Here is a 144,179-nt window from a genome sequence, read left to right as displayed (position 1 = left end):
GAGTGAAGCAGACATTTCTTTCCTTTGAAAAATATGTGTGCGACTATTAGCCGCATCAAAGTTGCAGTCCTGTACATACTAACTGGGAAGAACTCCTATGAAACGGAGAGAAACTTATGATGCTTATAATTGTGCAGCACAGCTTAGGGTAATAGATGTTAGTAAGGCCCACTGAGTCAGATCATGGACCTGATCTGATCCCTAATTTACCCTTCTGGTCCTTGGGAGACTAGTAGGGAGGCTGAATTAATGTGGGGTGCTCTCTTCGGCAGAAGGCCTATATTTCTTTAAACATAGAGGGAGGAATTTATAACTGGTAGTTACTGTCCACCCCCCTTTCCCCATGCTTCATAGGGTGAAAGGAATCTGGATCAGTGCCTCAGATGGCGACCAGAGCATGTGGGAAGGAACATATGGAATAAAGTGGTTTTTTTGTCTGCCCCCCCCCCAAATAACTGGATCTGCTCAAGACTGTAATAATAGCAATGTTGGGCATGCTGCAGAGAATGTTTACGAGGTTGCAATTCTGTCATTCTCTTGGCTCCCTGGGCCAAAGCTGCTTAATTTCTTGCTCTGTTCAAGTCTGATTAGGGCTTTGCTGTAATTCTGGGTTGCTTAAGTAATGGATAACTAATCTGCAGGGCAATCCTGTACATGCCTATGCAGAGGTAAGCCGCCTTGAGTTCCGTAGGACTGATTTCCATCAGCGGAGCAGCTATTTTAGACTTGCTGGCCTTGCAGGGGTCCTACTCTTCAGATTGTCAAGGCGACTGCTTCCCTTCCTTTGAAATGTGGCAAGTCAACCCTGCTGCATTTGGAGGTTGTCCTGCTAACTCTGCTGAGTGTGGCCTTGAATGTCCGTTCCCTTGATGGCACCACTGACTCCCAGGCACACCTGTAAAGATCTACAGCCTAATCATTAGACTTGGCCCTTAGGGATAAACACTGAGTTGAGAGGAAATTCTAGAGCTGGGTGGGGCATAGGACAGTAGTGGCTGGTATAGTGGGGCAGAGTGGCTTATCCATCACGGCAGCTTAACTGGATGGGGCTGGGTGTGGCAGGGGTGGTGGTGAGTCTGTAATACACATTATCCACTCCTTACTGAAGCAAGCCAGAATTGCAACAAAAACCTAAGCAGCTCTGCGGCTCGGCCCTACTACGCCAGCCACTACTGGCATAGGTGGGCTTAGAACCGAGATTGTCTACTGCAAAAGCAAAGAGAGTGGACATAATGCTGGGATTGAGTGGATTAAAAATCAAAATGTCAGTAAATATGCAAGGAGTTCAGGAGTTCGGGGTCGTCTGGGATGACATAGGGAAGAAGGTCTCTTATATGGAGGGAGAGATCTCTTTGAGACCTGGGGTAGGCCAAGCCAAACAAAACTATATTTGCATAAATAAATAAAAGAATTCCCCCTTGATACCTTTCACAGTATTAGGGATGTATTAATCCAAATGCTCGGGATTAATTCTATTTTGGGTAAATGCACACCCTGTATCTAAATACACTTTTCCTGATGATCCTTCTGTGGAAAGAAGCATTAAAGAATGCAGTTAATCAGTTCCAGGATATTATTAATGTGGGAGTGAAGATGATATGCACACACATGTTTGCATAGAAAGAGAGATAAGGAAGAGGCAAGGCAGCCTGGGAAAACCTACAAGGCATATTCCCATAACCTTGTTCTCTTCTTCTCATCTTATGGTTTCTTTTTCCACCAGCTTCCTTCTGTTTCTCCCACCTCTTTGCAGCCAAGCAAGAGTAAGAAAGGAGCTTGGAACTTGACTTTCCACTCAAGTTGGGCTTTTTAAAGCACATCTTCGAAGCTTCCATCCTACCACATTCCCCACATGTCAACACTCTTCTTTTGTGGTCTAGAATGAAGATGGTCTGACCTGCCATGCCTAACAGTATGCTCTAAAATGTGTCCAGATGCTCATCTTTAACCATAATTTTGTGGGATGTAAACACAGGAGCAGTCAATGACAACATTCCTAGAGTGTACATGTTAGAACATGGGGAGGGATGTCTGTCTAGCAAGCAGGTAAACTTCCTGGGGACGGACTTCCTCCACATGTGACCAGAGGTGGGTGTGGCCTCACCTGTGCAGGTAAATGATAAAAGCACAGGGCAGGCAGCTATCTCTCTCTCTGCCATTTTTCTTTTGAAGAAGAAGCATCTAAAGATGCTCTCTTGGCTCTTAGCCAAGAGAGGAGGAAAGGACTATCTTGCTATAAGATAGATTCCGAATGCTTGTAACCTTTTTAAGCCTGTCTGCCTTCTGGGATCATATTGTGAACAGAACGTGAGTAAACTCTTTTATACTTTTATAAAGACTGTGTCGTGTCTTGTATTTTAAGAGGGAACAAAGGGGAAATTACCAGAGTAATTATTATAGAGGTTCTGGCGAACCTGTGCAAGCGTTACCGTTGCGAACTTAAAGGGGAATGTCTATAAACTCTGCTGATATTTTGGGAACTTGTTAGCACAAGTTGGATTAGGATATAATCTCACAATATATCCTCTCCTGCACCCCTGAACATTCCCACAAATTTCTCATTACGTCTAAACTGGAAAGCCATAGTTAGCAGCTTTGGAGCAAACCGGGATCTTAAACCACAGGTTTAAGTTAAAGATCCTGGCTTGTTGTTGTTGTTGTTTAGTTGTTTAGTCATGTCCGACTCTTCGTGACCCCATGGACCAGAGCACGGCAGGCACTCCTGTCTTCCACTGCCTCCCGCAGTTTGGTTAAACTCATGCTGGTAGCTCCGAGAACACTATCCAACCATCTCGTCCTTTGTCGTCCCCTTCTCCTTGTGCCCTCAAGGAGGATCCCCTTCATGGATCACTGCCTTGCCGTGGCGAAGGGGCTTGAATAACTCAGAGAAGCTATGAGCTATGCCGTGCAGGGCCACCCAAGATGGACAGGTCATAGTGGAGAGTTTTGACCAAACGTGATCCACCTGGAGCAGGAACCGGCAAGCCACTCCAGTATCCCTGCCAAGAAAACTCCATGGACAAAGGCAACAGGCATATAAAAGATCCTGGCTAGATTTGAATAAATATATGTTGTGTTTGTTTGTTTAGGTGGGGGTGAGTGGGAAGAGACAAATTAGACAGATTCATGGAGGAAAATGTTATCCCTGACTAGTAATCTGCTTCCACTGCTGAAGGCAGTATGCCTATGAAGAAAAGTTACTGGGAATCAGAAGTTGGAAGCTTGTGGCCACTGTGAGAACAGAATGCTGGACTAAATGGACCTTTGATCAGATTCTCCTTTTGTTGATATATTCTTAGGAAAGCAAACTGGGGTTCTTGCATTCTGTATTACTGAGCTATTTCCACCCAGCTTTCTCCTGACCTCCTCCTCAGTGCAGGCTATGCTGTCTGTAAAATACATGAAATACCACTAGTTTATGAAACCATAGTGCTCCCAACAGAATATTAAAACACGATAAAACATCAAACATTAAAAACTTCCCTAAACAGGGTTGCCTTCAGATGTCTTCTAGTTGTCAGATAGTTGTTTGCTTCCTTGACATTTGATGGGAGGGCGTTCCACAGGCCCTCGGAGCTGGACCTCAGTGTTTGGGGTGAACAATGGAGGTGGAGACACTCCTTCAGATATTCTGGGCTGAGGTTGTTTAGGGCTTTAAAGGTCATCACCAACACTTGGAATTGTGCTTGGAAACATACTGGGAGCCAGTGTAGGTCTTTCAAGACCGGTGTTATATGGTCTCGGTGGCCACTCCCAGTCACCGGTCTAGCTGTCGCATTCTGGATTAGTTGTAGTTTCCAGGTCACCTTCAAAGGTAGCCCCACGTAGAGCGCATTGCAGTAGTCCAAGCGGGAGATAACCAGAGCATGCACCACTCTGGTGAGACAGTCTGCGGGCAGGTAGGGTCTCAGCCTGTGTAGACAGCTGCCCTGGTCACAGAATTGACCTGTGCCTTTACACTTTACTGTGCATTCATGTGATGCGTATAATACATACCCAGCCCTATCAGAACAGTGACAAAAGTACACTGAATAATAAATCCGAAGACTAGCAGGAGCTCTATTTTATTGTTTAGGAAGCTTTGTCCTACTGAGTCGAGTCATTAGAGCAGGGGTCCTCAAACTACGGTCCGCGGGCCAGATCCAGGGCCCTGAACCACCTGCCCAGCAATTGCAGAACCCATCATCCACCTAAGAACCTTAGATCATCTAAGTCAACATTGTCTATACTGGTTGGTAGTGGCTCTCCAGGGTTCGGATGAGCCTTTCCAAGTCTTAGCTGGAGATGGAATTGGGAATTTCTGTATGCAAAGAGCGTGTTCTACCCCTGAGCTATGACCCTTTCTGGAGGTTTGGTTAGAAAACAATAAAACAAGAAGCTACAATTTGAATATTCTACTGCGGTTGAAGTGCAAGTGAAGTGACTGGAGAAATGAGTAAAAATGAATCATCTGTGAAATAATGCTTTTATTATGCTTCATTCCCTTTCCTTAAAATAGATATGTATGGTGTTTACATGTCCTTAAAACCTTTGCAGGGGATTTTCTGTGTTCTGCATAATGGTACTATTGTGAATAACTATTAGCACTAGAGCTATGGATCATCTAAATTCATCGATACATTCAAAAGATGAATCTAATATTGTATTAACAACTGACTTTTTAAGCAGGGTTGTGCCTCTTGAGAAGATGCCAAAAATAAATTGTGAATATGCTATGATTATTTTGCAGCCTGCCCACCATTCAAAAATATTGCGGCAGTGTCCTAAAAGAGAGCAAGATATAACTAGACAAGTATGAAACTCACTCCGAAACTGGTGGCAGAAGGTAGGAAAGGTGAAGCCCTGTGTGTTGTTATTATTATTAATAATAATTGAATGTATATACCACCCTATACTCAGGGGTCTTAATGTAAATAAAGAATAAGATACCGGAAATCTGACAGTTACTGGAGCTTCTTATTTCTTCAAGGAAGCGGGAATAATTCTCTTTCTTTCTTTCTTTCTTTCTTTCTTTCTTTCTTTCTTTCTTTCTCTCTTCTCTCTTCTCTCTTATCTCTCTCTTTCTCTCTTTCTCTTTCTTTCTTTCTCCCCCCCCCCCGAGAGCGTTTTCAATGTGCTACATTCTGTACCGTAGTAACAGCCACATCCCGGCCTCTGCAGGCTGTCCCACAGGAGAGTTGTGTAATGGTTACTATTCTTGGCTGAAAGTGGCTGGCTCACGTCAAGGGGATTGTCTGTCAGTGAAGCAAGGCAACATCCTGACGCGTGCTTACGTGTACTTATGCCTCTGCTTGTCAATAGAGACCCCTGCCTGTTCCAGCCATGGAGCTTGAAGTGGGAATTCATTTCTCGTCTAATGAAACAAGGCTGTTTACTTGGCCCTGCTAGTCTCCTCAGGCTCCTTACATTACAGCTTCTGTCTGTTCTTCTCATTCTCACCATGGAAATCCAATACACACCTATCTGTCTCCTGAGATATGCACATGCTCTTTTACAAATATTGACAGACTCGGAGAGCTGTGGCAATAAAAGACTGAACCGGGGTGAACCCCCTCCCAACATAATACCCAAGTTCCCCAAATGGCGTGCTACAGAGCAAGCAGAGGAACCATTTGCATCCATGGAAAATTAGTTTTTACTGCTGCTCTTGTTAATGAAAGCCATATCTGTTATGTTTAATTTTGCTTTCCTAAAGCCGTTTCTCAAAGTCTCTTGTTTCTCCATCTGTTGATGTGTAAGTCAATGAGCTTCTTTAATTTTCTTCCCTCCCATTTTTTTTTTTACAGTCAATTATCCTGTGGGTGCATAAAAGTAAGGAGGAGGAATAATAACAGAGCTCTGGGTTGTATTTTGTTAAGTGTGGCAACCTTTTTTTTTTAAAAAAATAAAAAGTCAATTTCTGAATTTAGGTTTTTTAAAAGCACACAATATTTATATTTATATTAAAAATAAGATATAAGAGAAAAAAACTACGTCGGCTCACCTTATCAATAGGTAAAGGACCCTTGACAGTTAAGTCCAGTCACGAACGACTCTGGGGTTGCGGCGCTCATCTCGCTTTACTGGCCGAGGGCGCCAGTGTTTGTCCGCAGCCAGTTTTTCCGGGTCATGTGGTCAACATGACTAAGCTGCTTCTGAAGAAACCTGAGCAGTGCATGGATATGCTGTTTACCTTCCCGTTGGAGCGGTACCTATTTATCTACTTGCACTTAGGGGTGCTTTCGAACTGCTAGGTGGGCAGGAGCTGGGACCAAGCAACGGAAGCTCACCCCATCATGGGGATTCAAACCGCCGACCTTCTGATCAGCAAGTCCTAGGCTCAGTGGTTTAGACCACAGTACATTAATCCTGATGTAAACACATATCTTAGTATAAGCAGGCCATTTGTCCAAATAGATATCCAAATAAGAGTGACAATTGTAAGATAAATGTTCAAATGTAGAAAAGGCAATAAAATTTTCTGAGTATTGGATGGTGGGTGCTTTTCTTTCTAACCTTGAAGTATAATCTTCATTTAAATGTCAAAATATGATGCAACATTGCTTTTTCTTGTTATTGTTAGAGCAGAATGCCAGGTGGAAACTTTCTGTTTTTATTATTATTTTCCTAGCCTCTCAGTTTTACAAAAGAACCTTTAGTGATTTTTAGATATTTTGCACTGTTGTAATTCTCTGTCTTGCATTGTATGATGGATTTATTCTTGCTGTTTTTTTTGTTGAGATAATTTGTATAGTTCAGCCTCCCCCAATCTGATGCCTTTCAAATCAACAGGGATAATGAGAGTTTTAGTGCAACAGCATCTGGAGGGAACACCATGCTGGAGAAGGTCCTGGTATAATGTGTAGTTTTCACTTTTACTGTAAACTGGCCAGAAAACTTTTTGTTATTGGATGGTGTATACGTATTGTAAATAAGTATTTCTGGTAGCATAATATCCACAACAAACCTTATTTTTCCCGGCCAATTTAAATGCATCTACAATCAATAATCTACAGCTGGCAAGAGCTTTGATACCAAGGCAACCAGAGGAAAAACAATTATATTTGTGTTGTCCATCATCAGAGTTTGAAACTTGGGGTGTTTCAAGATAGTTTTCATCTAGAGGTGCCTTCTCTGTACTACCATCTACCCCCAGTGACAGAATAAAGTCATTCTACCTCTCTTTTAAATCAGAACCAGTGAAGGCGGTGAAGGTCCTGTGTGAGTGTCTGGAGGCGGTTGGAGGATGGATGACGGCTAACAGATTGAGGTTGAATCCTGACAAGACAGAAGTACTGTTTTTGGGGGACAGGAGGCAGGCAGGTGTGGAGGATTCCCTGGTCCTGAATGGGGTAACTGTGCCCCTGAAGGACCAGGTGCGCAGCCTGGGAGTCATTTTGGACTCACAGCTGTCCATGGAGGCACAGGTCAAATCTGTGTCCAGGGCAGCTGTTTACCAGCTCCAACCCTATCTGCCTGTGGACTGTCTCGCCAGAGTGGTGCATGCTCTGGTTATCTCCCTCTTGGACTACTGCAATGCACTCTACGTGGGGCTACCTTTGAAGGTGACTCGGAAACTACAACTAATCCAGAATGCGGCAGCTAGACTGGTGACTGGGGGCGGCCGCCGAGACCATATAACACCGGTCTTGAAAGACCTACATTGGCTCCCAGTACGTTTCCGAGCACAATTCAAAGTGTTGGTGCTGACCTTTAAAGCCCTAAACGGCCTCGGTCCAGTATACCTGAAGGAGCGTCTCCGCCTCCATCGTTCTGCCCGGACGCGACCTCAGCGCCGAGGGCCTTCTGGCGGTTCCCTCATTGCGAGAAGCAAAGCTACAGGGAACCAGGCAGAGGGTCTTCTCGGTAGTGGCGCCCACCCTGTGGAACGCCCTTCCAGCAGATGTCAAAGCGATAAACAACTACCTGACATTCAGAAGACATCTTAAGGCAGCCCTGTTCAGGGAAGTTTTTAACGTGTGATATTTTACTGTATTTTTGGTTTCTATGGAAGCCACCCAGAGTGGCTGGGGAGGCCCAGCCAGATGGGCGGGGTATAAATAATAAATTATTATTATTATTATATATTCTTAAGTGTGCAACTCAGTTATGGAGCAGTTTTAACTGATTTAAATGTTGCATTATTACATTGTTGAAACATGCTCTGGGAGCTTATGGCAAGGGGCAGGTAGGAAATATTATAAATAAATAAATAAAATAAATGCTATTGTGCAAAGTGAGATGACCACCCAAGCAGCAAACAGTGTTGGTAGCTCTGTGATTTTTCTTCTAAGCCCTCTGGTCATTCTCGTCTGTTGAAGGACAGAACTTTGTATACTGCACAATACGTTATGACCATCCAAAATTGGCTGGGGTACAGTGGAAGACTGGCCCATGACAGGTATCAAAGGGAAATTTAGCTGTGAGCCCAGTTGGCTTCTGTATGTGGAATGGGAGCCATCTTGTCCTTAACCTCAGGGAGCAAAGACCTCACAGTGTCCCATGAATTGGATCCTCAGCAGATAGTCTTTTTTTTTAAGTATTAAGATTTAATCAACACAAATAAGTTAAAACTATGTACATTCACTTTTAATATTTACATACAACTTTATAAATAATATATCGATAATACAAGATAAGCTCTGTCATAGTTGGAAATATACCACACAAATATTTATTTTTGCATATTTATTATTCACCACATAGAGAAGTTTCCATGTTTGTCAATAACTATGCCAAATCTATTCTTCATATATTCAGTAAACAGAAACCAATTATTATAAAATTCTTATGACTTTCGTCTTCCACAACACTTTTTAGTAATTTCAGGAGCCTATTTGCTTTGCCAAATATTCCTTTATCGTAGATGGGGAACTGTTTCTCCATTTTTGTGTTACAGATATCTGTGCTGTATTTGTTAGATTTCATACAGACTCTTTCCCCTCCTCAAGTCTAATATCCAGATAACCCAACAGAACAGTCATGGGGGTCACATCATGAGTTCTGATAGATAAATCGTTATATCTACCAGTTTTCTCACAAAGGGCTTTATAACTGGGCAGTTCCAGCAGATATTTCCTAGGAATTAAAACTGGATGTTGCAGACTTTAAGCCACTTAGGGTTATCTAAATCCTCTCTGGAATATCTAAGATCCATTGGGGTATTCATTATAAAAACACACTCCCAGCCTTTCTAAAATACAACAACACATAAATTGGATTTCCATAGCAATTGAGTATTTGCTGGCAATAAAAGAATAGATTCCTCCTCTCTCTCTCTCCCTCTCTCTCTCTCTCTCTCTCTGTGTGTGTGTGTGTGTGTGTGAGAGAGAGAGAGAGAGAGAGAGAGAGAAAGAAAGGAAGGAAGGAAGGAAGGAAGGTAAGAAAGAAAGAAAGAAAATATAGAATTAATGTGTTCCAATCAGAGAAGCCAAACAATATTATCTACCTGAGGTGACAGTTCATGTGGTGCTGATAGCTATTTACAGGAGAGCTCTCGAGGAACAAAAAGAAAAGCAGAATTGTAGCGTCTTGAAGGTTAATTTATTCTGGCGTAAGCTATCACAGGCTAGCATCGCATATTCCATCAAATGCAAATAAGTTTTGCAAATAAGCCACATGTTAAAATTTCTTTTGTTGCTGTGTTAAGCAACTGCGAACCACATCCATAGACACACAATCTGCTCACAGATAATTCAGGAATATGCCCTGTAAGTGATGCACAGTGTGAACACCTTAATTGCTTCTAATGATATGCAACAACAATTTAGACTATAAAGTTCTGTTCAATCAATTTGAATGAATCCCTTCTGTCAAGTGACAGATCTATCACTTGCCATTACAGTCAAGTTCAGAAATGGCCAGTGTTTCTTCCCTAATTAGCAATGTTGTTTTGTTTCCTTCTATCTCTACTGATATATCTCCACTGCCCACTGTTGCTTTTGAGGTATGAATGCACCATGAGATGTTTCCTTTTCATCATTATCTCCTATCAGGTCACTGTTATTCTGGACATCTGGACAGCTCTGCAGCTTCTTTCACAAAGTTTCATTTGTTAGCTTGGCAAGTTTTATGTGGTAGTAAAGGGGTTTTACGCCCCCCCAAATCATTTCAAATGTGCAGAACTGGGGCAATAAGCCCCCATTTTCAAAGAAGAGGGAGGGAGATTTGCAAACTGGTCAAAATACCTGCCTTTAATTGGTTTCTGGAAGACAGTACAGAGAAAACAAATGGGGGAAAACAGTTATTGGAAGGACTGGGAAGGAAGGGATTAATATCTGTAAAGAAGTAAGATAAAGAAACTAGAAGATACTGAAAAATGTTTTGAATTACCAAGGAAGAAAGGTGGAAGAGATGCACGGCTGTGGCTTTTGGCAGCAGCCATGTGGCATGGATCTCCTGTAAATATATCGCTCTGAGCTGGCCCTACCATTAGGAAGGGTGAGGCAGTTGCCTCAGGCAGCAGATGCTGCAGGGAGGGAAATGGCACAAAGGTGTTAGAAGATGGAGCTGAGTGAACCATGTATCGTGCTCAGTGACCCCTAATTTAGTTTGCTACCTTCAGCTGTGCAGATTACTGTCCCATCCAATTCAACTGCCAGTCTAGTCATCTTCTGCAAGTGGAAGGGGAGGGGAATATTGTCTTGGACAGTTCACTGGTAGCTCTACTTCTGCTAGACCAGAAATAGGAAACCTCAGGACCAGGGGACCAATGTGCACCCCCTGTTTCTTGACCTGGCCCTCGGGGCTCTACCAAGGTAGCACACCTTCACCAGTTCTGCTTCGCACCCTGCGGGCTCCTGTCTGTCAGTTCATATTCAGTGGTTTCTCAGTCTCCTGCAGGAGGCTCAGGGCCCTGAACCTGGTCCAAAACCTTAGCTGGAGATTCCCATAGTTTTTGATTTGTGATGGCTGCTGCACTCTGAGGCCACTGGGACACACGATGTTCTACACCTGATGTCAGAGGCAGTATGCCCATGAATGCCATCTGCTAGGAATCACAGGCTTCTCATAGGCTGGCCAATGTGAGGACAGAATGCTGGACTACATGGGAAGATGCAGATTGCCATATGACCGGAGAAGTGGAATAATGGTGTGGGCGACTAGCAGTAGCAACTCTGAGCTTGCAGTAATCCCATGAATGGCTCTGCCACCAACCTGTAAATGTGAGGTACATGTAAATGTGAGCGGCTTCTGTATTATATTAGAGAAAGCTCAGTTTTGAAGTGGATTAAGATTTCCACTTTAGCCTCCTCCCTCACTGTCATCACCATCTCATTTCCAGCTGTTTGGAACTTGAAGCAGCTTCCCTGGCCCAGTTTCTTTTTAGATGTGAAATTTGCTTGAAAGCTTGAGCAAATATAAATCAGCCATTTTCCCAAAAGAGCCAAGGGAAACTGAAATAAATACGTTTTGCCTTTCAAAAAGAAAAACATATAATAATCCCGAATTTTCTTTTTAGCCTAGCCATAGCCAAACCAGCTGGAAATACATTACAATTTCGCAGATAAATAGACTTCACTGAAATGAATGCCTTTTTTCTGCTCTAGGAAAGTCTATTTTGATCTGTCTGCATCTGGTTCTCTTTGCAACTGCACACTGAGCATGTACAGTACTTTTCCTTCTCTCACCATCTAAAACAGCTAAAGAAGGTTTAGCCACACATGTGCTTTAGGTTGCAAATCCTAAACTCGTTTACCTGGGAGTAACTTTATCTCGTCCCACTGCTTTCCCCGGGGAAAACTGCTCTTTAGTGCTCAATCAGAGCAAACAGCAATTCAGGTTTATTATGGATTAACTCTTGCTCCAGTTTAGCACCAAAGAACAAGTTTTTCCTAGGAAAGGAACAGGGCAAGTGGAAAATCGCTTGGACCCACGCCTAGAAACTGCAGATGAAGTTGAAAACCGCTCAGACTTGTGCTATCTAGGCATGGGACAAATGGAAGTGTGGACAATTCCTTGAATCCAATGGGACATGCATCTGAGTAGAAGAAGAAGAAGAAGAGTTTGGATTTGATATCCCGCCTTTCACTCCCCTTCAGGAGTCTCAAAGCGGCTAACATTCTCCTTTCCCTTCCTCCCCCACAACAAACACTCTGTGAGGTAAGTGGGGCTGAGAGACTTCAAAGAAGTGTGACTGGCCCAAGGTCACCCAGCAGCTGCATGTGGAGGAGTGGAGACTCGAACCCGGTTCCCCAGATTACAAGACTACCGCTCTTAACCACTACACCACACTGGCTCCTTAGACATGTACAGGCTTGATTGCACCATTGGCCTCTGCTTTTCATCATGCTTCATCTAAGACCAGGCAGGGAAATGTCAGGCCTGGAGGCTGGTGGGAGCCATCAGAAAGGCCTCAACTGGGCATTTTGAGGAGGTGGCAGGGCTGAGCTGGCCAGGAATCTGCAGGATCTCAAGCCAGCCTCACGGTCATCAGCCTGGATCAATCCTGATACTCCTGCTCCTCTTTCCACTGTGGCCAGTGTAGCAACAGGCCGGTGGTCAAGACAGCAACCTCACCTCTCTGCAAAGCCCCACTGGGGTGCTGTACATTGAATCTACAAACTGAAATGTTCAGTCCTACTATAAAGTAACAATCTGGTATTATAATTGCTTTGCATACATCCTTGAGGATTCTTTACCAGGAATAGTAGAACTATGACTGTTCATCTCGCCTTCCCCTAAACGGGCAGCCTCCAGATGTTTGGATGACAACTCCCAAGAGCGCCAGTCAGCATATCTCAAGGTTGGGAGCTGCAGTACATTTGAAGGGCGCCAGGTTCAGCCTATCTCAAAGAAACAGCTGAATCTGAAGGTGCCCAGAGACAGAGAAAAAGCCATGTGCTATCAGCATGGAAAGCCCCCAAGATGAAGATGGAATGAAAATACTGGATGCCTAATTTACAGAGCCAAAGAATAAGGGCCATGGCAGACGCATTAAAAATAATGAATGAAAGTAAATTATCTCCACCCTGTTTCCCATTCTAATAATAGAGGCACAAGAGGACCTTAATGTCTTTAAAAGGCAATATATTTAAAACTGGCCCCTATGCATTATTAATGTGTGAAGCTCATTGCCATAAGATAGCAGAGGCCAAAAGAGCTCTGTTAAATTCAAGAGACGACTGAACATTTGGATGCACAGCAAAGCCATTCCCCCTTCACTACGCAATGAATGCTCAGACTTGGACCGTGCAAGCCTCCCCATAGCATCTCTTATTGGCTCTAATTGTTGGGTATCCACAACTATCTCTCTAGCTCAGTATTGTTTTCACTGACTGGCAGAGGCTGTCCAGGATTTCAAGCAAGGGACATTCCCAGCCCTTCCTGGAGATGACGGGGGCTACTAATCTGAGAGGGATCAACCAGCATAGACTGAACTGATGCAGGTTGACCAGGCTGTGCAAATGGAAAAGTATTTGCCTGCTTCTAGAATCCTTCCTGCGCTCCTGGACAAGACCAACTTAATCATTTGGCAGCGTAAGATGGCTGCCTCTGGTGGCAGATGGTGGGGAACAGCAGTGAGATGACTGAGCTATGTGGTTTGCCCTGAACGCCCCCCCCCAAGTTAGCCTGCAGTGCAAGACACTGACCCATTGCCAGAGCTGAAGAAAGATTTGGTTTACTCTGTGCAAGAAACAAGAGGAGAGGTTATGTTTTGTCCTTTGCTCCCGAGGCAGCCAACTGGCTTGAGTTGCCCTGTGCACATACAGCTTTGGAACCAGCAGTGCCACTGTCTTCAAGCTTCTCAATGGGAACATAGACCAGGTATTCCACTGGCCATATTCACAGATACAAGCAGATGCCATAGACCAGGGGTGGCTAACCTACTATCCTCCAGATGTTGTTTGACCACTATCTGGGGACTGGTGGAAGCTGGAATCCAGTGGCCTTTTGGAGGGCCACTTCTGTCATAGATAAAGCAACCGCCCAACCCGCACATAAAAGGCAGTGCATGTGTGAAGGTTGAAGGTGAGGCCAGTGGGTACAACCTCATTTCCTTTTCCACATGTGTCTGGAGGCAAATGGTACCGGAAGCTTAGGGTTTAAGCCTCTATAAGGGATTTAGTAACAGTCCACCTTCATCCTAGCCATTGTAAATCAAAGATGGGATTGCACTGCAATTTGTTTTTTTTTTTAATGAAACAGTCAGATACTTAAATCAACATAGTTACAAAAATGGGCAAAGATATCAATCCTAAGTGAAATACATTTCAGAAACATTGCCCAGGACGCTTTGGCATTAAAATCAATGGGATGAAACTAAAATTTTACTTTGTATACTAAACATCCTGCATACCCACTCACGCTGAATTAATAGCATATGTTACAAAGACTTTCCTGGGAAATGAGAAGCGGAATAAAGGCTTTCTGCAAATCTCTCTCTCTCTCTCTGTCCCCATTCCCCATTTCTCCCCAAATGTGCTCAGTGTGTGTACAGCTGTGGCCTGCCTTGGGGGACTGCGTCATTGTTTTAAACTGCTGTTCTAATGCCGCCGTTGAACGGCACCATTCCAAAGGCTTTGCCCCCACCCTGCACACAAGGCTTCTTTTCCCCCCCTCTGGAGCAGAGGGAAGGAGGTTTTATCACCAATTCTGGCATATAAGGCGCCTCTTAGTGAAATTCTTCTCGGGTGGTTAAGCCATTCCGAGCAAGGCTGCAGCAGCTTCTGCTCTGGTAAGAAAATGTGACCTAGTTAAAGCCAGAGGTTTTTATTTTTTATTTTTTTGGAAGATGATGAAATGGAAGTGACTTGTGCTCTTGCTGAAATTTGACACTCAATACAGGGCACTGAATTCCTTCCCTGCCAAATATGTGTGTGTGTGTATTTGGGAATATATTGCCATGGAAACCACTTATCCCACCCCTCACTGATCAAGAGCATCACTGCATTCAAAGGAAGAATTGTAAGATGCCCTTTCCCTTATCCCCTTGGTCCTCTCCCTCCGCCCCACCTCTCTTTACTCTGCTCCATGAAATCGAATTAAAGGGTGAAATGAATTTTGGAGCTGCTGCCAGAGCCTGGGAAATGTCCATGCTTGGGAAAAGGTTTCTTTACCCATCGCTGACGGTAGCAAACTAACTTGGTCCTGGCTGAAGCAAAGCAGTTCTTCACGTCATACTTTGTTGAGCGGTGAATTCAGCATGCAGCGATGTTAGCTCCTGGCTTCAAACTGTAAAGGTTGGGAGGGCTTGATTCTCACTTATTTTAGTGTTGCTTCATTCACAATAATCCTGAAAAGTTCGTTCCTAAGCAGACTGCTCTGTTCCTTGTCTCTCAACCCCACCTCCCCAATTAACATGCAAGGCTTTTCTTGTGGTGGCAGGAGCTGAAAGAATAAAGAAAGATGACGTTACTGGCCAGGATTCACCCTAGGGGGCTGCACAGACCACCAGATTTGGTTCAGACACCAACTTGGCACTTTGAAAAACAGCCTGGCACTTTGAAAAACAGTACTTTGGATGCTGCCTGATTAAGTTCAGGTCCAAATCTGAATCCCGATTCAGCAAAACAAAGCTTCATGTATTCCCCATTATGGGGAAATAAGTGGGGGGGGGAGTATCGTTTTCCCCACATGTCTGCACAGTTTTTTTAAACATCTGAGTTGCCCTTTCAGGTTTGCATTTTGGTTCAGGGCATGTCAGAAGGATCCTACTTTGGTCTGTGCAAGCCCTAGGGGTTGTGCACACCCCCTAGTTGCAGGTGTTTGCAACATGCCATTTTTTGCAGGAAACAGAGAGGTTCTTTGCCAGATGTTAATGATCCACATATATATCTAGAGAATATTCAACACAAAAATTTACAATGGAGAATTCTTTTTGGACCTAGTTCACACACTTCATAGGGAAAGTCTCCATGTTGCAGTGATTAATGTTTGACTGAGAATTCTACCCAAACACAGGTACTGAAAAAGCAGAGTGTCATAGCTTTGTTTCATGTTTAGTGATCCGCTGTAAGACTTAAATCATTTTTGGCAGTACTACTGCCTAGCTCAGTATTTTGCATTGTATAAAGGAGCATTTATAATCCTTTACATTTGTCTTTGTCAAGTTCCATTTTGTCATAATTATTCCTTCTCTAGTTTATGGAGCTCATTTTGAACTGTAGCCTACCCTCTTCTATCTTTGCCAGTCTCTTCAATAAGTTTACAAAACAGCCAACAGTTTCAACAAGTTTACGAAACCTATTTCCAAGCCATTAAGGAAGGTGCTGAACAATGTGGGACTTTGGACTGATTCCTTTGGATACTCGTTTTGAATCTGATGTCAGTTTGTGTCTCAGCTAAATGTGCCTCCACCTTCATTCTAGCCCACATTCCCTGAGCCTTTATAGAGATGAGAAAAGCCTTGCTAAAGCTTAGGTATATGATGCCTCTTATATTACATAGTCAGATCCATTTCATGATTCTCCAACTTTTTGCTCGTTCTTAGAAATTGCACTCTTTAGGGCCATCAGACAATTTACTTCGGTAAGTGCCAGGGACCTTCACTCATGTATTACAAAAGGTGAGGGGCCACCACCTATGAGACCCTCAAAACCTGGAGTCAGGCCTGTATTGGAGTCTGGCCCTTCTGTCATTTTATCTTCCTTTTCCACACTATTCCTGCACTATCAACATTAGGGGCAATATCTGGTGAAGTAGTTCCATTGCTCAAGAACTTCTGGCTTTGCAACTGAACTTCCCCTCCTTCTCCCTGAGTATGGTTTCAAACTGGATCGGGGAACCAAATGTTGAGATTCCTGCATTGCAGGAGGTTGGACTAGATGATCCTTGAAGTTCCTTTGAACTCTACAGATCAGATTAGGGGAGTGCGTGGAGGGGAAGGGGGGGACTTTCCATTGCACAAAAACAGAAATCCTTGCACTAATGAAGCTCTTTTGTTAGCAGCTCTGAGATTTGCATAGACTGTTTCCTTCAGAATCTGTGCAAGCGTCACCAGGCCCCGGTGGATTCGGTTCATTCCACCGCTTGACGCATTCTCTTTGTAGACGCGGGAACAAAATCTATGTCGAGTGGCTCAGCTTTCTTTGCAGCAGCTGCCATCTCTTCCTTTCTGAGTGGAATAGAAGGGTGTGCCTCTGGCCCTCACTTTTGAAATGTCTCTGCACCATCTGCCTTATCTCACAGGGGCATAGGAGGGGAAAATGCAGTCAAGGAGCTGCAAGAATATAAGAGGGGCCTTGTTGTGTCTAATCTCAAGTCCACGTAGTCCAGCACCTGTTTCCCACAGTGGCCAACCAGATGTTCCTGGAAAGCTGACAAGCTCCTGCTTTCCCCAGCAAGTGGTATTCAGTGCCATAGTGCCATAGTGCCCTATCACTTCCTTATGTAAAGATCAGCCTCATTGTCTTTTGTTTTCTTTTATACAGATGGAGGAAAGGGCAATTTAAGTCTGGATCACAAACAAGGATAAAGAGCAATGATTGCATCACTATACTGCTTGTTTCCTGCCAGAGGTGGCAGCTTCACAGGAAGAAATTCAACAGGTGCAGCCTTTGCTCTTACCACATATCCCTGCTAGGAAGAAGCATCACCTGATGAATTTGTGCCTGTTGTGCATCCAGAAGCACTGAGCTTCTGGCACAGACAGCTCTAGTTGCTCTTGTCATTGTCCATTCATGATGACGAATGTGGACAGGATCAGGCAGGAAAAGGGTCGGTTCTGTTAGCTGTAAATTTGCCCCCTGCTACTGTCTTTCTGTGATGATTCAAGAACCCCATTGCACTGGTATATTAGCTAACAACTGTGCTAAATTTTAAAACGTGGGAAACATTACTTGCTTGTACTTTAATAAGATTAACATTGCTGCAATTTTGGAACAGGATTTCTTTTTAAGGTAGATGTCCATGTGAATTGGATGAAATAGACCTAGTGTGTTATGTGTTGACATGTCTGCTATATTAAGCTTTGAAAGAAATTGCTTGATCTGCTAGTTAAATATTTAAATAGGTGGTCTGCAAAAGGGGGGAACTCCTCTGGTTATTAAGCCATGATTCATCCGTTGTAATAGACCGTGCTGGGATGTTTTATACGTTCAGCAAAAAATAGAGGACCCCACAGATGTAGTTGGCTCTTTATTTCTTTAACCTAACATTATACTGTGCAGGAATTCTTTAAAATTTTCTTTTAAAGTTCATTTTAATGCCTTTTGAATTTTGGCAAAAGACCAACAAAAACATGTATCAAGAGTTCCATTAAAAATGGTGTTCCACAAAACAAATGCACCAAAATTTATCATTGTGTTTAATGCTAATATAACATTGTGAGAGACATAACAACAATAACAAATAAACAAGAAGAGCAATAGAGAAATTGGCAACTCATTTCCATCATTGATCAATATGGAAAGGAAGACGATGGAGACTGTGGTCCTAACATATGATCCTCACTAGCAAAGTTTAATTGACAGGTGAACTGTGTTGTGATACTGCATGTAAAGGAAACAACTGCACAGCAAAACTGACTATTGCCTCCTCTGACTATTTCTAGTCAGGCAAATATCTGGTACACACCCAAGAGAACTTGTGAGGTGAGGGGTGGCTGAGTGGGAATGAGACGCCAGTCACCCAAATCCACCTTGCATAGCAAAAGTAATTCCACTAATTTACTGTTCTGGAATGCAAAGATCACAATGGGGAATGGGGAATAGGGAGACTTCCAGCTCCTGCTTGAGATGTGCCAGCAACAACTGCCTCATGTCTCCAGTGCTGAAATGCTGCCCTGGATTCTACAGTTGTAGAATTGACTTAACTAGATGCACTACAATGGATTTTGCTGCTTCTTGAATTGCCATGTGCAAGAAGCTTCTTTGGGGAGGCCCAAGGAGCAGAACACTAGCAGGTGCAAATGCATCTTCCTCCATTTAGCTGATAAGAACTCCGGCGCTGATGCATGTCTATATACCCAAGGGTCTATTCTCCCTTCTTCGCCTGAGAGATTTATGCAAGCATCTTCCATTAACGCTAATGGGCATTGCTTATGTAAAGCTCCTGGGCACTGAGATGAGCTGTCTTGACTGAGGTTTTTGAGAGAAGCCCCTTAGGATAACTGGAGAGAGAGATTGCAAAAGCACAGTGTCTGGTTGGGAAAACGGCAGCATTTTGGAGACAAATTTGACTTGCAGAATGAAAGCAAAGACCAATTTTAGTGCTGTAGCCTTTACAAAAAGACACAGAGAGGAAGTAAACAACAACAACAACAACTCAAAGCTGATACATTCATTTTATATTATTGCTGAGTCCCATCCAGTGAGATTGCACCATCAGCCAGACCAAGAGGGAGGGATATATTTAACTGAGTTTAATGTACCTAGGTGTGAATTTTTCTTTTTCTTACCCTGAGCCAGAATCTGTTTTTAGTGTCAGGGCTCAGCCCTGGGACATGTGAGGCAATCCTGAAGGTTTTCCCTTGAGCACGTGCAGAGGGCTTTCCTCTCAGTAATCAGTAAAAAGAAGAATGAGCTTCCACATATCTGGGTTAAGCTGTAAAGATGGCAAAGGCTTTCAGGCAGCCTTGAGAGCCAGCACCTGGAAGTAATGCACTATTCACTAGTGAAAGTGTGTCAAATGAAACCTAGATATGCAGATTTGCAAGGTGTCAGGGCTGGAGTCAGACGCAGGTGAATGAGCGAGTAGCAGTGTTTGTCTGAGAAGATAACTTTTTATTCAAATAAATGGCATATGATCAGCAACACTTCCCAGTAAGTCTTGCCCCTACAGAGCAGTTGTCAGGACTTCACCTTCTACCCCCTCTAAGGATCCTCCTCTGCCAGAAGGAGAGGCAGGCTCCCTGCATTCTTCTGCAGCATCTTGGCCTTCCTACTCTGCTTCCGCCAGTGAGTTGGAACTGTTCCCAGCCACAGGCTCTCCCTCTTCACAAAATCCTGTTGCCCCCTCAGCATTCAACACTTCCTCCCACTCTTCTCCCCCTGACCTCTCCTCTGTGTCCCTCCACCAATCCCTTAGCTGTGAGCCTTCCTCCTCTGGGGTTTCCCTTGGGGGTTCCCCGGCTGGTGCCTCCCATCCAGCCAGGCCCTGTCCATGCTCTAACCAACTGATTCAACCAATCCATGGAGGTAAAGGCTATCAAAGGCTTTGCCTCCACAACCAGAGGCTAGTTGAATACTAGTTGCTGGGAACTGCAGGAAGTGAGCATGGTGTTGTCATTGGATCCTGATTGTGGGCATCTGGTTGGGCACTGGGAGGACAGAATTCTGGACCAGATGAGGCACTGATGTGATCCAGCAGGCTCTTCTTGTGTACATGTTGTGGCATCCATTGGCGTTTCTGAATTTGCTTGTGCATAGAAGCCTGAACAGAGTGGCATTCAAACTTGTATGAATGGTTGTGTGGAGAGGAAGTTGGTTGTTTATGCTGGCAACTGTCTCCTTCCCCCATGTCCACATATTTGATGTCTCCTCAGTGCATGAGCCTGTGTGTGTAGACTTTGCAAGTATGATCAGTGCCTTCCACTTTTGCAGGAAATGGTACTATCAGAGCCTATACACATTCTGCCTCTCAAATGAAGAAGAAGAAGAAGAAGAAGAAGAAGAAGAAGAAGAAGAAGAAGAAGAAGAAGAAGAAGAAGTTATTGCTCAAACTTTCAAGGTATCTTACAAACAGAAAACTCTTCCATGCATCAAGTTTTTGGATATTAGTCAGTCTACTAAGGCTGTGGATTTTCCCTTCAATCTTGCCAAAAAGTGAAGAAGTTAAAGGCAATTGTTGTTGTTCTTCATTCTAATCAACGGAGAAGTCATCTAAACTTTTGGAAAATGAACCAAAGCAAAGTTTTGATTCAAATGTTCACCAAAGTGTAAAATCAGTCCAAAACACCAAAATGAGAAGACCCACTATCCAAAACAACAAAGCAAGTTCCAGACCACAGCCTTCCCTGAAGAGGTACATGTATAGGCCACTTGCAGATGGCTCCTCAAGCAGTTTAAGTATGAATTGGGGATGGCAGGGGCGCATAAAGCTGTAATATGAGTCCTATGCTTAGGAATGGAATTTTATTATATAACTGTTTGACAAGGCAAAATGTACAGCCATCTCTGTGCTGCTCTCCTTAATGATCCAGACCAGACCAATGTTTTCTTCTTTGTTGGGAATCTCTTGAGTGTGTGACTCAATGGAAAATTTGACTGTCCTGGACACAGTTAGTTTAAGCACGCTGCAAGCATTCGATAAATCCTGATGGCTTCACATACAGTATAAACCAATTGATGTGCGTGGTTATTAGTCATGAAGTTGAATAGTAAAGTATGTGTTGTAAGTGAGGGTATGGATATGGATATGTGTGTGTGCTGAAATCTCTATAGGCCTAAACAAGCAATGTGTAACAAGAATGCTTAGATGCTTATCTTAGTATTTGAACAACACTTAATTAATGTCTTCTTACAAATTCTCCATGATGATTCCTAGCTCTCTTAAACTCAGCACCCATCAAAAGCATATGTTTTCACCCTGAAGTGCCCCAGACATGTTTTAAAGCAGGCATGTCCAACAGGTAGATCGTGATCTACTGGTAGATCACTGGACGTCTGTGGTAGATCACCGGCAGATCAGTGGCTCCCCCAAACAAGCCCAACTACTTTGGCTCCCCTAAAAAAAAGCTCAACCTGAACCCCCCAAAAGAGGGCTTTCCTTCCCAAAAAAGCTCAACAACTTTGACCTGAACCCCCAGATCACTGCCAGTCTTTGTGAGTAGATCACAGTCTCTTGGGAGTTGGCTACCCCTGTTTCAAAGGATGTTCATCTAGCACAGAATTCGGATGTCTGAGGACAGTGTGGGATGAAATGCCTCGCCTCTTTTTAAAAATAAAAAGAGAGTATATATAAAAATTTAATGGGACCTGTTTTTCATTCTTCTGAGTAAAAGAGGACAGTTTTAATCTGCTGCCTGCAATGCCATGGTTTGGAATCATTTTACCTCTAATGAGAGTTCGTCATGTTTAGAAGGAACCCTAACAAGTGTCTTGTCCTTCATGGACATGTTTCTCTCCATGCTCACTTTCCTTTTAATCTGGGAAGGAGGGCAAGCCATTTTCTGGGAGTTCCCTGCATCAGTTATCTGTCCCCAATAAACTTAAAACTGTGCCTTGTTGTAGTCTGAGCACATGATATGTTTTCCACTGAAGTGAACTCATTTTTAAGACTCTGAGAGGTCAGGTAGGTGTGAGTGAGTGTTTGAGTCCCTCCCTTCTTACTCACTGTATTTTATGTCAGTGTCCTTTCCCTCTGAGTTGAATTTACTATTTCTCAGACTTGACTACATGTGGATCCAAGGGTGTTTCTTTCATCAATGTGTCATCAATTGCATTGTGCTTTTCAGAGTAGAAGAGAGCAAGCTCCTGCACTGAGAAGCTTGCAATCTAAAATTTCACACAGTTAAAAAGGGTGGTGAAAGGAAGCAGGGGTCAACACAAGTTTCAGTAGTCAACATGTGTTTAGGCTTGATTATAAGTCCAGCGGCAGGAGAGCCCAGATGTGGAACTTGTGGCCCTCCAGATATTATGGGACTCCCAGATCCCATTAGTCCCAGCCAGCATAGTCAGTGGTCAAGAAATGGAATCCAACAAAATTGTGTATATTAGGAGAAATTTGCACTAAAATGCAATGATGACAAACTGATGTGGAAATGGGAAGAATTGAATTTAAGTGAAATAAGAAACAGAGGGAACCAAAACAGGCAAATTGGCTCATCCCTATACACAATGAGGGACATCCAAGCATTGCATCTCTATGCAATAGGTTTATGGTTGCTGTGCCCTTTAGTTGCGCTTATTGAGAGCCGAGTGGGAGGCAGAATCCATTTTTCTCCTTGGCCATGCACTGTGTTTTCCATCTGACAGGCACTCCTTTTTTCTTTTTAAAATCTTAACCTGTCCAGACACACTAATGAGGCATCTGTAGGATATGACATAGAGGGAGAAAAGCTAAGGGAGATGGAAGACAAAACGACATCACTTTGCAAGCATCAGAACTGGTAAAAAATTCATCTTAGAGATGTTTCTGTGCCAAAGAAATTTCACCAAACCACTTCTCTGAATCATGAAACAGATGGGTAATGTTTTCAAAAGTGTAAGCGGAATTCAAACTTTTGTGGGGCAATATCTAATCTAGAAGTACAAATATAAGGATGGATGATGTAGATGGTGCTGCTTTTAGAGTACGTGTCTCATCTCACAGACTCCTCTCTCCCTGTTTTGCTCTGCACTGCACTGTGAAAGGGGCACACATCAGGGATCCCTGCCTCTTAAGCAGCTTCCAAAATGTGCTGCTATATTTCTGTTTCGGGTTTTTTATTGTTTTATATTCAATTGTACTATAGGTTTGTTTTATATTGCATTGCATTGCATTGTATTATACGGCAGTTTCTCAGTTTTGTTGTTTGCCATATAAACATATTGCATTTGTTGTATCTCTCAGCCCTACTCACCCCACAGAGTGTTTGTTGTGGGGAAGGAAGGGAAAAGAGAATGTTAGCTCCTTTGAGACTCTTTTGGGTAGTGATAAAGCAGGATATCAAATCCAAACTCTTCTCTTCTTGATCACAGGAACCACAATCACCAAACAAACAAACAGGGCTAAGGAATGGCGGAGTTCAATATCACATAAGGCAGCATGGGCTGCTTTCACAACAGGCAGACTTCCTTTTGGGGGGATTATTTTCTGTTACTGTAGAATCATTCTCTACTTGTTAGGAAATAATGTTAGCAGAGTCACAGAAACACGCTGCTGGTTTCTTTTCAGGGGCACACTAGGTAAAATCAGCTTATATAGACTAGACCATGTGTTTCTGGATGTTTTGCTTTTTTTAAAAAAAGTTATTTGAGCACACTGTAACACAGGCTTCCTCAGCCTCGGCCCTCCAGATGTTTTTGGCCTACAACTCCCATGATCCCTAGCTAGCAGGACCAGTGGTCAGGGATGATGGGAACTGTAGTCTCAAAACATCTGGAGGGCCGAGGTTGAGGAAGCCTGTTGTAATATCTTGAAGGAAATCAGAGGAATACATTCAACCTGCCCAGGAGCTTGTAGAGGACTTTAGGCTTGTCTTTCTGGGTGTATGAATGTCAATGTCAAGCCACATGGCCTAGCTTGTGACAGGACAGGGGCACAGAATCTGAATATGACATGGAGCAATCTGCATATGGGCCTGAGGCGTGGGCATGAAAAGAAGGGAAGACAATGCGGAGACCTCACAGCTGCCTTCAAGTATCTGTAGATGATGGAGCAGACTTGTCCTCTCTTGCCACAGAGAGCAGGACTAGAACCAATGGGTGGAAACGACAGGGAAGCAGATTTTGCTGGAACATTAGGAGAAGCTTCCTGACAGGAAGGGTTATTTGACACTGGAACAGATTTGCCTTGGGAGGGGGTGGGCTTTTTTTTGCTGGAGGTGTTGAATCAGAGGCTGGATGGCTGCCTGCCAGGGATGGTGTAGTTGCGTCTTGATTTGCAGATTTTTGCATTGAGCAGAGGGCTGGACTGGATGACCTCCTGAGATCTCTTTCAACTCTGCAACTCTATGTCTTTTTCTTATTTATCAGTTCATGCAATTACAAGACCTTTATTTCCTAAGTTTTCGCAGCTATTCCTCTTAACTGCCAATCCAGCTGTTTTGAGAGAATGATTGCCATGGAAACGGAGATAATCTCTATTTCGTTACTTACACATTTATATGTGTAATTGCAGATGCATCCTCCTCTTTGTTTTCAGCTTTGCAGCATCCAGTGGATCATTTCATGAACATGCCTTAGAGCAAATCTTCCAATGGAAAGCTGCCTCATGAAGCAGAACGCGTTCCAGCCTTCTCCCTATGAAATGAAAGCGGAGACCCCTCTTCTTCCAGAGAGGGAGCTGTGATAACCTTGTAGCAACTTGGCTATAAGAGCTTTCCAATAAAGGAAGGGACAGTATCCTCTACAGCGGAGAAAGACCTGCCAATATCCTGAGGGTTTATATTACTCCATCTCAGATGCAAATGCCTCTGTATGAATTCCTGATCTTCCTTTCTGGCTCCTTTCTTGGCTCTGTAAAAGACCGTTTTGCCAAAATTTCTCTCTAGGATGATGACATATTTAACCCCTTCAAACATTTTATTGAATGAGAGCACCATTCCTTGTCCACAGAATAGCCATATTCTGTTTACGACAGAATGACATTTCCAAACCCATCTGATAGAAGTAAAAAAACCAAACCCAATCCTAGTTGTGGACAGCTCTAAGGTAGACCAGTGCCAAATATCCCATGGTCTCAGAAGAAATAATGGGCAATTAATCATTGTTATTTCCTTGCCACCCCACCCCCCAACATCTGAGGAAACTGCTAGGATTCCTCACTTCATTACATTGGTTCACATGTAGTACTCATGCTTTAGTGTTACATGCGTGCACTAGAACGTAGTTAGAAAAGTTTCACATCTGTGACATGCACATTAATGAGAGTAATTTTTCTTCACATCTGTTGAATCTCCTTTTTCAGTAGTTTTGCTTTGCAGATATACTGTGTTTACATGCATTTGTTTCAATAAAATTTAATGCATTATCAAACATGTAGAATAGCACATGCCCCATAGTGTACCATTAGACCTTTTTTCCCTTCTAAATTTAAGTTAGGAAAATGATTACACTGCATGTCACTTACCACAGCTTTTCCACAGCTATTGTTACCTTCCCATTTCACTTTCATGTCATGAAAATTCCCATTCATGTCTTCACCACGAGTCCAATCTTACTTTACAGATTCCTTTCCCTAGGTAAGCTAGATACTTCCTTTCCTAGAGGGCCCTTTTGTTAATGAGACATCCCATATTGCCCATTATGACATAATTTAAATCAGGGGTTCCAAAGCTGTGGTGTGTGCACTTCATTCAGGAACTCTGTGGCATTTCTGTAGATATGTGGCTGGAGAGAGGAAGCAGAACATCCATCGCATTAAACATTCATACTGATTTTTAACTGTGTTTTTATTGCTTCATTTATTCCTTACATTGTATTTTATTGTATTACAATTTGAATTCCATGAAATTCAAATTGTAATAAAATACAATATATAAGAAATAAAAAAGCAATAAGAACACAATTAAAAAAGTACACAACATCTAGCACAGAGCACTGCAGTTGCTGCAAGCAGAAAAACCACTCAGTGCAATTTTCTGCAATTTTCAAGTGGTTCATCTGACATGACCTGAAGCAGCTTGGGCAGGGAATCCTTGGTCAGTAGGGAGGGCAGGGAGGTCGGTACCTCAATAGGAATCCTGCACTGCCCCTATTGCCCAGCTTCCAGAACATACATTCAGAAGGTTGGGTCTCCCTAATAGGACACCTGGTGAAAACTAGGACTTCTTTAAAAATCACTGCAAAACTTGACCTAGGCTGCTGTGTGTAAGAGAAGCAGTGAACAAGCAGTGGCAAGAACAGGCCCAGCTATTGTGTCTAACTACGTCTCTGTTACACATGCCAGGTCAATTCCTCCACCCATGATTATGTCATTGATGATACTGGTCTTATTGGTCATTGAGCCGGCATTGCACAGCACCACTCTAAGGTCATGTGGTCCATCTAGGAGAAGGAAAGCTCAGATCCTGAACCTCTACTGCCTTGCAGGATATCTTCAGAAGAAAAGGCTAAGGAGTAAAGGTAAAGGTAAAGGGACCCCTGACCATTAGGTCCAGTCGTGGACGACTCTGGGGTTGCGGCACTCATCTCGCTTTACTGGCCGAGGGAGCCGGCATACAGCTTCCGGGTCATGTGGCCAGCATGACTAAGCTGCTTCTGGCGAACCAGAGCAGTGCATGGAAACACCGTTTACCTTCCCGCTGGAGCGGTACTTATTTATCTACTTGCACTTTGACATGTTTTTGAACTGCTAGGTTGGCAAGAGCTGGGACCGAGCAACGGGAGCTCACCCTGTCGCGGGGATTCGAACCACCGACCTTCTGACTGGCAAGCCCTAGGCTCCGTGGTTTAGATCACAGCACCACCCGAGTGGAGTAAAGCCTCCACAAATATGAAGTGGAGTCCCTAAGATGGTTGGATGGCACCTTGTATGCCAGAGAGCCAGTGTGGTGTAGTGGTTAAGAGCGGTAGACTCGTAATCTGGGGAACCGGGTTCACGTCTCTGCTCCTCCACATGCAGCTGCTGGGTGACCTTGGGCTAGTCACACTTCTCTGAAGTCTCTCAGCCCCACTCACCTCACAGAGTGTTTGTTGTGGGGGAGGAAGGGAAAGGAGAATGTTAGCTGCTTTGAGACTCCTTCGGGTAGTGATAAAGCGGGATATCAAATCCAAACTCCTCTTCTTCTTCTTCTTCTCCTCCTGACAACTCCTGCAGCCAAGCTGGTGCCAAATGTATTGCTTTCCTTTCCTTTGAACCACGTCATAGAGGCGAAGATGGGGATCTTGTCATCTGCGCAGCCCAGCACTTCTATACACACTGCCCAGGGGAGGTCACTTTGGTTCTACTAACATAACGGTTTTACTCCCTGCCCTGGAGGCACACTTCATTGTTTCTTGAGACAAATGGATGACAACCTGTCTATAGCTAGTATCTAAACCAACTTAAACCATTTTTATAATCCAAAGAAGGGTTCCTACACCTCTGCATTTACTAATTTCTAAGTCTGTCAAAATATGGGCTTGTTTATTAACATGCAATTAATTCTTACCCTTCTTGAAATCAAGGACTTTAAAGATAACCTATATACAACACATGCCTTTCTGAAAACCATTAAAACAACATGAAGGCACACTTAGATGCTGCCTCTTCCTGTATTGCTTCTGCTGTTTTTCTTTTTTAGCTAGCACTTCTATATATATGTGGTCCCCAGATGTGCTTGTGTATGTGAATGTATGTGTACAGGGGAGAGCAAAACACACACACACACACACACACGAGAGAGAGAGAGAGAGAGAGAGAGAGAGAGAGAGAGAGAGAGAGCCCTTTTGTTGCAGTCACCATTTCACCCCTACAGCTGGAGGAGAAAACTGATCTTCTGAACTCTTTGAAACTGAGACTGGTCATCAAGCGCACTTTAAGATCTGCCAGCTGGCTTACTTGAAGGTCATTACCTGTTGTTAATGTGATAATTGCCAAGTATTAATGATTTACAAAGGCACCTGGTAGAATCATATAGGCTAGCAGAATCCCCCAGCTGAAAGCAAATCTGGGCCTATGTATCAGTGGTGGTTTAAGTGAAAAATTGTCACATGAATGGTCTTCCTGAAAATTCATCAGGACAATCAGCAAAAGGTCCTGGAAAGATGCACCAAGGACAGAGATACACAAAGGTTACAGGTCAACCAGTTGATCAGCAAGGCACCCTGCGGTAGCTTGTCATTACACACCCATTGGCAATGTATACATGGAGACAATATGACCCATTTTCCTGCCAGGCGGATAACTATCTAACTTGTCATCCCAAAAAGAGTGAGGGAGAATGACAATGTACAGGACAAACTTCTTGGCTGAGAATCCGTCACTGTACTTAAAGGAACCGTCGAGGGGGGGTGCAATAAGCTCTCTTAGGGTGCTTTCAAACAGTGCCCCTCTTTTCGGATAATTGCGTATCAATGTCACAATCACCCCATAAAATTGCATGGTGAGACAGCTTGGAGCTGGTCCCTCAGTGCGGGAAACAAGTGACAGCTTGACACTCTCCCTGATTGGATCATACGGTGGTTCTATGGGGAACTCCTGCTGACACACTTTTCATATTACGTGGTAACTTCTCCTCCTTCTCCCCACAGTGCAAGCAGGTCCTTGAGTTGTTTCATATTTATAAATATAAATATATTTCAGCAGAGGTTGGCAGGCACCCTTGCTGCTAACTTTCAGTTGTCTTTTGATTATATGTTATCCTGACAGGCCTATTCAAGTTGTTCCCATCTTTTTCAAGATGAGGCACTCATTTTTATGATCACTTTTTATTGTTCTTACGTAGCTTATGTTTTATGGTTTTTGCATATAGAGTTCTACACCGTCTTGATGTTTTCTGTGAGTGGGTGGTAGATACATAAATTTTAAAAAATAAATTATTAAGCGTGTGTGTTTATACGTTAAGGAGAAATTGAGCAGTCAGTGTGTAGAACAATCAATCATTGTGCACATTCCCCAGGCCTCATGGAGAATGTGCACATCATTTATCCATGAAGAGAGAAGTGTGCACATTTCCTGTCAATACCAAACAGGCCATGGAGAAGGTGCATTTCCCCTTGTGCTGCTCAACTGACTGGGGAACGGCTAAGAGTTCTGAAATGAAAGCAGGACTGCAGAAAGAAGTCCCCCCCCTCTCCTGTTGATAAGTGGCAAGGTATGTTGTGGCCCCTGGAATATCACACTGTGGGACAGAAGCAGCCCAGCTCTCTCTGTGTGTGTAAAGATTGCACAAATCTGAACTAGAGATGCCGAGGGAGGAAGGCATGTTTCTTGGAGATGGAATAATGCCCTGAGAATGTGACTATTACCAGAAGGATGTACAAAATACAGGTAAGAAATGGGCATTTCCAAAGACGTGATAAGAGATTCTGTACAATGGCTGGAGAACATATAAAATTCAAATGAGATATGCAAATATCCCAAGGTCTGTTAGAGATTATGCACAATGACCCGATAATGTACATAATTCTCTCAATATATGCATGTTCTTGAAGGCTGGTTGGGAAAATGTGCAAACTTCCCCTTCATGGACAGATTATGTGCACATTATCCAGAAGGCCTGGGGAACGTGCACAATGGCTGGTTGTTATGTTCATTAACCACTGGACTTAAATTCAATTACGTATATAATATAAATTATAAATATAAATATAAATATAAATATAAATATAAATATAAATATAAATATAATAATATTTAAGCACCTAGTTCCTTCACCTTCATTGTGAATTACTAGCTCTTCTTACATGTCCTGAAATTTAAAAATTATGCTTCGTTTGGATTAAAGTAAAGGGACCCCTGACCATTAGGTCCAGTCATGGATGACTCTGGGCTTGCGGTGCTCATCTCGCTTTATTGGCCGAGGGAGCCGGCGTACAGCTTCCGGATCATATGGCCAGCATGACTAAGCTGCTTCTGGCAAACCAGAGTAGCGTGGTTAAAAGGCATTCCATTTGTTCCCTGAGCCTCATAAAGGTGCTTCTTTGGTCAGCTCAGACTGTGGTGGTATCTATGAATTCTTGTTTAATTCAAGTTAGCCCAATATTCTTGCACCAAAGGCAAAGCTGCTTGTTGTGAAATGATATCCTGTCTGAGCAGGATAGCTCTTTTTATTAAACAACTGCTATTAGCATGCATGTGTGTGTGTGTACACACACTGAAATTTTGTGGGAGAAACACAGAAAAAATCCAGTTAGTGGCTAGTGCACATATTCCAGTTCTAGACTAAAATTTTAGAAACTTGGCACCATGATATTCTAATCCTTAATAGCTCTTTAGTTCCTTATTCATTGTCCTGAATTTGTGAGGGTTTTTCCTTGTGCACTTATATAACAGATTTATAACCTACTTTTAAAGAGAAAGTCTTTACAATGTGGCTTGTGAGATACGCAACAAAATGCACCCTACATTCCCAAATGCAGTTATGTGTATATACACACATACATATACATCCTCACTGTGGGCATAAATCTGGTTTAGTAAATTACAGCTGTGAATGATAGGAGCTTCAGTCTCTGGCCAAACAATGTAACTGGCAATTTTCAATGGGTATTTCCCTATAAATGTATTTTTATTCCATGATCTGGATACCTCTGGGAAAGTGTCTCAGTAATATACCACACATCATTTATTGGAGTCCATCTGAATGCATTTTTCATTCACATTAACAGGCCAAGCAAATTCTCGGCAAGAAAAACCACAGGATTCCTTCACTCTTTTCATCAAATGCCAAGATAGCCTTATCTTGGACAGTTCAGTAGAGATATGTTTGAATGCTCCATGTCTATAATGATGACAAGCTTAGCTATGATGACGGCAAGCTGTTAGTTCCTTGCATGGTCTCTACTGTGCCTCTTTCTGTCCTACTGGCCTCTTACCTAAACGAATCACTAAATTCTTCACAGAACTGGCAGTATAAAAACAATGACATATTCGGAGATGGGTTATAGCTCAGCAGTAGAGGTTCTGCTTTGCATGCAAAAGTCCTAGGTCTAATCTCCAGCATCTCTGGGCATGGTTGGGAAAGACCCCTGGAGAAATATTGTCGGTAAATGGAGACACAATACTGAGCTAGGGGAACCAAGGCAGCTTCCTACGTTTCCCATTTAAAAAGGCATACCAGTGCATTTCTGTATCGGGTAATGCTTGCTAAATCACAACTGGGGAATGCAAAGAGAAAAAAACACACACACATGGAATTAGAGTTGCCATATGTATGGTTGCATGCCACCTCAGTCTCCAAGCGGTATGAAATTCCAGAGGTCCTAGCCACTTAACCAGGGAAATCAAACGCTGCCCTCAAGTGTTGCTCTCTCTCTCCAGATTGCTGCATTGCTTCTAGCTCACATCACTGCAAACTCTACTCTAAACTCCGCTCTATCTGTTGAGGGAGGAGCCCCACCTGACACAGAGGTATGCTCTCACACAGAGCATCTTCCTTTGTTCTCCATAATGGCCTGTCACCCAGGCGATCGTCTCAAAATCGGGAAGTAGCCTGGCTTATATTTCAATGCTTGTTGGATCCAGGGGTTAGAAGGATCTTTCATACAGCCTACTTCCACCCCCCAAAAAAAGACCCACCTCATAACACTAGCTTTCTAGGAAGTAATTCACAATGAACTCAACATTGGTTGTTCCAGGTAATAATAATAATAATAATAATAATTTATTTATACCCCGCCATCTGGCTGGGTTTCTCCAGCCACTCTGGGCAGCTTCCAACAAAACACTAAAATACAATAACCTATTAAATATTAAAAGCTTCCCTAAACAGGGCTGCCTTCAGATTTCTAAAAGTTTGGTAGTTATTTTTCTCTTTGACATCTGGTGGGAGGGCGTTCCACAGGGCGGGTGCCACTACTGAGAAGGCCCTCTGCCTGGTTCCCTGTAACTTGGCTTCTCACAGCGAGGGAACCGCCAGAAGGCCCTTGGTGCTGGACCTCAGTGTCTGGGCAGAACGATGGAGGTGGAGATGCTCCTTCAGGTATACTGGACCGAGGCCATTTAGGGCTTTAAAGGTCAGCATCAACACTTTGAATTGTGCTCAGAAACGTACTGGGAGCCAGTGTAGGTTTTTCAAGACCGGTGTTATATGGTCTCGGCGGCTGCCCCCAGTCACCAGTCTAGCTGCCACATTCTGGATTAGTTGTAGTTTCTGGGTCACCTTCAAAGGTAGCCCCACATAGAGTACATTGCAGTAGTCCAAGTGAGAAATAACTACAGCATGCACCACTCTGGCGAGACAGTCCGCGGGCAGGTAGGATCTCAGCCTGCATACCAGATGGAGCTGATAAAGAGCTGCCCTAGACACAGAATTGACCTGCGCCTCCATGGACAGCTGTGAGTCCAAAATGACTCCCAGGCTGCGCACCTGGTCCTTCAGGGGCACAGTTACCCCATTCAGGACCAGGGAATCCTCCACACCTGCCCACCTCCTGTCCCCCAGAAACAGTACTTCTGTCTTGTCAGGATTCAACCTCAATCTGTTAGCCACCATCCATCCTCCAACTGCCTCCAGACACTCACACAGGACCTTCACCGCCTTCACTGGTTCCGATTTGAAAGAGAGGTAGAACTGGGTATCATCCGCATATTGATGAACACCCATCCCAGGTAGGCATATTTAGGATCAGCCTCAGAACTGAAGCAGTCTGAGAAAGAGAGAAAACCAGACTTGGGTGCAAAATAAACCCACTGGAGGTGGCATTCTGGAAGAATAATGTGGACATCACGGCCCAAGATTGTCTCACTGCATATCATGACTCTCAGGAGGAATGAGGACTAGATACATTTGAGCAGGATTGAGTCCCAGAGAAATCTTTCCATACAGACAGCTAAACAGGATGGGCCGCCCCTGGAGAGAGGGAACTTGCAAATTGTTTTACTTGGCAGCTCACCTGGCCTTTGTCTCTGAGGCGAGCTTCACACATTAATATGACAAATCTGTAAGCCACCTCAGTTTAAAATGTTTTGTTTTTGAAAGATATATGAAATTACATACACTTTTATAAACTTGTTTGAGATCTCACAGGCTGTGGACCAATGCCTGGCATTGGTCTTTCAAATGCAAATCTTTAGTCTCTGGCATGTTTGTGAAAATCCTCTCCTTGGGGATGTCCAAGGCATTTTGTTGTCTGAGGTGAAGGGCAAGATTTTCCCCTACCCCACCACTAATTTCATGTGCAGAAGCTGGCAGGATTTGTTGTGGAATTGTCCTTCAGCAATGGAAATGGGACAGAGTCATTGACCAGAGCTGAAGGCGGTAGGTTGGTTAGGGGCACAAAGCAAGTCACATGGCAGCCACAGCTCTGTCTTCTGACACCTTGGCATTACTTCCCACCCTGCAGCATCTGTTGCCTGAGGCAACTTTCTCACTCTGCTTAATGGTAGGGCTGGCCCTGCTTCTCCCAGATACTCTGATGATATCTGCAATATAAATGTGAACCTCATTTCTTTTTTCTCCTTATAGGAGCTTATCCAGTTTTGGGGAATGAAGGCCACAGGCATGAAAAACCAATTCCTTCCAGCTTTCCAACTCATGCTAGGGTGGCTGTCTACAGGAGGGCTTACATTTTGCAAAGCTGGGGTCATTAACCTGGGAAAATGTCTGAGCAAACATCAGTTATAAAATGCAAAACAGCAGCAGGAGTCTAGAAGTAAATCTGATCTATACTTTAAAGCCATTTCAAGCGGAAAAGCGGAAAAGTTGGCCCAGTCAGTGTGGCAGATCCATATTGGCTTTAGCATCTGTCTTGCTTTCAGGGACAAAAATAAAATAAAATACCCATGAGTTTTTAGTGTGAGAATGTAACTACTTGGACATAAATTAAAGGAGTGACAACCTAGCTGAAAGTATCTGCTTTGCTAGAGACAGTGCGTATAGAGTGTTCAGTGTTTATGTCCTCTTTTATTTTCTACAGCGAGGCTGAATCTTTAAATAAATATTTCGTTATTCCAAGTTCAACATCCATCCTCTTAAGAGGCCGTCTTTTCTCTTGATTTATGCTTCAAAGGAGCTTTAGGCTGGCTTTGCAAAGTCAGTGGGCTGTTCACAGATTCTAATAAACTTTGCCCACTCCTTTCCCCCAGGTCCCCAGGGCTGCCGGAGTATAAAGGAGAAGTTTTGTGATGGCAGCATAATAATAATCCAGACTTACCCTCTGTGCCGCTCTGGGCACTTTGCAACTTAGGAGCGCAGTTCTTGTGATGCATGGCAGCAGCTTCTTAATAATAACAATTCCCTACATGGAAATCAATCTGCACGTAAGAAATTATGGCAATGTGGTTATTGTTATTATTATTATTATTATTATTATTAAAACTTGCTTTTCTGCTCCTCCTCTGGGAGGAATTGCAAACAACAAAATAGCAATAAAATAAAATAAAATAAATTGAAGAACTTTTTTTAAAAAAACCAAACACCAATCACGCACACCTACTGCCAATAACTTCAAGGTTGCCAGGGTCAGTATCATTCAATCATCAGATACCTGTGTGAATAGGAATGTTTTAAAATTCCTCTTGAATGTTAATAATGAGGGAGGCAGACACACTTCGCCATGGAGGGCTTCCTCTGTTGATTTAATGTATGAGATGGTCAGTATTGGGGAAGCTTTTTATGTAGCTGGGCCCCAAGTCATTTAGAACTTTGTATACTAGTACTAGCACCTTGGGACACGGGTGGCGCTGTGGGTTAAACCACAGAGCCTAGGACTTGCCGATCAGAAGGTCGGCAGTTCAAATCCCCACGACGGGGTGAGCTCCTGTTGCTCGGTCCCTGCTCCTGCCAACCTAGCAGTTTGAAAGCATGTCAAAGTGCAAGTAGATAAATAGGTACCACTCTGGCGAGAAGGTTAACAGCATTTCTGTGCGCTTCTCTGGTTCGCCAGAAGCGGCTTAGTCATGCTGGCCACATGACCCGGAAGCTGTACGCCGGCTCCCTCGGCCAATAAAGCGACTGTTAAAGTTCTAAACAGCTTGGGACCAGGATTCTTGAAGTACCATGTTCAGGTGCCTTGATTTGGGTGCCCCACCAAGTTAAGGGAGATGGCTGGCTTCTTGGGAAAAGGCCTTTTAACCAGTGACACCCTGTTTATGAAATGTCCTCCCCAGAGCAGCTTATCTGCTGTGTTCCTTATCACCATTCCCACACCAAGAAAGCCCTTTTATTCTCTCAGCCTTTGTTTAAGCTGTGATTTACCATTTTCAGCCAGTATTTATGTGCTGCCTAGTTTTTCAGTTATCTGGTTTTATTTTTCTTTCTGCTGCACATTTTTAGGTTGCAATTTTATGCCATTCTTGTTTTAACTGCATTTTAGCATTTTCTATTTGTGATGTGCCTGAAGAGCAGTGTTATTGGGCGGCCTTATATATAAATATAGTAAGGAAGTAAATATATAAAAATATATGAAGTGTGATAAAAGTGTTCTTCCTTTTGCAAGCACACAAGCTGGGAAAATGTTGCATGTACTCGATTAAGTTCCATGGAGGTAACAGTAACACATGAAATTGTCTGGCTGTGATTTAAATATGGCTCATTCTTCCTTAGGTAGTTCAGCCAGTTGGACACGTTCAGGAACCTTGCTATAATAATTGCACATAAATGCTAATAGGGTCTGAACTGACAGTGAATGACAAGGAAAGAGATCTTAGGATCAAGGTGAATGCTATGTCAGGGTTCCTTAGGAGCAGGCCTGAAAATAAAACTCTCAGTTTCACAATGCTCTTATATAAATATATGATGCGCACACAATTGGAAGATTGTGTGAAGTTCTGGTTGTTGCCAAAATAAACACTGTAGAGCTGAATAACATCCAGAAGAAGGCAACCAAAACGATGGTGGAGCTGGAGCAACGAACTCTCTCATAATATCTGGAGCTTTTTAGCTTAGGACAAGATGAAAACCAGGGACATGACAGAGGTTTTTAAAAGTATGCACAGTGGTGGAGTATTGAATGTGATATGCCTCTGGGCACAAGTTCATTTATTTATTATTATTATATACAGCTATTCATAAAGACTATCAAAGTGGTTTACAAGGACAGTACGTAAAGCCATACAATTAAATCCATATAAAAAGTTAAAAACAGGCATCAGCTATTGTGGAAACGTACATTCTAAATTGCCTGCATAATCCTGATGGAATAGAAAAGTTTCCAGCAGGAGCTTAAAAATTGAAACAGAAGGCGCCCGCTGAATCTTTGTTGGCAAGGGTGTTCCACAATATTGGGCTGATGACATGAAAGGATCTATTTCTTGTTGCTACCAGGCGAGCCTTGCCAGCTTGCCAACCTTGCCTGCAGAAGATCTCAGGGACTGACTTGGGATATAAGGTTCAAGCTGTCTTTAAGGTACCCTGGACCTAAGTAGTTCAGGGCTTTGCAAATAAATACAAAGACCTTGAACCTTGCTCAGTAGAGGATGGGCAGCCAGTGGCATCTGCTTTAACAATTGTGTCACATGTTCTTGCCAGATGCCCCCATCAGCAGTCTGGCCCACTGCATTTTGCACCAGATGGAGCTTCCGAACCAGGCCCAAGGGCAGCTGTGGGGAACGTGAGTGGGTCGAGGACTATCGTGCTCATTTCCTGCTTGAGGGTTCTGATAGGCATCTGTTCTGTAAAAGCAGAATGCCGGACTAGATAGGTCTTTGGTCTGATTCATCAGTGCTCCTTCACTACCTGGATACATGTCATAGATCTAAAGGGACAGAGCATCACATTTGGGTCACCTTAGGGTGATGGGAGGCCACTGCAGATAGGAGTTGAGCTTGGCTGCTGTTCCAAAGTGGCACTGCTGCCCACTACTGAAAAGCATCCAGAGGAAGGTGAATGATGAAGCCCCAGGATGGACCACCATTGAGCCACTCCAAGCCCTTGGAGCCCTCAGTCAGTGCCCAACCTGACTGACAGCTGGGGCCAGGCCTGCATCCAAAGAAAACTTAGGGGTGTGGGTCTCATGTTTCTCTGGGAAGCGCTTTGGGTATCCTGTTTATCTAAATTTCAGGGTCATAAACTGCAAGTGCACACACATATCCTTTCAGCTAATTCTTTATTCTGGACACTCTCCTGAGTTATGCCTGAAGTAACTCATTATCCTGGTGCAGAAAACGGGAGATTTCTTTGGGCCAGCAATTAACAGAGGTGCTCGTGGAAATGTAACTAAATAAATCTGCTGCAGCAGCAACAAAACAATAAAACAGTATCTAACTATCATACATGAAAGTCAAATTGGATACTCCCCATTGAAACAAACCATTGATCACACATTTACTGTGAACCTCATAAATAAATATGGTGGTTTTTTTTTTAATGGGAAAAGGTACTTGACTGCTTTATGGTTTTTTTTAGGAAGTCTTTGACTTAAATCTGACACCTCAGATGAAAGCTTAAATTGCTACAAAATGGAAATTGTGGGGAAAATGGCCTAAATCAATCGGTGTATCAGTCCATCAAAAATAAGGCAAGAATAAGCAACATGCAAATGGAGGACTTGAAGCATGCAAAAAGGAGCAAAACTGCAAAAGAAAACCAGTCTCTTCACTAGCTATATCTGCATGATCTGTGAAACAGCCTCTGATTTCAGCATCTTTCAAATAAAGTGAGAGAGAAAAAACACAATAGGCTTGATTTTTCACTGTTTAGTATCTGGAAAAGTAATTGACTTTTGTGTAAACTGAGTGCAGTGCCATTGTGTTGTAGCTATAAAGTACCTCTGTTTTACAGCTACATATCTATGAACTCTGAATATATCTAATAGTAGTTTAGATTACCTTCTGGGGCACCTTTTTATGATGATGAAAAGTTTCGTGTGTTTTATGGATTTGAGGCTTATTTGTGGAAAGTGACAAATAATTTATGCTACTACTATAGAATCATAGAATTGTAGAGTTGGAAGGGACCCCAAGGATAATCTAGTCCATCCCTCTAAAATGCAGGAATCTCAACTAAAGCATGCATGGCAGATGGCCATCCAACTTACAAACCTCCAATGACTGTTGAACAGCTCTTACTGTCAGAAAGTTCTTCCTGAGGTTTAGTCGGAATCTCCTTTCTTGTAACTTGAAGCTATTTCTTGTAACTTGAAGCTATTGAAGCTATCCTACCCTCCAGAGCAGGAAAAAACAAGTTTGCTCCATCTTCCATGTGACAACCATTCAAATATTTGAACTCCTCTTTTCCAGGTGAAACATACCTAGCTCCTTCAAGCATTCCTCATAAGGCTTAATTTTCTGACTTTTGATCTTATTAGGTACAAAGGTAAAGGTACCCCTGCCCGTACGGGCCAGTCGTGTCCGACTCTAGGGTTGTGCGCCCATCTCACTTAAGAGGCCGGGGGCCAGCGCTGTCCGAAGACACTTCCGGGTCACGTGGCCAGCGTGACGAAGCTGCTCTGGCGAGCCGGCACCAGTGCAGCACATGGAAATGCCGTTTACCTTCCCGCTATAAAGCGGGGATTCGAACTGCCGACCATGTGATGGGCAAGCCCTAGGCGCTGAGGTTTTACCCACAGCGCCACCCGCGTCCCTTTGATCTTATTAGGTGGCCACAAATCCACCTAACAGTTACCTCGTCCAACCTGCATTTTACCAGCTTCCTCACAAGAATATGAGGGGGGACTTTCTCAAAAGCCTTATGAAATCCAGATACACTATGCCCACAGCATTCCCCTGATCCACCAAGCTTGTAACTCTCTCTCTATATATATAAAAGAGAGAGGTTTGTCTGGCATGACTTGTTTTTGAGAAATACATGTTGGGTCTTAGTAATCATAGTATCCTTTTCCAGGTGTTCACAGACATACCGAATTATCTGTTCTAGGACGTTTCTTGGTATCAATGCCAAGCTCATCAGTTGGTAGTTACCCAAGTCCTCCCCCCCCCTTTATTACTACCACTAGTAATAATAAAAAGATGTTGGTAGTGCTGGCTGGTCAGGAACTGATGCAGCAATAGAACAAAAGTTTTGTTTTCTGTGAAATTGGTAGGAAGAGTGTTCTGCTGCTGGTAGAGAAGAATAGCTGTTCTGCGGAAGGAGTATGTGTTAGCCAGTTTGCAGAGAAGGGCACAGAGTTTTGATGAAAGAAACAACATTTGGTTGGGCAGGAGTGGGAGGGCTGAGCAAGAACTACTACCATCCAGAAGAGTGGTGTGACAAAACTCTAACATTACTCAGGGATGATCAGGCAAAATATAGACTGCTGTTGAAGTTATGGCTAATTAACAAAGGGAAACAGGAAGGAGGTATATCCCTCTTGTCTAGGATTCAGCAGCCAATGACACAACGTTGCTTGCTGTGCAATGAGAGCCAACCTTTGCGATGGAGGGAGCTGCTGAGCTGAGCACTAATGTGTAGAGAGCAGGAATAGCTAATATGCCATCCAGATGCTTTTGGACTCCAACTCCCATCAACCCCAACCGGCATGGCCAATGGTCATGGCTGATGGGAGTTGTTGTCCAGCAGTATCTGTAGGGCTCCTTGTTGGCCACCCTAGCATAGAAAGAAAGTTGAGACTGAGAATAAAGAGAGAGTTTCTGCTATGTTCACAAACTTTGTATTTTCAGGACAGCTGGGATTCATTTTGAATTAAAATTAAAAATTAATATTGGACTGTCTTGACTTGACTTTAACCCCCCATGACACTTCTGGGATTGCTGTGTGAGAGAGATAGTGATTTCCAATGTCCTAGGTTGTAATTGTATTTCCATGAAGTCACACTGGAAGCGAATTCAGAGATTCCGCCGCAGGCACAACATCCAAGTGAAACCAGGAAAACAATTTAAATAGGAGCAACAAAATTTCTCAAAGGGGATTTGCACATTCCTCTCTGGATGTAAATTCCATATGCTTTCCCACCATATACCAAGATACCAGTACATTTAAGACATACAGTGGTACCTTGGTTCTCGAACGTAATCCGTTCCAGAAGTCCGTTCGACTTCCAAAACGTTTGAAAACCAAGGCACGGCTTCCATTTGGTGCAGGCGCCCTGGAAACAATAGCCGGCAGCCGCATCGGACGTTCGGCTTCTGAAAAGGATTAAAAAACCGGAACAGTTACTTCTGGGTTTTCGGCATTCGGGAGCTGAAATGTTTGAGTACCAAGGTGTTCGAGAACCAAGGTTTCACTGTATTAGAATTACACACCCAAACTCTCACCCATGAAGTAACCACATAAAGCAGCAGTCCTCACCAACCTGGTATTGTCCATCAGTCTCAGCCAGCCCATTTATTTTCCTAAGCTGCCTGTAATTTTCAGGATCCCATCCCTGGATACCTTTTTAAAAATTGGACTTACATTGGCCACTTTTCTATCCTCAGGTATGGAGGCTAGTCTTAGGGGCAAGTTTTTTTTTTTTATTGTTAGAAAACCAGCAGTTTTACATTTGAATTCTTTAAGAACTCTCAGGTGGATGCTATCTGGACCTGGTGATTTGTCTGTTTATATTTTATCATTGCGGTCTAGAACTGCACTTCTTTTCACCACTGTTTGTCTCAGTTCCTCAGACTCCCTTCCTGTGATAGTTGTGTCAGGTTCAGGGAACTGTAATTTTAAAAGTTTTAGAACATCCTGCCCCCACAGTAAATTCTTACCCTCAAAATAACCAGGTAGAGAAGCCTTCAATGGCCATGCTGGCTGGAGCTGTAGTTCAAAACATCTGGAGGGCACCAGGATGACAAAAATGAAATTAAGTTAGAAATGGCCCACCAATACTTGTTACACACAGAGAGATCTCACCTCCTTAATTATATGCATTGAGATCCATCTTCTGAATGTATGTGCCTCCATTTTTATCTTCCAAAGGCTAGCTCAGCTCACATGTAAGCAGTAGCATGCAGGTTTTGCCATATAAATGCCCTGGAAAACAGAAATATATTGAAATTGAATTCTTTTTTTGGGCTGTGGTTTGTATTTTTACAGCAGTTCAGGGAAACAAGGAAGCAGTAACAATTATTTTCCAGATGACCTCAGGTGGTGTTAAATCAGCATACCTTTCCTTCATCAAACCTGTGGATTAAAAATGAAACTCAAACAGCAAACAACCACCCACAGTAATTAAATCAACAGCATCAGTTGCCTGATCTGAAAAGCAAATAGCCTTGCCTAGAATTCAAGAATGTTTGAGGCTGTAGGCCAAAACCTACAACTCTCATTTATTGTGTGGTAAGAGGAGATCAATATCTAAACAGCCGAAGAGCATTGCATAAGGCAGTTATTATACCAATATATTTTATAACAAAGGAAAGCACAGTATCACACAATAGAGGACATACTCTTAACATATATTGGCTCTGCGTCTGTTTTCATAAATTCCTCATGAGGGTTCATAGCCCACCTTCTCATTCAAATAGAAAGAGCAATGACTCTAGCTTTTAGATGTAAAAAGTACCTTATTGTGGATTATCATTCCCAGTGGTTGTTAATGTTTATGATACTGGAGGTGTTTTGGAAGGCCTGTGAAAATGTGGTGGTAATAGAATTGACTTTCCTTAAATGGAGTGACATTTTGTCCATTACATTGATAACACTTGTAGATTAACACTTGGTTTCATTTTTTAAAAAGACATAGAGAATGTCATGGAAGGCTTAGAGGCCACACTAGTAAAGAAACTAGACAATAACTTTATTGTCTCTGTCCAAACAAAGAACAGCATTGGGATCCTCCTGATTCCACCCATACGCTGTACAGTGGTACCTTGGGTTAAGTACTTAATTCGTTCTGGAGGTCCGTTCTTAACCTGAAACTGTTCTTAACCTGAAGCACCACTTTAGCTAATGGGGCCTCCTGCTGCTGCCGCGCTGCCGGAGCACGATTTCTGTTCTCATCCTGAAGCAAAGTTCTTAACCTGAGGTAATATTTCTGGGTTAGCGGAGTCTGTAACCTGAAGCGTATGTAACCCGAGGTACAACTGTATCAAAGTCTTGTGCCACCTACTGACTTCATTGTATAATTACACTATCCACACTTAACCAACAACGAATGGTTGACATTGAATTCCAATGTAGGAATTAAACAGAAATGGGGACAAGACAGAACTTCTCAGCATTCCTGGTGGCTAGTGACCATGGGACAGAATAGCAGTAACCCAGCACCGCCTAATAAGACGACCAGTCCCATCTTTCCAGATCATAACCCAGGAAGCCAGCCCAGAAGGATACTATAAGGGATAACATAAAACACCACTGAAATATTGCGAGGCATGTTTGTGATTTGAGGAAAGGATTGCCTTTAAAAATCGAAGATGTTTCTTGCATCCCGGGAGGCCACTTTGGTGCTACTAACGCAGCGGTTTGACTTCACCCCCGGAGGCGCACTCCATTGTCTCTCGAGGCTGCAAACCTAACCCACGTTTCCTTGGGAGCAAAACCCGGCCAGTCTGACTTCGGAGTAAATATACTTTAGGATTGCGCTGCGAGCCATAAAACCCTCCGCGCGACTCTGACAGGCGAGACAGGACCCTTCGCCTCTCTCACTTCCAACGTGTGGGACTATTTCAGGCTACTCGATTTTCCCCTTTGAGCCTCTTTGCGCGCTTTATCCGCCTGAGCGTCCAACTTCCTTCCTCCCTCCCCGCCTTCTTTCTTCTTCCCGCCTGGTTTGAAGGGCTTCGCTTTCTAGTTGCCGGCACTTTGTTCCCCCTTTCGGGATCCCAGCGCCGAGACAGAGAGTGGAAGGGGCGGGATTTGGCGGCGAGCGCCGCGCACCGGCCGAGAGCGCGCGCCGGGTGCGGGGCGTGCCGAGCGAGGTGCGGAGCTTGCTTGGTTGTTCAATGCAATGGAACTAGTGGATGGCTCCCCTCGGCCGGGCTGAGGCGGCGCGGGGAATCCCTCGGCAGCGCCGTCGGAGGACAAGCCGCTGCTGCCGGCTGGCGGGGAGCGCAGCCGCTTCACCTCCTCCTCCTCCTCCTCCCCTTTAAGGGGGTGGGGGCCGGGCCGGCCTTCCCTCGGCACCTGTGGGAGGGGGAGCGGGGCGGGGGCAGGGAAAGTTTGTCCCTGTGGTTGGCTGCGCGGCCGGGCTGAGGAGGGGGACGGCGGCGACGGCGGAGACTGAGGCGGGCGGCTCCCTCGCTCCTGCCGGCTCCCAGGGCAAGCCAGCCAGCCAGCGGGGAAGAGGCGGGCGAGGGCTGCTCGCTGCTCTGCCTCGCGCTCGGGTTATTGCTTTGTGGCCCCACCCCCTGTTGGAGGCTCCACTTTAGCTGAGGGTCTGCTGGCTCGCTGACCGACTTGGGGGGCTCCGGCTGGCTGGCTCTCGGCGCGCTTCTTGCCCGCCCCCAGTTCTGGACGCAGAGGCATGGGGCACCGAGGGGAGGACGCGCCCCTTCTGCTGCTGCTCCTGTCGCTATTTGGTGAGTCCTTGGAACCTGGGGAGAGAGAGGGGTGGGTGGGAAAAAGAGGGGTGGGATGTGCGGGTGGGGGTGGGGGGCGAGAGCAAGGGAGGGAGACACTAGGCGATGTGAGGGCGATCTTAGCGCGACTCGGGTGGTGGGGATCCTGACCTGACCTGGCTTTTGGATACGCGGCGTTCCTTATTCGCATATAGCTCTGTTGCGGGATATGAGCAGTGCCTAGGGTTGCTTTTTTTTGGTCTTTGTCTTTTTAAAAATCAAATCATCAAGGGTTGAACTGTAGGGCTGTTTGCTCGAGAGCCATGTTGTGACCCTTTGAAGCCTGGAAAAATATACCTGCGCAAGTTGTTAGTGGAGGAAGGCACTCTGCCCATGCTTGGAGGTCTCTCCCCACCCCCACCCCCCTGTGCAGGACCCAGCTCTCCGGTGAATAGACCCGGCACACTTTTGGAGTCCCAAGTGATTTCTCTGACTGGAGGAGGCAGCCCTACTCCGTGACCGAAAATGAGACACCCCCCCCCCCCAAGTGCCATATTCCTCTTATGTCCTCAGAAAACATTAATGCAGCTTTAATCTCCACTTTATAAGCGGGTGTTAAAAGACTGGAAACAGATCCACTCTTGTATTCTTCTTCATCTCTCTGTCATAGCAGAGGTAACTAAACTCTGTGTCTAATTCCTTCCTTAATGTAGCGGGAGGTCTAGCTTTCTGTCTAGCCTTCTCATGAATAGGGAATGGTCACCTTTGGGGGGATAGGATGGCTGGCTTTAGCGGCTGCCCTTTAAGGTAGGAGTTCATTAAATCATTGTGAACTTCTCTGTCTAAAGCTTTGGTACTTTTAATGATTTGGGGGAAAGGCGTCTTCTTACATTGTTCATATACGGTGCTTAGATTATACCTTTCGCAGTTTCCGTCAGTATATTTTATTCACTTCTTTGATTTTGGAAGCTGCCATGCCAGTGCGTCCAGCAGTTGATTTCACTTCCTAGTTCTTGCTATGACACCTAGTTTAATGGAAACATGCTTCTGCTGAAATTTGCCCACATAGCTTTGCAGCATTGAAGAACTAGCATTAAAGAGTTTTGCATGCATTGGGTGTGTGTGAGAGAGAGTGTGTGTGTTCTGGTATTCAGAGGTGTTCTGGTGTTCAGAAGTGCTCTGGCGCTAATTTTAGTGTTGTTAATTTGAGTTCTGAATATACCATACTAATTAATGCATGGCACATCTATAATTGCTAAAAGTTTGTAGACTCTCTGGAACAGCTGCCCTGGTGTGTTTTCCGGTGCTAGACTAGGAGTGTTCCATACTTGGCTTTTGGGCTCTAGTGTTTGGAGCACTTCAGAACAACACATTTTAAAATAAGAACCATGTGTGAGAGAGTGAAAAAACCTAGAAAATATAGAATTAGAGGGATTTTTAAATGAGACTGCTAGTGCATCACAGCTTAAAGAAAAGATATTTCAGAGCTTCTGTAATTAACCTATAAGATATCGGTTATACAACGCAGTAAAGTTTTATAGAAAAGCTTCAGTGTTTAACATGTCAAGATTTGCAATAATTTTATTGGCTTAAGCAGAGGGTAATGGGAATGCAGGCCTTTGGGTGCATAATCGAAGAACCATTTCTCTTAAGAATTATTCGTTATCTAAAATCATTTCTTCAGTACTTAGATCTTCATCAAATCAGAAGTTCTTGGTATTTTCATATGCAAAATATTGGATTTATTATAATTTGGACACACCATTTTTCATGTCTCCAGCCCCCTCCTCTAAGATGAAATGAATGGTTTAAATAATTCCTTAACTTAAAATATTTAGTTCCTGTCCGTTTAGTTCAAAGAAGACAGATCTGCCCTTCATGGCCTAGGGCTGTGTACATGTACTAGTTTTGTGGCAGACTTGCTTGTTGACCCAAGTTTCTCCAAATAAAATAAAAAGTAATGGTGTTGGACCCAATGGTTTGTTGCCCTTTTAGAGAAAAGGGGCCACGTGGATGCATATCTGAGTGCTAAATTTACTTCCTTGCAGTTTATTTCCCCCTCCCCATTTCACTCCCCCAGCTGGCCTCCAATAGTGGAAGTGAGAGGGGCTATGTGAGAATCACAAGGCGGAGGTGGTAGAGGGAAGAGACTACAGGCAGGTAAATTGCAGGTATAGGAAGGTTCATTCTTCCTTAATCTGTGTGTCCCTCTTGATCTAAAGATAAGACTAGTCCTGATGTGAACAGACCTGGGTGTCATCACATATAGTGTGATAATAAAAATGCTAGTTCCAACATTCAGTTGTGCATGTGGTACTGCCCAGTAGAGACGTAGGTGGCGCTGTGGTCTAAACCACTGAGCCTCTTGGGCTTGCTGATCAGAAGGTCAGCGGTTCAAATCCACATGACGGGGTGAGCTCCCAGCTTCTGCCAACCTAGCAGTTTGAAAGCACACCAGTGCAAGTAGATAAATAGGTATCACTGTGGCAGGAAGGTAAACAGCATTTCCGTGCGCTCTGGTTTCCATCACAGTGTTCCTTTGCACCAGAAGCGGTTTAGTCATGCTGGCCACATAACCCGGAAAGCTGTCTGTGGACAAACGCCTGCTCCCTCAGCCTGAAAGTGAGATGAGCGCCGCAACCCCACGGTCACCTTTGACTGGACTTAAATGTCCAGGGGTCCTTTGCTCTTTTTTTTTTTTACCTTTTCACTGCCCACAATGCTGATGGAAGATCACTTGTTTTAAAGTGCCCTTGTGTTAACGTTGGCTACAGAGAGAAGGCTGTAGACAAATATTTAAAAAAAATTTTCTCTCATTTTTGCATGATTGTACAGTGGTAATGAGAGGCAGGTTTGTTGGGAGTTTGATGCTGTCTCCTTCATATGAGTGAATAGGGTACAGGCAACCTGCCATTTATGCGCGTTCAATTATGTGCACTACTGTGCATGCATGCATTGCACTGAACCTGAAAGTGATGCAAAAAGTCACCAAAATGTCACAAAAAGGGGCAGGGCAGGGGTGGAACAGGGTGTTTGTAGGTTTTTCTTGTGGTGTTTCAAAAATACACAATTTCACTGATGCGTGCAGTGCCTCGGAACACGTGTAAATGGGAGGTTGCCTGTATCAGAAAATGTCAAGCATATTTAGTTAGGCCTTGTGTCTATGAATGTTGAAATTTAGGGAAATAATTTGCTGATACATATATTTGCAGAGGTTTGGTATGGCATGTATAGGGGACATGACCAAAGGTCTTTCCTGCTATCGGGCTAATTACCTACCGTAGTTATATATTTACCAAACCAAGTAAGTGTACAAGGAAATGCGTCGCTATTTCTGCCTTCAACAGAGCGTGTCTTCTAACTATGGTTTCATAGGGACACAGTTGAGGTACATGTTTTGGGAAGGTAGCTGAACCTGCTGATGGCATGTGGCATTGCATTCTGAGCATGAGTGCTTCAGTCTTTAGTTTACCTTTTAACAGCATGAGAACTGCAGGAAAAAAATTAAATACCCACAAGTAGGTCTGTTTTTTTGCCAAACCACGTGGAAAGCCACCTTGCAAGTTCTTATGCAAGTTGTGTGTATTTGATCTGTAACCTGAGCAAATGTCAGCCTTTCCAGTCCTAATTAAGATAACTGTTCCATTTAATTAAAAAACTGCTTCTTTCTTTTGGTGGGAAAGGGCTTGAGGGAAAGCAGGTGACTCATGTTGTACCACAGCAAGAACATTCCCAATCAACATTCAAAATCCCCAGGTAATCAATATTTGTCTTCCATGCCTCAGAAGTTCTTGCATTGCTTTTTCTGTCTAATCTCCAGTTCCTGGCTAGCATTAGGGATCTTTCAGAGCGCTTCATTTCATGTCCATTGTTTGCAATGGCTTGCATTTCCAGCTGTTTGATTTCTTTGATGCTACAACAGTTAGTAATTTGAATCAAGGTTTAATTCAAAACCCTGCAGTTAAAGGCTTCCAGTAATTAGTTGCTTGTCTGCTTGTAATCATGAACCTCATGAAACAGTGTTCTTTGCAATGCAATTATGGTAAAAAGTCAAAGCAAGAGAGAGTGTAAAGGGCTTTGCCCATTAGATATGCTATTTCACTGATCAATACTAGAAATGAGTATGCAGAGGAAAGATATGGGAAAGTCCTGATGCTTGAAAGGATTAAAGGGTGAAATTAATATGTGCTGAGTTACCTGTTCTTTTCCAACTGCCAGCAACCTGATATTACATTTTCCTCATTCCTCTGTGGTAAAGAATAATAACAATTCTGCTCTGTCATCCAGCACTTTTAAGAGTAGGGTTTGCTCAACTTGGTATGAAAAGAGAGATCAGTGTGGCCTTGCTTCACTGAGATCAACCACTTTTTACATGCTCTTGCTCTTCTCCTCTGTTCCTAAATTTCAGAAGAATTTAAGGCTCTGCAAAGTGATTGCATCCAGGTGGATGGTGCAGATATTTTTCACACTAATTATTTCCCATTATTGACCATTGCTGTTGTTGGCATCCATCTGTCTCAAGAGGGAATGGAGTATGCCTCCAGGGGTAGAGTCAAACCACTGGGTTAGCACACCGATGTGATCTCCCTGGGGTGCAAGCCTAGGCAGGGTGTATGGAGGTCCTGGGCTACCCAGACAACAATACCCCCTTTCTTGGCCACTCTGATGTGTGGAGAGCAGAGCAACATGTTTGGCACCAGCTTTTCTTCAGGGGTTGCCAGAAGGAGATGTACAAGGTGCTGTCCAACCACCTTAGGGACTTTGTGTAGCCTTTTCGGGATTTGTGTAGCCTTTTCTTCTCCTGAAATACCTCGCAAGCCAGCAGAGGTTTAGGATAAGAGTTTTCCTTCTCCTAGATAGGCTGTCTTCCCAGGTTGATGAACCCCATCAGCCCCTCACTTCCCTCTATAGCACATGCAGAAACCGCCCTCTTGGCCATTGCACCCATTATTGCTCTTGTCTGCTCAGTCTGCCGGAGCTTGTCTTCACATGCAGGGGAAGTTTCTAACTCACAGAGGGTTTGAAACCTATCAGCTGCCCATCAGTTAGCCAGCTGAAACCATTTCCTGGGGTGTGGCCACTGTTGCATGCTGACAGCTTCTAGGAGCCCCAGCTGAAAGCTGTGCGCAGCGTGGGGACCCAAGGTGAACAAATTACTTCAGAAGGAGCATGACATATCCCCCACCAGAAGTACTACCCCTCCCCTAACCTCCCATACGCAGGTCAAAGCCATACTTCAGATAAATTGATGTAGTCCCTTCTTGCTACTTGTAACAACTGTCTGAGCAGAATACACACGGGATTTCTGTTTCGATATTTAAAACATATATATTGAGGCTGCAAATTATAGAATTTATTTATGCACATGAAGCAGATAAAATAGTACTATCTCATTTGAGCAACAAATGCACTTTTGAATATACAGTTCATAAGGTGAGCTTGAATACTAAGAGTGTAGAGAGAATTGTTGGCGGCTGACTGCTGTCTACGGTGCCACTTTTGGATACTGTTTACTATTCTGAAGCATTCAAGAAAAGAATGCCTACAAATTTGTAGAGTGATTAAAGTGTTTTAGACTCCTTTTTCTGGACTGTGTTGTAGATGGTTGGACATGATGGAGGTTTACAAAATTGTGTTGGCAAGATGATGGATAGTGTTCTTTCTCTGTTCTGTAATCTTGGGGTTGCCAGTTGAAGTTGAATTGAAACACTTACCAAAAGTACTTCTATGAGTATTTAACAAAATACGTTTTCTCCCATGAGATGCAGCAATGGCTACTAGCTTACATGGCTTTAGAAAATTAAACACATTTATGAAGGATTGGCCTCTTAATGGCTGTTAGCCTTGAGAGAGCCATTACTCTGAGAGGGTGTGTGCTTCTTTGAGTATTAGATGCTGGTGCAAGCAAGAGAAGACAATTACTGTATCTCCATTCCCTGTCTGTGAGTTTCTGGAGATATATAGCTCTCCAGTATTGGAGGTAGTGGAATTTTGGTCTCAAAGGAATTTTGGTCTCATCTAGTAAGACAGCTTCTCATGGAAAAATATTTATTTATTTATTTATTCATTCATTCATAAAATGTATACACTGCTTGATTGTAAAAATCAACCACCACCACATCAAAGTGGTTTGCAAAAAGTACTTGGAGCTCCCACAGAGGGGGAAAAATTCTTAATTTAGCAGTATATAATTTTCTGTATTTTCTATATCCTTGTTGATATCATCGTTTGTCTTAAACACTATCTTTGCTGAGCCCTTGTGGGTTCAGTTGATTATTGATTTAAATTAAATAAAATGCCAGTGTGACTCCATGCTAATATCTCCAAGGACACAGTGCCCTTAATAGTTTCATATTGCTATAGCGAAAGCAGCTGAGGCAGTTTGTTAAATAAGAAGTTGGGAAAATGCTAATGAATGAGAAATGATGGATATGGATGTGGAGAGCATATCTCTTCTAAAACTATGTATTGGAATAAAGACTCATGCAAAACATAGACAAGTCTAAAGCTAATAAAATATTTTTTAGTTTCCCAAAATTCATGAAATATGAAATCCAAAGATATTAAACAACTTTTATGTACATCTGGCAAGTGAAGAACTGTTCAAGAATGTGTTGCGGATATAGGATGCAAAGTGCTAATAATCAAGGAAAGCAGATACAGGGTATGTGTGTGAGGGGGGGAAGATATTTGATGGAGAATGTACTAGGTTTAATTATAATCAATGGATTTACTTACACTATTGGTTCACCCAATACTAAATTGAAACTGAATTTTGTCTTCGACCTTCTCACAGTGCCTATTCTGAAAACATCTGAAAATCTAAAGAGGATCACATTTCTCTGATAATACTTGGCTTGCTGCATGAAATTTAGCACCCTTGTGTCTGGGGGGAGAAATGCCACTCTGTGCATTGCCATCATTGTTGTGATCTGGGACTTGAACTATTCTGACCATGTACTCTCAGTTTTACTCTTCTTGATGCATGTTTTAATATTCATTGTGGACTTGTGGTGCAAAAGGAAATTAACCTGTGCGTTGTCCACCTGATCTGTGTATCGGGTTTCTTTTCTTGTGCTTGTTGTTCATTTGCACAATCTGCAACATTAACTGGCCCTGTACTGTTTCAGTAAAGTGGGATGTTTTAATAATGTGTTTCTCCATGGAAGAATTTTCATAATTTGGAGAAAAAATGAGGAATACAATATAGGAAGGCAAGAGTAAAACTGCTCAGGTTTCTGGGATGGCGTAAGATGGAGGCCACCAAATCTTGGGTGGGCTTTTTGGCACAAGTTATTGCATGAATATAGCTGTTCTTATGTTTTGGCAGCAGATAAAGGGTAGATTTCCCAATACAAATGAACTTCAGGTTCTGTGAATCATTGAAGCTCAGGTTTGATTTACAGTTTACTGCACTGTTAGACACTTTTATAAAATGAAAATGGTATTGTGAGTGAGTCTAAAGAGATTGCATCGTTCTTTAGAGCTGAGAATGAGGAAATAATTGAGAGCTGCTTGCTTGAACAGGGAATGCTATCTTGGAGGTGTGAATCTGCGCTGAAATTCAGTAAATGGCCAGGATGGGCTGATGGTTCTAATTTTGGGGTTTGCACAGTCAGCTTTGTAGTAGGACTCTGTGATCACAACACAGTGCTGAGTTTCCACAAAGAGAAAATTTTGTGGTGGTTTATCATATTTTAAGAATTTTAAGAATTAACATACTGTAAAGGTAGACTTCTCTGAGGCAAAGTAAATGGGCTGCAATGTAGGGTAGAGTTTGAAAGATGACAAGCCATGTTATTCGGCCACTATTGACACATTTGACAGGCATGTGACTCTAAACATGTCTGACTACTACTTAGTTGGTGTTCAAGGAATAAGCTCTTGTTGAAGCTGAGTATTTGTGGGGATGCTCAAATGGTGTGGTAGGAGAAACTCATCCTATTGCAATCTTGGTCCTGCTCTACTAGATGGCAATTTGCCAGATACTTGTTATGATAGCACACTAACCAAAACAAAGGAGTTAAACTTGGATTGTTATTACTGGGTAGAGGAGTGCCCTTGCAAGGTGCTTGGGGCGCAATAGATGCAAGTCAGCTTTACATGGGAGGTGGGGGGAAGATGCCACCAGAGTCTTTGGCATTAGTGACTTAGCCTTCCTGAACAAGAGGAACAATGCCTCTGCTATCTTTCCTGAAGCAGTTCTAGGGTAATATGTGTGTGTGCAATAGGATTCTGCTGCTTCCTCTGTCTTCTAAGCCTCCTTTAGGAGACAGGTTCAAGAGGAGGAGTAACTGATGGATATACAAATGTCTAAAATGCCACAACCCCTTTTAATTCCTGAAGGATTTGGGGGGAGCAAGTAGCATGGTCAGGTTTGGGGAAATAGGCTAGCCTCCTCACTTCTTTTCTCTTTGAGACAATGGGAGGTGAACAGTGTGAGGAAGAAGAAGCAGAGAAATGGTAGAGAAGTATTATTTGCCTGCCTGTCAAACTTGAGTTTTTGACTAGATCTTAATACTGAAGTATGCTCATAACTGGGAATGACAATTCTGTGCCACGCAAGGATTTATTGCTATGTGACATTCTTTCCACCCTCCTTCACCCTCTTCTGTTATTCTCTGCTTAGGCCACCTTTAGAAACTTTGGCTGCTGCAGTGAAATCCAGTAGTGTATGTTCTTTGAGAGCCGTGCTTCAAAGGACCATCTCAATTAAACACCCTTTTTATATATGTCAGCAGTCCCAACTTCTGACCCTCTATGTAAGCATAAACGTAGTGCGAGAGTTGGCAGATCCAGGTGGAACAATTCCTGTTATCTCAGTAGTTGGAATTGCTGTTAACTGCGTATCCATAAGGACCCAGATGAACACTCTTCACATGAATACTTGCTGCGGATGGTTGAGACTGCTTGCGTAGAACAAAACTGTCATATGAACTGGTCCCAAAGGAGCGAACATTCTGTCTGAATTGCCATCATATGAGGCACTAACTTGCATATTTAAAATTGGTCTTGGTACTCTATTTATAACAGAAGTGCAAAACCTTTTGTTGTCACTGTCAAGGGCTGCAATATGTCAGGGTGTGCATACCAGCCAGACATGGGTGTGGCAAAAGCCAGTAGTGGTCAAGCCAATCTCTTCTCTTCTCTTTTTTATCTGCCCCCTTTCTGGACTGTATCATTCCTAAAATCAGAGAGATGAAACTCTCCCCCCCCCAAAAAAAAATATTCCAGGTTTTACTTGCACTTAATATGCAGTATGAAGATATGTTAGACCATCTACAATGTTAGACAATCTACAGTTTTAGATAATAATTCCTGTATATACTGTAGACATATACAACACTCAAATACAATATGCATTTCTGTGCTACCGTCTTAGTGAGAGGAACATACAGGGCCTTCATTGCTTGTCAGTTGTTGCTTGCTGCCTTCTTCTGACCTTCAATCTAGTTTGGGGGTACTAGGAGCAGTATCCTGTATCTGCTGTCGTTTTGATCTGACTCCTCTCTTGTAGCAGTCTGTTTCATCTCTCCCTTCCTAGATACCCTCAAAGCTAACAGTACAATACTTTCCTCAGAAGTAAGTCCCACCTGGTTCAGTGAATGCATGTGGCATTGCCTCTTAAGGCACGTATGCTTTTGAGGCTGTAATCCTATAGTTCATCTAAACAAAGGTTGTTATTCCTGAGTAAATGTGTATAGGCTTATGCTGTGCATTTAATAAATATGCCCAAATGTACAATTTTATGTGCTAATTGTATTAGAAGTAGAGCATTATTTGTTAAGGCAGTAAATGGGTTTGACTTTGATAAGAAAGTATTGCATAGATTAAAAAAAAATTTCCTGAAATTTCCGTTTCCCACCAAATGAAGGGGAAAATGAGTTTTCCATGTCTTTAAAAATTTCCAGAAACTTTATGTCTCTGCTTGAAACATCTATCAAGCAGCTTCTGTCTCTGGAGGTTGAGTTAGAGATCAGGGAGGGGCGCCAAGAGGGAGAAGTAACCTGTCTGCAGCAAAGCAAAACGTATTGATGCTTCCTACTCTTATATCTGGGGACGCGGGTGGCGCTGTGGGTTAAACCACTTGCTGATCAGAAGGTTGGCGGTTCGAATCCCCGCAACGGGGTGAACTCCCGTTGCTTGGTCTCTGCTCCTGCCAACCCAGCAGTTCGAAAGCATGCCAAAAAGTGCAAGTAGATAAATAGGTACCGCTCCGGCGGGAAGGTAAACGGCGTTTCCGTGTGCTGCTCTGGTTCGCCAGAAGCGGCTTAGTCATGCTAGCCACATGACCTGGAAGCTGTCTGCGGAGAAACGCTGGCTCCCTTGGCCTATAGAGTGAGATGAGCGCCTCAACCCCAGAGTCAGTCACGACTGGACCTAATGGTCAGGCGTCCCTTTACCTTTACCTTTACCTTACTCTTATATCTGCTCTTGCTAGAGTCCTGGGAGAATGAGAGAGGTGGCCCTGCTTGCTGTAACTAATGTTCTGGATGGGGAATGCAAAACAGAAGGGGGTCTATGTGGTGAAGAGGAAGACAAGAACCCCAAAATGGTGCAAAACACAGAATTAACCACAAAACTATACCTGCAAGCTTACAGTCTAAATGGAAACAAGAAGAAGGGGGTAGGGAAAGCTAATGGAGGAAGAAAAACTGTTTTTTAAAACATTTAAACTATTAAGAGTGTCAACAAGTAGATAGTGCTGAGTTTCTGGAGTCTTATTTTGAATTTACAACCTCTGTTTCAAAATCTGAATTGCATTCAAATTTCAAGTCTTGAGTCTGTCTAGAGTGCCTAAAACCATTTTTTCCTCAAATGCAACTTGAAAGGCGATATTACAGTTTGTATCCATGTAACAGTTAGAGGAAAGCTGGTATTCCAGTAATCTGACTTAATGGTAGATTGCAGCAAGTGTTGACAAATGTTGTGTGCTCTCACTTCAGTTTTGCTCATGATAGCTTGCTTTGTAAACTTCTGTAATGGCAGGGACGGGATGGGGCAAGTGCAGGCATATCTCACTTGGATACAGCAAAGTATTATGCACAGTGGATGCTTAAGCATTTGGCTGGCATAAGGCCCATTAAGCTCAGTGAGGTGTGAGCTGGCAGAGCTGCTTCTGATAGCACTCTAAGGGCAAAATGGGGAGAGAGCATCAGAGGGATACTGCTGTTGTGCGTGTGTCAAGGACATTGCACTTTTGGTACATTGTTCTAAAGCAGTTCAGCCAAGAAACAAAATTGATGTGTTTTTCTCCCCTTGTACAGTCGTATCTTGGTTATCGAACAGCTTAGTTGCCGAACAAATCGGCTTCCGGACGCCGCAAACCTGGAAGTAAGTGTTCCGGTTTGTGAACGTTTTTCAGAAGCTGAACTTCCGACACGGCTTCCACTTGAGTGCAGGAAGTTCTTGCAGCCAATCGGAAGCTGTGCCTTGGTTCTCGAACGGTTTTAGGAGTTGAACGGACTCCCAGAAGGGATTAAGCTCAAGAACCAAGGTACCACTGTATTATGGAAGAAGGGGTGTTTACAAAGATCTCTTCTTTACCTTATCCATTGTCTCCCCCATATTACATCCAACACTATTAGAATATTCAAAGAGCTAAGAGGGGCAGGATTGCTACACACCTTTTTATCTCAAGCCAGGCCCAAGTGGCAGATGTAGTACTATTTCCCAGATAACGTCAGCTGCTTACTAAGTAAATAACACTATTTGAGTGGGAGAGAATAGGAAGGGGAAAGGAAGAAAATGGGTAGCTCTCAGCTATTTTTTTTCCCTTTTTAGGAAGTGGAATATATCAGGAAAGGCAGGAAATTCTGCTTCTTGGTAATAACCAAATGCACAGATGGGTATGTGTAACTTCTTGCTACCCCAGGTCCTGGAAAGGCAACCTTCCTCTCTCTCTGTATTTTGCCAATACATTTATTCAGCTAACCAACATCACAAAATGGGGTGCAAGCTTTTGCGTTCTCCAGAACTCTGCATAAGGCCAGATGGTTAATGGTCCAAGGGGAAGAGAAAAATTGGCTGGTGTCCAAGTTATCTGAGGCTTGTAAACGTCTTAAAGCGGAGTGTGCGAGGAGGTAGCAGACATTCAAATGAGGCTCTTTAGGTGCTGTGCAGGTTTCACCAAGGGCTTCTGGGAAGGACACATAATGGCAGATTCCCCATCTCTAAATCCTGCATTGCGATGGTTAACTTTGCTTGGCATACCAGCAGTAACAACTATGGCTGGAGTCAAAACAGCTACTTCAGCTCTGGCAAGGAGTTTGGGCTAGTTTAATGGGATTTTTGGCTTGAAACAGCTGACCTCAATTCTAACTGCAAGCTGCTTTTGAACCTCCTCTCAGTTTTGAAAGCAATTTGCCATGCATTATCAGGTGGTTGCAGAGTTTGTGGTTAGGCCGCGACTCCAAAGAACCATGCGGGTGATCGGAGGGAATTACAGAACGCTAACGCTGGTGTTGCGTTATATGGGATCTTTTGTTTCATTTGGCTGATGGTGCAGTTTTGCTTCAGAAAACGGTTATGTGAATTAAATATATGGTTGAGTAAATAAAGGGTGGGTTACTGCAGGCATACAGCTCCTCTGTGTCTATATATAGTACTCTTAGAAAGGACTCTCGTTTTTTAAGCTTCAGAAAGAAAGAAGTCTGTCATGGCTTTCAGTTGGAGCTTATGATAAACAATTGCATTTCCTGACTATGATTTGACTTGTAGTTTGACTTGCAGTTTGAACTCTGTCTGCCATTATTAACTGGAGCGCTTCCCTAGATAGTCTTGGCAGAACTGTGAAACAAGTGGCTTTTATCAGTTCGTTCTGAGTTTTAAAAGGGGGAGTGGGTTCCAGGGAATCGCAACTGACAGAAGCAGCAAAGGTGGGATGCTAATTTTAAATTGTGTGCTGGCTTCCCATAACACACATTTTCTAATGCAATTGGGTTCGAGTGATTAGGAACACTTAGATGACTCCTGGTCTGTGTCATATTTTGTTCCTTCAGTTGAAGTGTAAGCAGTGTTGAGTGTGGGGATCTTGAGTAGAGAAGAGGTGGGGCAGAGGAGGTGAACACCCTCTCCATTGTTGGTGTGCTCCAAATCGATCTCTTCCATACAGCTTTAACTCCATGGAATTCAAAATCATCTTTGAAACGTGGGGTTAAAACTATGTGTGGCATTATGGGGGTGGACTTGGAGCAGATAAAGGCAAAAGGTTAAGGATCTCCATTGCCACTCAAAATCCCAATCTTCAAGGTTGCCTTTCTTTTTTATAACATTTGCCCTTAATGTTTACTTTAGCCCATTGGTCCCAGAGAAAACAGGATGCTCAATTCACCCCTTCCCCAATTTGCTTTTCTTTAAGAAAAGCACAGAAAGAAAAGCAAGTACCAGGGCTTTGCTGTGCATATTTGCTCATAAAATGTTTCCCCAAATCATTTGGAAAACAGTGATTTTGCATTTTTGATTGGAAATTGTCTTACTGTTGGAGTGGGGGTTGGCAATTAATCATTGGTACTAAGGTAGTTTCTGTTGGCATGATCCTGTATAAATTCAGTGTCTTTATTTCTCACACGGATGAAGTTTGCATTCAAAATGTTGCAGCTTATTCCAACAAAGGATGGCCCTTCCTTATGACAACACAGCAGATCTCCCTGCAGCTGCATAATGAGAATGATACACACCTGGCAACTCTATATGGAAGCACAAGCTATATGGGGTGTAGTACAGAGGCTTTTGTTTGCAGGGTCAGGCCTATAGCTGCTTTCTTGCTCTTAGCTTAGAAGCACTGCTGTTTAGCTCAAGATGACTAGGTGTGCTCACACTGTATAACTGCCAAATGGAGGGGGGGGAGGAATTATGCACCCCCTGTGTAAATAAATCTGCTGATTTCTATTAGCATTTTAATGTTCTTGTTTTGCTCTTCTGCTTTATTCTTTGTTCATTTTGTTCACTTTTGATGCAGTTTAACGAGCACTGTAGCACCTCCTGGAAGAGATGGGAAAATGAATTAAGCCTGCAGTTTAGTGCTAATCTCTTGATTTGAGTTCTGTTGTTCCACCTAGACATGTAAATGCACTAAGATTTTCTTAACGGAAAGTAGCATGGTGGGCTCAACTTGAGAGATGAGCTGTAAATGGACCCGGCTGTTGAGAAGTGCAGGCCATCTGTTCTCTGTGAAATAAAACTTGCGTAAAGTTTCAGAGATCAGGCACTTGAGGACTGAGTCAGAAGAAAGTAGTCCCTGTTCACAAAGTGTTTGAAATATTGCTTTGCTTGTATTGTGATAATGGTCTTATTTATTAGTTTTGGGGACATTTATTAGCATAAATGGAAGAGTAGCGATTTTCTGAGAACTGTAATTTAGGGTTGGCATGTGTTACTATAGTTTGCTTAGTAGAGTCTCTTAAGTAAAAGAAGTTTAATTTGATCTCATCCCTCTGTTCCATTTTGTCGAAGACTTATTTGAATAGACTGCTTTATTTAAATGGATTGTAACACAATCTTACAAATGTCTACTCAGAGGTAGGCCTCGCTGAGTTGAATGGGGCTTATTCACAGGTGAATATAATGAATGGCTCTCCTTGCATGTTTACACGTGTATGCCTGAACCCATCTTTTACGTGCGTGTTCACGGAAGCGCTGTATTACTTTGGGGGATAATAATGTATTTATACCCTGCCCATCTGGCTGGGTTTCCCAGCCACTCTGGGCATCTCCCAAGAGAATATTAAAAACACGATAAAACATCAGACATTAAAAACTTCCCTATACAGGATTGCCTTCAGATGTCTTCTAAAAGTCAGATAGTTGTTTATTTTCTTGATATCTGATGGGAGGGTGTTCCACAGAGTGGAACATCTGCCTGGATGTTACTTGGAGGTGATTATGTACCGCATACAGTAATAGAAAAGGACTCAATTACTTTTAAAATACTAACGTTGTTTTGCTGGCTTGGTGGGAATTAGCAAATGCCAACAAATGCCAATACAAACATATATAGAATATATATTTACCCAAAATGGTGGACGGTTAATAAAATGGCTTTGTGGCTTGAAGTGTCAGTTCGGGGGGGGGGGAATAGCAAGATGGTCCATTTCTACAAATTGCACAGGCAACCCAAACCCATTTAGCCTTGCCCATAAGCTTGAATGGTTTCTATCACAGAGACTGAGAGAGGTGGGGATATTGTCTTATATGAAATGAGGTAAGCACTAGAGAGCCAAGCAAATTGCAGCGGAAGATACCTAAGTGCGCCAGGAAGAAAAATCTTGAATACAAATGACTGCAGTTTGGGCTGGCATGAGGTTTCAGAGACAGCAAGATTAGGGCAATGAGAAAGAGATAGAAAGGAGATACTAATAATTGCTTGTCCTGATGAAGGGAAGCTGGTACCTTGTCATCCTCATCAGACGATGTCATCACACTCATCACTGCAAACAGATTTGTTGTAGTCTGCATGTGACATTATGTCTAGATAACTATCCCAGAAATTCTGACTATAGCCTGTTGTGAGTAGCTTATAAATTCTAGCTTAAATATTTGATAGGTCTTGTGACAAGGATGACCTTTTAAATTCTTTATTCATAAGAATTAAAAATCCTTTCTGGGTGCTTTCACAACTTGAGCATAATGCAAAGCTAAACCTGATTAGTTTTGTAATATTGGGAAGTTCCACAAGATCAGTATCTTACTGGGAAGATCACTACCACCCGAACTCTGTGCTTTATATGCATTCTTTCTTAAACATATTTATCCAGTTTTTGTTCTGGAATGCATTCAGGCCTGATTGAGTGCTGATTCTGCCCCCCCCCAAAGTTGGAGTTAATTATCATTGATGTGACCATGTTTTAAGGTTTATTTGTTATCTGCCTTGAGTTCCCGTTGACGAAAAATTTATAGGACATAAATTTTAAAAATGAATAATGCTATCAATAGATGTAGCTTCAGAGCTTAAAATATAGACCCTTAGACCCTGAAAAAGGGTCTTTAAATTTGTGCAAGCACAAGTTCAAGACTCTGCATAAGAGAGTGAAGGAAGGTTCTTGCCATAAATCAGCCTTGGAGATTAGAAAACCCATGGAGAGCTCTGACTGACAGCATCCCTGACCATTGACCATGCAGGCTGGGGCTGGTGGGAGCTGGACTCCATTAACGTTAAGAGAGTCCTGTGATGACTGCCCCTGAACTAGAATATTGCTACCTTTAACAAGGAGATATATCAAATGCAGAATAAATGCTTGCAGAATTAGCAGCAAATATCCAGCAAGCAAAAAGATGGAAGAGATGAGGAACCTGTGGCCCTCCAGAGGTTCTTGGGCTCCAACTTTGCTCAGCCTCTGCCAACATGGTTAATGGTCAGAGATGATGGGAGTTATAGTCTAGCAACTTCTGATGGGCACCACGTTGGCTACTGTTGTTCTAGTTCATTTCTCTGCCTCCAGCTAGAGCAGGAACCTGTGCCAACATAAGCAAGGTTCTCCTTGTTGATGTGGCAGTAAAGAGCAGGGAACAATAAGGATCCCATATTGGTTGGGTGAAGAGACCTGTTGCTGGCTTACAGATGTGATTGAAGAACACAAGGCACAAACTTCATAAGGCGTATACTTTGTGCTGGTCACCTGGGCACAGTAGTTGGAAGAAGCACTGAATTCTGACTTCATGGTATTTCTTTTGCTTTTATGACAGCTCTTATTGAACACTCTCTTTCCATGACATCTAAGGAAACTAGGGAGGCAAACTGCTGCTTCTTCTACTCAGTGGATTGTTTTCCCCAGAGTAACTTTTTGCTGGCTTTTTATGAAGTGCCTTGCAATGAGCCAATTCAGGGAGTCTGTTTCAGGTCCTTCAGCACCAAGTGGCACTTTTAAAGCACATTTATCTCTAGACGTTGAGAGCAAGCTTGCTGTCCTTGGCAAGGAAGAATCATACACGTGGGATGATTAGAGAAGGGCTCGTCTCTTACTATTTTGCATGTTCGGTTTTGCAAACCAAAGAAGGAGCTAAACATAGTTAACAATAGTTATTGGGAAAGCACACTTTTCTAGAAGGGAACTAGGGAGGCAAACTACTACTGATTCTACACAGTGGATTCCCCCCCACCCAAGTAACTTTTTGCTGGCCCTGCAATGAGCCAATTTGCTATTAGGTCACAGGGAGTCTGTTTCAGGTCCTTCATCACCAAGTGGCACTTTTAAAGCACATTTATCTCTAGATGTTGAGAGCAAGCTTGTTACCCTTGGCAAGGAAGAATCATACATGTGACATGATTAGAGAAGAGCTCTTCTTTCTCTTACTAGTTTTGCATGATCAGTTTTGGAAATCAAAGGAGGAGCTAAACATAGTTACAAGTTATTGGAAGAGCACACTAATTCTAGATATTCTGGTAGAATCATACACGTGACATGATTAGAGAAGAGCTCTTCTTTCTCTTACTAGTTTTGCATGATCAGTTTTGGAAATCAAAGGAGGAGCTAAACATAGTTACAAGTTATTGGAAGAGCACACTAATTCTAGATATTCTGGTAAATGTTCATGCATATTAGCCAGTGATATAGCATCTGCAGTCCCATCAACTCACCATAGTATATTTTAGGGGTATGTAGGGGGGGCATGGGGACGCGGGTGGCGGTGTGGTCTAAACCACAGAGCCTAGGGCTTGCCGATCAGAAGGTCGGCGGTTTGAATCCCCACGACGGGATGAGCTCCCGTTGCTCGGTCCCTGCTCCTGCCAACCTAGCAGTTCGAAAGCACATCAAAGTGCAAGTAGATAAATAGATACCACTCCAGCAGGAAGGTAAACGGCGTTTCCGTGGACTGCTCTGGTTTGCCAGAAGCGGCTTAGTCATGCTGGCCACATGACCCGGAAGCTGTACACCGGCTCCCTCGGCCAGTAAAGTGAGATGAGTGCCGCAACCCCAGAGTCATCCGTGACTGGACCTAATGGTCAGGGTTCCCTTTACCTTTACTAGGGGGATATGAGGGGAAAGTCGCATTTGTGCAAGTGGGATGCCACAATCAAACATCACCCATTATGTATTCAAGCCATGCGACAGTCTAGTAAAGTCCCCTGGTAATTATCTCCATATTGCAAGGATGGATGCTGAGAAAAGCACACTCTTCGCAAGGGCTTTGAACATGTTTGAATAACCAAAACTTATCTTGGTGGTGGAACATGATTAGGGATGGGTAGAGTGGGGAATCTGTTTTTTCTTAATTGAAGTTGTACTTGGATTAGCAGAATCTAGCACTATTAGCATCTGATCACATTTCTGAGGCTTTGCTTAAGATGCAATATGCTTTATTTCAGCCTGATGGAGATAATAGGTTTTAAGCAATTATACCCAGGCTAATTCCTTTGATAAGCACTTTGCATTATCCATTAAAAGAAAAGTCAGTCGACAAGGGACGAGCAATGCATGCGTATCTCAGATGGCTTCTCTTGTTCACCTTTCCCAAATACCATGGGATAGTAATTCTTTAGATCTTCTGGGACATAAAATCCTGCTTGAAGACTGCAGCAAAACTGTATTGTATGCAAGTGACGTTTGGAGCATGGCATTTAACCACTTCTAGGCTGATTATAGCTTAGCCATAAAGATTCCAGTTTGGGCCCTTCTAGCGGAGCTTGTACTGCTATTGCTGCACAGCGCCTAGTAAGATGGCAGATTTCTGTGCTGGATAAGGCAATCTGAACGCCATTGCAAGGAAAGAGTATGACCGTTTTTAAGGATAGACACTGTGCCACATGCTGTAATGGTCTGCCAAAAAGAAGGGATTAAAAATCTAAAGTGGGAGGAATCTGTGGGGTTAGGGCAAGGCATACTTCCTTAAAGTAGGTTTATGCAATTGTATTTCAAATAGCTAGTAGAATTTTGACTCTCTGAAATTCTGTTCTGACTTCCAACCATTCTACATGCTTTTGTCCGACTGCAAGCACAGTATATAGTAAAGGTTGTTATTGGATAGATTCTCTTCATAAATGGTACCGTAGGGATAACCCCACTATATTCAGCAGTTTTATAACTCTAAATAGTAGTGTTCATAAGCCTTTTCTTCTTCTTTCATTTGTGGGGAAGGTTGGTGGGAAATAATTGCTGAGGTCAGTTCTTAACAAGTTTAGAAACAGGATTGCAATGCCACAGAAGAGCTGATGAATTACATTTGAGTTGATCACATCGCTTTGCATGTGCTTTTGACACACCGGGGTCCACTGTTTCCTCCATGTGCACATGTTAGCACTATGCGTACAAGTGCACATCTAAATTGTGTGTTTTTGGATATTCGTGGCAGTGCAATTTTTGATCGCAACTTACTGAACAAGGAGCCACCTGCTCTGGTGTTATTAAGAAATGCGTTGTGACAGATAACAAAACAAGTAGTCTAAATAATCATCTAGGAATATGGTACCATGCACAGAAGTACACAGAAAACTGTGCATTGTGACATATCAGAAGGACATGGAAAGCAAATCTCTGGGGATTATCTAAATGAAGTGCTGGGAACAGTTAGTGGGGTGAAGTTGAAAATTACTGAGAAAAGTAATTTAAGACTGCTATCCTATACTTATGTGGGAGTAGGGTCAAACGAAACTTGCATCTGAATAAACATATATAGGATCCTACTGAAGGTATTTTTCATTTGGCCCCAAAGAAGCCAGTTGTAGCCATAGTGCCTTTCATATAGAATCATAGAATCTCAGAGTTGGAAAGGATCCAAGGGTTATCTAGTCCAACCTTCAATGCAGGAATCTCATCTAAAGCACTCACGGCAGATGGCCATCCAACCTCTGTTTAAAAAACCTCCGAGGAAGGAGAGTCTACCACCTCTTGTGGAAGTCTGTTCCACTGCCGAACAGCTCTTACTGTCAGAAAGTTTTTTTCCGAATTTATTTTCACCATGAAAATAAGCATAAGACATTGGCTTTTATCATATTTGCAAATGACCTAAAGGATAGATAGCATGGCTAAAAAATTATGAGCACAAGAAAGCAATGTACTCTAGATAATTGGTACAGAGGAGGCTATTACGAAAACATGCTATAACAAAATGAAATGGAGGGTTGTAATTTAAATACAAAATGCATTGTGTTCAGATTCTTGGTTAGTAGCCATCGTTGTATCTTGGAAGCAGTGGGTGGCTAGGTGAGTGCATGCATTTTAAGGTGTATACAGATGTATATAACTTTAGCAGTGAGCCTGCTTTGGAACGATACTTGATGCATCTTGCTCATATATGCACCCTTCCCCCCAACCCCCACATTGCAGACTGTTCTTGCTTTCAGCAGGAGCAGGATTTGCAAAGCACTGATTAGCCAGCCCTTGGCATCAGTCATGGAGATGCCTCAAAGCAGTTTTTAATAACAGTTGGGCTGAGTATTTGGCCTAGACTCTTTCAGAAAGTGTGTGTGTGTGCGTGTGTCTGAATACTGGCATTATTGGGAGGTAGTTAGCCCATGGGGGCAACCATCATTTCCCCCCAACAATGCCCCTTTGATATAGCATTGTTCCTAATCAGACATTCTTGAGGGTAGAATGCAGCTGTTGATTGCATTTCTGCCACTGCCTCTGCTTTTCATAAAAGGAGGGTGAACTTGAGGAGCTCCTGCATCACCTTGTATCATTATAGTCAACCTCGCTCCCCCCCCAATACAGAATTTGCCTCCCATGTCACACAAGCGGCAGAAAACATCTCTCCCCTTTACAGGCCCTGGGTTTAAAAAAAGGTTAAAAGGGGGCTTAAAAAAACCCCAAAGCCCTGCTGAACGAACGCTTGAGCAGATGAACCTACAATGCATTTGGGGGGAAACCACAAAAGTGGATAGTCCACTTGGCTCGGTGACGGGGGAGGTAGATAGGATAGTTTTTTATCTGAAGGCAGTATATGTGTGCTTTTGAGGGAATACACTTGAGGGGAACAGAGCTCGCTCAGCAACAGAAAAATGTACACCCCATAACCTGTATGGAGATTTTTAATGTAAACCTTAGAATGTGCTGCTGCTTTAAAATATCCAGAGTTGGGAAGGATAAAAATCACTAATGCAGGGGAAGGCAATATGTGTGGCCCTCAGGCTTATTAAGTGGGTCATGGCGGGGGGGGGGAATCACTTTGTATTTTATTTTTCATGTTATAGTATAATATGGTTTTAAAACATACTGGATGCTTATTTATAAAATTGTGTTTGTGCCAGTGTATGTACCACTATCACTTTAATTGAACCCTTATTCTGAAGAAGTAGCTTTTATAATTAATGTGTGTGCTTTACGTATTGGGGCATTGGTATTCAGGTTCAACAAATTTGCAATAATGGTTCACATTTTGTTCCGGGGTGTTGTTTTTTTTTAAGGGGGTCATAGGTGACAGGAGGGAAAAGGAAGCAGGGGCGGGGATGTTGTCTTTGACTTAGTCAGACTCTGCAACATAGTATATTGGCTGTGTAATATACCTGAAGTTGTTTTGTTAGTACTGTGGATAAATCTGAGTTAAATCAGACAGAACCCTGAAGGTTTGAATCATTTATAGACAGCAGCTAATTCCTTTTCTTATGCCAGATTCAATTTTCTTAAAACCCTTCAGAAAATTCTTATAAGCAGCGTTCTTTTCCTCCTCTGTTCCTTTTGAAGGCAGAATAACCTTTTGCTTCCCCCTCCTCACCAAGTGCTTCAAGATTCAGTGCTTTAGTTGACATAGAAGAGAGCCTTACTGACCTTTGCAAGGATGGTAGAGTTGAACAGAAGCTGCTAATCCTTGTATAAATATGCAGGCCTTGTTAGAAATAATTCCTTCGATGTCTCCATTTTGGAATGTTGCTGTTTTGGGGATGAGCAACTACAATCTGCAGCCCAAAGAAAAATGCAACTTCCTGTTTGTTAGAAATGTGAGCATCTTCTGTGAGAACCATGGAATACTATGTTTTTCTTTAACATTGATTGTTTTTTTTTAAAAAAACTGTTGTCAACCCCAGAATATTTGGATTGTGCCTGGTTATCTGGTGGTGGTAGGGTGTGTGTGTATTTGTGTGTGTGAATCTTTCTCCTTAGCCTCAGCATTGAACATCTCTGCACTAAATGTTGATTTGGTGGAAGCTGTCGGCAAGCAGCTAGATTCTTTACTAGTAAGAACACACTTGACTGAATGGGTTTTATGAGGACAGTGTCAGCTAAAGGATGGCTGATAGGTAAAATCTGGACTTTCCTGTCAGCTTCCCTATAGTTGTTTTAATGCTATAGTTTAATGCTATAGTTGTTTGAGATGCTTGTGTGGCTCAAATTGGAGACTAAAATTATTGATGTGTGGTACTCAGCAAATCCTCCAAAACCCTGTATCTCCCCTGCCTTATTTGTACCCCTTCTACTTTTTTCATAATTAAAATGTTCCCCTTTTAGCAGTTTGTATCATTAGATTTCTATTTAAGCACATGCAAAGTACTTGGGATTATTACATCACCAAGGTTAAAAATGTTATGGCATATGAACTGTGAAGTTATCTCTGGTTCCCACAGCATTAACCCTGCTGCATTATGCAGATGTACAGTAGAAATAAATGTCCTTGCAAAATGTATTTCTGTGTCTGGCTAGATATGCCCTGAGGAAAGTGCATTACAAGAAATGCTGTGGTGAAGATGATGTAATAATCTGTTTTATTGGTTGGCTGGGCTGTTACAGAAAACTCTCATGGGTTGCGTGCCTGCTTTTAATATTGGCTAATGTTCCTGATGGCCTGCAGAATGGGATCCTGATCATATGTGACTTGAATTGTAGTTGTCAGAGGTAACACTGGAATAATCAGTTCAGTGAAACAGAGGCCATTATCGACAGGAATGGATTGTGCAGCATATGCTTCATAGAATGGAGAGAAATAATTATTGTCACTGTCAGATAATTATTGGCAGCAAGGGGCCATAGCTCACTGGTAAAAACATATGCTTTAATAATAACACGAGATGAACTCTGCTGGACCAGACAAAAGTCCTATCTAGTTGAGCAGTATGTTCCCACATTGGCCAACCAGATGCTTAAGGGAAACCCACAAGCAGCACATGAATACAATAGACCCCCACCACTCATTTCTCATAGCAGCTGGCTTTCAGGAGCATGCTGCCTCTGATACTGGAGATGATATACAGCCATCATAACTACAGCCCATTGATAGTCTTGTTGCCCATGAATCTGTATCCTCCCCTTTTAAAGCCATCCATGTTGATCACCATTCCTACATCTTGTAGAAGCAAATCCCATAATTCTAACTCTGTACTTTGTGAAGTATTTGTTTGGTCTGTCCTGAATCTCCCACCATTCAGTTTCACTGGATGGCACCACACCATTCGTAATTTTATATAGAGACCCTTTCTATGTAGAAGCTCCCAAATTCAGTCTCTTGCATTTCAGACTATAAGGATACCGGGTAAAAGAAAGAACCTTGGTTCAGGGCCAGGGTTCAGCAGTCTGATGTGAGCTGGGCACTGGGAACCAGCAGTCATGGGAAGGAAACAGGAGTCTGGGTTGAAGAGCAAATCAGGGACGAAGGGAACAATGAAAATATATAGAAACATGCCAGAGCTTAGGAAGACCTTGGCAGGACTTAACTCATGGGTAGGGAACCTGCTGTTCTCAGTTGTTCTTAGACTCCATGATCAATGGCCAGGGATGTGGTCCATAGACATCTGGAGGGCCATCCCATCTCTGGACCAGGAAGTTCTCTTAGAGCAGGCATCCCCAACCTTCGGCCCACCAGATGTTTTGGACTACAGTTCCCATCATCCCTGACCACTGGTCCTGTTACCTAGGGATATGGGAGTTGTAGGCCAAAACATCTGGAGTGCCGCAGGTTGGGGATGCCTGTCTTAGAGTCAGGGCCAGCCAAATACATTTTCCCACCTGAGGCAAATAAGGAAATGCCCCCCCAACTCCTGGGAATTGTAGGTTTTTTTAAGAATACAGGAAGTGGGACTTAACAGCATGGGGGTGACTTCCCATGGGGACCTCTCTCTCCTCCATTCTTTCATCTCTCCCTGCCCAACCTGGCCCATCTTGGGAATAAGGGGAAAGGAGTGAGGGGGAGGGAAGCGGGGCAGTAGCAGTGGTGGCAGCTCCTAAGGCCTGGCCCAAAATGGCCTGCTGCAGTTGTCTGAGAGGGAGGGTTGGGTAGGACAAGGCGAGAGAAAGAGAGGGTGCTGGAAAGGCCTGCTGGTTGGTGACAAGGCTACAAGATGGCTAGAGTTGCTGACAGCTGCCGCTTGGCATGGCAGCATGTTGGGGGCAAGCGAAAGACCTCTGTCCACTGCTGAGCTTGCTGTGAGACTGAGAAGGCAGGGATAGGTAACTGCATGGTCAGATCTACTATTGGAAGTACCAGGGAGTGGGCCAGAACTATGGCTGCTCAATGGAAGTGCTGAGGAGTCAGGAGCTGGTTTAGGCTGCTGCCTCTCAGCTAACTGCCACCAATAAAAGAGCCAAAGGAGCCACACACTCAAAGAAAGCACAGACATGGAAACCACAGACTCAAGGAGAAGGGTGGGGGGATGGCAAAAGGGAAAGAAAAAGAAACAGGAGACAGTGAATAAAGGACTCGTGTGCTAACCACAGTATTGTGAAGTAATCAGGGAGAGTAAAGTTAATTCGGTCCACTCCAGGTGGTGACAGTAGTTGCTATCTTGTCCATTCATGTGCTGCCATGGGCCTTCCCAGACCCACCCTGCCTTCCTTGAAGGCTGCTGAAACGCTTCCTCCTCAGCTGCCAGCTTGCTTTCCTGGGTGAAGAAAGCTGATGTAATACTGGCTTCCACACCTTTATCCTACGGCTTTCCCCAGCCCTAATTGTCTAGGGAAAGTGTGTCTATGTTTAAGGCTGTTGTGGTATTGAGAATTGCTGTTGAGCTGTTGCAGCATTTTGGGGTGCTACTGTGGCAGTCCTGCAAGAAACCCAGCACGCACATGACAGTGTGGGATTAGACATCCTTAAAGTGATTTTGTTTGGAGGCTGAAATTGAAGCATCTCTGCAGCTGAAATGGTTATTCCTTTTATGGAAAGTCTTGAGCTGCAAATAAAAGCAGTGCTTGTTTAGCATTCTTAGGAAATGAGAGATCCTACCAAAGCCCATTTGTAGCTCTTGGAGATTTTTGGGCTTCAAAACAAGCCCACTGCAAGGCAGAAGAGGTTTTGGCTTTCCACATGGCTGACTGAAACACTTAGGACTTGTGAGGAGCAGCTAACATATTTAATGAGGCTCAGTGTTCTTCTATGCAGGGTGAATTGATTCAGACCAAAGTGATTTAAATCAGCAAGATATAAGGCTAATTATCATTGATTTTAAATTGAGTTTCCTGTTGATGCTACTTCATATACTTCCTAAACTGGGCCTCAGAACTGGCCACTATACAGCGTTAATTTACAACTAGAGAATTATTTACACTGTTTCATTCTTAGAACAGCAGCTTAGCTTTTTTACACTCTACACATCTTGTATGTGAAAGATCATGACATGGCTGACATTATTAGGTCCAGTAATAGTGTTGCCTGAGTAGATAGGTGGACTTATCTGTGCTTGCTCCAGGGTCTGATCCCTATATTTGTGTCTATTGTAGCTGGTAAGCAGCTGTTTTAGGGTGGGGTGGGGGCTGTCTCTAAGAAAATGCTTCCCTACCACCAAAGGCCTGGGTGAAGAAGATATAATTACCCAGGATAAGCTGTTGATCATTGATACATTGGGGTGATTTAGATGGACAACAAATGGCTCTGTCACTTTCACTTCTAGGGCTGTCCCGTAATACAGTGGTACCTCTAGTTACGAACTTAATTTGTTCTGGAGGTCTGTTCTTAACCTGAAACTGTTCTTAAACTAGAGGCGTGCTTTCGCTAATGGGGCCTCTTGCTGCTGCTGTGCTGCCAGCACATGATTTCCGTTCTCATCCTGGGGCAAAGTTCTCAATTCAAGGTAACTCTTCCAGGTTAGCGGAGTTTGTAACCTCAAGCATTTGTAACCTGAGGCATTTGTAACTTGAGGTACCACTGTAGGTTGTTCCTGAGTTATCAGTCAGTTCTTCTTGTCCTGATGTAAATCCCTAACTTGTGAGTCTTGTGTGTCTCTCCAGCAGCAGCTCTAGATGCTTGACACCAGTGAACACTGAGATGGGAAATAAGGGTTGCATTTCTTTTGTGTCTTCCATTTGGAATACTTGAAACCCCAAAATGTGGGTGTCATTCTTACGATGAAAGCTCAAGGGCTGTAGGGGGCAGAGATCTCTCCCACTCCATGCTGTTGTCTTTCATATATATTTACATGATCATGCATCAAAAACACAAGCATTGTGAAATGATTCAAACTGCAACACTGCTGAAATTCGATAGATGATACTTTTGTGTCTATAGGATTCCAGGATTACTATGAATAAAAGAGAAGCAGGAGAAATTCTTTGATTGCTATTTATAGAAGAAAAGCACAAGGCATACTTTGTAATTTGATTCAAAGTTGCAGTTTTGAACTTCCTCTTCTGTTAACATTAAATAATCACTTAAGTCCACAACTTATCACAGCAATGAAAATGTTAATAGCATTAGCTGATGAGAGATGTCTAAAACATTAAAATGCTGCAAAGAAAACAAACCCTTGGTGGCATGTCTCTTTAACCAAAATGGTTAAAACCTTCAGAATATCCAGACACCAGAATATCACCAGAATTGGTGTCTCTCTTTTCAGTCGTGGACAGGCAGCTCATTTCAAATTACTTCTGTTTCTGAAACAAGACACACCATTTCATCTGCAAACTAGATGAGGTGGTAATTGGACTCTTTTAAATTCTTGACTCAGTTTTGTTAACTCTTCTAAAGTGGAGCTGTACATAGTGCAGATGAAAGGGAGGATCAAGGAAATCATGTTTGTGGAAAGAACAAGAATTCTTAAATTGTGGCTGACAGTATTCACAATCCCAGATGGCATCCAATGACAAGTCGAATATGGATGTAGTGAAGAGGAGCAATGTCCCAAAGGCCACCCATTGCATTTCACAACTAAACAAGGATTTGATCTTGCCTTCCGCCATTTCAACCCACTGCGCACTCTCCTAATTCACTGACAAACATTTTCACCTTAAACATTCCAATATACCATCAATTAAACGGCAAACAATAGTGTCCTTTTTACTTTTCTGCCTCTCCACGGCTCCCTTTATGTATGTGTGTGTGTGTGTGTATTACTCTCTCTCTCTCTCTCTCTCTCTCTCTCTCTCTCTCTCTCTCTCTCTCAATTTTAACTTACAATCCTTTGTTTCCCCCCCTAGTTTCCTGCCACGGGCGTATTGTGAAGGTGCCTGCAGGTCCTCTAGTGCGAGTTGAGAGCACAGAGGTGGTGATTCCATGCAACGTTAGTCAATATGAAGGACCCAGCGAGCAGAACTTTGACTGGGAGTTCTCTAGAATCTCTGCTCCGGACTCTAGATTTGTACAAGTAGTGAGTACTTGGGACCCTTGGTTCACGTCTCAGGAGTATAAAGATCGGGTTGACGGTAAAGAGATCACATTGAGGCGAAACAGCAACAACTCTGTAGAACTCATGATTGGAAACATCCGCCCCACTGACCAAGGGATGTACCGATGCACAACGCCCAGCACAGATTCTGTCGTTCAGGGAAATTACAATGCTGTAGTCGAAGTCAAAGGTACTTCTAAAGGGTGAGGGGTATTTACAATTGGTATTGGGTCTTAGTGTAATTTTGCAAGCGATACGTGAAGTGGCTGGAGTAGATGCAATCTAGCTAAATACACTTTTGTATAACCTGAAGGTGGACAGTGCCCCATGTCCCATTGGTGCCATAGCATTGTCCTGTGTTTGCTTAATTGAAGCAGTGGGTTGGTGACTATCTCAACAGGATCATTTGAATTTAAAAAAACAAAGCAAAATGCTCAGAATAGCTCCTGTTATATTCCAGTCTCCTCCACCCTTCTTCGCTGACATTTGTTTCTAAACAAAGTATACTGGAAGGGGAAGTTTCTCTGCTAATAGATTTACTTGAAGAGGTAATTGTGGGTGGAGGTCTTTCTGAAGCTGAATAATTGATTGAGTTAAGGGAGAAAGTGTGGTGTGTGAAAACACTTTTTTGCTCATGTTTTCCAATGTGAGTGATTTGTTTTGGCTCAGCGTACTCATTATGCTGCATAATTAGTCATCTCTTTCATGACAATCTACCACAGCTTGACTCTGTTTCATTGCTGCTTTATGTAAAGCCATTTATTATAACCCACACGCTTGATAACTTTCTTTTCTCCGAATAGTGATTGCGGATGGCTTAACCGTTGGTAGGTCAACAGCCCGCTCCACATCTACTTGGAACTTATCAGAAGGAGATGCATTTCAGTTGCGCTGCTCAGCGTCCACCAATTCTTCAGAACACACACATCTGCATGTGTCTTGGGAATTCAGAAACGGGTTTGCCTGGCAAGAAATTCTCTCCTTAACGCATGAGGGCAAGTTCCAGCCTGGTTCAGAGTATAACGAGCGCTATATCAGTGGAGATGTGCGTTTAGATGCTATGGCCAATGACATTTACCGCTTGTCTGTGTCCCAAGCTCTTCCAACAGATGAAGGTGCCTATAGGTGTCGAGTGAGTGAATGGGTTAAAGGTGCAGATGCTTCATGGCAGAAGATCCAAGAGAAGGCTGTGGATATAGCAAATGTTGTGGTGCAGCCAACAGGTGAGCATGCAGTATGCATGAAATGATGTTGCCTGTATCAGCATCTATGCTGTAACACCATTGTGGCTGTGGGACAGAATGTGCAGGCCACCAACATTTGGTGTAAAGCCATACTGGCTTCCCCCTTAAGTATCTCAGCGCAGTATATAACATAGTAACAGTGTATACTTTCCTCAGTACATGTGTTAGATGAGTTGTGAAGGCACTGCAAATAAGAACTTAGATAGTTGTATTTTCTTTGAATACCTACTGCATAGGTGTGTTTGGAATCTATTTAAAACCTAGGCTTCATAACAGAGGACTCTTTTCTTTTTCAGTAGTTTGTATAGGATATTTGTGTAAAAGGTCTTGTTACCTGGCTTTAGGGATTGCCTAGGGCTAAAGGAGAATTTAAAACTACAGTTGTTTTAAGTTCGCAACTTTCCCCCCAATAGCTTAGCTGCTAGACAGTAGTCTTTAAATGACTGTTCCCCTTCCTTTGTTTAAATATACCTGTGTGCAATGCATGTGCTTTGATGGATCATGCCAGGCTGCAAAATGTGTACAATGGTAATTCTGGAGAAGGAAGAATAAGCAAGTTGGCCTCTTGGCAGCAAAATGAAATTATATGTTTTTGCAAGTATGCTCATACTGGACTTGCAATCCTTTAATCACCACACAGAGAATTTGAAAATGCCACAACAATCATTCAGATGTGGTTCAGTTCTTCATAGTAGTTAGCTTGTAAAATCTGATTTGTACTCCTTTGGGAGTGTGTCTTGGCTTTAGGTGTATTCATTATGAGAAACAACATCTCTGTGATGCTAAGAGACCCCCTTGATCTTCCCTGTGCTTGAAGTTATAATGCTTGTTATGTTGGAGTAGGTAGGCATGTGAGGTGTTTTTTCCCCCCTGGGAGGATTAATTGTACGTAGCAAAATGTAGAGCCATTTGGAACACCTTCTGTTGGAACGATGTCATAGCTAGACGCAAATTGTGGGAAGCTGGATTGACAGTGAATTTGATTAGAAAAAAATGTTGTGTCCTTGCATATCCATGCACAAGGCAAAGCTAGCTGGTTTTTTATTCTAAGAAAACTGAAATTGCACAATGATTTGCTTCAGAACATAGAATTAGATAAGTAGTGAAACTGGGGGGGGGGGGGAGTTCACTGCCTGTTTTCTATAGTTCAGCAATAATATATGTGAGCTTTGCCTGTAAATATGTAGGCCACTAATTAAAAAAGCAGGCAGTAGAAGCCAACAGTTATGCTACCTGCTGTATTAAAGAGTTGAAAACAACACTTTTTTGTCTTGCTTCCCTCCTGCCAAAAGCTTTAGGTGTGTTCATAACCAGAAGCAATGTATCTGTGACAGAGGGGGACTCCCTTGACCTTACCTGCAACTTCACAACAGACAGAAGTGGTATTTTCCAAGCAGAGGTCAGGTGGTACTTCAGTGAATCACCTGATAGCACCATGGCAGAAGCTCAGGTTTTGCTAAGTGCAGACCGTGATTCTGTTGTTAGTGATTCTACCCTCATCAGCCTCAGCCATGTGGATCGGAGTTCTTACCACCTATTGGTACGTGATGTGAGCACTGAAGATTCCGGTTACTACTACTGCCAAGCAACTCTCTGGGTGCCACAGCACAATGGTAGCTGGCACAAGGTAGCAGAGAGGACATCTGTGCCTGTCACTGTGGAGGTGTTGGCATTAGGTGAGTAGCTGGGTGGTGATGGATAATTTTTCTTGTGTAATGATAGGGAACCTGTGGCCCTCCAGAGGTGGTTTGCTTTGAACTTGCGTCAGTCCCTGCCAGTATGACCCAGTGGCAAAGTGATAATGGCAGTTGTAGTCCCAACAACCTCTGGAGGTTCACAAGTTCATCCTGGGTTTATACCACAATATGGAAGTGAACAGAAAGTGGCATTCAATAGGAGTGATCCCTCCTGCCCTGGACTCCATGTTGGAAGAAAATTATGTAGTTCTTTAAAATGCTAAACCCTTTAAGACTTACCAGTTCATGCTCATTGGTGGTGTGTCCAACATGGTCTCTTAACTATACCAGCCATCCTGGGCTTTTTTCATGACTAGCCATGGATGCCTATTTGTGTCTAATGTGTCAGTCCTGAGAAAACATTTTAAAATGAAATGTTTGTTCTGATCAAATGTGGCTCTTTAACTTGACTTAAAAGAACACAAAGATGGAATAGTCTTAATATTTAAAGTGATCCCTGTCTTGGAAGAGAGAGGGGACATTCAAAAGCTTTCAGCAAGCCCAAAGGTGGGGTTGGTGGGATATATAAGCTGGAAATCCCCACAGGACCTGCCATGACATAAAACAGACTTATGCGGTGCTGGTTGTTGTTAAGTCTCGGTCTTCTTTAGCAGCCTGCCTGAAAATACATGGGCTGCCATCCTCTGTAGCAATGTAATGTTTCCCATTAGTCATCCAAAGAGAAAATTCAAAATTGTTCAGTATTTTTAGCTGGGAATGATCCGCACTGTTTAAGTTCTTCTTTAAAAAAAACAAAATAAAATGTGTTTGCTCCAAAGACAAGAGACAGGAAGGGAAACAACTGATAAATAAAAAATATAGTCAAATGCACACTTGTTCTGAAGGCCATATCTATAGTTTCTATCAGGAAGATAGTAGTCTGGCAAAGCTGCATAGTAGAATCTGGTCTCAGGTAGTCCAGCGACTCATCTAGACACCTTGTGCTCTGATTTGTTGTTCTTGAGTGTGGCTTGGACGACTGGACTAATCCCACTGTCACTACTATAATGGTTCTTTCAGACCCATTGTCAGATCTGCCAGATTTCCTTGGGGAAATCCTAAGAATAATTTAGATCACTTTCTATTATTTAATGGACATTATATCATATGGAAAGATTAGGAGGTGAACCAGAAGTTTGTCTAGACAAAAACATTGTTTTTCACTTTTCCTTACCCCAATATTCTGCTTTGACTTTATGGAGAACTGTGTTTTCACTAACTCTGTTTTCCTGGCTGAACTCTTAAGCTACTGAGATCTGCTTTTTATGCAGATGTTCTAGGAAATGAGCATCCAGGCAGGAGAGATATGGAAAACTGAAACCCTAGCACAAATTTCTAAAGAACCATGTTGTTCTGTAGAGTTTGCCTTGACGTGTCAGCATCTCTTAGAGGATAATTAAAAAAATCAAGTTTCTGGCTTTTGACTTTGCAATTAGGAGCCAGATGATTCTTGACAGCCTTTCAAGCAGTGGGAGCAAGCATTTCTACTTATACTCTGCTGAAATTCAAGCATTGTGCATATACACTTCTGAATGCTATCGTAGCACAATCAAGATCTGGTTGATGGTAACCCAGTCCTGACAGCCACAGCATCTCTTGTACTTCAGAGAGCCAAGACAGCTGAAAATCCACTTCTGCAGTATTTGTACAATCCAATTTTAAACATGTTTATCTGCAAGTAAATCTCTTTGGCTGCGTTACCGTTTAATAGCAAGCCCAGGAGTATAAGCTGATAACAAATAATAGTGTAAGCCTGGCTAGTGATGTTGGTTTGTTTGGGCAATGCAAACCGCAACCTTGGATTTGGATGAACTAAGCCAGCTGCCTTTTTATTATTTGTTTCTCTGCTCTCAAAGACTAGAATAGTGAAACAGCCCTTGTGCACTACCTAGCATGGTTTATGAAACTTCAGTTAGTATTTAGCGCTGTGTGTAAATGCAGCCATTGAGTTCAATAGGCTGATAGGTTAGTTTAGAATTATAGCCTTAGAGGAAGGAGAATAAGCTGTGCAAGTTAGGAAAGGAAAGGAAAGGAAAGGAAATCTCAAGATGGCCTAATGATTTCCATCCTGCTTGCTGTAGGCCTAATTATGATAGAGAGCTTGTCTCTTATTCTTCTCATCCAACAGACATCCCACCGAATGCAACTAAACAGAGAGGTGCCACTGATTCTGTACACTCAGTGTACTTCTGTTACCAATATTATCTGGAAAGCATCCATAGCTTGAAAAGCTGCCTTGAATAGGGTGCCTCTTTTCTGCATTGAAAGTATTCTGTTGGTCAGTGGGAATTTCTTCGCCTTTGCATCCCAAATTAGTAATTATTTTGATGCAGGTTAAGGGGGAGGAGCAAAATGTTTTTCAAATGATCTTACATTGCCTGCGGGTGGGAAAAGCAGGAGAGGAATTCTCATCTGTAGTACATAAACTGCATCCAAAATTCAACAGCAGCCCCCTCCTACTTGATTGAAGTTTGAGAGCTTGGCAGGGTATTAAGTCGTTGAACTGTCAGCAAGGCTGTTCTTTGACAGCTGACAAGAGTGCAGGAATGAGGCTTATCCAGCAAGCCTTTTATTCCTTCCTGCTAAATCCTCTGTCTGAGAGTCAGTGTGAAGAGACTAGCTGGAGCACTCCTGTCAAAGCCAAAACTTGCCCCAGCCATCCTATTCCCTATAGGTCTTCCAAATGCTGGATATGATTAGCTGACATCCCATTTACCTTCAACTTTCTTCTATTTCCTAATGAGGACATAAAAATGTTGTTGGTGCTTCTGTTTGGAAGCAAGCTGCTCCAGTGAATTATGTGGGCTGGTTCAGATTATCATATACCATTATGCTGAGCCAAGAACAATCCTTTTGGCCGCACATGAGCAGCTCTTTTGCTCCTCCCTTCCCGCTAACAAACCAGGGAGACGTTGATTAACTATTGCTTCCTGTATCAGCCGAACTAGGAAATTAATTGTTGTGGAACAAGTAAGGGTATCAATCCAACTTCAAACTAAGTTTTCATATTCTGGCTTGTTCAGAAACTGTTAATCATAGTTTCCTTGTTTGGACAAAATAGTAAACTGTAGCAAAGCGGGGAGCAAGGGCACTGTGTGTGCATCCATAAGCCTCATTCAGATCTTGACTTATTAAGGTGAGGTATGATTGGCCAACCCAGCCCTTTTTGTGGCTCATTAACTAGCTTTCCCTCCGTGACCTTTATAAATATTGGTAGTGCATTGTATTCCTTCTTTTCTGGGATCCTAAATATGGTTGCTAAGAGCAGAAAGTAGGCCCTTCATAGTTCTTTCAGACTTGTGATTATGAAACTGTCAGAAATTGTATTTTAAAAAAAACAGTAAAGTTAACTTGAAGGGTATATTCAGTTTCTAGCACTGGCATTCAACACCAGGAACAAGTAAATGTGGGATGCTCTCCAATATTGGCTTGCTCTAGTGCCAGCTTTCCTCTGCCAAGGTCGCTGAAGTGGGCAATAAAATGAATGGTAAAGCAGTGTACAGAAACCTGACACGCTCTTGGCATGCCCTTCCAAAATGGGGAGCATGTTCATTAAAATGAAACATTTCCCTGAGAGGCAGACTTTGCAATTGCAATGCAGTGTTCTGTAACCAGAATGTTGTATTATGAAATTCCTACAGTATAGTGTGACTTACTAAATGTTGGCTTTAGAATCTGCCTTTTGTTTGACTTGGGGCTGCATGCCATGAAGATACTCCATTTCTGGGAATTACATGGTCCACTGTCACCAGCTAAGTGGTAAATGCCCCATCCTATGCCATGACTTGCAAGATGCCAAAAGAATGTTGCCGTTCTGAAATGATAAATGTGAAAATGTAGCCTGTATTCTGAATTGGTCTTTATTTCATACTTTTGTTTCCTTGTCTGTCTCCCTGCTTTTCAAAATGCTCCACAGAGCCAACTTACCATGTGTTTCTGAATGCGACTAAAACACCTAAGTATGCAGAAGATCCCACAGAATTGGAATGTAGGATCACAGAGGCGCAGAACACTGAAACAAATGTGCGTTTCACTGTCTCATGGTACTACCGATTACCTATGCGCAGTGATGAAGTAGTGAAAGATGAACTTCTTGCCACCATGGATGCAGACTGGACGCTGGTAGTTGGGGACAGAAGCAAACAACGGGCCCAGAATGGGGAAATAATTTTCTCTAAACCAACTGTGGACACCTTCCGCTTACGAATCCAGTGGACCTCTGAAGCAGACAGAGGAGATTATTATTGTGTAATTTCTTCATGGAGCAGGCAACGAAATAACAGCTGGATAAAGATCAAGGATGTGGCTTCTGTGCCTGTAAGCATTTTATGGTCTACACAAGGTAGGAATCTTGTACAGCCTGACTTTAAAAACTTGTGATGCAAATTGTTGGTGACTCAGTGGCTTGCCTTTAGAGACTCTGAGATGGAAAATTTCTAAAGGGTTTTGATAGATGTATATACATCTGCCATTGCCATCTTTGGATGGGAAAGTGGATGAAAGTGGCTAATGATGAGATCAAAGAGCACAGTACCATTTAGGAATGTTCAGCACAATCAACAATAAATCCAAGCTAAGGTTGCTAAGAGTACTGTGCTAGAAATATTTTAGGGCAGCGTACACAGGGCTACTAGTGCATCGGGGCTTCCCCGCTTTCCTGTCCCCCAGCTCCAGCTCCCTCCACTCCCCCCCCCATTGACTTGGAGGCATCAGGAGAACACCCAAAACAATGTGTGGAGGGAGAAGAGGGAAAATGATTCCATCCAGCAAGCACTCTGGCAATGTTGAATTCCTTCCACAGAGTGTTATTCAACTAAAATTTCCTCAGAGTGGTCCCACTGAAATGAATGAACGTGGCTAGGTTAGGTCAATTCATTTCAGCAAGTCTGCTTTTAGTAAACCATCACAAACTCTTGTCCAAACTCCTTCTGGCAATGTACCAAGAAGCAGCTTGAAATGTATGTGAAGGTGGAGTCCTGAGGAAATAGCAGCCGCAGGGAATTGGTGCAAGGAGTTGTGCAAGAGATTGAAGGTATATCTGGAATTCTTAGAGTTCATCAGATGCAGACTACACAGTCAGGATATTTTTTCACACCCAGGCGACAAGAGAAAATTTTTAAGAATGATACTACGTTTGTTTTGTTTAGAACAATTTACAGACCATTTAATCACAACTCTCTACTCTTAAGTGGATGTGGGAGGTGGGGACATGGAAGATGGACCACAATGCTGGTTGTCATGGTGGCCTTGGATATCCAGCCCCCCGGCCTCATGATTAGAGTGAAGGAAATCAAGTAATTGACTTGGATCATTATCAGATTCCTGTTCTTTTAATAGAGTAAACTAACAGCTGTTTTTGGTTAGAGCTTTTATCTGATGGAAAGTTGTGTCTAGACAGCAGCCAACAGTCCTGATTGGGCACTCCTGCACATAACTTAACTTGAGTGTGGGAAACATGCTTTAAAAAGGCAAACTGCCCTTTTCCTTGGAACACCTTGTGTTCATTGCCTGTAGAAAGCACAAGCAGAAACTTGCATTGTTCCCGAAAGCGCTGTGATCTGGCCCTGTGATATTCAAGAACAGACCAAAGTAGCCTCGAAGTCTGGGCTGTAAAGGGTGGAAGAAACAGAAACAGCATTTCCAAATCCACATGCTTCAGAGCTGTCAGCAGTCACCTTCATGAAGATTTTTCAGAATGTAATTATTTGTTGGCGGCAGCTACAGTACTGTGTCATACTCTGCACTAAGGGCTGACTTGAAAGTTCATGTGATCAATGGCTTCAGTTCTTGTTGAATGCCCGGGACAAGTTGCTACTTCTGAACCAGAGTTTTTCTGTCTCCATTTTGACATGCGGGGATCTGCCACAAGGTGTTTGTAAGAATGAAAACACCATGGTGAATCAGAGTTGCTGTGTTCTTTTTCTGTCAACTTGCTTTGAGTATGTGTTTACTGAACCAGTCGAGAAGCAGTTTTGCCATGAGGCTAGATAGTGTACAGTATGCTGCACCAGGTATCCAATTAAAGCACTGAATCTGGGCTTCAAGTGTTCGATTGAAACAATTCATGCTAGTATTCCTTTTTGAGTGATGGTCTCAGCAATACAAAGGCAAGGCTTCGGTGGTACTTTGGACAGTTCTGTGTGTGACCCAGGCTGGAGGCTGTATTCAGCAGCAGTCACCCCAGACTAGGTCTCAGAGCTGCAGTTTATCAGAGTTGCTAGCTCTGTCTTTCGTCGGAGCAGCCCCTTCATTTAAACGGTCTCTGCTTGCTTTATCATTCACTGACTCTGGCAGAGCAGGCAAGGCTGTGGTTCTTCTAAGGCTTCTGAGCTGGAGTTCTCAGAGGAAGGCAATGCAGCACCCAGCAGCTGGAGAGGTACTGACACAATGGGCTCGTCTTTTTCCAAGTGTAAATTTGAGGCTGACCATCTTCTACCCTGAGTTCCTGGTCTCATCCCCTGGAGAAGGATGTCATGATCCCAGTGTCATGGCAGACAGGCTCATTGTCAAAGCCCTGCATTACAAGAAAGGCAAAAACAAAAACAAAAAACCCTGTGTTTTCTATTAACAGTGCAAAAAAAAAGCCCATTTTTGTACAATTTCCCTTATTCTGCAAATTTCATTAGTTTACATAATTTTATTTTGGTTTCTTTTAATGATGTGGTGCAAAGAGGTATGCAGAGCACTGAAGCCCCACTGCCAACCAGGAGGTTTTTTTTTTTACGGCATTTACAAGCCACCCTATAATAAATATTCTTGGCATTTACATAATTAAAATACAATAAATAAAAACTTAAGCTTTGTGCTTAAATTAGTCATACAATGCAGTACTATAAAAGTATGGGAGGAGGTAAAAATCAAGACCGTAAAACAAAAGCTAAAAGAGCAAAGAATTAAACCGAAAATCTAAAACAGATTTAAAAGGCTGCAGCAACCTTAAAAGGCCTGGGGGAAAACTTAATCTGGCACCAGAAAATCTGAACTAGTTTCTGCTGTGCCGTTCATTGGTTGAGGCATGCTTTTCAAGATAGGTATCTTCCTTCTTCCTCTTGCTTGGTAACGAAAAGTTAACTGATAAAGAAGGGACCAAGTCAGCAGGGAAATCCTGGCTTTGTGTCTAAGAGTGTCACATAGTGAATGGACAGCTTGCAGCTCAGTGCAAAAGGTTCAGTGCAAAAGGAATAAATTAGTGGATCACAGGAGGAAAGATCTGTGGCTCACTTAATTTATGGACATGCGGTGATTATTTTAGTAACTAGATGCTTACTGAAACATCCAAGCTTGGAGTTGAAGTTTCTGGCGCTAACACCACACTGGCAAACTTTTTGAGAGCAAGTGTGCACTTCAGCTGTGGGATGGGACTAGGAGAATGTTCCTTGTCCATGGGCTTCTATCTAATACAGTGATATCTTTCAAAGGATGAAGAACTAACCACACGAATGCATTGCACAACTCACTATCTTCAGGCAGGAATGCTTAAATTAGCAGCCCAGACTTCCATCACAAACACTAAAACTCATTCTCTTGGGATACCTTTCTGGGTCATAGAATTAAGTTTTGTTGTGTTTTAAAAGCAGCTTATTGGCTGCCTGATGAGAACGCCAAGCTGCTCTGCAATTTTTTGCTCCATTGGGCCAAGCAGGTATTGCCCATAGGCAAGCACTTGAGTGGCAAACAACACATTCACCCTGTGCTCTCCACGTACTTGCTGCTGCTCACCAGAGAGCTAGGTGAGCAGTGCTGGTCCACTGCAGATCAGCTGCATACATGGAACTCTCTTAAGGAGCTAGTAGCCCTTTGTGGCTAAAAAGGAGAGGAGAGTCATGCCTACAGCTGTCATGTTTAGCACTGGGCCATCACTGTTGCTGCCATCAGGGATAGAATTGGGGCAGAAGTCCTGGGCCCCTCTGGACAGGGGGTTCCCCTAGATGCAGCAGGACTGGCTTGCCACATTTCAATGCAAGAATTAAAGAAGGGTCCCTGTAAGATTGTCTGGAATAATGTCCATTACCATCTAAAGAGCCCCACCTCCACTTTTCATAGACCATAAGGTCTAGAGTCCAAAATTTATCTAATGGATTGTAGTCTTGCAGATGCATTTGTGGTGTGTTTTCCAACCTTAAAATAATGTTTGTTTGTTGATTTGTTTTTATTATTTAAGCAATTTATGTACTGCAAAGCTATAATTGTCTCCAAATGGTTTACAAGGCTGGGATGGTTGTGTGGCTGCTGCAGTACAGGAGGAAGGGGATCAGAAGGGAGGCAGCAGCAACAGTGCAGGCAAGCAGAGCGAGGCTGAGAGATCAGTGCCTTGAATATGTATCCAAATTCAAAAGCGTTGCATGAAAAATAAGACCTTTGAAAAACAAAACGCCTTTTCTCATACATTTGATGCAGTGCAGTCTTTATCATATATATTGCTGTTCCAAGAGAGATTGACCTTTTTAAAAATTCTGACCTTTCCTAGATTATGACTCGGACGGCAAATTGCCAACAATATCTGTGATCTAGTCCTTCTGCTTGTGATCTATTCCTCCTTCCTCTTTTATTATAATGAGTGACCTGTTCCCATTTGCTCAGTGGCATTATCTATTTCCAGCATTTGTACCCTGCCTTCCTATAATAATCAAGATAGCTTACATTGGTCAATAGAAATATACAACAACCCATACGCATCAATAAATTAATATTAAAGTAACAAAAAGCATAGGATAGGATCTTGCTTTAAAGCAGCATCCGGAAAAACATTGTGAAACAGGGCAGTTTCTGCTGCCTGCTGGAAGCTGATCAGCTGTTTCTCAGGAGTTAGGCACCACAGCAGAGAAGGCCCTGTCTTTTATAGGCCCCTGCTATGTTCTTGTTGGCAGAAGAGAATGGTGCGGGGCCTCTGGCTTATCAAGGGTGCATTTGGGAGGCGACTTTGACCTAATATACCTGCAGTGGCTCATATAATAGTTTTCCTTCCTTAGTAAAATTTATTCTTAGCATATTTGGGACCCAAAATCCTGCGGGAAAATAAGAGGTGGCTTCAGCAAAGGCAAAAGCCTCTCTATGTTTGCAGTTCATTGAGGGGAGCTAAGTGTATACCACATCCATACGAAATACCCAAATCTGATTTTAAAAACAGAACTCTGCAATTTCTATGTTTTGTAAAGTAAAGTTTAAAAAGTAGTTTTGGTAGACTGCAAACCATGGTTTCAGGGCAATCTTAATTAACTCAAGCCCTGATCTGACTAACATCTAAAGCAAAATATAGAGCAGGCAGTGTGGGATGGGGGGGGAGCATGTGGGCCTGCTGTGCAGACTGCACATGGTTTTCAGACCTGAAGTTAGTTTGTGTGAAACAAGTCTGCAGATTGGTTTATATACATGCACCAAATGTATGGATTCCTCTGGTGGCTGATAAAAATGTGACATTTTAAAATTTGTGTGACATACTTGGGCTAAGAATGTTTTCCTCCTCCTGGACTGAAATGGAAGCTTTTCTTTGTAAAGTACAGTATCCAAATTGCTTGTCACTCATACGAGGCTTTTTAGCTGCTGTGTCTCTTGAGAGAAATGTAGCATAAACAGTATAATAGCTGCTCAGACTTTAAAATGTAGCCTTGTTTGTGAAAGACAGGTTTATCCCATTTTTGTTAGACTGTGGAAATCTGTTTATACTCTTTTGGATGTGCTTTGAGTGATCTGAAATGTGGTGGCTGCATGTGTGGCATTCTCTCCCCCTGCTTTTTTATTTATTTTAAAGTAAACACGGTTTTCCTTGATATTTTAGCAAGTTCCATTTCTTACCAGATGTGGAAAACAGTATTTTGACAGCTCATCTTTGTTTCTGATGCTGGTTTCTCCTCCTGCCCCCCCCCCCCCCCCGCTTTTCAAATCCCATTTCTTCTTACCAAGTGATGAGTTTGGGTCTCATGTGCATAACTTAATTTTGAGTTGCTCTGTGTAAACCAAATAACATTAAAACTAAACTATGTTAACTGAATTACATAGGTCTGTGCATATGTTTTTACTAGACTTTGCAGCTCCTTAAAGCACTTGACCTGAGGGTTGTTGATTATGATCTGCAGTGGAATGGCTCTCTGCAGGGACTGAACATTGGTGGTCCTAGCCTCAGGCAGATGATTTGGACATAAAACCAGTCAGAATATGTGGCTTAGCTCCAGATTTGTGATAGTCCTGACCTCCTGTTGACCCAGGTAGGTCATGTTGTATTTGAGGTCCTATGTTCACAACTTCCTCACCGTTGTCTGCCACCATCTCTGTAACACTATCTCATCATTTAGCCTTCAGCATTGCATTCTAGAGTTTGTGGCAATCTGAATTTTGTTAAGATTAAGTGCCTCAGGCCCACTGCTGTTCATAGGCTGGAGGTTCTCTGTGTTGGACTTAAGTCTCTGTGGATTACACACAGCTCTTGTTTGTAGGATATCTATTTTTATTACTTATTTTAAATTTTGTTTTATGAGAAGCATTGAGACCTAGGAACGTTTTGCCTATAGTTTTAAACCACGATTTGTGACTATAGGCAAAACTTTCCCAGGCAACGTGAATTGGCCCAGTGGCTTGAAGAAGTAGAAATACTTGAACTAGAGATCTGTAGAGTTCACTCTGAACATTCCAGTTTTTGGAAATATTAAGGAAGCTATTGGACTCCCTTCACTATGTCTGCAAACCTGAATATCTGGGGAGGAAGATTGGGCAGTGGCAATACAGTGGTACCTTGGGTTAAGAACTTAATTCGTTCTGGAGGTCTGTTCTTAACCTGAAACTGTTCTTAACCTGAAGCACCACTTTAGCTAATGGGGCCTCCCGCTGCTGCCGCACCCCCGCCGTGCGATTTCTGTTCTTATCCTGAAGCAAAGTTCTTAACCCGAGGTACTATTTCTGGGTTAGCGGAGTCTGTAACCTGAAGTGTCTGTAACCCGAGGTACCACTGTAGTGACCTTAAGAAAAGGTAAATGTGCTACACTGGCCAGCCCTAAAATGCGAAAGATGGCAGAATAAATAGGTAGGAGGCTAAGGGGAAAGGGATTATTCAATCTGAAATACTCTATAGGATTCTACTAGACTCTTATTTTTAACAATATCCACCGACCTTCTCTCTCTCCCCCCACCTTACATCGTACCTGATGTCTGTTGTACTCCTGGATCCTTTAACATACTTTTTTCTAAACTTGACTATTTTATGGCATTCTCTCAATATGTCATGCTGATACAACAATAATTATAGGTAACTTAATCTGAGTCTGTAATATTCCCTGCACTTTCAAGGGATGTTTGTGGGGGATATTGAAGATACTGAGACAATGTACCTAGTGTTAGAAAAGACTTAACAGCCAGCTAGTTAAAATGCAAATCTTGACCAGACATTTTCCTTTTAATCTGAAGATTTGCATCTAGAATAGAAAACTAAATCTGGCATTTATCTGATTGTGTGCTGCCAGAGCAGAATTATAACAAATCCATCCCCTTTCAAACATGCTTTCAGTAGTTGTAGGATGTTGAAACATTGCTTGAGAATAATTGCCTGCCCGTGAGGGTCCCTTACATGTTTTCCAATAAATAAATAGCGTGCTGGGTAAGCTTACATACTGCCAAAAAGAGGGCACAGATTTGCATAAATTTGCATGTGTTTATATAATATGCAAACTTAGAAATAGTGGGTGGAATTTGACGTCACACTGTTACAAATGTTTCATCAGCACAAGCATATCAGCTCCCCTCTCCTCTCGCTACTGTTCTCCCAACCACCCACCCAAACCAATTTAGGGAGGCACAGGGGAGGGGAGCAGAGTCCTATTGTGAAGCCTTCTGCTGACAGGGTTTGTAAGGTGAATCTGACCCAATACCTGTAATAGAAATAGAAGTGCAATACATCTCTCACTGTCAAGGGCAAGGCTGGCCCAGTTGACCTGTGTGCCTATTCAGTCTGCCGTCCAGGAGCTAACTGCTGATGGGCAGCCTCTGCTCTTCCTCCTTATAGTTCTTTCATTTGAAACTGGACTTGGACTGGACAGCCTTTCAACAAGAGAATGACTTCAAAGTAAAGCAAAGTGGGACATAATAGCTACCCTAAGTGAGCATCATATTTGGGACTGACCTATGGTACTTAAAAAACAACAATGCCACACACACAGTGTAAGTATGTGTCTGGCCATGCCACAAAACTAGAAAGGCTCTCTCAGCCTTTAAAATTTTTCCTCTTTTCATTTCGCCACTATACACTTGATAAGAGTGTAGGCACTTGGTGTTTTTGAAGGTTAACTCTACTGTATCTAGAGCACTGTGGGTTGCATTAAATGCAAAATACTGTACTCCACTGACAAGTCTAAGATAGATACTTAGTCCTTGTAAGATCGATCACAAACGGAAACTGAGAGCTAAGTGGCAAATCAAGGAGTACTTCTTAAGAACAGGCCTGCCTTTCAGAGACAAGAATCAGTAGCTTTTTACTGACAAGCTTCTCCTATCTCTTATTCATATTTAATATCTCTTGATCATCAAAGGCAAGTTTTTAGAGGCAGAGGAGGAGGAATAGAAATTACGGCTGGGTTCGGAAGGAGTTCAATATACCAGTCAAGCTACTATAAACTACTTCCCTTGTTGCTAATCTGATTTTCTTTTTGAAGCTGAAATTTTATCCTGTAAAGGAGTAGGGAAACTGGTTTGATTTTCAGCTTAGAACAGATAAAGGAAGATAGCAAATTATAGAGATCGGTGCCTGAAACTAAAATTTACAATACCATAAACTATTAAATTAAAGAAGCATTAAATTGGTTAAACATCAGTGAGCAAAATCAACATACATCCCCTGCCCACTTCACTTTTAAAATCGCATAGTCATAAATGGACAGTATAAACCGACACTGACACAGGATTCAAGCTTTATGAAAACAAACATTTACCAAGTCAATCAGTTTTTATAAGTCCCCTCCTAGTTCATCAGTTCATTTAAAACAGCAGTGAAGAAGCTGCAGACCACAGACATAATTTGGTCCTCAAGACATCCCAGTTTGTCTCACTAGGTTATTTGACCAAACCATGTCCATCTGCCCTAGGGCTGACATCATATATGACATATGGAATGTTCAGGGAGCTCCGCGGATCTCTATTTAAACTTCTTCCTGCCATTGGCCCAATTTACATATCACATTAAAAATAAACTATTCATATATGATGCCAGGTGCGGGTCAGATAAAGATATATCTGGCCTAAAGGGGCTTTGCCAGGATCACTGATCAGCTGAGTGACAGCATCTTCAAAGCCATGTGCAATTCCCTGTACACAGTGCTTTGTAAGTATGGATAGTCAACTGATTGTTTTGGTAAAGTGGCTCACCTGATATCATTGTGATGTCAGGTGACTGACAATGCTACCCACCTGTCAAAACTTGACCCACAGGAGTTCAGGGGAATAAGTATGTGGCTCATCAGCCAGATTCAATTCCCAACTTAAAATAAGATGTATAGAGGTAGCCATAAGAACTCATCATTCCTTGGGTATAGCTTTGCTGAAGAAAACCTAATACCAGTTCAGTTCGGCTAAACACTGATAATCTGATCTATGCTAGAGATGCTAATTCAAAATTAATTCAGTTTCACAATCTTAGATCTTGTGTATCAAATCTAAATTCCCTAGACAGCAACTCCCCCCCCCCCGCAAAAAGAACATATTTTTGGGACCGAGCAAGGTCTAAAGGGTCAGCAGAATTGGCTTTCTCAAGGTCTATCTTTAAGATGTCCTAAGTATCATAACTGAGCCATACACTCAGTACTGTACAAAGCTGGGCTGAACTACTTTGGGACAGTCTCATCCCTAGTACTCAAAAGTCTCTTGGTACCTCAAGGTACCTCAAGGCTGCCACTGCCTACCAATTTAGGCTGGTTGGAAACCGTATACAACTGACCCTAATATTTGTGGAGTAATTACAATGTAACTAGGGGGGTTTCTAATATGAGCCAGGCATGGCACTGAATTGTGAAATTAACCTCCTTGAAACCTGCTCCTGGCGAAAAATAAAATAAAAAATAAAATAAATCATTACAGAGAAAATCAAACAAAATAAATGTATTTATTGCTCCCTTCTGTTACCAGGAAAGAAGGCATTGGTTCTTAGTTGTTTAAAAATTCTGTCCAAAATCCTAGACTTTTTTTAAAAGGGGAAATTGTTTCTGGCATGTCTTGTCTTTCAGGGAACAAGGGAGATACCAGGAGATGTAGGAGGAGTGTTTCTTGGTTTCCATATAGACTGTCTTGAGTATACTCAAGGTGGGATGGGGGGTGAGGGAGAGGAGAGGGAATTAACTGAACAAACTTGCATCTTATTATAGCAAAAACAATTTACCTAGAAGAGGGGAGGAAATGTGAATAGGGAGTTGGATTGTTGCCCTGTGATTACAGGAAGGCAGGCATTTGTCTGGGCAGTCAGGGCAGAAGGCCAGGCTACCTCTCTCATTATTAAAGTACTTAACATTAGCCCACGGGAAAACAGAAGGGCAGGATTTGGAAAGGTGTCAAATTCAAATTTACCCAGGGGATATGTGAGCAAATGGATGTGTTTAAAACTAGGTTGTTGGGCTTTCCAAGTTGGAGGCTTTGGTACAGACTTGTAACAATGCATCTTGGGTTCACACACAACGCAGATCTTTCATATGTGTGGCTGAGCCTGGGGGTGGTGGAAACCACCTTCCTGACCATTGGGCCCACTGTTGGTCCTGTCCACTCAATCTGCTGTCTTTGCATGCGGTGGAATCCCTAACTCGCTGAGGGTTTGAGACCCTTTGGCTACCCTCCCCTGGTTTAATCAGCCAGTCAAAGCCGTTCCTAAGGTGTGGCCACTGTCACATGCTGACAGTTCCCATGAGCCACAGGTGAGAGTTGAGTTCAGAGTGGGGACCAAAGATGGACAGACTACCTCAGAAGGAGCACAGTGTGTCCCTCACCAGAGGTACTAACCCTCCCCTAACACCCCATACACCCTGTGACTGCAGATAAGCTTAAGACAAAATGCTATATACAGCAATAGCCCTCTTGTAAATCACTATCTCTGGCCTTGGATCCACTTACCGTGTGCCTTACTCTCCAGTCTGCCGTTGGTGGTCAGCCGGATGCTGCAGAGAAGCATCTGGAAGACAAATGTGTGAACATGGGGGTTTCCTTTTAATCGGTTTTAGCTTGCAGGTGCCAGTATACTTGCTCTCCCAAAAGCCATTTAATATCCCTGGGGTATTTAAGTATATTTTGAAAGCTACTTGGGTGGAAACCTTGTAATTAGAACCCTGTTTTCTGTCCCACGATTATTTACTTCCTCCTAGAGAGTCTGGATACAGAGAACGCTGCTGCCTCATGAATTCTGCAAAACATGCCCATGTTTTTTTCCTCTCTGGGAGAGGAAAGCAGTGGTATATTAGGGGCATCTGTTAAACTATTTGCAAAGAAGTATACAACCTCAGTGTTCTTGCAATCATTGGTTTTGAGCACTAGATTAAGACAAGGAAAAATGAGAGAGAGGTGGTGATAATGTAACTTGTTCTATCTCCTTGTCTTCAGTCTGAAATTAAATGATCCCTTGCCTTTGTATTTCTGAAATGCAGTACAAAAAAGGACCATGAAAAGATGCTAACAGTGCACTCGTTTTGGAGATCATGGAAGCAATTTATATGAAAAGAAAGCAATTATGCTACGGAGGCTGCTACCCTTAAACTTTGTACTATGCAGCAGTTCTTGTGAAATAAGTGGGGATTTCTGGGGTGGGGGGAGGGCCTTGAAGCTTTATCCAAAACCCAGAGCACTGCAATCTGATACTTGCAATTAGTTCCACCTCCTGAGTCAATATTCAGTGGCCCAAGTGCACCAGCAAAAATGTGCTGCAGTTATTCTACACAATAGCTTAGTTGAGGTGATAAAACATGGAAACACAAACAATTTATTTTCAGTGTACATTATTATTCAGGAATGTGGGCATTAAGGGGGAAAAAACACCAAGTCAATCTTAGACATTTACTTCCTAGTCTCAGGATCATAATTGCAGCACTTAACACCAGCTTCAACTTGGTAACATAGGCATGAAATGTGAAATACCACACTTGAAATGCTTTTTATAAAGTCAGAATTGGTCTTGAAGTACTGTTCTATTTTTCTGTATAGCAATTGCATAATAGTAAGTTGTCGAAGTGTTTGCCTAGTTATTCTTTGTTAAAATATTTATGTCCCACCTTTGCCAAGATGGCTAATAACAATCACCTAATAAAAACCATGGTAAAATGTAAAAGAACCTTAAGGGGGTTAAAACAGCTCATCAGCAACTGCATTAAAATAAAATACTATTAAAAGCCAGTGAGAGAATAAAGCATATTTTGTCTGTTTTCTGAGCACCATCCATGAGGGTGTTTGGTTAATATATAAGGGGAGGGAAATTCCAAGGGGAAGATGTCACAGCTGAAAAGGTGATCTCCCCTTTGCAGCCACCATACCTCAATGTTCAAAGGGCATTTGGTTCCGCCCCCTGGTGATGTTGCGTGTGTGTGACATCAGGACATTGTGTTGGTCCCCCTCAATCATCTTGAGACGTTGGTGCCTCTGATGAGGAGCCTGCCCCCTTTGCGCAAATTCATAACAATAGCAACTGCTGCACCTTGCATTTGGCCTGGTAACAAACAGGCAGCCAGTGTGGATCTCTGAACAGAGTTGTAATATTGTGACAGGGTCTCACTCCTGTCAACAATTGCTCTGCATAATTCTGCACTGACTACAGATTACAGACCAAGCACAAGGACAGACCCACATAGATTGTATTGTATTGATGCTTAGCGTAGTCTTCGTTCTTAGGTGTGATGGTAAGCTGCTTCCTGGCACCCGGGTGCTCTAGGAACCAAAGGCCGTGTTGGATTCTGAAATGCCACAAAATGAAGTTCAAAGTAGAGACAGGAAAGGAATTTTCTTTAACCTTGCTATAAAGATTGGGGACATCCTGTGCTGCAGCCTCTAAGTAGTGAGACGCTCTGTGCACCTGACAGCTTCACTATACAGCTTTCAGCAAATGTTGGAGACAAACCTGTTCACCCTGGCCTTTGACACTTTAGGGGCATATTTTTTAGGACCCACTCTGTTTTTGTGTTCGTAAGCTGTTTTAAATGGTTTTTCATGCTGTATTTAAAATTGTAAGCTGCCCTGGGATCTTAGAGTGAAGGGTGGGTAAAAAAATAAAAGGATTTTGATGGTAGTAAAGCATGCAGAATATTGCAAGATGTGTCAGAGAGTTTGCTGCTGTTCATCTCAATGAAGCCTAGAGGAAGGAGGCTCTGGAGTGGTCATATTCTATCTTAATATGTTTTGTTGTGCATAGATTTGAGATGTAAAATCAAGGCAACTTCATTTACAACCTTCACAATCAACTTGCCTACTGTTGCTTCCTTGCAGAATTTAATTATAATGGTAATGATTTTCAGGAACTACTCTTAATAGTTTTCTCATTATTATACATCATTGTAAATCCACACTATTAGCGCTAAGTACAATCAAATACTCTTCATTTAACTACTAGCACATCTTAACGTTGGTTTATGGAATGTTTCAGCTTTTTGCCTTGCTTGTGCGTAATTGGAAATATAAAATCAACACTGAGCAAGTAAAAGCTGTGTAAACAGCTTGGAGCTTCTGGAGAGTTTAATAGCTTGAACTGCCTCCAGTTTTGTTTTTTTTAAGTCTGTTTTTATTATAAAATAAAAATAGTCAAGGGCAGTTCATAGGGAAAGCACATTAGGAGAATGTATCCTTACTTAAGTGATTAGTCAAAATATTGTCACAAAGAAATGTACTTATGGGAGAGTTTGTTGCAGGCATTCACATTGCAGTTGATTTGTAGTTCTTAAGAAATTAGTAGAAGAGAATTTGGGAAGACACAGGCGCAGGAACCAGAGAGAGAGGAGACCTCTGAAGGCACCAAGAACAGCATGTTTGGGCCCAATCTCTTTTGAGTCATATGAGACATCTTTGGAGAGAATTGACTCTGTCTTCAAAGGACAGCTAAGACCATTAATGAGATAAGATGCAAGTTTGTTTGAGCTGTCCGTTGCAGAGATTGGATGTTACCCCTTAAGAAGAATCTTGCAAATTTAGGCATTTAATGCAGTACTCACATTGCCTTTGAGGCTGCCTCCTGAAGTCAGTGGCAAACTCTTGCTGAAACGAATAAAGGCATAACCATTTACTGCCTCTCTGGCATGCATCTGGTTAGAACGTTGCTTATCCAGTGTGTGATGCATTTTGTGCCTGGAATTAGGGTGCATATTTTGAAGCAACTGCATTTGTTTGGGCAGTGTACTGCACAGTCACAAGTCCTAGATCCTCTGGTGCAGCAAATATTACATGCTGTTCATTGGACCGACTTGCATACTTATAACTTTTCTGAAATGCCTATGTTAAAACTGTGTATGAGACCCTCTCTTGTAATAAGAAATGTAACTGTTCTATTTAATGCAAATAATGCAGTAGTAATTGAGCTTGTAACTGATGACCAACATTACTACTACTAAGCATTTAAGACAATCTATATAATAGCCACTGGATAATCCTCTTGTAAATGAAGATGATACTTTTAACTAAAAGAACATTCTGCATGCATGCTTATAATACTATACTATGCATACTATAATGTTTGTCTTAAAATTTTCTGTTTGTAACTAGCATTTGTTGTCATTCATGTGGCCAATGAACTGTTCTTAGGAAGTTTATAAAACTACTCAGTGATTTGTGGCAACAAGGTGTCATTAGAAAGTATTGCCTGAAGGCAGTACAGTGATACCTTGGGTTAAGTACTTAATTTGTTCCAGAGGTCCGTTCTTAACCTGAAACTGTTCTTAACCTGAGACACCACTTTAGCTAATAGGGCCTCCTGCTGCTGCTGCGCCGCCAGATCATGATTCCTGTTCTCATCCTGAAGCAAAGTTCTTAACCCAAGGTACTATTTCTGGGTTAGTGGAGTCTGTAACCTGAAGCGTATGAACCCAAGGTACCACTATATTTTCTTCTTTATTCAACAAATGGAGACATGGAATAGTGCCAGTAAGGGAAGGGTCTGGACAGAATGAGGAATGGAAATTTATTTCCCTTTCTTTGCAGCTTTCCTTATAGATCTCCACTGAGCCTGCTCCTCAAAGATGACTCTCTAAGGGATCAAGTGTAAATCCCCTCAGCTGGGAATTCACAGGTTGAAAGAGTTTGTGGCAGTGCTGCTGATCATTCTCAGACATTTATTAGTATTAGACATTTATTGGCTAGATGCAGCATTTAAGGGAATATCAATGGCCAATGTAGGATATGATTGCCTGCTTTCATTCCCAAGTGCTGTGAGGACAGTTCATTGGCTCAGATTAGCATGCAGATGCTTACCTATAAGGCCTTAGGAGGGGAATCAGTTGACTGCTCTCTCTGTTTTGTTAATAAATGATCAGCAAAGCTGTCATCCTGTCCCATCCCCCACGCCCCCCAAATAGCTTCTTTAGTCAGGCTGTGAACCACTGATGTAGAAGTGTTGTGCCTGTTTTTACCTTCTTGCAAATGGCTACAGTCCATGATATCAGTGATGTAGGGGTCAAACTTGCCCTCGCTTGTGACACTACTGGCAAAAGTGTCTGGGTAAGGGACCTGGTTTTTATCTCTCTGTATCCCCGAGTACAGTGGCTTAATTGTCTTCTACAAAAGTGATTGGCATCTTATTAATATATTAAACATGGAAGTTGAGGAGAAAATGTGAAAGAGTAGGATGACAACTTTAAATTACGATACCACATGGGATTGTCAGTAGTACATGTGAAAAAGATCTAGGGTTCTTAGTGGACCACAGGCTTAACTGGAGGCAAAAAAGTGATAAAGCAGCAAAAAAGAAAAAAGAAAAAAAAGAGCTAATTCTATTCTCTTGATCTGGAGACTATACTTCTAGAAGTAATAAAGGTACCCCTGCCCATATGGGCCAGTCGTGTCCGACTCTAGGGTTGTGCGCCCATCTCACTTAAGAGGCCGGGGGCCAGCGCTGTCCGGAGACACTTCCGGGTCATGTGGCCAGCGTGATGAAGCTGCTCTGGCGAGCCAGCACCAGCGCAGCACACGGAAACGCCGTTTACCTTCCGCTATAAAGCGGTACCTATTTATCTACTTGCACTTAGGGGTGCTTTCGAACTGCTAGGTGGGCAGGAGCTGGGACCGAAAGACGGGAGCTCACCCCGCCGCGGGGATTCGAACCGCCGACCATGCGATCGGCAAGCCCTAGGCACTGAGGTTTTACCCACAGCGCCACCCGCGTCCCTTCTAGAAGTAATAGTACTGCTCTATTCTAGCTTGGTAAGGCCACATTTGGAGTTTTGACAAATTAGGATGTGTGCAGAGGAGGGTGACCAAGATGATAAAGGGTCTGGAAACCAAGCCTTATGAGGAATCGTTGAGGGAGTTGGGTTGTTTATCCTGGAAAAGAGGAGACTGAGAGCAGATGTGATAGTCATCTTCAAATATCTAAAGGGCTGCCACATGGAGGATGGAGCAAGCTTGTTTTCTCCTGCTCTGGAGGATAGGACCCAAACCAATGGGTTCAAATGACAAGAAAGGGGATTCATACCAAACATTAGGAAGAACTTTCTGACAGTAATAGCTGTTCAGCAGTGGAACAGACTTCCTCGGAGTTGGTAGACTCTCCCTCATTGGAGGTTTTTAAGCAGAGATTGGATGGCTATATATCAGGGATGCTTTATTTGTGATTCCTGTGTTGCATGGGTTAGTCTGCATGACTGTCACGGTCCCTTCCAAGTCTACAATTCCAGGATTCTATTATTTATTCCATACACAAAACACACCACTGTTCTTTCCTTGTGCCCTTTTCTAGTTTTCTGCCCCTTTTCATCTGTTCCAGGTTTCATAGCTTGAGGACAACGACGCCACTCAGCAGGGCAGCATAAAGACTTTATGTTCTACATTGCCACATTCCTTGCCCAAGTAAACCACCCCTTTTCCAAGCATAACACTATGTATCTGTGCTAATTATGTTGGGACGGGAGACACTCTTGCATGCTTTCTTGGGGGTAGGTAGTTGAGAGCTTTCCATTCAAGAAAATGATCTTCACCTTTGAGGAATTGTGTCTGCAGCATTAAACTATTTTTAACGTGAGCAATTGAGCAGTTTGGTGCTTAGCAGTTTGCGCACTGTGCTTCCCCCACCTTTTGCTGTTTCCTTTAGATAGCATTGTACTGTGATCTCCTTTGTACAGTGCTGATTGTCATACCCAGTTTTCTCATCTTCTAGGCAGTGTTTACTCATTGTGAAAACTGCTGCTTGAAGGCAAAAGCACTGCAAAATGTAATCACATACAAGTACCTTGCGGATCTCTTGGGGGAAGACAAAAGTATTATTGTATGTAGTTTTAATTTTGTGAAGTGTGTTGCGAGCTTGGTGTATCTTATTTCCCTGTTGCCTTGTAAAAGATTCACCTTGTGTTTAATATTCAGCCAGCTTTTTTATTGGAAGAAAATGGATTGTTGTTCAAACAGCCTAAATGCCAAGCTAGTTCAAATCTATAAATAAAAGCCCTGCTTTCATGGTACGTGACCTGCCTCTTTCATACTGAAAAGCTAAAATGTATGTGATGTACCTGTAGAAACATGTAGAGGCCAAATGAGGGAACAGGTTGAGGGAAAACCAGAGTTTGGCACCACCAAATTGCATTTCCTAGTGTAATTCCAAGCTCTTTTCAGACAGCAGCAACAGGCTATACTTTTTTATATAGATTGATCGACTAGTCACAAAAATATGACTAAAATGCTATATTTCATGAATTGTCAGCTTCCGCCTGCTAAAATAGGATGGTGATGGAAGCAGTAGATTTGATATTCTTATGAAGGGCCCTGCGAGCTGTAGTCCTGATGATTTGCTGTGAAATGATCACAAAGCCTAGATGTAATGTTTGTTGCTGCTTTTGCATGTGACCAGTTTTGGCAAAGTGCCTTTATCTGAACTAAGCTGCCCTACTTTGTAACAAAACTTTTGCAGGATCAGGCAATAAAAATCCCTCCAATGTAGGTATGAATCCATCTTATAAATCTGGATACTGACTTCATTCTTCATAATATATTAAGCTTTTTTATCATGCCCAGATTGGTAGATGAGAAGTGTGTAACAATACTTTCAAACATGTTTGCATTTAATACCTTTTTATCGCAGCTTTCCGTGATAACTACTGGTACTGGTAAACTTCTTCTCAGGTTGTATGGTAGGAAATGAGCAGTAAGCTATACAGTTTTTACAGTTCATCTTATTTACATTTGTGCACCTTCAGAATGTGGCTCAGTTCTGCATGATATTAACTTCTGTTTAGTGAAAAATGTTTATTTTGGCACTGTATTCCATGTTACTGCAGGATGTGTCTTAGTAGTATAGAAACAGTATTATTGATTCAAATCGTTTTGTTTATTTAAACTCTCAGGTTACCATGAGAAGTTTTAATACTTACATTAACGCACAAAACAAACAAGCATTAATACCTACAAATATAAATAAAGTCCTTTCAAGTTTGGTAATAAGTAGCATAAAGCAAAAGCAAGATGATTCATTAGAACAACGTAAACAGTATAAACAGCCATACATCATCACCAACTTTATTATTGATAAATGCTGATCTTTGATTATTTTCATGGGCCTAAATATAATAATTTATATTATGCTATATTATATTTATAATTTCTGCATTAATGGTCTAACCTGAATCCTACAGTATCAATCAAGTAGAGCTGGAACTTCTTTCTTTTTTCAATACATGGCAATTGATATTTTAGCTGCTGTTGACAGATTTATTGGTTTTTTTGGCATTCAATGCAGCCTTCAAAATGGTTTAGAGGCTAAGCCATCTTATTTGGAATATTGTATATTGTGATTGATTATAATACAGCACTAACTGTCAAAAACTTTTAATTTTATTTCATCTCCAAAATATGTGGCATATAATCTGCATGAGGTTTTCCCAGCAGTTATCCTCAGAGAGATTTATAAATCAGGTTCAGTTTATATGATGTCAGATGCCATTGATGCATGGTTTTATATTTTTCCCCCTTAAGGTTGGCTGTAATTAATGTTTTACCTATTTTTTTTCTCCTAGCCCTCCCCAAATTTCTTCTTAAATATTCAAATGCAGGTCTGCTAATAATTTCTTGTGGTAGTTCATGGAACTTTTACTTTGCATTCACTGAAAATCTTATATATTTTTCTATTTAATAGTGGTTTTCCCCTCAGATGCATAGAGCAATTCCTTCACTGCTGTTGGAATTCTTACTGATTCTCTATGTGTGTTTGTGTGTAACTATTTTTAATGCAGCAATAGCAAGCCCTGTAAGAAAAAAATTATACATCTTTGGGACAAAATGAGACATCACATTACATATGTGCTCAAGGATACTAACCTGTTTTTCAAATATATATATCTTAAAAAAAAAATTAAAAAATGCTCAAGCCTCCCAAACAGATATGTCTCTTAATATTTCTCTCTGTCTGTTCATTATACATATGATGTAAATGTCAACAATCCTGTATTCATATGGCCTATGAGACTGAATTGCCACCACCATCTCAGACTGCACACATGATATATCCCAATTCTGCCTTAAGAAGTCCAGTAGTCTTAAAAGAGGGACGTGGGTGGTGCTGTAGTCTAAGCCACTGAGCCTCTTGGGCTTGCCAATCGGAAGGTCGGCAGTTTGAATTGGTGCGACGAGTTGAGCTCCTGTTGCTCTGTCCCAGCTTCTGCCAACCTAGCAGTTCAAAAGCACACCAGTGCAAGTAGATAAATAGGTGTTTCCGTGCGCTCTGGAACTTGTCACAATCCTCCATGCACCAGTAGCAGTTTAGTCATGCTGGCCACATTACCCAGAAAGCTGTCTGTGGACAAATCCGGCTCCCTCAGCCTGAAAGTGAGATAAGCGCCACACCCATAGTCACCTTTGACTGGACTTAAGCATCCGGGGTCCTTTACCTTTACCTTTAGACCTTAGTCTTAAAAATGGAGGTGAGGCAATACGCAGACAGTGAATAGGTGTCTTTCCAGAGCTTGACACTATGCTGAATGGTTGCAAGTAGGTAACTTCTGAGATAAAGTACTTCTGAGATAATGGAACATAACCTGCCTAATCGTGGATGCATATCTGATATTCTTGCAAACAAGTCAAAGATCAAATAGAAGACTTGGTTTTTTTTAAAAAAATAATAATAGCAGAAATTATAAAAGTTTGCAGATTTTTTGAAGTATTGTCAATTATTGTGAGATTAATCTGAAAACCAAATGAATGCTGTATCCTGAATTAAGCTTTGTTTCACTCAAATGTCACCTAAATCATCTGCAACAGGAGGTACTGTGGGTGCATCAGGTGATCTTGGAGGAAGCTGGTTTTCTAGATCCATTACAGACAAGTTTTAGGCCCAGCTTTGGCACAGAAACTGCTTCAGTTACCCTGTATAATGACACCTGCCAGGAGAGAAATGCATCCCTGTTAACTCTCCTTAACCTCTCAGTGGTTTTAGATACCATCAGCCATAGTATCCTCCTGGATCGGCTGTCCGAGTTAGTGAGTGGGTAGCATTGCTTTGCAGTGGTTCTGGTCCTACATGGATGGTCGATTCCAGATGAGGATGCTTAGAGAGTGTTATTCGACTCTATGGAGCCTTCATTGTGGGGTTCCTCAGGCTTCCATTTTTATCCCCCATGCTGTTTAACATGCTGGGTGGAGTCATCTGGAGCTTTGGACTATGCTGTCAGCAATATGCTGATGACACACAGCTCTAATTGCAGGTGTCGCAGTGGATGTGCTGGACTGATGTCTTGCCTCGGTAATAGACTGGATGAAAGCCAATAAACCGAAACTCAATCCAATAAGACCGAGGCACTGTTAGTGGGCAGTTCCTTAGACCAGATGGATGGGAGATGGCTTTCTTTTGATGGGGGGTATATTCTCTCTGAGAGAGCAGGTACGCAGCTTGGAGGTACTTCAGCATCCATTGCTGTTGCTCGAGGCTCAGGTGGCCTCAGTGGCATGGAGTGCCTTCCATCAGCTTTGGGTGGTGGCCCAGCTGTGCCCCTATCTGGACAAGGATAGCATGACTTCTGTCGCCTATGCACTGTTAACCTCTAGGTTATATTCCTGCAACACAATATATTTGGGGCTGCTTCTGAAGATGGTTAGGAAATTTCAGTGGGTGCAGAATTCAGTGGACACATCACTGGGGCAAGACGGTTTGAGCATATTATATTGATCCTGGCCTGACTGCACTGGTTGCCAATTAGTTTCCAGGCCCAATTCAAAGTGCTGGCTTTGACCTGTAAAATCTTAAATGACGGAGGTATGCAATATGTCAAGGACCACCTCTTCCCATATGAACTGACCATCATTTGAGACCCTTCTTCGTGTGCTGCCAGGAGAACAGGCCTTTTCTGTGGCATCTCCCCATTTGTGGAATGCTTTCCCCAGGGAGGCTCGTCTGGCATCTTCATTACATATCTTTAGGCAATAGGCAAAAACTTTATTCTTCTCCCAGACCTTTGTTTAATTAGCCAATGTATGGTTTTTGAACTGTGGTGGGGGATATTGTTTTTGTTTGCTACTATGTTATTTATTTTTGTGGTTTTTTAAAAATATTGTAAACTACTCTGATCTTTGGATGAAGGGCGGTGTAGATAATTAATAAATAGAATAAATAAACAAAATTTGGTAAAGCTATTTTTTCAGACTCTTAAGTTTACCCATGCCCATTTAGGCAACCACTGCGTAGTGTTAAATTGAAACTTCTTATTAAGGCTCAATTAGGACTTCACCCAAGCATGAAGATTAAATTCTCAGTATATAATTATTCTGCATGCCTACCTTTCCTTGCTGCTTCTGTTCCTCATGTATTGTCACAACATTCTGCTAAGTAGCCACTAAGGGCTGTGTCACTTGGGCTGTGGTCTTGTGCATACCATACTTGCCTGAGAGTAGCCCCTTGAACACAGAGGGAATTATGCTATTAGGTTTGCATATTGTCCTCAGATTCTTTGTGTGTTTGCCTCTAACAGACTATGATACCCACTCCTCAGTTTGTTTTTAACATGAAATGCACTGCTGAATGTTAGATTGCAGCACTAATCCCTTGCTTGCTGTATATGTTTGTCGATCCTTTGCTTGTAGCTTATGTCTGTGCCTCCTTTGCTCTTCTCAGATTATATGCTGACCGTAGAGGCTGTGAAACTGAAGCCATTCTTCATGGCAGGGCACACCTTTGAAATGACATGCAAGGTGTCTTCCCAGAACATCAAGACTCCTCGTTACTCAGTCCTCATTACAGCCGAGAAGCATCTGAATGATCGGTCAACTCCTAATGGGACCACTCGCATAATTTCTCTCAATCAAGATTCAGTGGTCAGACGGGAAGATTGGACAGACCAGGAACGGGTGGATGGTGTGGTCTTGGAAAAGGTTCAGGAGAACGAGTTCCGCTACAGGATGTACCAGACACAGATTTCTGATGCTGGGCTGTATCGCTGTGTGGTGACTGCATGGTCACCAGGGGGTGGAGGCATGTGGCGAGAGGCAGTCAATGGTTTATCCAACCCGATCCAGATAGACTTCCAGACCTCAGGTCAGTGCAAAGCTCAAAATGGTAATCGGTGAGAGAACATGACAATAGTGCCTGTCACAGAGATTCATTCAGAAAAGCTGTGGTCCGTGGATCAGAATTTCCCCTTTATATTGCTGTGTTAAATGCATTTAAGAAATTCATGAAGTTCTGTTCCACAAAGAAATCCTACAGTGATGGTATTGTCAAATAATATTTATGTAGTCTTTATAGCTGGTTGAAATCCAGGAAATTGGGATGGAAATGCCATGCTTAGGAACACATCTTTTACTTCTCTCCATATGAATTTGATAAAAGTTACTGGGGCATCCGAGTATTGATCTGTATGTCTGCCAGTTGCCCACTGAGCCTTTAAAGATGGTCACTTGAAGTCTTAAATTTCTCTGAAGTCAGATGTGCTTGAATGGAGAATCCTCTTTGGGGTAGTCATAGTAGATATCAGACAGCCTTCTCTAGCTTGGTACCCTTCAGGTGTTTCTGCACCACAACTTCCATGATTTCTGACCATTGCCCCTGTTAGGAGTTCCCAACAATATCTGGAGGGAACAGAAGTAGCTGCGCATTCAACTATTTCATAAGGTCATTCAGAAGCAAGTAGCTATGGACTTCCAGTACTTGCCATTATACTTCTCCTGGCATCCCTGCTTCTTAACTTGGTTTGTCCCAAGCTCTGGAATTGATCATTCATTTAACACCTCTGAACACCAATGTAAATGGAAATTGTTCTAAAGTTATGGCATCCGACTGCTTCCATAACTACTGGAGCAATAAACAAATCATAAAGTTACATTACTCCCTCCCTGGAAAGAAAGGCTTAACAAAGTTTGGCTGTAATGGAAAAAATAACACCTAAGAGCGAGAATTGTAGGTGAATATAGAAATAAATTTGGGGGAAACTGATTGCCCAGTACAGTATTACAACATTGACAAGGAAATAATTACCTCCCGCAAAAGCAAATTCAATCAGGTTTGATTTTTTTATAGAAGAAATCTTGTAATTTTGCGTTAATTTGTGTTTACTTGCAAAGTATTGTGACATTAAGTAATATTTTTGGAGCAGAGTTTTGTTGATTACTGATAATCATCAAATGATTGAATAAATAACAAAAACGGGAAGAAAATAAATCTGCTTTTGGGCCCATTGCCTACTGGTTGGCACATGTACACCTACATAGTGCACTCTGTGCAGCTGAGAGAGTCAGAGCATTGCTAGTCAGGACACATGCCTCTTCTTTGTAGTGCCTCACTTGCCAGCTAGAGAGTCAGTGTTGTGTGAAAAGGGGATAATATTGACAATTTTTTCTGAGGGGAAAAACAACCATTATGCAGTGTTGAGATCAAGCTGTGTGTGTGAAGAGATTTGTTCATCATACCTTCAATGAACTGTTTCTGCTGGGTGGGTTATGTTTCATAAGGTACTGGGAAAGGAGAAAAGGCTACAGCTTCCCAAGCAATAGCAAAATGTCAAACATAACTATAACTTCCTTGCAGCAGACTTCTAGAAAGCAGTCTGCAGATCTGGGACTGTTAGGTACCAGTAGTGGTGCATCCTCCCAGCACCAGTGGAAAGGTGCCACTGCTGCCACCACCCCAAGAACCACCAACAATTGTCGGTAGCTGTGGCTTAAATCAGGATTGCAGAAATAAATGTTGTGTTGCAGCTTATTCCTTCCTTTGCTACTGTGGCTGGTGTGCTAGTTTCTTTCCGAAGTGTGAAAGCACATGGGTGGCCACACGGTGGAGTGGCACTCAACAGTGCACCAGAGTTTGCTGCAGTAGAAACCAAAAGTGTGAGCAAGAAGTATGAGCCAAAGGAGCCATACCCAACGGTAGCTCTTTAGTGTTTTTGAAGATGCTCAGTCATTTCCCTTCACACTACACACAGCTCCAATAGTATGACAGTGTTTGGTGGGTGAAAACAAAACATGTGAAGTGGCTCTAACATGTTGCCCATGTTTTATTTTAAAACAAGACCTTCAGTCTGAACCATGCCCAACTCAGGCAATACCCTGTGTAACCTTAGAAGCTAATAAAGGGTATAGGGACTACGGTTAAAGGAAATCTCAAAGATTTCCGCATAAAAGCTTTTAGTGGTTGTTGCAATAGATGTCTGTGTTCTTATTGATTTTTTGCGTGAAGCTGGGAGGACTTATTTGGATCGAAAGACTTTTCAACCACTGGTTTGGCTTACTGCCAGAGCTGTTTGGAGCATCACTTTTGTCTGAATGGTTTCATGTTTCAAGAAAACCTCTTCAGGATGTGAATGTGCAATTTAGCTGAACCGTAGGAGGTCTCTCTGTCTCTTTTCCCCTGTGTAAATTGGTGTCTGCGCTCCAACCCAAGTTATTTATTTATTTTTACCCTAGGAGCCCTGACACGCAGATGTGCTTTAGAAAGGTTTCCATGAACTCTCATAGAAGAATGTGTATCAGATTCTTTCCAGTGGAGAAGCAATGTTAGTTGCAGAAAAACCAAGGGAGTCTTGAGGATCTTAAAAGCCAAACAGATTTATTATGATATCGGTTGCATCTGATGAAGTGGATTCTAGTCCCTGAAAGGTTATGCCCTAGTCCATTTGTTAGTCTTCTAGTTGCCATAAAGCTTCCTTGTTTATCCCGGGGTAGTAGAATTGCCAGCTTGAGACGGAAAGTTTCCCTACGACTCTCACTCACTGATCATTGTTTTGCTGTGGTGCAATAAATGCATGTCTGTCTAAAACACTTGTCCTGAAGCAAGGACATCTTCTAACCTGGAGATCATAAATCAGGACATACAAGATCTCTAATCTATATTCTCGTTCATTCGGTATCAATAGAAGGTTGTTCCCAACTGTGCAACAAAAACCTCTGTTCAATTTACTGTATTAAGACTCTTAAAACAGGAACTATCACTAATTTGCTCAAGGCTATTTCACAGTCTAAGAGTTCTCATTGCTAGAAAATGATCCTTTATTTTCACCAGCCGAAAGTTTTCCAGTTTCTATTCACCCAATTGACGTAGTCTTTTAGGTACTCTTGAGTTTCCTTTTCTATCTTATACTTACAATCCTGACTCACGCAACTTGGTAAGTCAAACAGTAACTTACTGGGACTGTGTGGCGTTGCGGCTGCTTTGTTCTTCCCTAGTCGTTTTTATTCTCTCACCACTCTAAACCAAGGTTTGGATTAGTGTGTTCTCCAAACACATGGGCTCATGGTTCAGCTCTTTCCTCACTAATCATGAGCTGTAGTCATAATCCTATTCGACTTCCCATTCAGCTAATTATATACACACCCCACCTCAAATTGTGTTAAAGGCAAGAGGCGCCAAAATCTGTTCAAGGCTTGGCATGATGCAGGGAACCCCATTTTGTCTGCAAGATCTTGGAAACCACAGGTAAGCAGGTCTGAGCTTGGAGGAAGGTCAGAATACAAATTTAACTGTTAATAGTATATCTGATCCTTCTTTAACATATGGTGCTGCAATTCCTGGAGCTCGTAATGATGTGAGCCAGTGTGGTGGTTTTGGGCACATTTGTACTTTTCTTTTCCCTTTCAGCATATCCTTCTGCTAAGCAGAACGAGGAATTACTTTCAGGTTGGTAGCAAGATCTCTCATTTATTATAATGGATCCATTGTTGTTTCTGGGACATCATGTTGGTCTTAGGACATACCAGGGCACTCTTGGGCTCTTGTCAACAAGGCTGCCAATTATCTAAGGGGTAAGGTTGGCTTGGGGTTTTTTTGCTTTTGAGAGGCTCCCATCTCCTGAAGCACATGTCCTAACCGTTCAGCTGCTCAGCACTACTTTTCTGGGCTTTAGATGTATGAGAGCTGTATGGTTGCAAACTGCGAAAGGAAACCTTTTGCAGGCATGGCTGCATAACCTGGCCAGTGAACTCTTGAGTTCCCTGAAGGCAAGAGATAGCACAAGGCAACACTTCAGCACCAGGGCCGTAACGAAAATACGTGAGGGCAAAACCTCAGACGCATCTTGTCTAACTTGCTTTATATCTTTTAATAAAAGAGGTTGGCTTTTCAGTAACAAAGTAGTATGTGCTCTTTCAGGGCTCTAGGTAGTGTGATATCACATTTATTATGTCCCCTAGCAAGAGAAGAACAACATGTTCAATACTAGGGTTGAGAGAACTGCACACATAGGTCCTATCCTGAAATGTTGTACGGGACCTGGATGCCCAGTTTCCGTGCTTGGTGGTGCTATTCCATATGCTAGCTGTTAACTATTTTTAGTTTACTCCTGCTTAATATCCCAGGCAGTGAGCAATCCAGCCTCCTTGTGCTTTGCTTATGGAGCCCTGCACAGCTTCCTAAATTGTGCCTAGACCCTTCTGCAAATTTGTGCTTCATCCCAACCAGGACCCATATGTTCAGCAGTCTCTATACTTGCCTGCCTACAGCCCAGCACTAATATTCAGCATGTGGCCAGTTAGAACTGTGTGTGAGCGCACTGTCGGTGTTTACTCTCTGGGGCATGTACCTGGGACTCGCTTGTACAGCATGCAAAATGAGACCATCAAAGTATTTATTTAAGCATGTATATCCCACCTTCCAGTTCCACTACAGAATTCTCGGGGCAGCTCTGGCTAAATGAAGCCACCATGAGCCAGTCATGAATTTGAGGCTGCCTTTTCCCATATCCGGTACAAGTCCCTGCAGTCTGCGGGGCTTGCAATGGAAGGGGAGAGGCTGTTTATGCCCTTCCTTGAGCCCACTGTATTGTAAGAAAGGGTAGCTGTGTCCCTCACTATTCAGTAATGCTGACCCCACAAGCACTGTTAACCCTTACAATTCCCAGGTAGGATGAATCATGGTAGGCCAAAGCAGTTTCTTCCAGAGAGACAGTATACTGTACTTCTCAGCCAAATCCCTCTCAATTTATCAGGAACAAGAGGGCTGGCATCCAAGGAAAAACACACACCCAAAACACCAAATAAACCCCACCCCATTTATTTATTCTTATTTTCACAACAATTCCTTTTGGAACTGTGTTTGTTAAAGCGCCCTCCCCTCTTTCACCTTTTCTGTGAGAGAAGACTATATTAATCGGCACTTTTCACTTAAATAATCATAGTAAGGCAGCTAAGGGGAAACTTGATGTAGCTTTAGAAAAGTTTGTGGAGAAAGGGGGTGGAGGTTTGCAAAATTATGAATGGCACGGGGAAAGTAGTTAGAGAGAAGTGTTGTTCTTCTTCTCCTGCTCTCTAGAACTTGGGTTCATCCAAAGACGCTGACTGGCTGGAAATTGAGGGCAGCTAAAATTAAGGACAACTTCACAAAGTGCTTAGTGAACTCAAGGAGTTTGCTGCTGTAAATTGTGATGGCCACTAGCTTAGATGGCTTTAGAAGGGAACTGGATAATCTCATGAAGGAGAATGCTGTGAGTGGCTGCTATGTAACTCTTGTGTTGCAAGAAGCAATGGACTTCTTGAGTCCCAGTTTCTGTGAAGAAGGAGGGGCTCTTGCCTTAATCTCCTGCTAGCTGACTTTGCACTGCCATCTGGTTGGCCACTCTCAGGACATTGGACTAATGGACCTTTTTGGTCTGATCCAGCAGGGCTATTTTTATGTTCATACAACACAATCCTACTTAGCCTTTCCTTCTTTTTGAGGCGAAGCAAAAATAGAGACTGTCGGCCTCCCTCCCCTGCACAGGCCCAGGGTAGTGCTTTAATAATTCTGGTACGGCTTCTTGTCAATTGGTGGCTGGAGATACAAGCCGCAGCTAAAACACACAACGTTTTGTTTTTGTAATATCTTCTGCTGTGTGGTTAGTGCTCGTCGAAGAATGTACACAGAAAAAACAGTTATGACTAGAATTATGTGAGAGAAGGGCCTATTAAATGACAAGATGATAGCAGCTTCACAATAATATTGCAAGGTCTGAGGCCAGGGTAGATGTGAGTAATATTTTGGAATAGGAAGGGCTTGTGGATGACATCAGTTTTTCCTATATCTCATACTATGGGCATGCTGTTATATGCTCTGTGTTCAATGTAGCATTGAAAGTTGCATTCTTATGAACCTAGGATGGCCAGACAGCAACTGTGTGCTGCTACTGTCTGTTGGATCGAGTTTTCTGTGTCTCTTTCTGTCCCAGTGGAGGATATATTTTAATATAATTTGCTTCTTTGGCACTATATTTCTGTGAAGGTCACAGTTGTTTCACTGGGATCCTTAATGCATATTTAGCTGTGTTAGAATGTGATCAACACAGCAGTTATGTGTATATTCCTTCTTCCCACCCCATCCCCTTTTTCAGGGTGGATTGATGTAAATCTAGGCAATTTTAAAAGGGAGGGGGAATCCGATTTAAATCAGGTTTCTCACTGATACGTCATACTTCACCTCAATAGCGCTGTGCGTGGCGCTGTGGTCTAAACCACTGAGCCTCATGGGCTTGCTGATTGGAAGGTCGGCAGTTTGAATCCATGCGATGTGGTGAGCTCCTGATGCTCATCCCAGCTTCTGCCAACCTAGCACACCAGTGAATGTAGATAAATAGGTACCGCTGTGGCGGGAAGGTAAACGGCGTTTCTGGCACTCGTCAAGGTGTTCTGTTGTGCCAGAAGCAGTTTAGTCATGCTGGCCACATGACCTGGAAAACTGTCTGTGGACAAACGGCGGTTCCCTTGGCCTGAAAAGCGAAATGAGCGCCGTAACCCCATAGTCATCTTTGACTGAACTTAACCGTCCAAGGGTCCTTTACCTTTTCTTACCTTTTTATCCTACCTCAAATAATGGTGCATGACAGACTAGATAGTCTAACAATTGTTTCAGCAGAACTCCGCCCCCCCCACCTGTGGGGCAAGTCATATTTCCTAAACCCAGCGCAAGAGCTGAGAACGTCTCCATAGGAATCTTTTTAGAGTTGTCAACACTTCTGATTGAAAAATTGTTCCCATTCATATTACTACACTGTTCTTTTTTTTAAAAAAACCCTCCTTTGTAAATTCAGTGCCATTTAAAAGTAAAACAAACTTATCATTGAATCATAATACTTAATAAAATGACAAGCAACAGAGAATTAAAGTGCATTTATCAAATGTGTGTCTGCAAACATACATACATCCTGATTATGAACACTTTTTGATAATAAGTAGCACAGAGAAGCCTTTTAATGCTACACCTGGGTAATACCTATACTAGAACAAGTTAAAATGTCACAAAATATTTTTATTAGTATTTATTGAATTTGCATACCATCCTTCATCTGAAGATTCCAAAGTGGTTCACAACAGAACGAACACACACACACACACACACACACACACACACGAATATAGTTCTAATAAGAATATAGTTCTCTAGAATACTTCATCACTGCAGTTTGTTTCCATCCTAATAAAATAATGCAGCTTCCCCAGTGATGATAACATGAGTGAAAACTAAAAGATCTTCTTTGGAGGTTACTAATTATCAATATTATCTCCTGTTTTACATGATGGTGTATTCCTTAAGGTAAAACCTGCACAATATCTAAGTCTTGCATAGGGATTGTGGCTCATGGCCCTGTTGATTCGTATGATGCCCAATTGTTAGGGTTCTCTTTTGGGAACTTGGATGAGGAGCAGAGGTCAGTAACTAACGCCTGTTAAACCAATTGGGTTGTATGGTAGTTCTTGGGTTATGGTTGCCAGTGTGATCATGGAAAGCTCTGCTGCTATCACTAACGTGCTGCCGGTACTGGGAACAACCTGAGACCAGGAACTGGCATTCCAGGGTTGCCAGACAGAAATATGCCAACTCTGAAAATTGGAGAGGGGGCCACTTCCCGCCATCTGTCCTTTCTGTAGCAAGCCAGCAGGGTTCTGGATATGGCAGTGGCTCTCCTACGAATCTCCCCTACTGAGTGAGGTGGGATTGCTCTAGCCATGTTACTTCTGCTTTCTGCAGTCTTCACAAAATTGTGCCTGCTTATGCATAGACCATTCTAAGTGACACTGAATATATGGAATGCCTTCCATCATTTTTTAACTATTGGCAGTAATTTCTAGGGAAGAGCTGTCATCAGGGACATAAATTTGGTTTTCCCCTTATAGGCTGATAAGGCACTAGAAAATGCAGTAATTCCCTCTTAACTTGATACAGGATTAATTTAATGCAACTATTTTTGTCTGAAGTGGAAAGCATGTAGAACAGATTTTTTTTATGGTACTCTTCCTATGTAGGAATTGCTTTATCTGTACAAAAATTCAGCAGCGAGGAAGAAAATGTGCCCATCTTATATTTATATTTGCGAATCATTGGAATGGTCTTGATTATGTGTGTTCACCTACATCCTCCGTGTTATTGTAGTACTCATATGTAAATATTTATTTTAAAAAATACTTATTGTTGGGCATCCTTCTTATCTAAGTAATTAGGGCAAGAGATAAATTCAGTCTCATGCTGTACGATACAAAAATGTAATTTAGAAGAGAAATTTGGTACCATGTTAATTTTGAAGTAATCATTGGGATAGTAACTGCTTCTAACAGTTGAATTTGGTCACAGTAAAATGTGTCTGTGAGAGTGGTTGTATATCAGGTTTTCCTTTTTTAAAAAGTTATCTTAATAAAAATAAATTCTTTTTGCAATACAGAGGTTTGACTTCTATGGCTGATTCAGCATAGACCAAGAAAAAAATAACATGGTTTGCAAGCTGCTAACATCCTTAACAGAAACTTGCTTTGCTGTTGAATGTGTCCCTTGAGAATACTGGCCTAGCCTGACTGTAAGAGAAACAGCAAATACTGGAGTACTGGTTCACTTTGAAAGAGCAGAAATCTCGACAAAGACTAAGGCCATGTTGCAGGAACATATATCTTTTTTCCATCTTTCTTTTTTAGCCAGCCAGGAGCAACCCTGGAGGCTGTGATCTTCAACACCATGGGAGCAGGATATTTCTTAATCTTTTTGTTGATCTTCATAAGATTCTGTTGGAGCTTTTTTGGCCAAAGACTGGAGTAAAAATGCTTTAAATAAACAGAGATATTAACTTTTTTTCTTTTGCTCAGCATCTCTCTTCTCCCTCTCTCATAACTGCTTTCTGCTTGTGGAGGTTAAGGGTAGGCTTTAATAGGTATAAGGTCCAAGATGGAGAATAAGAAGGCAGCTTAGGTGTGGATGCTGGGTGGCATCCCCCCATGGCATTCCTGCTGAGCTCCCCTAGTTAGTCCCATATTCTGGGCAATGGTCTTTGGTTGTAGCTGGCCTGGGCTGGCATGCTGTTCATTAGGTCAGCTTCCTGCAGCACATTACAAACAGTGCCATTGAGCAAGTAAGCAGAGTGGCCGGCAGATGAGGCCATGCATTTTAGTAAGTATTAGACTTGTATGTGCTGTTGGAACCATGGGATGGAAAGCCAGCTGGCTTGGCCCCAGCCGGAGCATCTCCCTTCTCAGCCTTGCTGCTGCGGAGATCCATCAGTTGTCATCCTCCGACATGTGTCTGCGACTCGAACTGCTGTGCATGCAAGAGCAATTACACAACAGATCAGGCTTGAGGCATGGATACTATACTAAACTACGCATTTATTACACATAAATCAGGACAAAAAAAAACATGGCCTCTCTCCTTGATGTTCTTTTTGGAGAGAGAGAAAACAAAAGCAATACAGAACGGATGTTCCGCTCATGGGACTCCAGCAATCTGTGCCGGAATGTAAACAGACATGTGACATGTAACAATCCCTCATATCTGCAGCAAGAGTGGAATGGAATTCCCAACATGTACATCGTTCTACCCACATGATGCACACCGGCACCACCAGTTTCAGTGGGGAGAGAGCAGGTGCCGCAGAGCAGGGAGTGAGCTGCAGCAAGGTTTTTCGAGTGCAGAACTGTGTGTGTCTTTCACAGCCTGGCCCCTGCAGTGGAGTATGCCATCCTCTTGCCAGTCCTGTATGTATAAAAAGGAAGGGTGTTCTTGTCCTTTGTTTTAGACAGCAAAATGTATTGGGGTGGACTTAGCACGTGTAAAACTTTCTGTGGCTTGAGTACAGGCAACCTGAAAGATAATGCATCTGCCTGGGTGCTAAGGTCTTCGGATGAGCGCGAGCACATTCACTTGGTCCCATCAACACCCGAAGCACGGTTGGTGGTAACACAAGAGAGAGCCTCTTCTTTGGCTGCTCCCATATTCTGGCATTCCCTCTGAAGGGAGGTTAGATTGGCTTCCTCTTTGTTAACCTTCCACCGGCAGGCTAAGAGCTTCATATTCAGACAGGCCTTTGAAGATTAAAGTGCAGGCGATGCTGCACTGGAATGCTGTCAGGAAGAACTGTATTTTAATAGCTGGTTTAAAATATGTTCCGCTGCATTTTAATTACTGTTTTTAACTAGTTTGCTTTTGTTACTTTGTATTTTATAATGTTTTAAATATTTTAAGCTGCCCTGAATCCCAATTTGGGAGAAAGACAGACTAGAAATACATCAAATAATCATAATAATGTAGCAAAAATTATGTCCCTGGTACTATCAAAATATGCACGGAATATCATTGGATTTATAGTGCTTTTTAAAATCCTAGTTTTAGTGGTGCCAAGCTCGAAAGCAAGTACAGCTAACAGGTAGCCTTAAGAGCTCTCCTTGTGCTCTCATAAATGTCAGCACTGACAACAGAATGTGTGAAGTACTGTTGAATTTTCATAGAATCATAGAATTGGAAGGGAACATGAGGATCATCTAGTCCAACCCCCTCCAATGCAGGAATCTTTCACCCAACGTGGGGCTCAAACCCACTACCCTCACTGGTGCAAAAGCTAATTCTGATGGTGTTGAGCACATAAATGTTCTCAGGGTCTGAACACTTTTTGTTTTGCTTCAGTTTTCCTAAGTACATTTTAGAGGCATGAATCTTTAACCAGATGCAGCTTATGAATATATGTTTATATATATATGAATATATGTTTATACTAGGTAAGGCTTTCTGTCTGTGTGTAATATATGAGATCACACACGAGAAATATGTGTTTTTCTTCATAGGTCCTGTTTTCAATGTCTCTGTGGAATCGCATAAAACAACAGTTTATCGAGGAGAGCTGGTGAAATTAGATTGCATCATCTCCATTGCAGGGACAGTACTCAGTCCAGGTATGATTTGAGCCTCTTGAATGATAATGGCTTTTCCTTTTTCCCTGTTTATTTTTGAACATGCTCACAACTTAGGATGTGTTATGCTTGCAAGTAGAAGTTGGAATTAAATGATCCATTTCCACAATACCATGGAAGATCTTGAAGACTGGCCCCTTTTAACTTACATAACTTGCTAGCTTTACCCTTTATCAAACTTCTTATAATCTGAGTTGGATTATAATTATCAGGTGCTTCTGTAAGCTGCAGCTGTGCTTGGGTGAGTCCCACTTTCTTAGTCATACCAGGGAGCTCTGGGTCTGAATTTTCCATGAAAGCATAGATGGAGTTGATGCAGCCCTGAATCTTGTGGAAGTGAGGAAAGAGATCCACACCTGCCACAATCCTACACTTCATTATCCACTGTTAACTCACACCCTTTCTGTACGCTATGAGATGCCAGCTGTTTGCCCATCTGTCAAGACAGAATAAAAACTGTGGACAGAAGTTTTATCATGCACAACTGGAGATGGTTCCCAGAGGACAGATGATTTTTGGAGCTATCTTTCAGGCCAATTTGTAGTGGCTGCCCATCTAATTTTGAACATGGTTGCTTATTAATTAATAGTTGCTGCCACATTGGCTAGTTTAGCAGTGAACTAAGACTTTCTTTCATTACCTGAGTACTGTGTCTCAATTGAGAATGGAACCCTGAGATTAATTGCAGGTCTTCAATAGCTAATCTCAGCAAAACAGTACATCTGAAAGTGTCCACATAGTAAGGAATCCTAGTCCTTCGTGAGATAATATAAAATTTTACTTTTGTACTCAAAATCCTGCTGCTGTTTTGTTTTTTCTCCTGTGGAAGAGTTGCATGTTTAATCATCACTGTATACCTCTTGAAAACACACTACACCCAGCACATTTCAGAATATGCTTATTTGCCTGAGCAGCCTGGTCGTTGTGGGTGTTCGGCACACAAATCTGGGCTTAGCTATTTTCAGTTAAGCTTTGCAGCTCACCTATACAAATGTAATTCTGATGGGTGTTTATACTTTTTATGCAGTATGTTGAGGACACATCTAGGGCAAACAATTCATTTTTCCTTAATCTTTAGTATTTGTGTTGATGTGTTCAAAGTGCTTACAGGAAGTATTTCAAAAACCTTGCTGAACTAAGAAGCCAGATGCCCTTTTGTCTGTCAGCCTGTTCCTTTCCTTAAAACTTTTTTTTTAAATCAATTTGTTCAGTAACTATAAGTGTTGGACCTTTGATTTGTTAACACAATACCGTAAGTTACTTAATGTCCAGTGAATGGTACTGCCAAAAGTACTCCATTTAACTACTGGTCCAGACAATAAAAGGCAAAAACCTACAATCTGACAGGCAACTTCATACCCTTATTGCTAATCACTCCCACAATAAGGAATAATTCTTCATTATTAACGAGGAAGAAGGATGTACTGGGCTTATGGGTGAACACATGAAATAGTCCATTTCTGGTCCATATCACTTTTGCATGTGTTCACCCATAAGCCCAGTACATCCTTCTTCCTCGTTAATAATGAAGAATTGTGTTTGTATACATATTTCTAAATGCCTTCTCTCAAAACATACTTTGAAATTTTTATGACCCGAAAACTACAGATCCAGTCAGTTTGTATCAGAATTCACAAACGTCAAATTCTTCAAGTATTCCTACCAAACTCTGCAGGCAATATGCACTTGGCACAGTGCTGCGTTATAGAAATATACCACAAATATGTCTACTGTTAAAAGTCTTCTTCAGCCTTCTGGTTTAAGAATCCCAGAAGGAACCAGGAGTACAGCTGCCATGTTTGGAGCTGTTTCTACCCAGGCCAAAGGAAAGTGGTTCCTTTCCTTTGTGTCTCTCACATCTCATCCCCCCCACTCCCTCGGGATTGGTTCTGTCACTAGTCTGTGTGATCACCAACCCCATTCAGTTACATCAGATTATAAGGAGCTGACAGGAGGGGTAGTTTGGTTGTGCTGGATGGAGCTTCACCTGTATTTTCCACCATTCAGCAGTACATACTTCCTTGCTGTTACTTCACAGCAAGAGTTGGATTACTATAGCAATAATGCTACAGATATTTCATTAGCACTTGGTTTCTGATAAACAGAATCATTCCTATTTTCATTTTAGATGTAGAGAAGATGTGCCCTGAAAGCAGGAGTGAGTCACCTGTGGCTGTTGTGATGTTGTTGGACTCCAGCTCTCCTCACCCTCAGCTGGCATAGTCCATGATCGGGGGGATGGAAGTTGTAGTCCAACAACAGCTGGAGGGCCACAGGTTTTTAGGTTAGCTTTTACATAGGTCCGTGTGCAGAGTTCATATTTTATGGACAAGCATTTGAATAGAAGACTTTAATATGTTGCAACTACAACTTGTAAGCACTACCGTGGGAATTACAAAATCAAGGAAAAGTCTCTATGTCCTTGCTTTCTTTTGTTAAATACAAATGGTCTCAACACTGAGATTCGGCAAGGCTTAAGGAGCTCTATTCTATCAAGCCGATGTACACAATGCCAAGCAGATAGGCTGGGAATGGGACTCAGAATCTTGAAGGCTGGTTGACCAAGGGAATTGACTAAAGGTCAGAGAGTTTAGATTTGCATGCCAAATAAAAATGTGCATATAACTGTGTGCTTTACATGTTGATCCACTTCAAAGTTCCTTCCAGGAAGGAAGTGTCCTAGCACTGTAATTTGTCCCATGTGCACAGTTTTAAGGCTTAATTTGTCACAGTTCCAAATGCTATCTTTCTGTATCCCCAAAAATGCCACAAGAGCTTCTCTAAAGTGTGACAAATATTATTCACATCTTAGAATAGTAACTGCCTACAGCCATCTCTCTTTAAAGTCCATTAGTATAAAAATTAAATCCGACCAGGACTTCTGTTAGATTCCACTGTATCTGGCTTCTGACTGATGTTTTTATTCCTGCTTCTGCCACTGTTTCTGCTTTTATTGCTGCTTCTGCAATCCCCAGTATCGTCCAAACTCACAAAATATTCACCAGATTTACTGAAATATTGTCCACATGTATTATAAATTTACAAAGGTTAATGTCAGGACTGTGAGAGATGAAAGCAAAATGAAACTGTGGAAAAGATAGGTAGTAGCTTAAGACATGCTCCTCTTCCTAGGAGTTAAGTCTCTTGGCGTGTTCTAGTGTAATTGGATCAAGTTAGTCAGAAATGTGAAGTCCAGGAATGAGATGGATAGATATGTGGGTAATGAATGGCTTTAGGGATTGAAAGTAAGGTATCTGGGACATTCGCATCCCTCTGGTCAGAGATTCTGATAACCCATCTGGATGAAGATAGATTGTTCCCATCTGTTGGACATCTTAATGTTGGGTCTTGGGCAGTTTCTCGGATTGGCTGTCCACATGACAAACTACAAATATGCAATGTTTTTTTTAATTGGCTTCCCTTCAGCTACAGCGGATGAATGGACTGCACAGATGATGCAGGTTATCCAATAGAAATGATCCTATTAGGGTGCACAGCTTGTGAATAATGTTTGTTTATGGTACCTTTTTATCTGCAACAGAAGGCAGGATAACATAATTTCCACAAGGGCAATCAATAAACAGCTTATGACAAATGGCAGTACCTAATAACAGCAAAAAATATCTTAATGTGGCAAAAACCAAGCTAGAGACTTCTAGAGTTCTCTAGGCTGCATTTTCTATTTCACATGGGCAGGGTAACTTTCATGAGTTACAAGATATAGACTGGGGGCCTCCTTCTGGCTCCCAGTCTATGTCTTAATGCCTCTGTAATCTTTATGCTTTTGATGAAGCTTTGATTTGCATTCCCTACTGTTCCCTGTAGACAAAGGCGTAGTTTTGCAGTCAAATAAACCCAGGATGTGCATAATTGCACCCCTCCTCCAATGAAACTTTTGTTGATTTTGGTTTTGTAATTTTGGGAACATTTTCATTACACTCTTCTAGAGCCTTGTACATCTTCCATGTTGATATTATTGTAACTGGATGCTGATAGACGATTTTCAACTTCTCTTCTTAGATTGTGGTGTGAGTGTAATTTTAAGATGATTTATTTTATTGCTAGCCACCTTGAGTATTGCACAGAGGAACATGGGATATAAATTTAACAAAGATATAAAAATGTACACGTACTTAAGCCTCATGTGTAAAGCACCTTTCACAAGTCTAGTAAAAATGGATAAGCATCATGCTTCTTTTCAGATGAGGCAACTGCCTTCTGTTATCATGAACGTAATCAGTTGAGATCCACTTCATGCAAAGATTGTCATAATGAACTTTGGCTTTGAGGGTACAGCCCAAGCAATATTGTAGCAGGCATAGTTACGGTAAATCTATTCTTTGTAGTATGTGATGGTTCTTACACTTGCTTCCCAGCTCTCCGAAGACTAGGACTAGAAGACAGTTGCAACGATTAAACTGCATCCTCAGCTACCAGTCTAATGAGGTTAAAAGTGCAGATCTGCTAATGGATTTAGTATAATCTTGCACATTGGAGGGAAGAATGCAGGATATACTGATGGACTCTGACTACCTGTCATCCAGTGTTAGAGGTGGAAGTCAGTGCAAAGACACTTGAGAGAGATTAGTCTGTTAGTGAAATTGGAGGCCTTTGTTCCTAATGGCACACCACCCAAAGTAGATAGTAGGTAGGTGATCTGAATTGGGGCAATGCATACAGGGAACAAACCTTGCAATGTCACAGAAACTTGTTTGTACTAGTGTCTGTAAGGCAACCTGCTTATACTTGTATTACCTCAGTTTTAGGGGAATACTGCTGTCTGATATTGTTTCATAACCCATGATTTGATGTCTTGTTTTGAAGGTTACAATAGCTTGCCCTTCCACCTTAAACAGGTTGCCTATTCCTATGAGCATTACTATACTTTCCTAAAGCCATGCTACATTTTCCTCTTCTCTTCCCATGTCCTCATAAAGAACAGTTCGAGCATATCTTAAAACTACAGTAAATGATGCAAGAATGAACACATACTGGCCTGTAGTAAGCAAAACCAGAAATCTCAGATAGGAGCATGTACAGCAATCTGTCTTGTCGTCACATATGAATTGGGGATTATGCTTTAAAACAGCCCTTTTATAATGGGAATATCAGGTTCAGTTTTTGAACTATGCAGTTTACCCAGATGGTGGGTAAAAAGAACTTTGCAGTAATTCAAGCTAGAGAACAGAGACTGGAAAAAGAGGACTGTGGTGATGCCATCAAAACCAGTTTTAGATCATATTTATGTGATATTGCAGTGAATATAGTGGAGTTAAATGCAGTGTAGCTGGAGATTAACAAAGGTTGAAGGGCTGTCTCATGCAGCCCCTCTGAGTTCTTGCTTCCCCATCAGTCTGAAGCAGAATATCAATCTGAAGCAGAATAACTGTGTAGTATTGCCCCAAATGTACTGCTGCAAATGGAGCTTCTTTTGCTAATAATCACATTATCCCAGGGGTAGGCAACCTAAGGTCCGGGGGCTGGATGCGGCCCAATTGCCTTCTCAATCCGGCCTGCGGACGGTCCGGGAATCAGCGTGTTTTTACATGAGTAGAATGTGTTCTTTTATTTAAAATGCATCTCTGGGTTATTTGTGGGGCCTGCCTGGTGTTTTTACATGAGTAGAATGTGTGCTTTTATTTAAAATGCATCTCTGGGTTATTTGGGGGCATAGGAATTCATTCTTTTTTTTTCCCTTTCCAAAATATAGTCCGGCCCCCCACATGGTCTAAGGGATGGTGGACCAGTCCACGGCTGGAAAAGGTTGCTGACCCCTGCATTAGTCCTTTCTTCTGCTCCTGACAAGCTTAGAGTTGAGGCTATTGCTCAGAAGAACCCACAAATTGGAGACCATTCATTGTTGGATGCAATTAAGCCTTTTCAGTTTAGCAAACTTGACTCTGGGAAGGGCAAGAGACAGCTCTGTACCTACCTGGAACTGTTGTGTTTAGTGATACCTATAAACTGGTTTTGTTTGTGTTTCCCAATTCAGATGACATGTCCTTCGATGTCTCCTGGTTTGCCATGCACTCGATCGCAATGGACAGAGACCCCGTTTTCCTCGCATCATTAGATCGGAAAGGGATAGTCACCCAGGCCAAAAGAAATGGAAGCAGTGATGTCAGCTTGGAAAGAATCAGCCCCATGGAATTCCGTCTTAGGATTCATGGCTGTGAAGACCAGGACTTTGGCAACCACTACTGCTTAGTAACCCCCTGGGTACGGTCAACTGCAGGGATCTGGCAACAGGAGATGGAGGTCAAATCCAAGCCAATCCTTGTAACTGTGAAAATGGATGGTAAGAGTGCCTCCAATTTGTTTATATATAGCATTATCAGTTGTCATTGAGAAGTAATCAACATACTTTGTCTTTTAGCATAATGGCAAACAACATAATGCTTTCTACCACTATTGGTTTTTATGACTGCCCAAGAGGGTTTTCCCGTTCTTGCATCACTAAGTGATGATCCAGGGAAAATCAGACAAAACTGCTAGAATGCGCTAACATGATAGCTTGCAATTCGATTTCTTGTAGTAGTAGTTGCTCTGTTTTTTATTTGTTTTATTTAACTAGTTTGTATAATTAGTCTGCAGAAATCTTCTGTTTTTCTGTTGAATGTGAGTTGTTTGAAGCAACATACATTTCACTCTACAGGCATATGCTCATTCCAAGCACCATGTTATCCTGGCTTACAGTGTTGTTTTGATTACTGGCCTTCATGGTAATTGGTTTCCTTTTAAATATAGATTGAACTGGACATTTGCTGGTGGAAAGTCTCAGTGTTTGATTCTTTTTCTTAAAATTTAGAATGGAAGGTGGGATGTTTAGGTAATCAGAGATAACAGTAGCTGACCAATATTTCTTTCAGTACTCTTAACATTTTTAATCTTTATAAATCGACCTGGGACTGCATTGACATCCCTATGAATCTCTGTTCCTTTCTCTGTCCAGGTCAGGTGTAAGTAGCAAATGGCAAAGGAATACGTTTTCTAACTTGCATATATCCAGATCTGAAATAGCCCCTTTCAATGCAAGAAACATTTACTCTCTCTGGATTGTGCATAACATTTCTTCTTCTTCTTTCTCCCTCACCCTCAGTGCTGAATGCTTTCAAATTCCCACTGTTGATTGGCATTGGCCTGTCCACAATCATTGGACTCTTATCCTGTCTGATTGGCTACTGCAGTTCCCGTTGGTGTTGCAAGAAGGAAGTTCAAGAAACCCGACGAGAGAGACGCCGACTTATGTCTATGGAAATGGACTGAGCTTCAGAGTTGAGGTGGATGCACACGTTTTTGGGAGGGAGGGGATTTTGGAAGGCCTGAGGCTACTCAGACTTGAGTGTTTCAAGCCAAAATGCCCTGACAACAATTGTCTGACCTTCTCTCCTGGACATAGAACTTCTCCTTTTACCAGTGTTTCACATTTAGAGCACAAGTAGTGTTTGTCAACATTGAGCTCTTCTTCAAGTGGCACTTTTTTGAGGGATAGTTCTCCCCACCCACACAGGCAAACTGTTCCACAGTGTGCTTCCTGCAGACCTTTAGCTAAGACTCACTATCAAGGCTTGTGTTTAAAATGTTTTCCCTTGTTGTTTAATAGGAAGATGGAATTGGAAGAGCTCAGAGGCAATAAATGTCTTCCTTTATAACTAGCTGATCCCTAGAGAAGAGAGAACAGGTTCCCCTACTCCGGGCAGAATCTGGCGAGGAAATCCTTTTGTCTGCTGTTGGTGGGATTGGAATTAATCCTAAACTAAAACTTGGATTGTAGTTTCTGAAGTCTTTTTTTTTTTAAATAGTGCTGGTTTAGCAGCCCTTCAAAGGAAGTAGGCAGCAATACAAACCTTTTCTTACAGTGCCCTGCCTCCCACTGTGCTTCATATTCTGCCCACTATTATCATACTGATAAGAGGGGCTTGAGCTTCTGTGCCCTGCATATTCCTAAGAGCCTCAACATGAAGTGCCACCACTTTTTCCACTTCTGCTCACTGTGCTGGTGAATTTTTTTTCATAACGAACATGTCACCTCTAGAAACTGGATGGAGACTTCTAGATGTTCTTAGGTGGATCACAGGTCTACCTAACTCAAGGACCAGAAGGTCTAAAATTGAGGCACAATCCTCCTTGTACAAACATTCCTGACTCGGCGCAAGTAGAAAAAAGTCACAGAGAGCAGTGTGCCATGACAGATTAAGGTGCACCATGACAAAGACCCCTGCAGATCAGTGAACAAGGGTCTAGATCTGCAGCTTGTTATTGGGGAACTTACATAATTGGTTTTGCAGCCACCAAGTAGACTTTGGCATTGGTCAGTGTCTGCAGTTGTAACTCAGGGTAGGGGTAAGGAGGGAGGGAGGAATACAGTGGATATACATGGGGGATAGTGCTCCTTTTCTGGATTCCCTTGTGCATGCTGCATAGTGCAGCATATCCTTTGCTGACAAACTAGGATAAATGATCATGATAGGGATCTCTGGTGCTAAAGTAGAGGGATCTAGATCTTGTCTTCCACATACCTTTATCCCTTATCCAAGGAGCTGCCCCTGTGACTTAAGGCATCTAAATCTTCCAGCACAGCCAGCATATCTAAGCAATAAGAATTCAGAACAGAGGCATTTTCCAGAAAACTTTAGGCATTAAACATGTGTGACTTGAGTCAAGCCTAAGACTGAACATTCATGCAAAGAGCAAATAGTCATACTACTCTATTGTGCTTGGAGGTGAAGTTGACCTGCAGAGTAAACTGGTTAATACAAGTTGAATGGAGATTGTGCACATACACAAGGAGGCATGCAGGATGTTATGCGTGTGAACATCAACTTAGCACATTCATCTGAAGGCACAGATGGTGTTCACAAATCACCAGTTTCAGCTTGCATTGACTCCAGTATAAGATTGTGCATATTGCTAGGTTTGCAAGCTTTAATTCTGGGGTGTCCAAACTCAGATTCCTGAAAGGTTCCTTGAGAGCTGCAGGAACCCGCTGGAAATCTGCAAACTTTAAAGTTGTATGGAGTCAACATGGCTAGAGTCCTCCAGAAGGCTTAGTAAATATGAGAGTTCTGGTTGGCTGACCATGGTAATCTGCCCCTTTGGGGCCTTCTCTGTGGCAAACCGTTTTTGCACTTGACATTTAGAGCATTGCCCCAGGTGGCTTATATTTAATCCGACATCCCACCCATCTAGACAAATCCTATGTCTTAACCTTTCATATTGCAAGCTAATGTTTTAGTTGCATTCTCCACATTGTAAGACTTGTTTCTTTTTTTAAAGTGGAGCAGAAGCAGTTGTCTAAAGCACAAATTATCCTTCCATGCATATTGTGTCTTGAGTCTTTCTGTTCTCACATTTTGAGGGATAAACAAAAACATTTAAATGCAATAATTATGAAATGGCTTAGCCCAGGAAAGTTTAATTTTCTTTGAACACTTATTGCACACTTTGCCTCTCCATGGAAAGAAACTCAGGGTTATTTTGGTTCAGGGATTCCCTGCCTTTCATAGCAAGGTTCTCTCAAGTTGTTGCCCAAGCTTCTTAGACCAGAGGGTGGGGAGCTATTTTTCTTCTAAACAAATCTGGCTGATAGGTTCAACTGCTCCTTTTGATTTGAGATTATGCTTTCTCCCTTGTACTTAAGTATACCTTGAAGTAGTACCACTCCAGAGTCTCCTTCCAATTGTGCCAATTTTATATTGTTCCTCTTTTTAAAAAGTAGCTCTTCTGTCTCTCCAGAAAATATTTGTTGCTTCTGTTTTGTGTTAACTCTCTCTGGTATCTCTGTGGAGAAGAAGTTGCATGGGATTCAGTTAGGTGTTCAACAGTATTTGTCAGAGTTGCAGTCATGGAATCAACAGTCAAACATTCTAAGGGCTCCTGTCAATCCTGATTTGTCTCTTTCCATGCTTCTAGCTCACAGTTGGGAATTCAGGACATTTGGAACACAAATTGGGTAACATTTCAAAAGCATCTTTCTTAAATGACAGGAAATCTTTTTGGTTGATTTTGAAAGAAAGGTTTTAGGCACAGCTCTGGAAGCTTTTAAAGAAATGTGTTCAGCATGGCTTTGGAAGATATGAGTTGAACAGTTAAACGATGCTGTGTAATGTGTTTTTTACATTGAAAATAAATTGTCTTTTTATAAAATCGTGTTCTGTGGTCATTGTGTTAAATTACATCTTCCTCTCCTTTTATATGTGGTGTTCAGTGTACTTTATGCTTTTCCACTGCTTGGAGTGGTGTATTATCCCATTTTAGTCAAAGGAAAATGAAATAATGTTGTTGCTTGTCTATGCTGTCAAAAGCAGCCCTGATCTTCATTCTTGACCCGTCCCCTATATTGGAATGTCAATATTGCTGCATCCTGCTCTAAAATGATGCACTGAAGATCTCAAAATCACCATTAGTTGATGCTTTACAGTCCGCTCTATATTGACTTGAGATGCCCCTGTAATGTTTTTCTCTCAAAGGGTTTTTTTGTTTTGTTTACAATCTCTTGCTTTACATAATTAGCACATTACCACAATTGTACCATTATCATTATTGAATTTGCCAACAATAACAAATTGTCCCAGAAGTTTGTTGATATGCTTGTTCTTTTACTATACACATTCAAATTCTACTGAGTCTGAAGTTGAATAGTTAGGATAGTTAGGTTGATTTGCTAGGTTCATTGATTTTTTTTGGTACAGTGGTACCTCGGGTTAAGTACTTAATTCGTTCTGGAGGTCCGTTCTTAACCTGAAACTGTTCTTAACCTGAAGCACCACTTTAGCTACTGGAGCCTCCCGCTGCTGCCATGCCGCCAGAGCACGATTTCTGTTCTCATCCTGAAGCAAAGTTCTTAACCCGAGGTAATATTTCTGGATTAGCAGAGTCTGTAACCTGAAGCGTATGTAACCTGAAGCGTATGTAACCCGAGGTACCACTGTAGTAGTTTTGTTCAGGGAATGGTACTCAGTATATTTTGAGTCTGGGGCAGTGAGCTTCAGCAGGATCTTTCTGCCGTATGTAGGCTGCAGTTTTGAAACTGATCAGATGAACTTTATGGGAGGGTTGTCTCCAGCTACTCCACACCTTGCCTTTGCAAGCGACTACAGGAGATGGACACTGAGCAATATCATGGGAGAGGTGTTTCTGGGACTAAGATGAAACTGCAACTCTCCTTTGCTAATGGATGCTGCTTGTTGCTTAAGTAATGTGGGTTTTTTTGTATGTTACTATATTCACTGTTGTTTTGCTACATTATTACGAAATTGTTGTAACATGTATTCCTGCTTTCTTTGTCATAAGCCGCTTGGAATATGATTATTATTTTTTTGCAGAAAAGTGGCATACAAATAAAACGAATGTGTTGAATGAGCTGGTAACGGGCGAAATTGAGTTAGATCTGTGCCTGTGTGGCAATGAAGCTCATTAGCTAAGCCACAGTTAAGTGGGCACATGTTTTGGGACTCTGGTCATGACCTGTTTCCCTTCTTATCCAGAACTGCTTGCAATTTTCTGCTCAAGATGAAGACAAGCAAAGGCATCTCTATATGTCTTGACAGTTCAAGCTGCGTATCAAAATCTGCCAAGAGGCCTTGCAGATATACTCCTCTCAAGCCCTAATTTCCTTACCACTTACTTGCTTTTGTTCTTCTTTGCTTCACTTTGCTTCTTTTTCTGACAGATGAATTAAGTGGAATGGCTGGATGCAGAGGATGGCAGAGCTGCTGTTTTATTAATGATTATGTAGAAGAGGAAACTTGGGCACATAAAGCTTTTCTCATCCCTGAACGGCAAAGTCCTGCTGACAAAATTGCCTCTCTTACACTTCCGGAGGCGGCGCCATCAGCAATGGCGGATTCCCTCTAGTTCTGAGGAAGTAGCTCCGCGGAAATCGGGTCTTGCCGCTACGACGAAGCGGGGACTCCTTCGAAAATCACAGGCGGGTGAAGCCTGTGACCGTGGGACTCGGCGGGCACCTTTAGCGCCCCCCCCCCAATTTGTGAGGGAACCCTGTAAAGGGCTCCGGAGCAAAACGGGGAGTCTGGCGCGGTGCTGAGAGTCAATTGCTTCTTCCGTGGAGTGAAGCCGCACAGCTGTTGCCGGAGAGCGCTGACCTTTTTCCTGTGACAATTCGGCTACTAAACAACTACCTGTGAGTAGGTCAAGTTTGAAGATTGGGGAATTTAAGGGAAAAAAAGGATTAATTTGGCACTGAAGTGGGAAGGCGTAAACAGGAAGTCTGCCTTCCATTTTCTGTAAACAGATTAAAGCAAAGACTGTCTAAGCTAAGACCTTGAAAATAGTGTTGAAAAAGACTCAAATCCTAACATCAATAAAAGAGAACTCCCTCCCTGAGGTGCAGGAGAGGGGAGGGAGAAGGGGAAGTACTTTTTGCCTGCAAAAAAAGAGAGAAAGGGAACAAAGACCACCACTTAATGCCTGGGAACGGACTGCCAAGGGACAATAGAATTGCCGCACTGTGAATCGCGCTGTTTAAGGACAATGCAACTTTTTGACAGCTAACTCTGTAAGAGAGATACTTTGAATCTGAAGGGTTTCTCCGGACTTGAAACTGTTGCTTTTTTTTTTTTTGTTAGAGGGGGATTTGTGAAAGTTGGAAAAGTTACTTTATTGTTATAAGTTTTAACTGCTACTGTGTCCCCCTAGAGGAACTTTGAAATTGTTACAACTGGCCAGGGAATTTTCCATTCTAAACTGGCCAGGGGAATTTTCCACTACAAAACAAGTAACTGTGGGATTGACCTTGATCCTTAGATAAAGTGTTATGGCAGATTTGACTCAGGAAAAAACAACAAGATCGGGTAAAATTAGACTGCAGCAGCGTAGAGCATCAGCATCTGGCCCTCCTGCCCCACCAGGGGAAGATTCTGCTCGAGTTGGGCTTAAAGGAATGGCATCTGAAGAGGGATTAGCTTCAGCATTAGGAAAAATCTTTGAATCTTTGGAAAAACTAAGTAAACAAGTTGCTGAAGCAACAACTAAAATTGATCAAAACACTTTAAGCATCAATAACTTGGGGCAGAAGGTGAACTCAAATACAGAATCTATTGAGAAACTGCTGCAGGAATCTACTTCGAACCGAAAGACAGCTGAAGAAGCCAAGGAAAAAGTATTGGCTGTAGAGGAAAAGATACCACCGATATGTAGGCAGCTTGAGGACAAGTCATTGCTGTCTATGATTGAATTAAAAGAAAAACAGATAAATCTAAGGATCAGGGCTGTACCTGAACTTGAGAAAGATAGTTTGAGTGACTTTCTTACGCAGGAATTTGCAGACTTTTGGAACTTAGACTCAGACAAGTTAGATTTCAAGATAGTAAGCGCTTTTAGACTTGGAAGAGGGGGGAGAAAGAACAGGGTGAGAGACTGTTTGATTACCCTCTGATCAAAAGAGGAGAGAGACAGAATATTGAGTCTGCACTTCCAGAAGACCTTGGAAATAAACGAATCAAGAGTGGAGATATTTAAGGACATCCCGAAACATCTTTTGGACCTTAGGTCCAACTACGGAGATCTGGTGGCCCTGTTAAGAGGAAACAGAACCATTTTTAGGTGGGAATTCCCCCAAGGCCTATCTTTTACCTTTAAAGGGAAAAAGTTTAAAATAAGATCAGTGGGAGATAAAGAAAAATTTCTGAGAGAACACGGAGAAGACCTGCAAAAAGAAGCTGAAGAAGAGCCAAGAGCTTTAAAACCAGGAACACAAGACATAGTACCACTACCTTTGGGATTGGACAAGCTAGAGAAAGTGATACCACCGTCAGAACAAGAACAATTATTGGGAGCAGTTGGAGGAAAAGCAAAATAAATACACCATGTCTCTGCAACTATTAAGTTGGAATATTCATGGATTTAACTCCCCGGAGAAAAGGAAAAAAGTCTTTCATTTATTGAAAACGGAACAATTGGACTTGATTTGTTTACAGGAAACACATGTGATAAGGCTACATAGGAAAGTATTGATTAATAAAAGATTGGGCCAAGAGTTTATTTCATCGGACAAGGTTAAAAAGAGAGGAGGAGTAATTTATGCGAAAGAGAGCCTATCACCGAAATTTGTTTTTAAAGACGACCAAGGAAGATTTGTGGCAATTGAAATTCAAATACAAGGAGAAAAACTTTTGATAGTAGGAGTATACGCACCAAATGAGGGGAAATCTGAATTTTTTAAGAAGTTGCATGAGACACTGTTAGACTATATGGATTACAACATTATCATGATGGGAGATATGAATGGAGTAGTATCTACAAACATGGACAAGTCGCAGAGACAGGTAGTGACTAAAGATGGCAGACTACCAAAAACTTTTTTTGAGATGACTGACAATATGGACTTGATTGACATTTGGAGAACAAAGAATCCCTTGGGTAGAGAGGGAACTTTCTTCTCTGAAGCCAAAATGACATGGACAAGAATTGACCAAATCTGGATAACTAGAGGACTGGCACCTAAGACCCAAAAAGTGGAAATTTGCCCTAAAACTTGCTCCAACCATAATGCTGTGAAAATGGAGATGAAATTAACACCAACCGGTTCCTTCAGATGGAGGATGAATGACACCTTGTTTAGAGATCAAGAGGTTACCAAGAAGGCCCCAAAAATCTTGAGAGACTATTTTGAGATAAATTTGAACACCACCATTGAAAAAAGAGTAATCTGGGACGCAAGCAAAGCAGTTATGAGGGGGTTTCTGATTCAACAAAATGCAATAAAGAAGAGAGTTCAAAATGAGAAAAAAGATAAAATTTTGGAAAAAATAAAAGAGGGTGAGAAGAAATTGAGAGCGAAACCAAAGTCACAAGAGATTCTGAGAGACATAAAGTTATATCAAGCGCAATACATGAAGATGATGAACCAGGAAATTGAATGGAAAATTAAACAAATGAGACAAAGGACATTTGAATCGGCTAATAAATGTGGAAAATTGTTAGCTTGGCAAATGAAAAAAAGACAAAAGCTTAACACTATTACTAATTTGGAAGTGGAGGGAAAGAACATTCAGAATCCAGTGGAAATTAGAAAATGCTTCCAGAGGTACTTTAAACAGTTATATACACAAGGGCCGCAGAAAGAGTTTGATACAGACCAATTTTTAAAAACAAATGGACTACAAAAAATCTCTCAAGAAAATAAGTTAATGCTGAACTATAAAATAACAGAACAGGAGGTGGAAGGTGCCATCCAGAATATGCAGTTGGGCAAATCCCCAGGGCCGGATGGCTTAACCTCAAAATACTATAGATCCTTGAAGGATTGGATAATTCAACCACTAAAGGAGGTTTGTAATGAAATTTTGGAGGGGAAAAAAGCGCCAGAGTCGTGGAAGGAAGCTTATATTACGCTTATACCGAAAACTGAGTCTGAAAAGACACAACTTAAGAACTACCGCCCCATATCCCTGCTCAACGTGGATTACAAAATATTTGCTGATATTTTGGCTAAAAGATTTAAAAAAAGTATTAGTGGAAGAGATACACAAAGACCAAGCTGGCTTTCTCCCAGGTAGACACTTGTCTGACAACACGAGGAATATAATTAACATTTTGGAGAAGTTGCAAGTGAACATTAATACCAAAGCAGTTTTAATTTTTGTAGATGCGGAGAAAGCCTTTGATAATATTTCTTGGAGTTTCATGAAGAAAAATCTTCAGGGGATGGGGGTTGGTCAAGGGTTTGAAAATGGTATAAGCGCAATTTACTCAGAACAAAAGGCTAAACTAATAGTTAATAATGTGGTGACAGAGGAATTTAAGATAGAGAAAGGTACACGACAAGGCTGCCCAATTTCTCCATTGCTTTTTATTTCGGTCCTGGAGGTTTTGCTAAATATGATTAGAAGGGACCGTCTGATTAAAGGTATACAGGTCGGAGCCAAACAATACAAATTGAAAGCTTTTGCAGATGACTTAGTATTGATGTTACAGGAGCCAGAATCTAGTACCAAAAGAGTATTAGAATTGATTCAAGAATTTGGCCATGTGGCAGGATTTAAGTTAAACAAGTTAAAAACTAAAGTTATTGAGAAAAACTTAACACCGTTTGAGAAAGAGAGGTTTCAGAAGGAGACAGGTTTAACATTGGTTAAGAAAGTAAAATACCTGGGGGTTAATATGACGGCTAAGAACTTAAACCTATTTAAAGACAATTATGAGAAATGTTGGTCAGAAGTGAAAAAGGATTTAGAAATATGGTCAAATCTGAAGCTTTCCTTGTTGGGTCGAATTGCTGTTATAAAGATGAATGTATTGCCAAGAATGTTATTTTTGTTTCAATCATTGCAAATTTTGGACAAGATGGATTGTTTCAAGAAGTGGCAGAGAGACATTTCTAGTTTTGTCTGGCAGGGCAAGAAGCCCAGAATAAAATTTAAAATATTAACTGATGTAAAGGAAAGAGGTGGATTTGCCCTGCCAGACCTTAAACTTTATTATGAATCAGCAGCATTCTGCTGGTTGAAAGAATGGCTGCTTCTTGAGAACACAGACATTTTGGATTTGGAAGGTTTTAACAATGTTTTTGGGTGGCATGCATATTTGTGGTATGACAAGGTTAAAGCACACAAAGCATTTAAAAACCATATTGTCAGGAAAGCATTATTTAATGTCTGGATAAGATATAAAGACTTACTTGAAAATAAAACCCCAAGGTGGTTGTCACCGATGGAAGCGAAGGCTCAGAAAAAGCTCAGTATGGAGGCCAAATGGCCGAAATATTGGGAGATTTTGGAACAAGAAGGAGATAAATTGAAATTGCAGAGTTTTGAGAAACTAAAAGATAAAGTGTGAGACTGGCTTCATTACTATCAAATAAGGGAGGCTTACAATCTGGACAAAAAAATTGGCTTCCAGGTGGAAAAATCAAAATTGGAAACAGAACTGTTAGACCCCAAAACTAAGATACTATCAAGAATGTATAACTTGCTGTTGAAATGGAATACACAGGATGAAACGGTTAAATCTGCTATGATTAAATGGGCACAAGATGTTGGACATAACATTATGTTTGCTGACTAGGAACAGTTGTGGACCACAGGTATGAAATTTACGGCATGTAATGCCCTAAGAGAGAATATTATGAAAATGATATACAGGTGGTACATGACACCAGTCAAGCTTGCAAAAATCTATCATTTGCCCGATAATAAATGTTGGAAATGTAAAGAAAATGAAGGTACATTCTTTCACCTTTGGTGGATGTGCCCAAAGATTAAGGCTTTCTGGGAAATGATCTATAATGAAATGAAAAGGGTATTTAAATATACCTTCCTGAAGAAACCAGAGGCCTTTCTCCTGCGCATGGTCGGCCAATTGGTGCCAAAGAAGGATAGAACTTTCTTTATGTATGCGACAACAGCAGCAAGAATACTTATTGCAAAGTATTGGAAGACACAAGATTTACCCACCCTGGAAGAGTGGCAGATGAAGGTGATGGACTATATGGAACTGGCGGAAATGACTGGCAGAATCCGAGACCAGGGAGAAGAGTCGGTGGAAGAAGATTGGAAGAAATTCAAAGACTATTTGCAGAAACATTGTAAAATTAATGAATGTTAAAATGACGTTGGATTGAAATTACGTAGCCTTAGCAACAAGGATAATAAGAATATGTAAAAATGGATTGATAACGGATGAAAATATACAGTTATAATGTGTTGAGATACAGAGTTAAGATAAATGAAAGAGGGTAAGGATTTGCTGAACTAACCATGTGAACGGGAATACCAAAAAGGGAGGTGTGAGGAGGTCAGGGAAATAAGCAAATGAAATTTAAGATATGAAAAAATTGACCTGTTTTTAATTTTTTCTATTTTTTTTTTTAGGTATCTTGTATCTCTTTTTTCTATGTATTTTTGTATTTTTTGTATTTTTCTTTTTTCTTCTTCTCTTGTTTTCTTTTTATTCTGTAATTCTCTGTTTTTTGTAAAACTTCAATAAATACCTTTTTTTAAAAAAACAAAATTGCCTCTCTTACACTGGGATGGTCTGGATCTGGGAGGGTTTTTGTGGAATCCCTCGTCATAGTCAAACCCAGGCACAGGCAAACTCCGGCCCTCCAGATGTTCGGGACTACAATTCCCATCATCCCTGACCACTGGTCCTGTTAGCTAGGGATGATGGGATTTGTAGTCCTAAACATCTGGAGGGCCGGAGTTTTCCTATGCCTGGTCAACCCACTTCCTGTAGAGATGTAGACTTGCTTCAGCAATTTCCTTCCTTAGGGGTGGTGAACCTACTGGAATGGTCTTCCCCCAGAGGCTTAAGGAATCTGAAGCCTTCCTGTCTGCTTTTGGAGAGCTTGCATTTGTCATGGGCTGTAGCTCTTGCTGAAGTCCTAGTTGCTGTGGGGCAGGAATGGGGAACCCCCCCCCCAACCATAGGGCGCCTTGACTTCTGGGCAACCCTCCAGTGGCCAAATGCCAGTGCTGGTGGCAGGGAGGAGAAGCAAAAGTGGCTGGAGGAGCTAATGTGCATTTTACATTTGAACACCCTTCTCTGTCCTCCATCTAGGCATGCAAGGACGAGTTCTAGCTGGGCAAAAGCATTCAAGGAGGGTGTGAAGCAGGAGAAGTGAAGTGTGTGGCCTAGAAGGAGGAGTGGTCTTAGGAGAGCCCTGAGGGCAACTTAAGAGGCTTGGAGGCCTGCGCTTCCTCCCCTCTGTTCTAGGGGACTGAAGACCACTTTTGAAGGGGCAGAATTGGGCGCTGTCCTGTTGAGCCCACTCACCTCCCTGGTTTACTAGAAAGCGAGGAGAAATGAAAGGTAGGGAAAATGGGGAGAACGTAAGTGGCAGGCAGCAAGTTGCGAATCTGATCACACAACTCATAGCTCCATGGCTGTGAAGAAGCAATACTTTTCCACCACCGCTGTATCTGGAGGGTGCTCTGCTGTGGAGTTTTTACAAGTGGATTGAGGGTCCCTTCCAACTTGGTGCTCAGAGGCATACTGTGAGATGAGTTGATTTGAGTCCAATTTAGGGTCAATTAATGTTAAGACACTGGTCAGGTGAGCATTGACAGTCCTTCCTTTGAAGCTAGACGTAATCTGTTAAAAAGTACTTTTTTACTGTATCTCCTTCATAGCAGGTTTCACTAGCAGGTTTCACCCCCCACCCAGAAAAAGATTCACATGTGCCATTATCTTAAGGGATGGGCAGACGTTTTGGCAAGGGATGATTAGCTGCATTTGATGAGCACCTCAAACTAGTTATTTCCACACAAAGGAAAAGGTGGTTGTTACTTTGAGATCCATATTTCCTAGGATTCACACTTGAGTAGGCAGCTTTAGAAAAGCAAGGATTGTGTGCAAGGTTTATAGCGGGTGCGTAACAATAGATTAAGAAGGGGGAAGGGCTTGCCACAGAGAAGTGCTCATCCTGTGTGGTGCTTGGTTCTTGTGCTGAAACTGAATTGACAGCCCACATCCTCTGTTTAATCACATTGATGATGCTACAGTGCTCTGAACTACTGTACAAAAGTGTCTTAAAAAATGTAGTATAAACACTGACAACTGGGAAACACTGGCCTACAAGGGCACCAGTTGGGGACCGCCTTTACCAAAGGTGTCATGGGCTTTGAAGACACTCAAACTCAGGATGCAAGGGAGAAACATGCTAAGAGGAAGGCATGCTTGGCAAATCCACACCATGATCAACTCCCGCCCGGAAACCAACGTCCCCACTGTGGAAGGACGTGTGGATCCAGAATTGGCCTCCACAGTCACTTACGGACTCATTGTTAAAACCATGTTTATGGAAGACATTCTTATGGAAAACACAGCTACGAGTGATCGCCAAAGAATTTGTGGGAATTGTAAGCACATTCCTATAGCCCTGCCTGGGGAGAATTCATGGCCAGGGAGGGAACTCTTCCATGTTCCAGAGTCTTAGAAATTAGTTTTGGCACCAGTGAAATGATTTATATGCCTAATTCTAAAATTGTGTGGCCCCAAAGACTGCAATCAAGATATCTTTGATGGTGAATAGCATAATCCAAGGGACTAAGCCATTCAAAATTTGGAGTGAGTTTTGAGTCCCAATAGTTGAATCCGGATTCTGTCACAGGCTCATAAAAATCCCTATATTTGACAAATAACCTCTGAGGGAGTCTGTCCTTGACTCACGATATCCACTAGATCCTACAGATGGGCATACAAGTGCTTCTTTCATCTGCTTCTCCATAGGAACACTGGGCTGAGTTAGGTGTTCACTATTTGAGGCTGACCCTCATGTCTCCTCACTATGCCACTATACGTTATTAGACACTTTCAGCATGGTGTTGATTGAAGCTGCTTGTCTACTGAATATAAAGCATTGAGGGGAAACCTTGAAAACATGACCAAGTCTAATTCTATGTCAAATGTTTGCAAGGAAGGAGAGAACAAATGAAGTTTTGTTCTAATAAACGTTCGACTCTTTAAGGCACTTGTAGCTTTTGAGAGGGTCTGAATCGTTCTTCCTGAACGAAGTTTAGCCTTCGTGTGAAGTGAATGAGATGCACTGAACTACGATGCGCAATCTGCCCCGTAGCTGTTACGTTTCTTTGTTCCAGAGTTGTTTTAAATCTCTGTGTTTATATACAGGTCAGTTTATGCAGCGGAAAGCTTTGGGTTTCTCTTTTCTTTTTACTATCGGTTGATCCATCTACTTCCCTTTCAGAAAGCACAAACGTGAATGAATATAAAAAAGCACAGACCTGATCAGAGGCGTTTTTAGAAAGGGAGGAAAAAAGAACTCCAGGCTTCCAGACAAAGCTGTTCAAAATCTAATGGACCTTGAGAAATAGAAGCAGACGCCTGTGGGTAGTCCCTTCTAAGCAAGTTAAATTTTCAGAGCAGCAGCAGGAAGAGAATCCAGTTTATATTGTGTGGGGGGCTCTATTAACAATCTGAAACAAAAGAATCACTTAATGCTGATGGGAATGAAGAGAAGCTGCTGAAATCAGGTTAGCAATAGGACTGATTTGTATATGCATATTCAGCACTTGATTGCCTGAATCCATTAAAACAAGTGGTGTTCACTCTCTTAGGATCATGTGAACAAGCCATTGCCAGTGCTTTTTTTCTGGGGGAATGCAAGGGTGCACATACCCCTAAACATTTTGTGAATCTTTGCACTTTTCTCCATTTACTGCATTTATTTTTCCCGATTTGAACTATAAAATGGTGATTTTCTTGAGTCAAAATGAGAATACCTCTAAACATATTTTTTTTAAGAAAAAAAAGCACTGGTAATTGCTATATATGCAGCAATCTTTTCTAGGAGTCCAACAGACTCCCTCCAACAGACTCTGCTCTGATGGCAGCCCTGTTTAGGCAAGTTTTTAATGACTGGTGTTTTAATGTATTTTTAATCTTTTGTTGGAAGCTGCCCAGAGTGGCATTATTATTATTATTATTATTACTATTATTATTATTATTATTATTATTATTATTATTATTATTTTATTCCAAGTCCTGACTGAAGATAAATATGTTGGAATGCAAAATGACTCCAGTCTAACAACAAAAGCTATTTTATTGGTCCCCACAATGTTAACGTGAATTCCTCATTGGGCTCCTCCAAAATCTAGAAATCACTGTCTTCCTGAAATTCTGCTGCTTTGGGGCTGCTGTCGCTGTCTGAAATTTGCCTTATCAAGTTGTTGTTCTCTGCTGGGTTTTTTTAGATGAATAATAATTGGTGGCTGTGCATACTTTTAAATCCTGCCTTTTTAATAGTCATTTAATTTCCCCCTTCTAAATCTTCTGCTTCTAGAAATGCTGTAATGGAATCCAAGCTTCTGTCAATCTAATTAGTTTTGAAATGCAAGTATCTCCAGAACTTAGAGACCTAAATAAGCAGCTTAATATTAAAATCCAGCTTCTTTCCCTAGCACTTAATACTTTTTATAGCAAAACTGGAATTATTGTTAAACAGGACTCTTATTCCTCCTGCCTCCATGACAAATGGAGCAAAATGACCATAATAATATGTCATGAGGTTAGAGGGAAGGCGACCAGTTACCTGTGACACCCCTTCAGCTCCGACCATCTGGAAGCTGAACTTTTTAAAGATTATGATTCTTAATAAGATGCTAATGCAGCTGCAAATCCCAATACAGACGAGATTTAAACATGTTATGCAATACTTTCTAATACCATGCTAACGCCTAGTTAGGCAAGTCCAGCAGTGGATAAAAGTGAGGCAGTAATCTTTTTTATTTTTATTTTTCGCAAATGCTACCATAAAACGAGCAGTCCTTTTGTAATGAAGTTTTTAACAGCAACAACAGCTTATATTGTGCATCCCTCTTGGATACTCTTTGTTTTTTAAATGGCCAGGAGATCCTCCATTTCCCTTTTAAAACAACACAGTTTTGTCTACAGTTGTGATATATTCGACAAGAAAGAAAATGTGTTCTAATGACTCTGAAATCTAGCAAGATCCAGAGAAGCATGGTTTTTTAGACCCTTATGTACACAGTGATACCTCAGGATGCGAACGGGATCCGTTCCGGAGCCCTGTTCACATCCTGAATGGAATGTAAGACACGACGGAGTGTCTGTGCATGCACGGGTCGCATTTTGCAGCTTCCGCGCATGCACGTGATGTCATTTTGAGTGTCTGTGCATGCACGAGCGGCAAAACCTGGAAGTAATGTGCTCTGTTACTTCCGGGTTGCCACAGTGCGCAACCCGAAAGCGCTCAACCTGAAGCACATTCAACCCGAGGTATGACTGTACTTGCTAAATATCAGGCAGTTGCAGGCATGGAGTAGACAGGGTGTCACTGAAGGGGCCCTTTCTTTTATCACGGGTATTTTCTGCAAAGTGTTCTTTGCACAGTATTAGTGCAGTAGGGCTGGATTTATTCTGCTTCAGCTTGCTGGAGAAGGTAAAGCGTAACAAAAACGGGACAAAAATAAACCAGAGCACTTGTGGTGTTAAGAAAAAACCCCTAATGGACTTCAGCAGGAAGTGACATGATAGGCAGTTACTGGAAATGAAGCAATGTAACCACCACAAAACCTTTTGCAGGCACAATAATTACTGAAAGCAGGATCATGTGTGACTGCCCCAAATAGCATCATGCTCTCAAGTAATCATGAATGTGCAATAAAAAGAATGTCTGGAGAGGTTCCGAGTTGGGAGAGGGTCTTTCACTAAGGGCATAGGAGAGCTGATGCATGTTTGGCTAAAAGTAAAAGGCAGATTAAGATAAGTTCTTAACTGGAAACAAAATTATTTGAGGGGGAGGGTGAAGTGTCCGTGACATCAGAGATATTTCCTTTTGCAGAGACTTGAGAGAGTTACCTTGCATGTAACAGGTGGTAGAACTGATTTTATGTTGTTGTTTATTTATTAAGTTCCAAAGATCATAAGGTGGCTTGCAACAAAAAATCAAAACTGAGAACATAAAATACATAATAAAAGAAAAACCCTTCCACAAACAGGGAGCCACCACAGAAAAGGCCCTTTCTCATGTTGCCACCCTCTGGACCTCTTGTGAAGGAGGCACATGAAGATTGAGAGCCTGGCCTGCCACATAACCAAGTCTGCCATGCCACTTTCCTTGATGACAGCAAGACCTTCTGGGAAGCTATCAGCTTACAAATTTCCTCTCTGCAGTCATCAAAGGCGCTGGACAAGAGAGAGGAACATGTTTCCCCCTCTTCAGAAAGACGAGAGTTGGTCTTTGTAGTTGTGTATTGTGCACACTTTCGTAATTGCACTTAAACCTGAAACTGTCAATTCCCTTAGTATCCAAGTGCCTCACATAGTTTATGCATCCATCCTTATAATGTATTTATCCTCACCTATTTATCTCTTACTAGCAATAAGACCCATTCAAGGATGACAGGAATATCAATATCCAGAGTGGTAGTTGTGTTCATATGTTACAGCAAAAAGAGTCTTATGGCACCTTAAAAGCTTATGCCAAAATAAATTGTTGTGGGTCACAGGCTGCTTCATCAGACACAAGGAGTGTAATCCTGAGTTACGTATATGTATACACATGGTTGGGACACGGGTGGCGATGTGGGTTAAACCACAGAGCCTAGGACTTGCCAATCAGAAGGTTGGTGGTTCGAATCCCCACGACGGGGTGAGCTCCCGTTGCTCAGTCACTGCTCCTGTCAACCTAGCAGCTCGAAAGCACGTCAAAGTGCAAGTAGATAAATAGGTACCGCTCCGGCAGGAAGGTAAACGGCGTTTCTGTGCGCTGCTCTGGTTCGCCAGAAGCGGCTTAGTCATGCTGGCCACATGACCTGGAAGCTGTACGCCGGCTCCCTCGGTCAATAAAGCGAGATGAGCACCGCAACCCCAGAGTCGGCCACGACTGGACCTAATGGTCAGGGGTCCCTTTACCTTTACCTTTACCTTTATACACATGGTTGGAAGTAGGAGAAATTGTGAAATAATGAGGTCAGGGGAAAATTAATTACAGAAAGGAGAAATCGATAATTATGGTATTAATAGAAACCATTCATAAAGAGTTGTTGTTAACTAAGGCATTCTGGCATTGGTAAGCAAATTAACATTTGTAGTATGATTATTATTTTTAAGGAAACTTTGATCCCTATTCAAGCCACAGGTGATAGAATGGGATCCCTTGTTGAATTGCTGTTTCATGTTGCTGTTACCCTGTTGGAAGTTGCTTTGTTCAAAAATTCATTCATTCATTCATTCATTTCATTTGTATGCCATTTTTCCATACAAAAAGTCATGTTCAAAGCAACTTACAACAAAGGAAACAGGAATACTTTTCAAACTCTACGAGAAGAACTTCATCATAAGATAGCAAAACAATAGCAAATATAACAACATACAAAAAACCACATTTCAATACTATAAATATAACAAGATTACTTAACAACATGCAGCATTCAATATCAAAAATAACAAGGGATCTTCACAGTTTCACCATTGTTCTAGAAACACCCCTCCCATAAAGAACGACCACATTATAGTTCTAGAACAGGGATGGAGAACCAATTTGGCTCCACCGGCCAGATCTTTACCTGGCCCTATCTCCACAGGCCAATGTAGGCAGGTGGCTGGGACAACCCAACTGTCAGTCACATGATATTATGACATCAGATGATTGGCAAGTGGTTTGTCCCACCCACCTGTCCAAATCTCTCTAGCAGCAGCTCTTAAGCAGTTGGGGCTTTGCCGGCACTTTGGGAAGTGCCAAACATAGGGCTGGCAAAGCACTTTGCATAGCTGTTCCCGCTTGATAGCCACCTGGCTGTCAGACACTTAGGAACCACAGCTGGATCACCGTGATGCAGCAAACAGGTGTTAGGCCTGCTTTCCCTTTCAAATGCCCGATTGGGAGTGTACTTTAAGGCTCCCAATTGTGAGCTCGCAGCTGTGTCTCTGCCTGCAGTTCACCTGATGCCACATATAGGCATGATTTTGGGGGAGCGGCCTTGCAGGCCAAATTTGAACCCTTGGCAGGCCATGTTGGGCCCACAGGCTGGAGCTATCTAGGATTTCAGGCAGGGGTCTCTTCCAATCCTACCCAAAGATGTCTGAGACTGAACCTGGAACCTTGTGCATGCAAAGTGGATGCGCCATCTCTGAGCTTCAGTCCTTCACCAAAGTAAGACTGAATTGACAACTTCTGTATGACGAATTGGGGGGGGGGGAGACCACATTGTCCTTTACCTATGGCAGCAAAATTTCTTGGGATTGTTCAGCAATAAAGTATTGTTGACACCGAGAGAGTTTTTTGTACTTTTATTTCTGCTGAAGTACTTTTATTTTCACTTCCATTCACAGAAGGAAGGTCAGCAAATAGGAGCACCAAAGGTACGTTCTACAGTATCGTTGACTGCTTTGTTTAATAAATGTCCCAAACTGATTTATAGCTTTGGTTGTTAACGCAAGATGAACACAGGCTTCCTCAGCTTAGCTGAGCTGAGCCTATGGTCAGACCCATGTTAGAGAGGTAAATAAAAAAAGGCCTTGAAGGGTTTTCCTGAGTGTTTGGAATAGATTATATATCAACACAGACGGTAGCTCTTTGACAAATAGTGCCTAAGCCATTTTCATGCTATGGAAAGAAACAACACGTGAGTAAGAAGCAGTGTTTCAAGGCTGGGACTAGACAGATCCCACCTCCACATCTCGTGGCGGCGGCATAAACACAAAGTAAGTGAAATGCAGAGGCATACTGCGGAGACTTGTAAGTGAGAAGCAAACCTACAATAACTGTATTTAAAGCGCTATGCAATATTGTTGCTTTAAAAAAACAACCAATCAATTATAAGCAGACTAAATGGTCAGCAATAAAGTCAAGAGCATTTTAGCCTAGTGTTGAAATGCCATCAAGGAGGAAGTCGATTGGATCTTCCTGAATGAAGGAGTTCCATAGCATAGAAGCTGCTCTATCTCTTCCCTGTTCCCACCTCTAGGACCAGACAGACCCGGCCTACACATGAGGTGAGGTAAATCCACCACTTCCAGCAGCAGGATCCACAGGGGGCAGCAGATCCAGCACCCGTGACAGCAGCCACAGCTTCTCTTCCAGTTGCCGCCCCTTCCGACTGCCCCCAAGGCAGACAGAGAGAGAGAGACCAGCGAGCAAAACCCATCCCATTTCGCTAAAAACCCATCCCAGGGAAAGGGAGACATTCCTATCCAGCATTGCTTCCTGGTTTTGCAATCCGCAAACACAATTAGCATTTATCAATTTCATTCCTTTGCGTGTTTAAACGATGCTTACACACAGGGAAGTGTGACTGCAACCTTCATTTTCATTTACTGCCTTGCATTGGTCTTCTGCTTCCTCCTTCTGTCCGGCTCATGAATCCCCTTCGCTTGTAAACAAACCTGCATTTCGGTGGAGTTACTTTCAAGTGCAACATGTGTTTCTCACCCAGATGTGCAGTGTTCACAGCTCCATGTGCCAGTTGCTGGTCTGGCTGTCCCCCCACCCCCAAAGAAAACCATAGTTTTGGGTCTTTTGCACAGGGAGGGGAAAGCCACCTCTGTACAGGCTGCCACTGCTGTCTTAAGCACAGAAAACTAAGGTTGGGAGGGTGACTGCGGTCAGCATCGCCTCCTTTCCCCTTCCTGAACTTTATATTGAATGAGAGAAGCACCCTAGACAACAGCAATGCAGTTTATGCTGTGGCCTTTGCTATAAGAAATTGGCATGAATCTTCCATGTGTGTATTCTCGGGGCACAATTTTCTAATTCACCTCAGGTGCCAAACTCTCTCAGGCTGGCCCTAAGGGCAGACCAGATGCAGAGGTTTTCCAAATGCTCTAAGGCAGGACCAGTGCTTTTTTTCTCGGGGATGCAGGGGAACCCATACCCCTGAACATTTTGTGAATCTAAGTTTGACCTCATTGAGAGGTAGTATTTCAATATGAGTAGGAAAATGAGAGTACCCCTAAACATTTTTTTATAGAAAAAAGCACTGGGCAGACCATATGGGAAGGGCCCTGGGACCAATGGATGAGGAGGTTCAAAGATACTAATTGGACCACAAAAACCATTAAGTCAGATGCTCAGAAGGCATGTTAAAGGCCTACAACGGCATGCGCTCAGCCAAGTGCGTGAGTCTTTGCCACACAATTGGCTCGCTCCCTCCCTCATGGCAAAAAAGCCATTTCCTGAAGTGGGCCATCTAACACACACACACACACATCCCTAAGCCTTGGAAAGGTGGGGTGGGAAATATTAAAAATCTAACTCCAGTGAGGACCGATCCATTAAGGTGCATGAGGCCGTTCCCCACAAAACGCAGCCCTGCCCTCACCTGTCTGCCTGCTCACCACCAGGCACTGCCTGTCAAATTCCTCCTCTTCAGTCTCAGTGTTGCCTTTGTAAAACTTGGCAGGGAGGAAGATGGAGACAAACAATAATTAGTTGGTTCTGCTCGTCATTGGCTCTGGCGCCCCCTACTGTTGAGCTCCCAGCTTTCTGCCCTACTGGTCTCAAAGGCCACCATTGCCTAACTCTGAACAAATGTGGGATTGATTTTAAAGGACTAACTGCGGGTGACCCATGTAAAGAGCCCCCAAATGAGGTTGTAAATGTTCTGAGATAATTTTAAACTAATGCACTGCTCAGGAAATCTGGGAGCAGGATCCTGCTCCTCGGGCGCAAGCCACTTTTAGAGAACCCACCAGGACACGACTGAGCAATCTTTTCATACAGTCATACAGAATTCTCACACCGACGAGCCAGTTGTTTTTACTGGAAGTTTGTAGGGAACAACTCTTTATATAACCAGTCTTGCATTAAGAAGACAATACCAGACTTCAAAGTGTTCCTTGTTCACAACTGTAACGCTAACGAATGGGAGCTGCCCTCGAGAAACACACAGTTAGCTATTGTACCCCTAGAGGGCGCTAAAGTAATGCTTGAAATCCATCGCTAGTTATGCTGGGGGGAGAAATCTGGGAAACAAGAGCTCAAATAATCAATATTGGCACGCATCAAATAATAGCCTTGGGAGCCTATGTAATTTTGTGCCGTGCTCTTTCTAGGACTGCTTAATTTCTATTCTATACGTCTTATTTGTTCTCTTATTTCCTGCTAGTGTACCCAGATGCAAACACACACACACACACCAGGGCTCCTGTTCGCTTTAATAGTGTTTTGGAAGGAGAAATCCAGCAGCTTTTTCTTACTCCTTCAAGACAAGCAGCACCTTCCAGGATTCCTTTATGTAACCAAGAGGTACAGGTGCCCTGTCCTTTTCTTCATCGGATCTCCCAGTTTCCCCTGTCCTATTATCTTGGGGATACTGATGTAAATATGCAATATAGAGTTTTGTAAAGAATAAGATTCTCTTCTGTTCAGCTGCTTGGTCTTGCAAGCACTGCTGAATATTTGCATGCATCTGTTTATGGGCTGGTTACTTTAGGAAATCTGAAGTGTGTCTATAATGTGCAGTAATTTTAGCAGGAAACAAACTCATAAGGATCAAGGAGTAATATAAGAATTAGGGGGAGGAAAGATTTGTGTCATGGACAAAGAGATTTTTTAGAAAGTCTATCGCTGCACTTAACCTTAACCCTAACTCTGTCCCATTCCTGCTTGAAATTTATTATTAATCTGGAAGACTTAAAACTGAATTCAGCACAAAGGTAGAAAGTATTTTTTTAACCCCACAGTAGATAAGAAGAGCATACAAAGAGCCTGCTAGATCAGGCCAATGGTCTATCCAGTTCCAGCAAACTGTTCTCACAGTGGTCAGTGGTCAGAGCAGTCCCAGAAAAGAGCACAGAAAATAAAGTGATGGCAGAAATTTGGAATACCTGACAATGAAGCTTTAAAAATGACTGTAAACATCATGAAACTCATAATAGCATTGCAGGAAACTAGGGGATGTAAATAATATGATGCTGGATTTCTACAATCATCAGCAAAGTAAACCATCATTTGTGGATGTCCCTAAAGCACCAAACAAATTTATGATTCTGTCATGCAAGATTATTAGTTCTAGGTCCCCCCACCCACGGAAAATGCAGAATTCCATTCTGCATTCCTACAGTTAAAGATCCAAAGCTCAGCCATCTGTTAATATTGTCTGACAGACAGTGGGTCAAAAATCCATCACTAGGGCCTGGAAGTGTTAACTGCTAAAGATGTTTTAGCTGTGGGGCAGAGTTACATCTTAATTTGCTTCTGCTTTTGTCATGGAGTAGCTAAGGAGTGTCAGAGTGCAGCCAGGATATAAAATTGGGGTGGATGGTGGGTTTGCTACTACCTACTATCGTAGACCCCATTTTTATGCATAAGCAGTGCTTTTTTCTGTGGGGACACAGGGGCACCCATACCCCTAAACATTTTGTGAATCTTTGTACTTTTGTCCACTTACTGTATTTATTTTCCCCGATTTGAACTATAAAATGGTGATTTTCTTGAGTCAAAATGAGAGTACCCCTAAACATTTTTTAAGATAAAAAGCACTACGGATAAGGAAGTTGGCAAATCACCCAAGAGATATATACCACAGGCTAGCTAGAGCAGGTAAGAGTTTATTAGGTTAATGGGCCTCCTTGTGAATACACATGCATATTTATTGTGAAGAAGAAGAAGATATTAATCAAATATATCTCCCCCCCCAAAAAAAAGCTTTGCTGTGAAACCTAAACAGGTCCCTATTTCTGAGAGAGTTGTTTGCACATGCATTGTACTGGACAGGACAGGATAGGATAACTTGCACCCCACAGTCCCATCAACCCTCACCAGCATAGCTAATGGCTATTGGGAATTGAAGTCCAGCCACAACTGGAGGGTCACAGGTTCCTCATGCTTGGTGTACAATATTGTGCGTTTTCTCCTTCAAATGCAAAGATCTTGACATTTGATGGGAGGGCGTTCCAACAGGCAGGGTGCCATTGCCAAGTAGGCCCTCTGCCTGGTTCCCTGTAGCTTCACTTGTAGCAGTGAGGAAATCACCAGAAGGCCCTTGGAGCTGGACCTCAGGGTCTGGGCTGAACGATGGGAGTGGAGATGCTCTTTCAGGCATACAGGGCCAAGGCCGTCTGAGGAGAGGACCTAGCATGTTACTCTGAGCCTCATGGAGGAAGGGTGGGATAGAATGTCACAGATCAACGTCTCTTCCACCCAAATCTGCATTTCAGATTTCAAGTAAACTACCATTTTTTAAAAGTAGCTAGTATCTTTCTTATTTCTTTAAGTGGATCATTTTTTCTTTCTTTTTGACTTGAAGTGAAATCCAGAGAACGTGGATTGGTTTACAATCTGTATTCCAGTTTCAAGTTACTTAAATGACACAGATGCAAGTGAGTTATTTAAATAAGTACTGATTTCAAGTGGTAGTTTTGCAACCCTGTGTGGAATTATCCAGGCAAAGGAAACCAGCCTTTCATCGGGTGATCACCTTACTCTAACACAATGCTCCTTTCATAAATTCATACAAAAGCTAGTGCACTTTAATCAGTGGGTGGGTTAGGCTAGAGAGGGAAGTGTAATAGTCCCCAAATCCAAACACTCTGTCCTGTGTCATTCATTGCTTTCAGTATGAGCTAATAAATGTGACCAGGAGAAGTAATTAAGAGGGACAGGAAACTGAGAAAGAGAGGTGGAGACTGAAGTATTCTGTATTTGCCTATTAAACTAATGAGAATGTAGTGTTAGACTCCCAGGGAATCCATAATTGCCATTCCAACCCTGCAACGACAGCTTAAAAATTCAGTTGTCGCTATATCCATCACAACCTACCATCCTTGCCTACAAACCTCTTGTGAACATGGGGAGTTAGAACTCAATTTTGCCTGTGGGGCTAGCTTTCTTCAGATATATGGGTTAGTACAAACTAGTGCCGGGAAGCTTTCTGGTTCTACACTGCAGTGCTCCTGTTCCTTCAGCAAAGGAATCCCAAAAGCTTATCAAGTGAGAAACCAGTTGAGGAGTTTATAAGGCACAGCCATAAAAGTTAATTGAATCAAAATCCTATTTCTGGAGCACAGACTCTAATGAGGTAATAGATACTGCAGGGCAGGCTCTCAATCCTTCCATTAAGACTCCTTGTGTTAAAGGAATCTATAGGAGAAAAGAAGGGTTGTTTTCTATACAAGAGGCAGAGAAAGAAAATGGGCAGCTTCCTAAAAATCTCTCATTGGCCCCTAGAAGCCAGTCTGTGCCAAGACCAAAACCAGATGGTTGTGGTATGTCATGAAAGTGGCTCTGCATTCAACCAGTGTGTAAACACCAAGGTGGTCTGTATGCATTTTTGTGTTGAAATGAGAGCAGCCTTCAAATGCGAAGTACATAGGGCTGCACTGGGGAAAATTAGATTCATTTATCTAATTCTCATTGCAAGAAGTATGCCTCTCCCACCTGGGCCCTTTTAGAATTATTTGCAACTGCTAAGGTGGTGTCCAGGTTAGCTGTGGTGTGGTAGCACATCTAGACTAAAAAATAAATTGGTCACAGTCCTTGAACTTCCCTGTCACAGGAACAGGAATGTTGGAAGTTTTTATTTATTATTGTTGTTATTCTTGTACTAATATTGTTGCTGTTTTATTTTCTGGGTGTTAATGCTGCTGTTCTTATTACAGTGAATTTGTGATTTTTAAAATATTGCATGGCTGTTTTATTTATACTGTTGCTAGGCAGACCCAGCTTCCAAATAAGAGGAGCAGCAGGATAGCGAATGTCCTGAGGGGGGGGGGATATGTTTAGGGGAGTGTACGCCTTGAAGTTACATACCAGTCACCCAAGCATGCCCCATAGCTATAAAATGCTTAGGTTGGGGACTGGAAGCCCTCAAGTACTAGATAACATAATAGAGAAAGTTGGGAGTGTGGAGAGGTACCCTTTCCCTTTTTCTTGAGACTCTCCACTCCCCCACAAGCTCCAAACAGTCCTGTAAGACTCCTTGTCTGTTCTGGAGGAGTTGACCTGGGAAGGCAGGACCATGGAGAGCTCCTAGTGAGCAACTTGCTCCAAGGAAAATTGGAAATGAATTGATGCCTTTCAAACCTCTGCATCTAGTCCACCTCTGCCAGACGCCACCCACTTTTAGAGAATTGAAATCTCTTAAAATGCCACCCCAC

The 144,179-nt window shown here is 42.3% G+C and overlaps 1 protein-coding gene across 2 annotated transcripts; it reads left to right on the top strand.

The window, feature by feature from the left end:
• The first annotated feature begins 42,742 nt into the window (after window positions 1-42,742).
• Window positions 42,743-121,784, top strand: PTGFRN (prostaglandin F2 receptor inhibitor). Of its 2 annotated transcripts, XM_083611537.1 has the most exons (9): window positions 42,743-43,488; window positions 70,737-71,114; window positions 71,728-72,147; window positions 73,461-73,844; window positions 77,821-78,246; window positions 100,132-100,551; window positions 111,513-111,620; window positions 117,631-117,936; window positions 118,738-121,784. In XM_083611537.1, exons 1-9 carry the CDS (start codon window positions 43,434-43,436, stop codon window positions 118,902-118,904), a joined length of 2,664 nt encoding a protein of 887 aa, XP_083467663.1. In that variant the 5' UTR covers window positions 42,743-43,433; the 3' UTR covers window positions 118,905-121,784. The 2 variants fall into 2 exon arrangements, with proteins under 2 accessions (XP_083467663.1, XP_083467664.1); XM_083611538.1 differs by lacking the exon at window positions 100,132-100,551 and having other exon boundaries at window positions 42,879-43,488.
• Window positions 121,785-144,179: the final 22,395 nt, after the last annotated feature.

Source organism: Podarcis filfolensis (genome assembly GCF_964270895.1).
Source record: "Podarcis filfolensis genome assembly, chromosome: 4".
NCBI lineage: Eukaryota > Metazoa > Chordata > Lepidosauria > Squamata > Lacertidae > Podarcis > Podarcis filfolensis.
The sequence above is the reverse complement of the archived record's forward strand: the minus strand, read 5'-3'. Positions and strand labels throughout refer to the sequence as shown.

What these genes read in the sequence shown, in the direction of transcription:
- PTGFRN (XM_083611537.1), top strand. Translation starts at nt 43,434, where the DNA reads ATGGGGCACCGAGGGGAGGACGCGCCCCTTCTGCTGCTGCTCCTGTCG. An exon ending in GCTGCTCCTGTCGCTATTTG is followed by an intron (nt 43,489 to 70,736) that starts GTGAGTCCTTGG and finishes TTCCCCCCCTAG; the next exon opens with TTTCCTGCCACGGGCGTATT. An exon ending in TGTAACTGTGAAAATGGATG is followed by an intron (nt 117,937 to 118,737) that starts GTAAGAGTGCCT and finishes CCTCACCCTCAG; the next exon opens with TGCTGAATGCTTTCAAATTC.